Source organism: Porites lutea, chromosome 11, assembly GCF_958299795.1.
Source record: "Porites lutea chromosome 11, jaPorLute2.1, whole genome shotgun sequence".
NCBI lineage: Eukaryota > Metazoa > Cnidaria > Anthozoa > Scleractinia > Poritidae > Porites > Porites lutea.
The window spans coordinates 20,322,814-20,465,746 of record NC_133211.1 but is presented as its reverse complement, the minus strand read 5'-3'; the positions used below and the strand labels follow the sequence as shown (position 1 = coordinate 20,465,746).

The following is a 142,933-nucleotide window of genomic DNA, read 5'->3' as shown; positions in this document are numbered from 1 at the left end:
GTTACAAATTTTCTACTAAAAGCAAAAATGGAAAAGGTAATAAACATTACAGTAACATTACAAAGGTACAAATATTTATCGAGACTTGGGAAAATCATTTATATAATTAAAAGGACACAGACCAGCTACTGCACAGACTTTAATTTTCTGAAAGGATGTCGCGAATTCAAAAGATAAAGAGAATTGTTAGAGAAGTGAAAATTTAAACGGCCCGGGTCGCGGGTCCAGGAAACAGCCGTACTAAGTTGCGCCACGCAAGGCTTATCCCAAATAATTTTCTGAAAGTTACTTAAGTCAGACAGCAGCAAATAGAGAGCGTAAGCAGCAGACGTTCTTGAGGTCACGAACGCCGACCGGAAGTCACTCGCGCTAGTGTGAATGTACTGCGCATGTGTCTACATCCGTGAGGTCAGGTCTTCAACATAGACCACGAGATTCTAGAACTCGAAAGTTTGCGTTTGGGTAAGAATTATTTAAAAACTCCCGAAATATTAATATTTCCTGCAGCATGCAGGACTCATGACATACATGAACCTTGCATATGGCCCAGCTCGCCACGAGTCCTTCGTAGCTCAGTGGTTGAAGCATCCGACCGGCGTACGGAAGGTTCAATTCCCGTCGGAGACTCAGAGGTTTTCTTTGTCTCGTGCTTGTGAGATATTGGTTACGTCATTTCTCATTCTTTAACCGAGCTTAAAATTTACCAGCTTTCTTTACTTATTCCCGATATTGTGGTTTAAAAAACCGGTCTGTAGCTCTTATTTTGGATTTCGACAGCTTGACTCTACTAGCTCCAGCTGGTTGCAGAACTCTAAGATGGCAAGATTTACGTAAGATTTACTCGATTTTTCGTCCATGCTAATTTTAATCAAGTGAACTCACTCTACCTTCTTATAACTTTAAGGTCCGATAATTTTGACAGCATGTTAAATTGGTTTTTTTTTACCCATGGTTCGTACAACTTCACACAACCAAGAAAATTCAAGGACTGTTCAAGAACAAAACATGGTTTTCAAGGACTAAGATTTATGAAATAAATCAACACTCTAATTCACCCCTTTTAAACACCTTATTCGCTAAAGAACTTAATAAAGTCATTTTAATACAATTTTTACTTCTTCATGGTTGATCACATTATTATAAACTACAGCTACGTGTACTCTCCATAACAATTCTTTGGCTAATGGCAACAGACACTGGGTATGATTTGCACTACTGTTGCATTTGAGGAACAGAAATAACATTGTTTACGCACAAAAATCTTTTTACGTTACCCTTGAGGTTTACAGGTTCTTAGACCGAGGATGAGCCAAAGTTTCCTTGGCAAAATAAGCGTACTTCACAGAAAATATGTAGTGTAAACAAGGTAGTGAATTTCAAGGACTTTTCAAGGGCTTATAAAGAATAGGCCATTTGCAGTAAGGGGTCATGTCACATCGTTTTATAAAAATGATAGTTATATGATTTTGCCTTCGATAAACGATTAGTGGGGCATATCTTAAACAAAATAATAGTGATTTGGTTTTTCAAACCCGCACCATTTTCTTAAAATAAGTAAGTTCGTAGCTGGTCACGTGACCAAAATATGATTGTTAAAATATAATATTATTATGAATTACCTCCTTCTGAACACAAATTTTGCACTTAAACTTCAAGGACAATGTTGAAAAGATGATATGGTAACGTTTACAGCATATCTGAGCGTAACTATTAAACGTTGAACAAGATATAATCAAAAAGTAATTTTGGCCGCCATGTTTGAGGGCAAGAGTATGCCCTTCAATGCCCTCCTTAAATTCGTTTCCTCTCAAATTTCGGGTGTAAGATAATTTCTATGTGCTCTGTCAATTTTTGGCATCAGCAAGATTCCAACTCATTGATTAAAGGAAGCATTGGTCACGTGACTTCTTAGTGCAAGTGGCCTATTCAAATCACGTACTTTTAAGGACCTCAACCGAAATCAAGGACTTTTGAAACGATTATTACAATTGTACGAACCATGTGACCATGAAAAATATCAAATTAAAATATCACAGCTCAGTCAATTCCAAGCGTGCCCATCTTCCTCTTAGGCATATGTGGGACATTTTTCATCCTGTCAGTCCCGGCGGTGGGAAATTTGTCAGAAAATCTCCGCCCGGGTAAGGTATTTGTCAATTCTTCCAGAAGCGGTTAACATCGTTCTTTTTTCAATATTTCACTTAAAAATATGCCTATTTAGATAGCTTTAGATATTTCTTTAAAGAATATTATAATACTAATTAATGCTTGTGTGGTTTTCGCTCCATCACTTTCCTACCTCACAGGTTTTGCATCCGTTTAAGAAATTGCTTCCCGCCATCGTTATCAGTTCGCACATGGAGGAAACAAAATCATTGTATCGTTTAAAGAGTTTTAAGGAAAGACTGCACTTTCTTTGTGCGGGGATAGTTGAGACAGAAAGGCCTAGAAAAACTTTGCGAGATATTTGAAAGCTAATACAAACTTCGTGTATGCAAGAAAATTTGGTTATGACAAAGCGTACAATCGAACCTGAACGCCGACCGCCCGTACACTCCATACATGTATGCCGATGTCAAACATCACATTAGATCTCGCACAAATACTGACACTAGCCTGTCAGATGAATTGACAGCTGTCAAAAGGCATCCGCTGACCTTCTCGAAGGCTCAGATGAAAGACCAGTCGTTTTGGCGCCATATGTAAGCCGATGTAATATGTCACACTTAGCAAAATATGAATTCACCGGACAGGGCTGTCAGTAGTTTAAAGTTGAGCACAATCCAAATCGAACTCAATTGACTGGTATCAAAATGGGACATTTGCAGACTACTATCACAAAACTAATAACGTGGGCTCAAGTACACTACCCGTCATCTCCATCTCATCTCGTGTGTTTTCCCTTGAGACCGCATTAATTGGATTAAAGATGCGCTGTCCAATGATTGTAATGCTTTTATAATCCCTAGGGAATTGCTGAAACCAGTTTCCATAAAACTAAAAGAAAGATATGTGGAACAGTAAAAACAGGTTTACCTGACTTCACCAGCGAGACTAGTTTTTCAGTTACGACTGTTTACCGAATTTGCCATGACGCAGCTGAATTTTCGAAAAAAAGTTGATCCGTCAAATTTTCAAAGACGCCTACACGGAAAGTTTATTATAATTGTTGTTTTTTTTTAATTCCAAAGTCTTTTTGGCAAAATTTGAAAACCCCGCCAAAAATTTGTGTTTTAATTAAAACAGGACATTAAAAATGGCCTTAGTAACCATTGTTTACAGTTTGTTGATTTAGTTGCTAAGGGGTCTATATACCCTGGTTTTTGTAAAAACAATCCAAATTTGCGAGGCGAGGAGTGAACAACATGGCGGGTCGGTTGTGTTCTTGCGGCTCTGTGGTAATTTACCTCCTAATTTGTGTAATAATGCTCCATTTCTCAGGAAAGCCGCGTATGGCACCCGAACAGGCCAGCCCTCAGTTTTTGGAAGCTGGTAAAAGCGTAACTCAAGTGAATGTAAACCTTCCTTCCTCCGGGACAACCAAGCCGAGTCGCATACCAACATCGAGGATGGCAGCAACTGTAAAGTTTGTTCTTGCTACACGGCTTATCACTGGCAAATTTGGACCATTTACAATTACAGACTTGATGATTTTACTTGTTCAAAACAAAATCTCTGTAAATTTATTTTACAGAAATTTTATTGAGTTTTTATAGAGTTTTCGGTTTTAGGTCTCTATAAAATGTTTGTAAAATGTTAACAAATTATAAGAGCTGTAATGAGAAGAAATACTTACAATTTACAGACTTTGTAAAATCTTCCAAAGATTTTACCGTAATTGGACGTCTGACATAAAATGTCTGTGAATTACACTGCTGTAAGTCAACACAAACTGGGCATCATAAAATCTCTGTCAATTGACGCAAACGGGGTATCGTAAAATCTCTGTAAATTGACGCAAACGGGGTACCGTAAAATCTCTGTAAATTGACGCAAACGGGGTACCGTAAAATCTCTGTAAATTGACGCAAACGGGGTACCGTGAAATCTCTGTAAATTGACGCAAACGGGGTATCGTAAAATCTCTGTAAATTGACGCAAACGGGGTACCGTGAAATCTCTGTAAATTGACGCAAACGGGGTACCGTAAAATCTCTGTAAATTGAAGCAAACGGGGTACCGTGAAATCTCTGTAAATTGACGCAAACGGGGTATCGTAAAATCTCTGTAAATTGACGCAAACGGGTATCGTAAAATCTCTGTAAATTGACGCAAACGGGGTACCGTAAAATCTCTGTAAATTGACGCAAACGGGTATCGTAAAATCTCTGTAAATTGACGCAAACGGGGTATCGTAAAATCTCTGTAAATTGACGCAAACGGGGTATTGTAAATTCACAGGACGAAATAACGTGTTTCCGTATTTTGTAAACTCGACGGAAACGTGAAGTTGCTTAAATCCGTCTCGTTTCCGCCCAGCGGAAATATGATCTAGTTTTCCATGGACGGGACGCGTTTCCGTTATGTTTCCGAGTCGGAAACGAACCATCATGTTTCCGCCACATTTCTATTAAGTTTCCGGTGACGTTTTTTTTAAACCGATGTCCAAGATCGCTTGATACATGTTTCAGAAATTTTGCCTTTGTGTACAATCCAGGTGAATAAAGGTAAATTTACTCTCGAGATCGGGCCATTAAACGGGTCTCATGCATTAAATACTCACGCGCGATTCGATTCTAAGCGATTAAAATGGCAGAGAATACCAACAGCTGTCGATAGTTGGCAGATTGATCTCAATCAGTACTGGCATAAAAATAAAATGATCTTAGACTGAGAAAACAAGAGAGAATGGGGAGAATGGGGACTAGAACAGAGCGGAGTGCTGGTCAGCGGAAGTGTTCTTTTGCTCATGCTTATTACGGTCGTTCTTTTTGGCGTCCATTTTGAAAGTGATTGCACCGGCTTCAAATTTGCCAGCTTCTCTAGGTTCTAGGAGCGTGGAGTCTGTATATTTGTGCTTTCCGATTGCACCACAAGACATCTAAGGGTTGTTATGTATATTTGTCGACCCATCGGCCTTCAGTAATCGATCACTTCCCTCGTAAAGTGACCCTTTTCTGACACAGTTGAGCAGAATGTGAGACAAAAACCTCGTGATGGCCAAGAATAATTTGAAAGTTGGAGTGTTTGATTGTGCTAAGGCTATCCAAGACTGAATATTGTGATGGAGAATACAGATAGCAACACGAGGTAAGCTTCCCTGATACCAAATCTAAGGTTCTATAACCACTGATCAATAACTAGTACTTAGCAACTTAAAGGAGCAGTGTCACGAAATTTGTCAAAACTACAGCAGTGGAAACCACCACCAATCTCAGTGAAACATAAAAATACTGCTCAAAACATGAAAAGAAGTTTTAAGTAACAAAGCAAAGAGCAAGAGTGAGTACAAATAAACATTTTTGTTAGTGTTAAAATGAGGAACAGATGGACAGACTTAAAAAAAAATTAAAAAGGATGGCAATTGGTCCTTTTGAAACTTGTTAGCCTAACAGTTTTCCAGATTTCATTTTTGCGGTCTTCAATGTTTGATATAATGCTTGGGAGACATATGTTTGTTGACACAAAGCTGTGATTGATAAGTAATTTCTCAAGTTTCATGGCAAATGCGATATGGTCATGTGTAGACAGACATTATGACATTTTTATATGAAGTTACTGCACATATTTTCCCTTCGATTAATTATTATTTTAGTGGAAAGGTGCCGGAGCTCTAAAAAGATGCGATAGCACCAGTGAGGAAGATGCAAAAATTAATATGGAAGTGGCTGATGAGATTGTGGACAATCCCGTTTTAACCAAGTGGTATGGGACATTTCCCATTGGAGAACACGGTGTGTTCACTATTAACAGAACAAAAGCCAAAATGCTGCTGGGGAGAAAACTATCACAGCAAAGAAAACCTTCCGCCTACAAGAGAAAGGTAAACATCTTCTACTCAGCTGCATCGAAGCATAACACGAAGCGTTTTTTGATGATCCCTAGTTTTATATCTCTTGGTTACACTGTAGGCTGATTTTAGCAGGCTGTTTCTTTTTCAGTATGTTCCGCTATTTTTTAATCAAAACGTTGTTTTGTTCACCAAAATTTCATTTGAAAACATCTTTGAAAAGAAAATATTTAAGGTAATATATCAAACATGAGAGATAGTGTTTGATCACAGATCAGTCACTGAGAAGAGAGTTGAAAAAACGACTTGCAGCGGAGTATTTTTGGAAATACAAGTACACTTTAGATTCTGAACCATGCTATATAAATGAGTTGAAGAAAAGGGCTGAGATGTAACTCGATAAACACTGGAAACACAAAATAAAGTTCTTGAATTTTGGGTAAGCAGAAAATGCTTTGACTTGCATCAGGCTAGGAACTGTGGTCGAAAGAGAGTCTTAAATGTTGAAACCAAATCAAAATAATATATGCCCCTCTTTTAGGATGTGCTTTTGACACTGAAAGGGGTGATGAATGGTCTTTGCGACCATTGGCGAGCACAAGCAGAGATAAAAAATTGGCCTTGCGAGCAGTTAAAAAAATAATAATAATTTAAGGGACCATTCATCACCCCTACTGAAAATTACAACATTGTTCTTAAACCAGAAAGATAACAGTAAATGTCTTAGGAAACTTGTTTGAACAGAAGCTGCAAATTACTGAACCACTTTTCTTTGTTTTTTGTGTAACTTGTTACTGGGCTGCCTGTGCGGCCCAGTCATAAATTCGGTTTTCGGTCGTCGGTGTCGAAAAATGGTCTCCCGGGGGAGGGAAGACACGAGGGTCTGGTACCGAGAAACGATGTTCTCACAAATGGTTTCATATGATTTTCTCTTGCACGAGCCCTTGCACGGATACTTTTTGTACCTCGTCTCCGCTTCCCCTGAAAAACCCACAAGGCGTTGCGAACCTGAAGAACGCTATTTGCGTTGTTCGAAGCGATTCGATCATGGGAGTCACTATATTTTTTTTATTGTTCGAGTTTATAAGTCAGTTAGATGATGTTGGCGCTGGGAAACTCAGAGAAATGCTCACGTTGCATACAAACCGACACGCCGTTCACGGTAGGTTCACACTAAAAGATAACTGTGAGCGTCAGGTTTGGAACGCCAGGGCCGCTTCCTGAACTCAAAAAGAGAATTATCGATCGATGTAGTACATGAGCAATTAAGAAGCACAATTTATGAGCAAAGTATTTCACCAGTTGACGACACTATGGCTGAAGACTTGATTGTAAGCTGTCGTAGTCATTGAAGCGAACAACTCAGTTGCCGATGAATGGCACATGAATACGTGACAACTTTGCCATGTTAGAAAACTGGCTTTTCCTTGAAATATTTCCTTCGATTTAACGCAACACACGCCACTTTGGAGGTCTAAATTTCGGATACTGAGGATAAAGAAGACACGGACAAAAAAAGGAACTCTGAGAATTTCGCACACAAGTTTAAAGCTTCACCGGGACATCCCATCCGGGAGCTTCACAGAGAGCGACTTGAGGAAAATAGGAGCTATTACTGACAAGGTTTGGTGACTGAGTAGAGCATACAAGTGTAGCCCACGTCGAGGTTTCAGGGGGTTTACTTTTGTTTATATCTGTACCTTGCTAAGCTTTTATCATTAAATTTGTACATGATCTTGTGATCACAATTCTGTGTTTTCGCCCATTCAGCAAGCACGCTATATTGATGTCAGCATTAGCGAGTTTCAGAAACATGCCTTTGAAAATTTTCAGCTCTCATGATGTTTCTTGATATTTCTTTTACCATTTTATGGAGATGTAAACTGAAGTCACCGCAAAATGGAAACTTAAAAAAGCGTATAATCCATTTATCTGGAAACATAATACACGTGACTTATACGACCTTTATTTTGTGATTTGATTTGATTTGATTTACTGTGTGGGTCAGATATAAAAGTAATCATTTTCGTTTCCTATCGTAGATATCTTTGTTGATTTAGTCTTTAGGTTTTTGATTTAGTACTTTATTTGTCCCCCCATGGGCATACATGTGTACATTTTCGTAACAATTTCGCATATTTCGTTATTTACTAGAGTATGGATATTTCAGTTACCTATCTCTACTAATTTTATCTTCATCGAAAGTCAATATATAAAGCATTTTATTTAGGCTAACAGATGTATTTGTTAAGTGTTTTCCATGCAACAATTAGATTCTTCATGTGCAGGGTTCCGCCCCCAAAATGCACTAGCTTGTACTTTGTCATTGAGCCTTTTGTACACAATTATTTTTTATCGTCTTTTGTTTCGATCGCTACTCGTTTTTGTTTTGATTTCCCCTATAAATTAGTTCATTTAGTTGTATTTGTTTTTTAGTTTACAAGAATCATTGACCGTTGTAGTCTTTGTACTCCGTAGTCTTAAATATCCCCGATCAGCCAGCGGTGAACCATGACCGTCACTTTGCTTTAACAGTAAAATATTCCACATATAAGAACGTTACAAGATGTTTGAAGAAGAAAACGCCAAAGAAATAATCGATAACCTCCTCAGCGTATCACCTGCTGTGTTAGCTAGTGAGGATGTCATGCAACAGCGCGTAACGCGTGACCGGAAAGCCACGGAGAAGGGACGGTTAATGAACATTTCCATGCTCCAACAAAAGAGAGACGTCGCATATAAAAGGATGGCAAAGCAAATCAAGAGGATTCATTCCTCCTATATGACCTGCGAGGACATTGAATGGTTCTCTCAAGAAAGAGATAATCTCGATCAGTTGAAACATGATTGCCATCAAGCGTACACCGATTACCATGAGCTCATGCTGACGGAACAGGAAACTGACGCCTCTTATAGGTGGCTTGACCTTAAAGATCGCGAGTACTAGGACTGTCGTTTGAAGATCAGTGGTCAAATACACGCTCCTGAGAAGGAAGTAGCTAACCAACACTCTGTGAAGAGCTATTTTACAGGAACAAGCAGAACAGGTAGTACGAAAACGTCTCACGTGTCAAATTCCTCTGCTCGGTCAAGAAAAATAAAGGCCACCGCGAAAGCCGCCAAACTAGAAGCTCAAATGAAATTCCTCGATAACGAAGCGAAGCTTAGAAGACTGACGTGTATGAAGGAGCTTGCTATGGCAAGAGGTGAACGAGATGCCATGAAAAGTCTCGAAGAAGAAGAACAAGAAAGGGAAAATAAGTTGGAGCAGGTTACACCGAAAATGGTTCCTGTGAGAAGTAAATTAAACGAAGACGCTCCTCCTTTCGTGCCAATGCAATCTGGGCCACCCGCCAAAACGGAAGTTAAGTTCAAAGCCTCTCCTAATCCATTTGCTCCTCCTTTGTTGCACGAATCGCCGCAACCACGCAAGGTTGAATGCAGATCAGATACGCCTCTTAATCCCTTTCACACCCCGTCACCGAAACCGCGAGGTGCGTCTGTGAAGACGGAACCTAGAACATACGATTCGCCGTTTTCTGCTTTAACTCCAACACCTCCTGGACCAAGTCAGACCCCTGCGATAGAAGAGCGTCACTCGTCTTGGCCAGTGAATCCTTTTTTGTCACCTGTATTGAAGTCAGAAGTCGAGATCGCACCCCCAAGTCCAAGTGAGAGGGCTCTACAGGAAATTATAAAGCTCCAAGCTAAGCAGACTGAGCTTAGCGCCCTCATAGCTCAGCAATAACGAGTGAGTTCTCTCCCTGTGCAAGAACCCTCAACCCTCAGTAGAAATTACTTCGACTATCCTATCTTTACAAGAGCCTTCAAAACCATCATCGAATTAAGAGTTCCATCGGACAGAGAAAGGCTTTACTTTCTTAACAAGTACACTGAGGGAAAAGCAAACAATGTTATTAAGGGTTTCGACACTCTGAACTCTGATGGTAGCTACCAATGGGCTAAGAATGTACTTGTCCGAAGATATGGGAAGCGTCATCGTGTTTCTGACGCCTGTAAGTCCCGATTGAAGGAATAGCCACAAATGAGCAAAGGTGATAGTAACGGTCTCCAAGCATTGTCCGACTTTCTTGGACAGTGTGAAGAAGCGATGAGAAGTATACAGACCCTAAACGAGTTAAACTCCACGGAGTTAGCTCAAAGTTACTATCTTATTCTGGTGTGAAATGGTGTCGACATGCGTTTGATGAGAACAAGAAAGATGAACGAACAATCACCTTTCATGACTTTGGGAAGTTTGTGAGAGCTGAGGCTGATCTCGCCACTGATCCTGTTTTCTCTCCGGATGTGCTGAAGATGAAAAAGAAGAAGAGTCCTGAGAAGCAGAAAACAGGCATTAACCAAAGGCGTCCACCCAGCCTGAACAGCCTTGCCACTACGGGAGAAGAGTCAAACGGGAACTCAAAGTCACCTCCTGGCGAAAAGACTGACTCAAAGCCAAAGTGTCCGGCGTGTTCAAGGTCCCATATGTTGTACAACTGTGAAGAGTTCAAGACAAAGGACATAAGAGAGCACCATGGTTTCGTGAAGTTGAACTCACTTTGTTTCGGCTGTCTTCAGCAAGGTCACCTCTGTAAAGACTACAAGCGTAGACTAACGTGTCAGGAGTGCAAGAAGCCGCACCCAACAACCCTTTATTACGAAACTAAGAAGCAAGCCAAAGAACCACAGAAAGCGATGGAGAAAGAAGACATCTCCATTCCCGCCATTAGTAACTGTTCTAGTACAGATAGCAAACGGGTCGCCATCAACTCATTAATTGTACCTGTGTGGCTTCACCATAAGGCCAGTCCCAAACGGGAGATTATGACTTATGCCCTCTTAGATGAAGCTAGCGATACCACATTCATTAAGTCTGAAGTTCGCAAAAACCTTGGCCTGAAGGGACCCGAAGTTAACCTCAATCTGTCCACAATGTTAGGACGACAGGAGATTCCTGTTGAGAAAATAAGCGGTTTGGTTGTTGAAACAATCGATGAGAGAGTGGAGATTGAGCTTCCAAAGACATATGATCAAATATACCTTTCAGAAGAGACCAAATTCCGAGAAAGGAGACGGCAAATGAGTGGCAACACCTTCAGAAGATCGCCGATAAGCTGTATCCATATCAAAGAAGCACGGACGTAGGACTGCTGCTACGCTGTAATTGTCCGAGAGCAATCAAACCACGAGGAGTCATTCTCGGGAAAGGAGAAGATCCCTATGCTGTTAGGACCTTGCTTGGTTGGGGCATAATTGGTCCCGTGATCATGCCTGCATCCAAAGAAGAAGCTGATGAAGTTGCCCTAAAGTAGTAAAGATGATGTTTGAAGCGTAACTTCTCAGAAAAAGACAGACACAGTCAGGCCCTCTCCCAAGAAAACAGAAGATTTCTAGCGCTTGTAGAACAGGGCATTCGCCATTGCGAAGATGGACACTACGGGTTGTCTTTGCCTTTGAATGAATCCAGTGCAAGCCTTCCCAACAACCATGAAGTGGCCTTGCGTCGCTTAAGGCAAGTGAAACGGAGGATTAAATCTGATCAGAAGAACAAAGAAGACTACACCACCTTCATGGAAAATTTAATCAAGAATGGCCACGCAGAGAGGGTCCCACCTGACGAATGTTTACTCTGAGGAAGTTTTTTCAAGACATCAAGTCAAGTTTATCTGCTAAAGGAAAAGTTTGGTATATTCCTCATCACGGCATATATCATCCCAGTAGACCCCCGACGAGGAGCCTTAATTGAACTTTGATTGAATTGTGTTTAAAGTTAAGTTCCTTGAATTTACGTTGCAAGACAAATGGTTTTTGTGATATATACTATTACAGGGGAGCCATGTTAAGTTTCTCATTCAGTTTTCATTATTTTCAGTTTCATTTCGTTTCAACAGTTACTTTCTTTCTAGTGTTTCATTTACGTCACTGCTTTGTTTCCAAGACTCCCCCTAGATAGCTCCAATTTCAGTCGATTGCATGTTTTCGAATAAGAAGCATCAAATAATACAGTAGAAGAATAAGTTTTTGTCTCGTTTAGTTTCGTTTCGTGATTTGCAATTTTACTGTGTGGGTCAGATATGTAAGTAATCATTTTCGTTTCCTTTCGTAGATATCTTTGTTGATTTAGTTTTTAGGTTATTGATTTAGAACTTTATTTGTCCCCTTGTGGGCATACATGTGTACATTTTCGTGACAATTTCGCATATTTCGTTATTTACTATAGTATGGATATTTCAGTTACCTTTCTCTACTAATTTTATACTCATCGAAAGTCAATATATAAAGCATTTTATTTACGTTAACAGATGTATTTCATGCATTCGAAATTATCGGCCGCTAAAAGTTACAAGACTATAAACCCCTCTGAGATAAGATGTGAGTTCCCTTGATGATGATTCGCATTGAGAAAAGATCGAGTAAATCTCACGTAAATCCCGTAAATTTTGCCATCTTCCAGTTTTGCAGCCAGCTAGAGCTAGCCGGGTCAACCTGTCGAGCCAAAAATAGAATTAGACTGTTTACCTATAAATGTTTACATCTCTAAAAACGTCGTTTGACTAGCAGAAGAATTTTCCTTGGCTTTAGGCCAACAATTTAACCACAATATCGGAAATAACCAAATAATTCTTACCCAAACGCGAATTTTTGATTACTAGAATCTCGCGTTTTATCTTGAACTTCAAAAGTGGCGTTCTGGCGTCGGCTACCTGACCTCATGGACGTAAACAAAGGCGCAGTATAATCACACTGGCGCTAGTGACCTCCGGTTGGCGTTTGTGACCTCGCGAACGTCTGCTACTTAAGCTCTCTAATCTTTCCTTTCTGGAACTTGCATTTAAAAGTGGAATTAACTCCAATCCTCCAGATTCAGCCGACTGTTTAGGGGGACTATGTGGAGTGGCGTCAGTATGAATAAAGAAAAAGATCCTTTCACGGTCAGCACATAAAGTAAACCAAAAAGAAATAATCAAACCAACAAAAGTAAAGATTGATTATTCTAGTTTATTCGATCTCTTTTATTAGGTTATTCAATTTATTGCCCCCACTTTATTCCTGACAAGCACGTGTAAATGTTCCATCACCAACTCTTAGGGCAGTACAGAAAAAAACAGCTGAGGCACCTTTACGTGTGAACCTACAGTTCAGGTTAGAAATAAAATGTTCCAAACAATTTAAAACAATGAAATTTCACCATGCTAGTGGCATGAATATCACATCATTCCATAAATATTGCAGTACTCAAATCTGGCTTTGGGAAAATAGTGAAGTGGTGTGTTGCTTAGTTTGTTCAGGCACCCGGCTATATTTGGAAAATGTGTGCAATAAAGTGTAAATTGTCCCCTCACGAGATGACCCTTTCTCCCTTTTATTCTCAATGATGTACAAGAAAATTGGTCAGAGAAACAGGCACTTTAACTGGCGTCATAGAGGTTCATATCAGGTTCCCCTCATTCAAGCAAAAAAAATGTACAGGCATTGTGAATATTATAAATTCAACAATATTTATTTGGTTTTAGGTCAAGGCAATCAAAGAACATAAAAAAGCTCACCCACGTGGTCGGTTTTGGATACAGGCCGATGCATGTGACATTAAAGTGGCTCTGCAGGAGTTCGTCAAGGGAAAATGGGATGGAGGTGTTGACAGGGTTTTCCCTTACGCGTAAATACGCGTCAGAGATGGGTTGTTTCGCCGAAAAAGAAAAAAAGGACGCAAAACACCAATGAGAACCGGTCCTCTCGGACGCACATGTTCTAGAGCGACAGGTTGCTAAAAATTAGTTAAGAACTGCGTAGAGCTTCAAAAAATCTTTTTTGAGAATAAAATATAAAGACTTTCGAATCTTCTTCTTTTGCCTGACTCCTTTTTTAAAACTAAGAAGAGCCACAATCACTTTGAATGGTTCTCAAGCTTGCTATTTTTAATGTTCCGATCGGAGAACCACATTGAAAGTCCTTGCAGAGGCTTGGGAACTGATGTCTCATTATGAGGCATTCTTGTGCATGACGTACAAAGTAGAACAGCTCATTTGAGATATATGAATATTTAGAAGTTTGGGAGAACTCTAAACCCCGTAACATATAAAATAGGTAGTACTCTTCTTCAAATTCCTTGGTGAAGACGTCTTATGGTAGTTTATTGCAAACTTGTGTGAGTGTAGTCGATCATTAACAGGACAATGTATTTCGAACCACCATTGACAGCCTTCTTCCTCATCTCCAACCAGGGAGTGCTCATGTTCAGGATGTAGCTTGCAGCCTCAAGGATCTCCAAGAAGATCTCCAAAAGTATTTGAGAAATGTGCTGGTGAAAAAGCGACAACCAGCAGCTACCCATGTCTTGGCAATTCTGGTTTCTGAACAGTCCCAATGCCTCTCAGGCATTGCTCAAAGCACTGTGGTTGGGAAGGGTCAAATATAACAACTTGCTTCGTGGCTGTAGGGATAAATTGTGCATGAAGTACAAAGTAGAACAGCTCATTTGAGATATATGAATATTTAAAAGTTTGGGAGAACTCTAATGCCCGTAACATATAAAATAGGTAGTACTCTTCTTCAAATTCCTTGGTGAAGACGTCTTATGGTAGTTTAGTGCCAGCTTGTGTGAGTGTAGTCGATCATTAACAGGACAATGTATTTCGAACCACCATTGACAGCCTTCTTCCCCATCTCCAACCAGGGAGTGCTCATGTTTAGGATGTGGCTTGCAGCCTCCAAGATCTCCAAGAAGATCTGCAAAAGTTCTAAGAAATGTGTTGGTGAAAAAGCGACAACCAGCAGCTACCCATGTTTTGGCAATTTCAGTTTCTGAAGAGTCCCAATGCTTCTCGGCATTGCTCAAAGCAATGTGGTTGGGTAGGGTTGAATATAACAACTTGCTTCGTGGCTGTAGGGATAAATTGTGCATGAAGTACAAAGTAGAAAAGCTCATTGATATATGAATATTTAGAAGTTTGGGAGAACTCAAATGCCCGTAACATATAAAATAGGTAGTACTCTTCTTCAAATTCCTTGGTGAAGACGTCTCATGGTAGTTTATTGCCAACTTGTGTGAGTATAGTCGATCACTAACAGGCCCAAGCATTTCGAACCACCACTGACAGCCTTCTTCCCCATCTCCAACCAGGGAGTGCTCATGTTCAGGATGTGGCTTGCAGCCTCAAGGATCTCCAAGAGGATCTGCAAAAGTTCTGGGAAATGTGTTGGTGAAAAAGCGACAACCAGCAGCTACCCATGTTTTGGCAATTCTGGTTTCTGAAGAGTCCCAATGCTTCTCGGCATTGCTCAAAGCAATGTGGTTGGGAAGGGTTGAATATAACAACTTGCTTCGTGGTTGTAGGGATAAATTGTGCATGAAGTAAAAAGTAGTAAAGCTCATTTCAGATATATAAATATTTAGAAGTTTGGGAGAACTCTAATGCCCGTAACATGTAAAATAGGTAGTACTCTTCTTCAAATTTCTTGGTAAAGGCGTCTTATGGTAGTTTATTGTCAACTTGTGTGAGTATAGTCGATCATTAACAGGTCCAAGCATTTCGAACCACCACTGACAGCCTTCTTCCCCATCTCCAACCAGGGAGTGCTCATGTTCAGGATGTGGTTTGCAGCCCCAAGGATCTCTAAGAAGATCTCCAAAAGTACCTGAGAAATATCTTGGTGAAAAAGCGACAACCAGCAGCTACCCAGGTCTTGGCAATTCCTGTTGATTGTTCTTGTTGGTTCGATTTTTTCTATTTTGATGTCTTGTTTTGTTATTCTCTTTCAAAAATTGCCCTGTCTAGTCCCAAATCGCTGCAGTTATCATGGCGTAATGACTCACATCATTATGACCCCAAGATAATTTTTTTAGAACATTGGTAAGGTTCAGATAGCTTTTGAATTGCCATACAATGTTTTGTTTCCAATATTACCTGATCACTCAATTTTTTTCATTTTTTATAGAAGCTTGACAAAAGACTGAAAGCTGTCTCTATACAAGAAAGAGAAGGTGACCTGTGTCCAGCCCTTGATGTTAGCCTTTTGTCCTCTGATGAGTCTGATGCAGAAGATGAGTCCTTGAAACCAGGCCTCTTTCTTGGAGGACAGAAAATTTCAACAAACGTTTTAAACTATAAGATGAAAGAGCAAAGAAAGCAATGACGTCTCAACAAAGAATATAGCCAGTTAGTAGAAGACCTGTCATTGTTAGTGAAACAGCAGTAGGCGTTGTTCCAGAACATTTAAAATGGGCTGCTACTGAGCTAAAGTGAAAACTTTACATTAGCTAGATAAAGAGCTTTTGTCTTGTAGTTGGGGCCTTAAAGGTTAAGGTGAGTATTATAAAGTCAAGATTTTATAGATGTAAAAACAAAGTGATTCTGTTGAGTGGACTAAAGAGTTTCTATCTAAGACTTTATAGATGGCTATTAGGAACAATTATTTTCAGAAAAAAATGTGCACTTTGTTTTGGCTGTAATTTATAAAATAAAGATAATTGTACTACTATTTCAGCATTCAAAACACTACCACAACAGCATGGAATAAAAAACTATGAATCAAGTTTGATTTCTAAATGTTGTGTATACATTTTGTCTGGGTCTAAATGACAGTGGCTTCAACTCAGCACCTAATAGTGGGGTAACAGAAGCAAGCAGTTTTATCACATCTTCTCCGCAACTTGTAAAAGCACTATTGGCATAAAAAGGCCGAGGGCAAACCTTACAACACAAAGAAAAGTCCAAGAAGGCACAGAGGGCCAGAATGATCTCTCTTTTCACCCGCTGGCAGAGACAAGGAACTGAGAGAGGACAATGCCCTGCTCACTTAGCAGCTTGCTCAGTCCAGGGAGGCAGCAGCAGATATTCCACTGAGTGAAGCTGCTAGACCGGGTAAAGTACCCAGGGCAATTGCCGAACAACACAAAGTAAGATTTGTTTTGAAGATATCAGACAAACTAGAGGCAAAAAAGCAGTTAGAAAACATCTACTACAAAATGATTTTGCCAAATATCACTTATCGTCTGTCAGTTTGGGGCAGCTGCTCTCTAACACTCTTTGATGAAATTGAGAAATCACATACTAAAGCAGCACGGATTATTATCAGCACATATATTCCTTGTATTTAAATCCAAAGGATGAATGATTTACATTGTAGTCAAACAAAATTAATATTTCAAAACCTAGTGACTACAATTCAATTCCGGTGATTTTTTTAATGTATGAAGCAACATCATGGCATTTAACATTATATAATGTGAAATGAGCTTGACACATGCATATTAAACGTGGTGTGGGGCTGGAAATCACAAAAATAATACGATCTACTTTCTTTCACTTTTTAGCTTGTAATTTACTTTCTAGGTAACCCCTGTTGGCGATCACAAGCACAGTATCTAAAAGGATGTAAACCACAATTATGAAGCACCCTGCCATAGGACAGAACACACTGATTCTTACAACAAGTCCAAACAGGGCAAACATCAGGTTCCGAGCGATGAAGAGTTCAAAGAATGACCAGCTTAGTTACCTTGCATGGTTAGTAGACATGAGCAAAAAAAAAAAACTTATCAACTCCAAAGACAAGTAATTTTTGTTCGACAATGCACAATGTTGCAAAGGCGTTTGGTTTCCCGCAGGCCGAGATACAGCATACTTCTTATGTGCTGAGAAGCCAAACATCCCCGGGAACAGGTTGGTGGGAATTTACCATTCCATGACTCTCCCTAAATACAGATCTAGGATTTTATATTCATTGAAAGATACTGTAGGGGAAGTCTGCATTGTGATTGCAACAACTGCTCTCAGTATGGGAGTAAATTTTCCAGATGTAAGATATGTCATTCATGTTGGTCCAGCAAAAAGTGTTATCGACCATATACAATGAGCAGAACCAGCTGGAAGAGATGGATCTTAAATCTTCACTATCCAGCTGATATTTAACAATGCCTACGAGCCAGGCATATGGGAATACTACTGGTGATCTTTCCAGTCTGTTTCCAGTCTATGTGCAAGGCTTCTACGCTTTTCTCTAAGAACAGAGAGGCTGAATAAAGTGTTCATGATAATGGATAAGAAACATGACATGAAAAATAATGTTCTTCCTCCCAGCTTCATCCCTTACCAAATTGTAATTCGCCACAAAGTGTGAAAACTCTGCGATGAGATTAGGAGTGTCATGGGGAATCTGGGAATGGTTGTGGTTGGTGAATTTACAAATATAATAATAGAATGATGTGCAAGACTTACATGTATGTACCAGTGTGTGTACTGCAACTGTGGTAAGAGCTTATGACAAAATGTGGAGAGGACACAGCCATACTGCATTTAAAGTGTTTTCAAAACTACATTTAAGAGAATCGGCATCCTAAATGTATAAACTTGTTTTGCAATTGAAAAAGTCACTGAAAATGATATATAATGAGGTATTAATTTACGTGCCATAAACACCAAATAAGATAGAAGTGAACTATAACACTATGGTTGGAAGAGGTACACATAGAAAAGGATATAATATATTGAGAAACTGAAACAAGACAGACATATTTAAATCCTTATTAACTTGGAAATAATTTGCTTTAGAAAGGATACATGTAACTTCAATGTCTTTTTACAGGCACAGTAACTGAGCACTGATGGGGAATTAGATTCCCTTCGCACTTGGAGAGGGACAAGGCCAATCTCCTTTACTCAGATCATTATAGATGCTAAGGCTGAGGCTCGAAGCACTAATGTTAATACCATAAGTAGGTATTTCCCACCGAAAAAGGTTGAAGGTAATTATTTCTTCTGTGTTTTTTCCCGTGTTTTCTTCACCCTTAATGGAAGATCTCAGCATGTTATGGTGCAAGGAAATTTATCTCAGAGTTTGAATTTGGACTTTGGTGTACCACAGGCCTCTTGCCTCAGGCCATTGCTTTTCACGTTTTATGCCCGCAAATTGTTTGATGTTATCAAGGTGCACCTTCCCATGGTTCACTGCTACGCTGACGACACACAGTTATATGTGTCTATCAGTCCAAACAAAAGCACCAGGCAATTTGAGGCTGTCACTCCTATTCAGCACTGTGTGGATGATTAAATGATATGATCAAAGAAAAGGTGTTTTTAAAAGAAAAGTGTTGTTTCAAGTTCTTTCTAAGCACTGCGATCAAAAATGGATACGTTTGATACTTGGTCTATTAATTAGAGTATCTTTCAGTTTCAGACACAGACTTTAAGCAGTTTAGAAGTTTCCACAGAGCTATATTGACGATTTTATGGCTACTTTAAAAAATGAAATGACTTACACTTGACATTTTTGTTGACTATTGTAATTATTAATAATGGTGTCCTTATAATAATTCACTATTGTCACCAATAAGATTCTGAGTGCTCTCCTTAACCCTATAATAATATTCAGCAATGCTGAATATACATTATTATTTTTAGATACCAAATTAATATTAGAACCAGGCTTTTAGGCAATTATTAGTGAGCTTCCTGTATTTATTGTTGTCATGATGTAACCTCCATGAAAGTAACAACCATGAAGTATGAGAAATTTAACATCAAATTTTTTCTGTGTCCTTTTGGAACTAATTGGTTTTGTTGTCACAGATATATGTTACTTGGTCAAATAACAAAGCATCTCTATTATTTTTTGTACCGGGCTTAGTCAACAGCAGGAGCAAAAACAATGTATAAACTGCCATCAACTGACCCTCAGGCAACTAGATGCCCTTATCACAGTGACAAGGGCCAGCCAGAAGAGATTTCCACTGACCAGTAGTATAGCAAGTTCTCAAACCACTTTCTACTCTGCAAGCCCAGCCAATGACTTCTGTGGCACTGATTACCCCAGGTGCCTTTGACTCAGTCCTCCTACAGATAATGTTAAGATCCACTTCAGAAAGAAATTTTTCCGCATTTATTGGTATGTCACTTTTTCCAGCCAAATGAGCTTGAACACAGAAATGTTGGAGGTGTCACAAACAAGCAAGGGCTGGATCCAGAGAGAATAAGTAAGATTAGGAAAATTGTTTCAGTATTTTCCTTTGTCACTGGCTCAACATGAAATGACTTGTTGTGGTGTGATTGCCGGAAAGCCATCAATAGTTTTACCATTGATTCTGATGTCAATGCTCATGCCATTTGTGTTGTTGGTCATGAGTTTGGTGTTCTCTGCACTGATTTCCATGGCTGCAAAGATCTTATCCAGGTGATCCACCACGTAGGCTAGTTCCTCCTCTTTTCCTACCAAGCCACCAATGTCATCAGCAAAATGTACAATAATGTAAGTTGGTAATTGTTCTGCTTCCGTATTGACTGTCATAACTCCCTCCAGAAAGATGTTAAAAAGAGTCAGAGACAGTAAACACCTGTCTTACAACGATTGTAGTTCTGAACCAGTCTCCTACGATGCTGTTAAGTTAGACTGCACTAGTGGCCTTGTTGTAGCTTTTCAATGACTTGGATTAGGCTGGCATTAACGTTATAAAGCTACTCTGCCAAACGCCTTTTTAAAATCAATAAAGACATGACTGAGGTCTTGTTGGTATTGGAGGTACCTCAAGGTACATCGAAGTTAAAAGAATGCAAAACTGCTTGTTCAGAGTTTAACAGCACACTCTGTTTTAACTGACTGGTATGGAGCAGCATCAATACCAAAATAACTGGAACTACATGTATATGGTTGCATTGTTTTCACCACACTTTTTGTCATACATTTGTACAAGAGGATAGTCTGTACACTCCGTTCAAAGTTACTTACATAGCACCTCTTCTACTCAGAGCTGGACAACACAGTAGTCTGCCCTCTAAAACTTATGTTCTGGCAACTTTGAGTATTGAGTAATGTAATGCCTTTGAAATGATTGTTTCAAGAATTAGGTGCAGCTGGGGAACAAAACTGACACAACAATTTCCTAAAAAATATGGTTTACACTTGGTCACCTGGACTACCAGTATTCTCCCTTCAACGATTTAATGTAACTTGTAGCACAACAGTTTCTGGTTAAATCACAGCAGCTGATATAACAGCTGTATGCTCACATATCCAAGTGATGTACAGGCTGTATATTTATTGACTAAGAGCTGGAGCATTTTCACCTTCAAGAGCTACCACAAAAAAGTCTCTCTAGTATGTCCAGGACAAGCAGATTTTCTTGCTAAGCAAGTACCTTTTAGACTCACCTATCAGACGGGCACCACCAAGCTCTAGAGAAGGCAACTAGGCAGCAACATTTTTTCTTCTCATGTATCATACCAATGACAAGTCTCTTAGTTGCCTTTGAGAAGCATGTAGTCACTGGGTACCCTAGAGTTCACACGTTCAGATTACCAATATTTCTTTTGTTTCTTTGGTTCTGAGGATGTGAAGAGGTTTCACCTGCCTCTCTGGGCTTAAATTCACTAGAATGATGTATCAACTCTGGGTCATTTAACAAACACGATCCTTAACACAACAGCACAACAGCCGGCATAGTAAAAATACACAAGGCGTCAAACTTAATATATTGCCTAGAAGATACACTAGAGCAAAAGAGGGTGGTCGCACATTCTCTGTGACAACTTCTAAATGTTGGAATTTTTCACCGGCTTAAGATCTGTTCCTCTTCCTCTGTAAATATTTTAAAGAATGCTTCATATAAACAAGTTAAATTAAGTCAGTTTAGGGTTAGAAGTTTTACTTCTTTGCTAGATAATAATTTTTAGATTATGTAGTACTATGCACATTGTACTTACATTGTATCTTTTCGTTAACTTTTTACATCTTAATCACTTATGTATTTCTTTTGTCTTGTAACACATTACTAACTAATTAAGAGGGCCACATGTTTATTAGTTGTTTAACTATTAGGTGTTATCCTCTATAAAATAAAGTTTGATTGATTGATTGATTGAACTAGATCTGAAGATTTTGTGGCAGCAACGACAATAATATACTGGCTAGAGGATGCTCAAAGGGTTTACCACTGACACCAATACAGGATGGCCATGAAAGTACATCAAGGGCTAAATACATTTATGTATTTTTTTGGTGTGTTTTATTTAATATATACCCTGCAAAAATGTAGTGCCTGTTCTGTGTCCTTATGAGAGAAAATTTCTCATAGCAGATCAACTAGAACAGCTCCAGCACAGCAGATTGCTACCTGACATCCAGAGGAGATCAATACACGACAGACACACGACAATTTCCTGATAAAGTAGCTGAAGAGGGGAAAAAGCTTGCTGTAGACGAAGTACAGTACCGCTCAAAAGTAGACGCGAGACTCGAGACTCCATTCACATAGAGTCTCGCGTCTCAAGGATCGAGACCAAGTGACTGTCAACTTACTTTTGAGCTGTATGACACTATTATCAAAGAATGACGCTTTAACCACGGCAATGAAGACAGCTAAAATCAGACCATTAACAATATCTGAACAAAGTTGAAGGCAGAATAAATGAGAGGAACAAGGACATGCCATTTCTCGCTGCCAGAATCATATCAATTTACTGACTCATGTTGATCGACGGAGATGTTGCTGCATAATTTATTACACCACACCATTATCTATGAGAGGTGGTTCCTGCCAATAATTATTTTCAACTCCTGGTATGCTGCTTCCCTATCCTGTTGTTCACTTTTCTTAGGAATTCTTTTATGCAGTTTTGTATCCTATTAGTCTCTTTCACGATTCAGTTATTCACTTGTCCAAGTCTTTGATAATAACTATTTGATTGTACAGTTTTCTTTGGAATCCTTTTAAGCAGTTTTTGATCTTTTAATTCCCGTTTGAATCGTTTTATGAAGTTTTGTATCCTTTTCATCCCTTTTGAATTGTGTTACTCAGTTTTCCAAATTTATGCCATTTTGCATTAAGTCAGTTTTGAATTCTATCATTCCCTTTCGTATTCTGTTCTTTCATGGAGATAGATGGTTGTGGCCTGGTGAGAGTAATAAAATTAATTATGAACATTTGTCCCACCAACAGATAATATATGCCTCAATTGTGGGAGTAGTGGTTTTGGTGTTATCAATGCATAAATGTAATAAATTATACTTTTCCCACCTCTGTATATAATGGTAACATATGCCATACAATATATAATAAAATAAAATAAATGCATGTCATAAAAAAAAGGTCTTTTATGTTTATCCTAACACATCCTTAACATTTTGGTCTAGTCATTTCAAACAAGTTCAACTTCAAGGCAGTGCGTTAGTCAGTCAGGAGTGTCAAAAGTAGCCTGCTGCCAGCGAAAATTGCCACCTACTTAGTTGGTATCAGCTGCCTACTCTGATCGGCATTTCTTTACAGACAGCGTATTTTAAATAAAATATTCCTGGACTGGCGGCTTACTTTGACAACTTAGCTGTCTATTTCAAACCTTTCTGAAAACCCTGGTCAGTGCCTCTAATAACACTGTATTTTAACCTGTAGTTTATTTTCAGCTCTATTTTTAGCTTTGAATGCAGACCTGAATACTTTTTACTTGAAAAACCACAGAGTGAACACTTAAAGCCAGAACACAGGGAGGAGATGAGCACCCTTCGTTCCTGTCAAGGGATGTCCTTACTTGTGAACAATGTTGACGTGTATTACCGCGTCAAGAATAGGAGGCAAACAATCACTAGTTTGCTCTGTGAGGGAGCCCAGACAACCTGTAGTTACACTGTCATGTACCAAGACAGCAATGGGCAGAGCCATTTCGGGGACTTCTGTTGTTAAGTTGACCACAGCACAGGACAGTCCCTTGTTTTCTTTTAGAGGACAAGGGTTTTAAGCTTTTTCATAACATGTCATGAATACTGTACATTAACACATCGATTACTGTAAAGCTGCAACAATTTAGGGACATCTGTGTCAAGGAGGAACTTTCTAGAGAAAATTATGTATTCCTAAGTAGATTCCCTAATCCTTTATTTGCATGACTACCATTTAAATCTCATTCCGATTCTTTTAAATACAGTGTAAGTAACAGCCAAATAGCATCAAGGAAAAGAATAACAAGATGCCTGTGTAAACAATGACATAGTCTGCACGTAACAGCATTGAGAACATGTTGAACAACATCGAGAAGACAATTTGCAAACAGCATAATAAACTTGTAAAGTTAATTTTGGTGGAATCATCCCCCATAAGTATCAACACTGAGACTGTCAGAGATCACATGAATTTTTGTTCTTCTCAATGACAACCTTAAGCAACTACTCACCGAGCTATTGTAGCTACCTTGTTGGGGAGGATCTCAATGGGAACCTTTTTGAGTTTCGAGTTTCAAGCAAAATGTTTAGGACAAGAAAACATGGGTTTTAGACAACCAAATTTAATATAGTGCTTGTCCGATGGACAAGTGGATGAGACAATTTTTCTCTTACTCTGGGTAATCACATGAATGCATATGCTTGTTCGATTCGCAAACACACATAATTCAGGTACACACGTACTGCACTAAACGCGAGACTTTTCGATTCACCTTGCCCACTGGAAATCTATTTACCAAGGATCAAAGTGGCTGTGAGCCACAAAACTCGGAAAAAACATCTATGTATTTTAACATAATTCCTGATAATTCACACAATCCACTAGTCATTCTGTTGTTTTCTACAAAATAATTTTTTGACATTACAGGTCATGTTTCATCTTCTATATGTTACAGATCATGCCTGTTGAATAAAACAACATTTGTATAAAATCAACATGTACGAATCGAATACATAAATGTGATTTATATCAGAATCACTGAAAATTTGGTATTACTTTGAACAATACTGTAGTGGAAGTGTAGTGTAGTGGTTGACAAGTACGCTTGTGTATATTTTGAAAAACTGCTCTGAAAAATGAAACAGTAGATCTATCATGCACACAAACAAAATTAGTCATGATGTCTTGCCGATATGTTGTCATTTACAAATGCATTGTTTCTTCCTCTTACAAGGAAAATGGTTCCCTTGGGAGTTTACGAACGGACACGCAGTCAGTCGGCTCACTCAGTATGTGCTGCTCTGCATGGTATAGGTTAATGTGATCTTTAATGTAAGAAAAAGTATTCAATTTCAATATTTAGTACCTTAAACAGGGTTGCAATTTTAATGCATTTTGCCTTAAACAGGGTCACAATTGAAGGGTTACAGCAGCACAGCCCCAACCAAACTTCCTTTAAATCTCCCCGCCCCCAGAGAAGTTTCTTCCCTTATACATAAACATAACCTCCAAGTTCCAAGTTCCAACTTAAAAATGAAAATAGAGCCTTATCTCAGCTTAGTGTGGGACAATCTTCCATTAAGATACAAGTGATTGCAAAGTCTAAAACTCCATGTCAATTTTTAAAAGTTAACTCAGGTTACACTACAGTGCATGGTTTTATCTTTTTAGACCTTTCCATCTTATAACACTTGCTTTCTGACAGCTTCAATAAGCTTTAAACAAAGCTTTTTCAATATTTACTATTCCATCTCAAAGGCCTTTGGTCATTGAACAAATACTGAACAACTGATTGAATAAGACTTTGTGGAGACAGGACTGAACACATTTCAGGTTAAGTGTTGTGATGTCATGTATTAATTGTTTTCATTGAATCTTTGCCTGCGAATACAGCCTTCTTGTCCCGCTCCTCACCATTCGCAAGCTAATTGTACTCTAAGCCACTGTGAATAAAATCAATGAATTAAATGAGTCTTGTTTATGGTGTTGTTCAATTCAATATCCACGTTCATGATCTGCCATTATTCCTTTTGTTGACACTGCAAATAAGAGGGCTTTCTCTGATTCACCTACACATTACGAAAGCAGTTCTCAAAATCAACAACGCAGGGTAAACACGCTAGACTGCACACAGTTTCTATGCAATATTTTTCCACATGTAACCCATGATAAAAGAAAAGGCGGACTGCAAGCAGTCTTTAACACACATGTAATGCTTGCCTGCACTTCCTAACCATTGATTACTGCTAGTTTAGGCCTATTGTCTGGGGAAATTGAAAAGTTTCAGCTTTCTACAGAAGCTCTGGTAGCCAGCAAAAATCAACACAGAAACCCCAGCTACTCACACAAAACAATTTTGTACGAAATAGGTGGTATTTGTGTCTCAACAATTTTGTTCAATAACAACTAACATAGCTTCATGAAAAGCAAATGAAGGCAAATGTAGGCACCTCCACGACTAATATCCTTTAACTACTCACTTAAATTGCACTGAAATATACTTTTCAGACCCCCTAGAATAAAACTTCTTCCACAGGGAAGGGGGACAACCCACAAGGAGCTCATCCATGTGAAAGGCTTTCCGCCCATTTTGATCTAATCTATCATCTCCCTCTACTCTGCTTTTCCTATAGAACCTTAAAGGTTTATTGCATTTCCTTACAAATTTTCAAATTTTGGCGGGGAAAAGTTTAAATACATGAGATAATCGAGCTTCCGCTGGCTGTGACAAACCGCTCAATCGATAAGACAAGATAAGAGAGCATGCGCACTCGCACAAATATGACACTGGTTTCACTACATTTCGCTACGTTCAAGTTCGGCACCAACATTACAAGGTTCGCTGCATACGAGTCTTACATAGCTTGATAAGGTACGTTTTACTCAGAATGTAATATGTTACATTATAAAGTAATTTCATAGTATTTATAGCGCATCTTTAGCAAGCAGCGGTCTATTTCATAGTGGTTTAATCATGCTTTCAGTGTGCTTTTGTTTTTCCCGCCACCTTGTTTATTATGCATAGTGGCGATCATGAAACAAAAGGAAAAATGCCTTGAAATGCTAATTTATCAAGCAGCTCTTTCATTAAGTATACCAAAATGTCACTGAACCATTATTTCTGACAAAAATTTCATATAAAGTGAAAACTTACCCTTTGAAAACCTCATAATTTGTCACATACCATCATCCATCTTAATCCACGCTGCAGTCTGCGTCACTGTCTTCTTTTCCTCACAAGGTGCCACAGCTGGTTTTCTTCTCACCTTCAGCATACATTCTCAAAGAGGCAGGCAGAGGTGTTTAACCGGAACAAAACCAAAACTCGAGGGAGCTCAATAAATAGTTGGTGGTTTGCATCTTGCCATGCACGCCACGAAATCTGCAGCAGCCTCAATGAACTCCGGCGTCGCGTCGGTTTCGAATGCGCGAACAGCTGGGTAACCGCTCCTATGTCACATACCATCATCCATCTTAATCCACGCTGCAGTCTGCGTCACTGTCTTCTTTTCCTCACAAGGTGCCACAGCTGGTTTTCTTCTCACCTTCAGCATACATTCTCAAAGAGGCAGGCAGAGGTGTTTAACCGGAACAAAACCAAAACTCGAGGGAGCTCAATAAATAGTTGGTGGTTTGCATCTTGCCATGCACGCCACGAAATCTGCAGCAGCCTCAATGAACTCCGGCGTCGCGTCGGTTTCGAATGCGCGAACAGCTGGGTAACCGCTCCTATCGTGAAACACCGCGGCAACTTTTCGGATATGTTCGGCGGTTGCAAGTTCGGAAGGTTTCGGGCCTTGGTCTGATTTTGGAGCGTTTTACTAACACGAGACTAACTTTTACCCGCGTAAATACGTTGACGTTTACGCACGACCTTTCATACAATGCCTCTATTTTATTTGCAAAAGTAGTTTTACGCGCGTATCCACTTAAACGTTACGCACGTCCACCCTTACTCTAGCTCAAACTTTTTTCATGTTTTGTAAGGCAAGCTTAAGAGCGCTCGGACCTTCTCCATCAGGAGCCCATTGTTTGTCTCTCTAATTTTGACGAACGATAACGAGAATTTGCGAGCCACTTTGACAGGAAAATGATTTAAAACGCACTGAAGATCCGAAAATTTATCTGACGAAACAAACTACAAACACGCTCTCCTTACAGCCATTTTTTTTTTTCTTGTTTTTTGTTTTGGCTCAATTTGCTTGCAGTAACTCGGGCGGAAACGCTTGCTACGCAGGCTAGCGGCCCGGCCAAGAAGCGCAGTCAAATTTTTGCAACCATCTCCTCGATGTAAACTTTTCTGAGACGCAGAGAAGGTTGCCTAACTATAGGGAGGTTAGAAGCCCATGCTCGGAAAGCCAGGGGCATGAAACAATTAAGCATAGGGACAATCAGAAGATTAAGGAAATGATAATCAATCAAAGGTAGTTCAGTGCGGAGAAATTAGTAGTTACATATTTTCCCAAGCGGTCCATACTGATGACCAGGAGAGGTAAATTAGCCAGCTGCGCCACAGACGAAAGGCTATAGTGTGCTTCAAAGAACGACTTTGCAGCAGACAATACTAACCGAGGCTCGTGTAACATTATGTATCGGTCAAATCGAAGCTTCAACATCCCCCCCGGGCATACCACGGGCATTTGACACCTTTGCCGTCCCGGGGTGGAGGGAATTTGGTTATCAGAGTCTTCCAGGGGTAGGGAATTTGATCCCCATGCGTTAGGGGTGGGGAAAGCATTGCAGAAAAACATTACACTCACGGACTAAAGAAAATTGCTTAGTTATTCAGATCCAGAAGGCACTTTGGAGAAAATTGGAACCCTTATTCAGCCGTAATAAAGAGGTCAAAGAGGTCAAAGAAAATGCGCTTGTATCAGAGGGCAGCCTCCTGCCGACCAGAAACAGAGGGAAAAAAAACTTTATTGGAATAAGCAGCATTTTGGCATGAGGTAAAAGTCGTGTGGGCCTACCACCCCCTTTTATTGCAAAATCCTACTTTGGGGTGGGGAATTTGATCTGCACCCTCGATTTCATGTGAAATCTCTGCGGCGACGAGCTATCATGGACGCGGTTCAGTACTGTTAGAGGATTTTCGTGGAAAAGATGAGCTGTGGCCAATTGGTAACGAGGAAAGGGCTTAAACAAGCTTTGTGCTGTATTTGAAGGTATTTAAATTTTAATATTTTTAATATGGATTCAGGCTCTGAATGTATGAATGTATTAAGTTGTGTTTACAATAAAATACAATACCTATACTGGCGATTCAATACAACAATACAAAATAAAATAAAATAAAAAGTTCAGGTCAACTAGTTTGACCTGCCGCAAGTATGTAAATTAATAAGGTGAGCGATGATGCATATCAGTGAAATTGTCATGATGTAGTAATCTCAATAGGTGAGATTTTTTTTTATAGAACTCTTTGTGTGTTGCATGACACACGAAGAAAAGCTGAGCGTTCAGTGACCTTATAGCAGCGATTTCCGCCGCTTTGCACGAGACTTTTGTTCGTAGAAAATACGCTAAAGGTGTTTCTCAGTTTTTGTTATTGTGAATGCTAATTATTTGCTGTATTTATAAAGATTTTGTTCGACAATTGAAGGCCTTTCCGCCGTCCTTCTGTCATTTTGTGCCTATGAAATGTCCCTGGGGTGGGGGCATTTGATCGCCTGAATAGACCCTAGTGTGGGGCATTTGAACGGCATTTTGGCCCGAGTGGGGGGGGGGGAATTTGAACAATAATTTTCAAAAAAGTCAAATGCCCGGGGGGGATGTTGAAGCTTCCATTTGACCGATACATTAGCACCCTAGGAACACCTTCTCATACTTAAATTTTATTTCATTTCTGTAATTTAGTCTAGATTCTTCCTTACCAAAGAGTTTCTTTTTGCTTTTAGTCCCCCCCTTTTTTTGCAGGTGTTTAACATCTGAATTTACCGGAGTGCTCTACATTCTTTGCCAGCTTTTTTTTTATTCAGTGAAACTGATTATTTCCCTTCTAGAGTGTTGGAAGAAAAATTCTAAAATGAAAAATGTCTAAAGTGTTGGAAGAAAAATGTTGATTTTACGTGAATTTTGCCTCTCATCAGTAAGACCCAAACTTTTCTCATCTCCTCGACTCCATGAGCTGGCTCTCTTAATTAAGCAATTCTTCGTGTCAAAAGAACTGTCACCTTTCCAGCACCGATCCAAGAAGCTAACACTGGTAATATCTGATCTATTTGTCTGGCTACACTGTGATCGTAGTGAGTTTGCAGATCCTTGATTTTTTCGCGACGTAGAGGGTGACGCTGAAATCGGGATAGCTTCGATGAAAAGTCCGCTGGGTTCTGCTTCTACCTTGCTTATTTGTGGTTCAACCGAGGCTCTTTGGTTTGTAAAACCACTGAATTGTGAACTGGATTCATCTTTAGTCCATGCGGGTCTTTTTCGCCGTTCATCTACACGCAACTGTGGAAGAGAACTGTAGCGCGAGTAATGAATACACGGACGATTCGTTTCAACAGTTTTGCCGCTTGGGGTAAAATAACCCACATTATGATCTGTTACCGCAATTCGTGGAATAAGCAACTCATTTTCTTGCATCTTTAAGGTCGCTTCTTTGCGGTTGTTGTTTGAAGTTTCGTGTACAAAATAACCGCTCGCCACACTTGGCACCACCATAGCTTTGCCTGGATGACCTGGTTTTGGTGTATCTCTCTGTTTACCGGTACCTTGAGGTGATATAGTGCCATTGTTTACACAAACAGGTGAACTCTTACACCCTTTGGAAAGCTTTTGTAAAGTCAAATCAAACAACTTTCTTCCTCTACGTTTACTGTCCGACTTTTCTGATGAAGTTTCGAATTGATCCGAAGACTTCCGAGCGCCATGATAGCCATTTTTAATCACTTCTCCTTGGCCATTAACTTTCGAGTGAGCCTTGCAGTTCTCGTTGCTCTGTTTTCTCTTTCGTTTGTCACATTGCACATTATTTCCATCGTCTAGGTAATTCAATTTTGATCCTTTACGGACAAGGGCAAACAATAAGCCCTTTGCCATATCAGAGTGCCAAGCCCAGAAAAACTATTCAACTGACTTTTAAAAAACACAGCAAACAACTCTCCGATATTTCATATCCTAAGGAGTAACTTTAAGTTATTGTAGCTGCGTAGCCATATGCAAATCTACTCGCCACACTTAGCATGTTTATATGATGCATGGCGATGCAGTAATGAATGTAATTGTCCTGTTCTCGCTAGGCAATTATTTCTGAACAAAAGCTGGCCGTCAAACAATTAAAGAATCATAATTTTACGGACGCATACTATAAAGGTTAACGTCAACACTTCCCATTCTGTGTAAAAATCATTTGTATTTAATCGCGGCAGAGACAGCGTGTCATGTATTTCAGTCCTTCATGATAATCCTCTTAGTTAACAAGTACTTGGGAAATACACTTACGTACGAACGGTATGACGTTCGTTTTCGAAAGTGGTGGTCTAATATCGGTCGATGACTCATCTGTTTTGCTTGGCAAGTGTTCACAAGAGGGCATTTGTTGAGGGAAGGAGAAGGGCCAAAAAAATGTCTTTTCTCGCTCCTCAGCTGGAAGGCAAATTTGGAAACTGCGCATTTTGGGAGTAGTTTAAAAACTTGCAGACGATTTTGTAAAAATTTGCCTGAAAAATAGCCAGCGAACATTGCAAGTACAAATTGTTGCGGCAATTAAATTCTGCGGTTTCCTAAACCGTTGCTAGAATAACATTTTTGTCCGCAAATACTCGTCTGGTTCTTTAAGCCGGGTAAGATGTGCGGGTCATTTCTCGCCCGTATTGAAAAGGCTTCATTACACTTGAACACTGGTTACTATCACCGAATTCTTAATTGTCTTTCCTCTTGAACATTTTTTGTATAGGTATTCAACAGCCGAGGGTTAATTCTTTGCAGTTGAATTGTTTTATCTTGTTTACTCTGTCCTTGTCTGCGTGACGAATAGTGAATCTTTGTAATTCTGTCTAAATTCACAGTTCTTTACATATTGCGAGTTATTCTCTGCAAGCTGTATAAAAAAACTAGATAGGCTTATATGAAACGATATCAGAAGCGTTCTGTTCGACAATGCCATTTCCTTTTCTTAAAAGCGCCACCACAAGGCAATATCACCGACAAAAAAATTGTTTTCGAGACGTTGTTTCTACTATAGTTGATGACCTGTAGAGGTAGCGAAGCATAACGTTTTAGCTAATAAGCAAGAGATATTACAGATCAGTATATGCAACCCTTAATTGTATTGACGACTTAAATCTCAGCGCCTGCACCAACTTAATTGTAGGACATTCAGGCTATGTTCACCCTGTACTATACTGGATTGCTATTGCGCCGGCAATAAAACAATGCCGGATAGGGCTTCTGTTGACGCGTAAGAACGGTGATTTCGGCGCGATTTCTGTAGCCTGCGAGCAAGCTCTTCTGTTTGGGCGAGTGAAACGAGTCTCGCGAGAACGCGCGAGCAAACGGCGAAGCCCAAATAGGAGAGCTTGCTCGGAGCGAAGGTGTTCTGCACCGATCTCTAAAGTGGAGAGTTACACGTCAGAAAGGTGTTCATATCGGAAAGTTTTTCGTGTCGGCACGAAAGGCTATCCGGTATAATGTGAACATAGCCTCAAAGAGTTGACAAAGTTCTCCGTTCTCGCCTTCGACTAAGATTCAATGAAGGCTCACGAAACGCTTCTTTTTGAAACAAAACAATAGTCACAAAAATAAAGATCAAAGGCGGTTAATTATTTTTCCCAGAAAAAAAATGTCAGACCCAAGGTTAACTGCTATGGCGGAAGAGCTCAAAGGTTCGACGTATCGTGGCAATTGTAGTCGGCGGCTTATGTAGGCTAGTTGCTGAGCACGTTGTACGTTCTTAAGGACCCAAAGAACACAAGAACTAACCTGTACTTGAACAAAAATGTTGCTGTATGTATTCGTCTTCAAATGCGCTCACTTTATTATTTGTCAAGAAGTTCATGAAGGGCTGACACGTAGATGTTGCGGTTGAATTTTTCTCTGGCTTAAATTTTGGTTTTCTTTGCTTTTGGAAATGATAATGAATGCACATGAGCTTACAACAAAGACCTTGGAACATCCAGAGATACATGATGTATTTACTATCCCGATCTGTTTAAGAAATCAAGGCTCCAGGTTAACAAATTATGACAAGTGTTGTTTCATGAGGTTTGTCCATATTATTATGCAATAAAAATTATGATAAATAACAGTAATGAGTTTTTGCTCGAGATTATGACCTTTTATGTTCATTGGTTTTCCCTAATTAGGCAAAAGCTACTCCGAAAACGATAGAATACATTTTATTTCCAATTGAATTGCTGTCATTCTTGGTAAAATCATCAATATCCACTTCACTTTATTTTGAGGTGATGTTACACGGGACGATTTGCAAGGACGATTTTAAGCGCAACGCAACCTTGTAACATTGTTGCAATATTGTTTCGAATAGCTGAAACATTGTTCCAACATTGCAACAATGTGTTCAGCCATAGTTAATTGAGTGGAATGGTTATGAAACCCGTCAGACTCCTTTGTTATATGTTTTTGTGGACCTAAAAGTGCACAACGTTCAAAAGAATTCCTATCATTTTGATTGTATTGACCAATCAAAACGTTGCATTAATTTATTCCGTAACAATTTGCCAACAGAAAACAAAGGATTGTGCACTTTCAGGGTGCTTCCAACATAAACTGCAGCACTGTTGTTTTTATCATTGATGTTTGCCGCTTTTCATAACCAGTCTCCTCTAATAACTATGGTTCAGCGAAAAATCGTCGGTTGCAAATCGTCCCGTGTAACATCACCAGTTCACATACTGTTGTGCTTACCCTGGGTGCCCGGCAGAGGGTTTTTTCTTTCCTATTTCCTGATAAAATAGTACTAGAACGGACCTCTGGAGTCAGGGTACGTTGTGCTTAACTAACTGATACGTTATTTTCAATTTTTATCTCTGTCAGTGGAAGACCTTCTTCAATTAGCCTTTCAGTTTTATATTTCCAAAGTCTTGGCCGTCAGCACACAGACTGAAAAATGTCCTTTATGTAACCTAAGTTATAAGAGAAACTTTCATTTAATGGGCCAACGATTCTAGTGTTCTCATATCAAAAGATGTTATATTTCTCAGTGAGCTTCAGTTTAATTCACCCTTCTGTTGGCCAGACAATCTTTAAAACAGTTATAGGTGACAGTACACCGTGAGATAAACGATAATAATTAGGCATTGTCCTCTTAAATATCTATATCTTCAGGGCTGTAAAAGGTTGACCAGCACCACCACGTTCCTGAGTAAGGCTCGTTCTAATCCGTGAGCGTTTTATACAAAGTACACGAAATTTTTCGCTGTCTTCATAATTCTGTTAAAGACGACACCGTTATCAAAATCTGGCTTCCGTTTCATGTATTTAAGGTGAAAAACACGGATCAATTTTTTTAAAGTGTTAATGTTCACTTAGGGGAGGGGTAGGTGGGCAGTTTCGTAGAAACCTAAATGATCCAAAAGCACAAGAAATGAGAAACGGTGCTTTCATCCAGCGACTCAGAAAAAAAATTCCGAATTCTCTAAACAGGACTGTCGAACCTGTGACCTTGAGGCTACTATTTCAGTCTAGGTGCTATACCGTTGAGCTACAGGAGACCCTTGGGATCTAACAAGGATAAGAGGAACTGTTACTTTGGAGTGATAACACGCCCTTATTTTGGGATTATAAGACGCGCTCTGGCAAACCTTCAAATTCATCTGGTTCTTCTCTGACTTGAGACCTTTTCCTCCTCGCTTTTCTACTCTTCTTTTCTAGCATCAGTTCTTGTATATGTTGATATATTCTAATTCCCAACATCGCACTCACAAAAAAGTTTATCGCCGACTGCCATTTGCTTATTTCTGTCACTTTATCCGCCCCAACGCGACAAGAGAGAGGCTGGACGTGTGAAATGATGAAGTAGCCAAATAAGCACGTCATGCTAAAGAGAACTTTGAGCAAGTTCTTTCGCTGCCAAAACGCCTCGGCGAGTCCTTGCACAAGAGAAAATGACGCGGCACAAATCCACAGACGGGTTTCTTCACCATTTGTGCAATTCACGGGACCATTTTCTTCAACGCTGTCAACAAGTCTAACAACCGCCGTCCAAAGTGTAATCAGAAAGACGGCATAGATTCCTGTAGGTAGCCACGGTTTGTCATCAACAGATACTTCGCTGTCTTCATCATCATGCAAATCAAGCTGAACATCAAAAATATCAGCTTGGCTGGAATTCCGCTTTATTTTCTTTCTGCTTCGCTTTTTGGCTTCCACAAAATCGTACGCACTCCTTGATCCCGAATGCGCAGGAATACTGTCTAACGTTCGTAAAAATCCTTCACCATCCCCATTACTTAAAGTCCCTCCGTGGCTAACCGTTTTTTGAGCTGTTGGGTGTCTGGTTCGGTTTACTGGTTCGAGGTGCCGCGAGGGGCCGATATTTCCATTCACTTTCCTGTGCCTTCTGGGAGAAGTGAAAACACTGGCAGCCGCCATTGCCGTGACATGATGATTCGATACTCGACCCGTAGGAATGGACCTCCGGCGGGTTACTCGTCCCGCAGTCTTATTATCCCTACCTACTAATAACTGAGCAGGAGACGACAGTTGTCGAACTGGAGTTGACGCACGGCTTGAAATACGTCGCGAAGGACTAGGAGACACGGAACTGTTTGGCATAAAACGTGAAGGAGATGGAGCACGACGAGCATCTGACTTTGACTGATTTGGTATTTGAAAAGTTGGTGATGGCGACGAGGTTCGACTTTGCATCATGTGTGTGGGTGAAGCCGCGCGGCTGGTAGACACGTGACGGATTAAACGTGGAGTACTTCCGGTGCTATTTCTTCGCTGAAGCTGGTTTATTAGTCCAGGATTAGATTTATCCCGCGACGTGTTTTCTCCATGAATCTGGGCAGTAGTATTTTGAACGATGAGGTCACGTGAGAAATTAAGCCCTGTATTTTCAACTTCTTGCACCATAGCTGCTGAAAGAAAATTTATGTCATGTTTAAAAATACAACATAATCTATCTGTAGCTATCTTGAGGCGTGCAAATTATACCGAGCGGCGCATATGTTGTGGTTCAGTTCAATCCTTACTATATAATGTTTTAGAGGTTCTAACGAAACTTATCTCAGAGAAAGAAATTCGTGTCTTCTTGTTTTGGAAGAAGCTATTTAATTTTTTTTGTAGAAAAATCGATTTTGTCGAGAACTTTAAACAGCAAATATTGTTGGCGGTACTGAGATAATAACATTATCTAAAATATAAGAATGACTGGTTGGCTCCGAATTCAATTAAGCTCATAAAATAGCAACAACAATTCAAGAGCAGCAACAGATTTTAATCCTGTACACTGAGCTATTAGATAGTTTTGTCAACATCTAATCGATTAAGGATCTAAATGAAGTGTTTTGCGTAGAATTTTAAACCGTTTAAAATTGTAGATATTAAATTCATATATCGATCTACATTGTACCGACTATAGGAAATAACGCAACCTAAAGCATCGCTTGATGAATCGCGGTTTCGACGCACGTGTCTGCTTTATCCTTTTTTAAATTTTCTGCCAATATATTGAGTTTTAATTGGCTTCTAGCTTTACTAACTAATGCTATGCTTACTATGTAACAGGTTGCGTTTAGCAAAATCGTTCTTGGTCCTTTGATTCAGTATCGCTTTTGACATGGAGGGTTTCATCTTTTGCCCGATGTAAATGAAACCTTTCATTAAAATTTCCAAATATAGATGGTTTCATGTTAGAAAAGTGGAAGTAAAACCTGGTGGAAATAATCAATAACTACAGAAACCGCAAACTAGGATAAATATAGTTCAACTAAGAATTATAAATCTCAGTGCGACATCTAGGATTCAGGTAATACGTCTGTGAACTTCCACAGTTGATGGATATGATCTGAGATATTATTTGAGAAACGTACTTTAGCTGTCTCTACCTTACACCATTCTGTCATTTGTTCCCTACCGTTTCGTTTATGCAAAAAAGTACCATATAAGATTAACAGTTTTACTTTAACTATCCAATGTGCCCTACAAAGCAACTTTTACTTAACTTTCGGTTTAGCAATTTCGACCTTGTCTTGAACGAATTGAAGTATTCTCCTGCAGCTTTATACTTTTTATGCTTTATTGCATAATATGTATTTGTTGTTTCCAACTAGACAATAAGCTAGTTTTTTTCTAATCGGAGATAACGTTGAAGTTGTATTCACTGACAAAGTTTTCTTTCAACACTGCGTTAGGTAAGGCTGTGAATCAATGTTCCAGTACTGAATACACAAATGTATATATCTTATGTACCTCGTTCTTCGGAAAGCGATCACTGAGCGACAAAAGTTGGGTTCACAAATGTATGTGGTTGATCACGAACATCGAACGGTAATAATCAATTGATTTTTCATAATCGTACCTTCCTTTCTTGATTCAAAGTCTTCTTGAAGACTCTCGCTAATGTCAGTTACGTGCGTTCCGGAGTCAGAATCTGCCATTGATGTTTTCCTATTGTCCGTAAAATATGACGTTAAAAGACCTTTTACTCATTTAGAAAACTCTCTAAACGATCATAGATTTTCGTGGTCATTTTACTTCAAAGTAACCGTACTGTGGGCGATCTTAACAGGAATTACGCAGAAGGCTTATCTTATGGGCTATCTGATTGGTTGATTACGATAAAGTGTTTCCCTTCACACTGCGGATAAAACTCGGTGCGGCTAATTATTGGTTAATGAGTTTTGTCGTTTAAGTATTATCTAAAAACCTTTTCTTTCAGCCTGTATTCACTGAATTATTTATTAAGAAGTGTTCGGGACTATGAAGTAATTAGGAAATGAAGTTTTTTTCCCGAATATTTTTGTAGGATAAAGAATTTAATTGTGCCTGCAAACATTGGTATTCCTTATCTCTTTAACCAAAATTAATTTCCAATGTTTCTCTTTGCTTTTATTTTTTTACCGTTTAAACTTTTTGAGTGTCAATTTAGGCACAGAAGCGGTAACGTTCTACTCTTTAGGGATAAACGGAAACTAAAAGTTCCGATCCAAAAAGTTTAAAAAGAGCGAAATACGCCGGTAGTTTTGACAATGGCTAACTAACTGCAGGTTTTGACAAAACAAAAAAAAAACGAAAACAAAAAGCTTAGCGCCCGAGAACTGTCGATTATAATGAAATGTATAGTAATAAACTCTTTTGTAATACTCTTTGGAATTATTTATAAAGACCTCATCTGACTCATCTGCATAGATTCATTTGCCACCATCCGTTTTCTTATAGACAGGTATTTTAAATAGAAGGCGAAACTCATCTCGCGATTTCTTTGTTTTCGCCGATATTTTATTCTCTGAGACTGGTGTTAAGGCAATTTAATTTTCAGCCTCGTTTTCATATTGGCGATTTCAGGGCATGCGCAGATCTCGAGTCCAAAGAACTAACCAGCTTATATCCATATCGCAAATTATTGTTACATAGTTATGCTGGTAGTAATCGATGCAAAGTTTCACCCTTAAGAAAGAATCAACAACAACGATAGCCTGCGTAGCTGGCGGTATTGTGTAGTAGTCGAGTGAGACTTGGCGGCGGAGCCGTTGTAATATAGTCGAGTGAGATTTGACGGCGGAGCCGTCACGAGCGGCGAAGCCACGAGAAATACCGCCTGCCAGAGAACCATGATTTTTCGAATGCCGCCCACTTTTGTCACCTTAGCTGATCCCAATTAAATCAGCCAATCAAAGAGAAACCTACAATTTGAAACTTCCGATTATTTTCACGCGAGACAGTTTAGAAATAAGCGTTGACAGGCTAAACAGGACTCCTAAGCTCGTGATAATGTGAAACGTGACCTTGTGAGTTTGCTTGAACAGAGGTTTTTTTTTTATTTTCTCGGCTCTCGCGCGGTTACTAGCACTACACAGTGCAAGTATCATTCTAAACTTTGACGGAGTAAATCTTTTTTTGCCACACTAGGCTTAACATTAAAAGGTCACGAAGCTGGTTTGTTACATGCATACTGAGTAACCATTTCCTGTGGTTTATTTAATTCTTTTGTAGGTGTTCCTGATAGGATTTGATCTCAGATGTAGTTGTAAAGTGTTTTAATTTCCTTTGACCTTTGTTTCTTACGGCTAAATAAAGACGATTCCAGCGCTGTGAAGTTTAAAGACGCCATTTCGGCAATTTGGTCATCAATTATGCTCTTTTTAAAGGAGAAACCACAATCACTTAAGTCTTTTCCCGTTTGCCATCTGCTCCTTTAATTGGAAAATATATGCGAAGGATCATATAACATGATTGACATATGTATGGCCCTCGACCAATCTGTTTCTCCGCACACTGGTGTGCGGACTATTCAAAATACCAGGGTTTTCTGGCAGGCGGTATTTCAACCGCCTCGTCCCTACTCCCTTTTTCTGGAACACAGCTCCGCCGCCAAAACTTCAATCTCGCACCCACACAATACCGCCAGCTACGCAGGCTACAACAACGATAGCAGCTACGCTATATTGCTTAGTGTGCGGTTAGGAAACCTTGTGCCATTTTCTAAATAACAAGAAGTATAAAACTGACCATGATTAGCCAGATTAGCTCACACGAGTTTTCCGGCTAATTTTGGGAGACTCCCTCTGGTGAGAAACAACATAAAAATGGAAAAAGCGCGCGGAGAGAAGGTTTATGCAGCGGCACAAAGAGGCCTGTGTGGAGGAAGGAGGAGGGTATCTAGCCCGGGACGAGTTTTCGTAGAGGATAAAGGCAAAAAAGGGTGAAACAGAAAAATCGCCGAGCAAAGCTAGCCGAGTTGTGGATTAGGCCGAAGAGGAGAAAGGATAGCGGAGCCTGGAGACATGCCTTTGATACCACCGCTCCATGATACCATATTCTGATATCAGTCATGCTCTGATTGGTCAAGTGTCTCGATGCCACTTGATAGATTCCACCCTCTCTGCTCCATAGATTACCGCTCGGTTCGCCTTACTCTCCGATTTTATGTCGCCCTCGCCGAATTTTTTTCTCCTCCCGAGCGCTCCCAATAACGCCCGTTGTTGCTTGCCTAACGAACATAGAGATGTTACGTGTAATGATCTTGTCTGGAGCCTTAATCACTACGAGTGATAATTACAAGTGAGATGAGCGTCCGACAGAGAAGGGGGTTGAGGAAAGGATAGATGCCAATTCCCGGCCAAGAGAAAGGCCGCCTAAAAATTGTTGTGCAGGGGCAGCTAAGGTTAGCGTCAGAAAGATTACGTCTTCGCGAGACGTAAGTACTGGGAATGGGATTGTAATAATCAGTGATTTATCGTAATAATATAAAAGGTCAGAGAAAGATTGTAAGCTATTTCAAACAGCTTAACTATAGATTACCTGCCACATTTGGCTACATTCAACGTAACTGGTCAGTAGGTAGGCACGAGGTCAAATCTGGTAGAAACCAATAAAGGCTATGTTCATACTATACTGAATTATAGCTTTTGCGCAAGCGCGCTATACAGGATAGGGCTTCTGTTCACACATAAGAAAGGTGATTTTTGGCGCGAATTCTATAATGGAGCGAGCGCTGCGCCGCACCATGGACACATGGCCTTGCTCTTAAAGCCTCGTGTGCCTCGTGGCCAGCGCCGGTCCAGTCACGTTTATTTATGTTTTACTACATACCTAAAATAGCGGCTTTCCAGTCTTAAATATATATATATATATGTACTGTGTATATTTAACCCCTGATTTGAACAATTCATCCATCAAAACAAAATGTTTTTCGATGCAAAACAATTGACATTGAACTTGACTTTTTCGTTTCATACCAGCAATAGCAAAATAATGACCTTGACAGTTTAAATTATTCTTCGACCGTTGTGAGACAAGTAAATCTTTTCGCGACCAGAGAGTCTTTCAATGATGTTCGCAAAGAAAAAAAAATGGTAAAAAAAAAAAAAAAAATAGCGAACGATGATCAAGGTGACTTCATAAACCGAAGAACAGCACATTTCATCAGATTTCATGTTTAATAGTGGTGATATTATTCTCTAGCCTTTTCATTGTCATTAACGTCATGCTCAGTGTGAAAGCTAAGCTTTTTACAGCTCACTATAGATTTAACTAATTTTTCTAGAAGTTATCCTCGTAATATTTTATCGTGAATTGAACCCCGCAGATGAGACTTTACTTGTACATCTCAGCTGTGGTTATTTTATAGCCTCCCAGGGAGTGCTTGGTGCTTGGGGGTGGGGTGGGGCGGGAGTTCGTCAGTACCAGTGTTTAAACCTTCTAAAATCGCGCTGTTCAGTCAAATTTGTGAGCCTTAAGTTTCTGCAGTGTGTGGCTCAGTTTTGGTACCCGAGGGTAATATGTGTCTTTGGTTACTGATCAGAAAAGCGGATTAGGAAAATGATCATTATGATCAATGGAATCCAGACGATCTGGATGGATGGTTGAATGTATGGAATCGCGTTAATTGCCTAAACTAAGTAATACTCCTAATAGTTCAATTTAACAAATGAAATGAATCACCATGAGTCTGGGTCATCCACAGCCTAGCGATAAATCACTTTGATTTCTGTTTATTATTTTCACCTACAATAGAAACCGCACAATATTTGACATATTTTCTCAACAAAAAAAATGTCTAAACATAAGCAGATTAACTTTTTAAAAAGGTTTCAGATTTGATCCGTAAAGTCTGTAACTCTTGTGCCAATATACTATTTAAGTGAGATTTGAAAGTTACTGTCTGTACGCCATAAATGAAAAATAAAAAAGAAAAGAAAAACCTGTTAAGGTTATATAATGGTGGATTCAGTTGCCTACATGCGTTTTCCACATGCGCATATGACCGTCGCAGTTCTCTTTTGTTTTTAAGCTTAAAAACAATTAAAAAATTCCAACGGGTAAGGCGACGGCCATACGCGTATGTTGCAAACGAATCACGCACTCTTGAACGGACGCGAAAGCCACAGGCTAATTACAACAGGCGTTATTAAGCTTCCATTCGCGAGCCGAAAAACGCCGAGCGCTCCCAAAAACGGCCGTTGTGCGGTCTACGAGAGGGGGTCACAGAAGCCATGAAGTATGTGACTGTCTCTGCTCTGACGAATCTTCTCGAGTTTTATTGTGTAGTAGTTTACAATTTTGAGTCTGTGAATGAAGACCTAAAGGAGTGAACATTCAAATCACATTTTTTGAGTGCAGTCAGAATTTTCTGTGGTTACCGTGGTATTTAAATTCTATGCTCTGAGATTGGCTCTAGCAGTTGTTGTGGACTTGGTCGATCGAGTCTTGTAATGCTGTTTCCTTAAACAGGAACTCTTGTTTCCGCATCGTAGATCCTCTAACATTATTTCAGTTGTAGTTTTGTTTTTGTTTCAAGTCATTGCAAAGGTGTTATCCTTTTAAGTCAAACCCGGAAAATGGTTATAACATTAGAAAATGCCTCTACCTACCTATTTTACTTAAGCGAATTAACCTTACGTGAGTTAGACCGGTTCTACAATTTTACACGCGTCTGTATTCCACCACCCACTTCCTGCATACCACAAAGAAAAATATCGGGTAGGGCTTTCCGCACTCCTGCTTCACTCATGAGTGGAATGAGTGGAGCGAAGCTGCGTCGTGCCCATCTTGAAGGTGGATCGTCACATATCGAATGCACTCTTTGGCGCAGTGTAAACAGGCGTTAATACTACACCGAATAGTTTTTCGTGTGACATGTAGATGTTGTGGTTCAATTTTATCCTTGGTTTAAATTTTATTTTCTTTTGTTTCAAACTCATTATCATACATTACCATACCCAAAAACAAAAGAAAACAAAATTTAAGCCAAGGTTAAAATTGAACCACAACATAGATATGGCCTTAGCGACAACATGGAGCGCCTTTTGAAAGAAGCCATAGATTAAAAGGATAGCAGCATGTTCCAGTCTAATTGCTCTTGGAAATCCTTGGAAAGTTTAATAAAAACAGTTAAGTTGCAATGAAATTAGCATTTTTTATCAGTTTGGAGTGTACAAGATGTAAACAGAGCGAATATGAAATTTGCGTGGAGGAGTAAGTCCTTCCCCAGCCGGGCAGGTGAACTTTACAAAGGAACTACGTTTAAGTGAACCGACAAGCTATTCACAACGTCTAAAAATTAATAAACCTTGGAAAGTAATTGACTTAACGAAACAACAACGTTAATTAAGAATAAGGTTTCCTTCGCAGATAAGGTCGATTGCAAGGTACGACACATGAATCTGACCCAAAAACGTGTTGATGAGATCTTTCTTTAATTCTCCCATGTTTAGGCTTTGAAGGGCCGCTTATCTGAGGAACTAAAGCGTTGGCTTCTGATAAGCCCGACTTAAGTGCGGACTCGATGTCGCTGAATATCAAAAAGAAGTGTTTCGAATGTCGCCATTGCCAGGCTTGCTCTCTTCGCTGAAAAGTAAGCTGGTGTCTGAGTTTAAAAATTGAGCATTTTTAGCCAGGAGGAAAGATTTTCCTCTGACTTGTTTTTCAAAGACGTTTCCACTTGTACCTAAGCATTCGCAACGAATCTGGAAATAGTTTTGAGAACCAGTCAGAGTAAAACACTTCTATATTATGTTGCCATACTTAATGTTCTCCTTTGGTATAATTCCCTGCTTTACAGATAAAAGCAATTTATACGCAATCAAATTATCTGTCATTGAAATTACACAACGGAACACCAACGGATAGTCATAGGAAAGAACTTTCACTGTTAAAATGGTAAAATGATAACAGTAAATTCGAGCATTCAAAATTTATTCAGATGACATGATGATTACGACAAACTCATGCGTGGCTGAAGGATAAAATGGCAAAAGGATCAAATGGACGGTGTCTTAGGCAATTTTTCCTTTGGTATTTACAGTTCTGTGAATATCGTGTTTCTTAACATTTTTTGTGAGTTTTTTCATCTATGAAACACCCACAGTGAAATTTGCCATAAGCGAACAGGTGTGATGCATTCATTTAATCGGTCAATTTTACTCTAGGAATAACCTAAAAGCAAAAAATTTTTCCTTATTGGTGGACGATGGGTTTCGAAACAAGACGTTCAGCATGGCTAGCTTTTATTGCATGCACCTTGATTGCTATCATTTCCCTTAAGGCCTTGCTACAGCCAATAAGCGCTTCCACATTTCCATGACAAATAGCTCCAACTTCAAAAGAAGTGGTGTAAACAACGTGCGAATGCCACACGATCTCAATACCGCAGAGCAAGGGAACAGGCTGTACTGAGGCGAAGAGGCTAAGACAAGTACCCCCAAAATGATGTTTGTATCTGAACTCAAGAGTGTCCATTTCTGGGCCAGCGCCTTAGTAGAGCTGCTAGCAACCTTCTTTTTCATCTTTTTAACCACTGGCACGACGATTACATGGAATCCGAGCCATCCACCCTCGACAGAGTTGATATCTTTGTCGTTTGGCTTCAGTATCGCCACCCTCGCCATGTGTAGCTCGCACTTAAGCGGTGGACATATCAACCCCGCCGTCACTATCGCTATGATGGCACTCAGAAAAGTGAATATTCTGCGAGGAGTAACTTACATCATTTTTCAACTGGCAGGAGGTGAGATCGTGTTAAAATTTCAGTCTGGTAATGTTAAAAAGTATCGAGTCGCTATGTAAACAACCATATTGGTTCCTGGATTGTTTTAATAACTGAAGGACACGCTACTATCTTGAGATCCCAGTAATGTAATTTCATATAGTGGCTCTGGGTCTATCTTTCAAAGATGATGATTTAATATTTTAACCAGTGTCTTAGTAGTACTGTAATTAGCTTTTTCCCCACTAAAGGTGCGTCAGTTCTCTGGTGTATTGGCAAACTTTATCAATAACACTTCGGTCAGTACTTATGTTGCGTCAAATGTAGACGGTGTCAAGCTCGTGCCACATGTTATTTTTATTATTATTTTATTTTACCTGTGTCCTCACGCTCACTGATTGCCTCAGGCAATTTGTAGTACGTGCTCTACATACATAAACAAGAATAATTGTCATTTTAGTTCCAGTGAGAACTATAATTCCTTATAAGCAGAAATATAACCAAACAATACAAAGCTAAAACTTAAGAATCATCTGCAAACGTAAACATGAAACCCTTCAGTATTTGTAGTTTGACAACTGATATCAGTTTATGATCCGGCCATCGTTCTAGATCCTTCTGCTAAAATAGACATGTTTTAATATTACCCGCCCTTTGAAAAAAAATTGAGAAACGAGACGTGTTTTTAGCCGCCGGCAGCAAATGGAGAGTCATATTTAAGATCGCAGTTTTAACTGCACCAGCAAGGTTAACTTTAGGGTGGGGCATTTTAAAACCGAAGCAACTATCGTACACAACATTTGAAGCATGCCTAGAATTTCTGCTACGAAATGTCTCTTTGTACATATATGGCAACAACAGTCATCCTTAAAGAGCAAAGTGGTTTTTCAAGAGCTCTTATTGTTTTGACGTCAGCAAAGAGTGTATTTTTCAAAAGAAATGCTTACTGTGTTACTTTGCGTCTTACACACACCCTAATCATATCGACCTCACGAAAATTGCTAGTTTACAACATAATATGCAGTGATTTTGCGTGGAAAATATAGTTTTGAATAATCGGTTATTATAACTTGAACTCTTTCTTAGTAATTGCACGAAAACAATATACCTATTATGTTGAGGTTCAATGCCTCTGCTCGGCTTTGATCATCCTGACGGGACTGACGTAAGTTAACTCAAGCTATTTAACTTCCTGAATGAGAAATTGCGCTTATGCCACGCGATTGATATTGGACAGAAGAAATCTCGACTTCATTTCGCATGATCGTAAGTGTGATTTTTCATGACCAAATAGGCATGTTTTCAGCTGAGAATAAAAGGTCGAGAAAGGCTTTTGTTTCCATTCATTTCACTACATCCATTTTGGGCGTAACTTATGTTCAAGGCGGGCGGTCATTTACAATCATTCATCCTGACCATCATCTTGACCTATTCCAGATAAACAGCGTTCCTGTAGATGCAAATTTTTTCTTGCGGATTTCGTGGAAATTTGGCTTTTAACCGCAAAGGTTTTCAAAAAAGTCCACTCTAGGGGGAGGAACCTTTACGCAAGTAATTAACCAACTGAGTACCAATGTACGTACGTGAAATATTGTCGAAGAGTCAAGGATGCTAGATAATAACAAAACGATAGAGGTTATCCTTTCTCGCAATCTTTTATATTCATAAGGTAGATTAAAATCATTAGAGTCGCCACTTTTTGTGCAAATTCTGTGGCAAGCATTTGTCTTTTTGTTTGTAGGCAATCTTTGTTCAGCTGTCGAGAGCTGACAGTCGACCACCCTCTGATCCTTTGTGCGCACCCTGAAAAACGACTAGCTAAGCCCAGCTGCAATTCATCATTTATCCTGTCTTCCTTTACTATGAGTAAAAAGAAAAGCAAAGACAAACGCAGAGACTTTCAAATAAGTCAGGCCGTTTTCTCCTCCCACTTTTCTTTGATTCACTGGACCCTCTAAAAAAAATGCTTATATCAGTTAAGGGCAAAGATAATTACTGTGGGTCAAAAAAACGAGCGGCTCCATTCTAGTCACTAATGAAAAGTTTCAGCTGCCCCGCGCATTATTGTGAGAGACTCTAATGCTCTCAACAATATGAGAAATGCTTCGTAATGGTATGCCTGTTCTATTTTTTTAAAATCTTTTCCATCTTGGGTTATTTTATTTTTTATTTATTTATTTTTATTTTATTAAAAATTATGGAAAAGGAAAAAAAGGGCTACTTTCTGCTAAAATAGGTTATTTTATCTCGTACGAAAGCCTTTTTTGTCATAAAGAAGAGCCTGATGCAGATTTGTTAGACAAGGGAATTGAGTCGGAATTGTTACCTAAAATCAAATGGCACAAAGTCCCTTTGTCATTTCGCTCTGATAAGTCTGATTAAAATCTCTGTTAATTCTGTTTTGTCTTCGTCTTCTTGTAAACAGATGCAGATTCATCTAATTACATATTTCAGTGAATTATTAAGAATTGTAGAAGTATCTATTGTCCCAAGCTTGTCAAAACGCCTATTAAATTGACACCTGTTTCCAATGAAGTGGGTCACTGATCTAAAGACAAAATCCTGAATGCATGTACATAACTTCACTTATCGTGTATCTTTGAAAGACTGCAAAACCAAATGCGCACTCGATGTCTTTTTGATAAGGGCAAAAACTAATTGTGGTGTCCGGAAAAGTTATAATTAAAAATTTTATAGAAGAGCCTATTCATTCAAGAAGGGATGTCTTCCAATTGAGTGACTTAACGATCTTATCTATATAGTCAATGATAAATTGCCGAAATTTTTAAAATAGTTGCCCTTTATTATATTTAAGGGTGAGAAAGTTTCTTTTTCTCTACAAAATCGGACATCCAAGACGATAATTTGAGCCTAAAAAGGCACAGTATCCAAGCAGTAATAGTTAAGAAGAGTGGGTAGAGATGGGTTGGGAGATGAAATGGTCAATGCGCATTACCCCTTTAGGCAAAGGATGTGAAAAGAGGACTGAAATAGCAAGGTTGTCATGGACGTGAAAATTAAATTGAACAATACAGTAAACAAGAATCTTATTATATTGAGAAATATTCAGAATATTTTATTGAAAATCGAAACAATTCCTCGGATTATATAACAAAAAAACATTGATAAGTGCGCTCAACACGACAGCAAGAAGCTTGTTTTGCTAGAAGTTTGTTTGGTGAGACTAAGTGTAGATGCAACCAGATAAACTTAAGTGGCAAACTTTCCAAACATTTAAAACAACATTCTGTGGGAGCAAAAAATTGCAGTATTTTTACTAAAAAGGGAAACAGAAATATGTTTATTAGTTTAAAAAATCCCAGTCTTTGTTATGTAACATAAATTCTGAAAGTGGCTAGATAGTGAGAGTGAGCTTAAAAAACGTTTACGTGTTTGGTGTGCACTGTTTGAGAGACAGTATTAAATTCTACTATTTTATTCACTTGTTTCTATGAGGCGCTTTTGATTCATCTGATTTCTAGTGAGTCGTTTATTACGGCTACCAAACTGGATCCAACCAAATTGGGTTGACTTTTCTGTCATTCAGTCGCCGAAGTGGGCTTAGATGCAATGCTGCATTATGAAAGTGGCTCCTCAAAGCTTTTAGATGACACCCTGAACTACGCCCTGTTATCTCTTAAACAAACTTGGAAATGGCACCCGCACCTATGTACGTTTAACTTTGCCGATTATAAACTATGTAACCACACGTTTTTACTGAACTACGAGAAGTCTCCATTTTGCGCGAAAATCAGTGTCGGCGCGTTAATGCGAGTGTGGCGCGAGCTTAGAAAAAGCTGCAAGCAGCGAGATGTGTGCATTATCGCATTATTGGGCGCGCTCTCGTTGGTTTTTCGAGCAAAAGAGAGACTGCTCGAAGTCTAGTAGCTTACCAACGCGTGCATGAATAAACACGTGTTTGTTCGATACATGTGAGCAGGGATGGGCACGAGGGTACCAAGTAGCTGCTCATGTCCTCCGTAGTGACAGTAAACGGACTTTGAACCCAACACCACGGCTATTCATAAACTTAGGGAACAAAAAAATGCCTAGAAAGTGCTCACACTGGCAGTTTGCTTTAACTCTGCTGTATACTGTTCAGTAAGTAAGTGTAGCTGACGTGACCATCTCCAATGCCGGCAGACGTTGGGAAAGAGCTTGCTTCTAGTTTAGATACGTTGCATTGTAAGCAACGCGTGATTTGTAATTTTTTTATGAATAGCACATTGTTCCTTCCAATACAAAAAACCCATTGAATAACAGAAAATGAGGAGAATAAAGGGCCAGTCATGCAAGGAATAAAGGTTTAGCTCTGATCTACAGCGACTGTCTAATATTTTCTTTGTCGTGTCTAATCTGAATCAATTAAAAAACAAGAATAGAAAAAAAAAATACAGAAAACCTATTTTTGGTTTCGGCAGTGATCCTTGAAGGTGCAGTGGATACTAATGTAGAGTGCCCCCACGGAAAGAAGAGTTATATAACAAACGACTCAAGATCGAAGCATGGAAACAATATTGCGCCGGCTTCTTTATTGTTTTAGTCTATAAAGGGGCTGGGTCATGGCTGTCTAGCTCATTTTGTTTATACTGACAGTTACGCTTCCTTATTCACCATGGAGCTTGAGTAATTACCAGTGAATGACAAAATCACAGCTTTGTGTCAAAAAATATGTGTCTTCCAAGTACTGTATCAATAGTTAAAAACAACCGAAATCAGCTTTGAAATACTAAGAGGCTAACAATACTACACTTGTAATCCGTTTTAGTGTTCTTCAAGTCTTTTCTATCCGTGCCTCCTTTTGTATTTGCTGTCATTTATACCTTCTGTTATGAGCCGTTATTTTAATGATTCACTCAATTTGGCAGCAGTTCGTGCTGTTTGAATTTTGAATAATTGGTCGTTGTGATTTGATATAAAAAAGACAACTCAGTATTAACCCCCGTGCAAACGGACGCAACATTCTTTGCCAACAACTCCCAAATGTTGCGTCCGTTTGCAAGTAGCTAAAAGTTTGGCCGGTTTTAAACTTTGCGCAACAACTCCCAACAACACGCAACAACATGCAACACGGTGTGCAAACAGACGCAACATGTGACATCCAACAATTTTGCGTCCGTTTGCACCGGGATTTAAGCTACTATTTGACAGTAACGCCACATATCTACTTCTTTTCAAGGTATCGCGGGCTCGGCGGTATTGAAGTACATCACACCAGAAGAAAAGCGCGGATCCCTTGGTGCCACGGTTCCTGCCCCCGGTGTAACTGCTGGACAGGCGCTTGGTATCGAGATATTGCTTACGTTCTTGTTGGTTTTTACTGTATGCGCCTCTACGGATCCCAAGAGAAATCACTATGGTTACGAGGTGCCATTATCCATTGGCTTGTGTGTTGCTGTTTGCCATTTTATCGGAGTAAGTTTGAAAACGTCATACCATTTCCTTTGTCTTTGTTGTAGTCATATTTTGAAGTGTGAAGCAAGTTGTCTGTCGCAAAGATTCTTTGAATGCCTTTGTATTGATACCCTTTTTTGACGCTGTAGATGACTCCAGATTGAAAGGAAAAACGATGAAATGGAACTGTGTGCACTTAATTCCTTATCAGTGTATTGTAATCCATAACGGGTAGCTCAGCCGCACTTAATACTGTTCACAAGGGCTTAAATATACCTACAACATTCCTTGTTTAAGGAAAACCCCATCGAACAATCACATTGCAAAAGAGTTAATTTTTTGAGGACTCAGTAATTATTAAGAGCAATACCCTATCTCTAGGAACTTACCTATACCTCATACCTATGGGATAACCTTTCTCGCCTGAAGAATGGCCAGCTGTCAAGCATGTTTGCGTCTCCTCAGGTTCCCTTTCGATGATCAACACTACTGATAAAATATGGCGGTGACATGGAAGCAGGCCATTTGCAAACTCGTGTCTAACAAAAATTCATGTATTTAAAGTCTTCATTTTGATTTTTTACCGGTGTTTGTGGTTTTGTCGACGGATTGGAAATCAGTGTAACTGTCATTAAACATTAGCCTAATTTTCACACCATCCCAGGTCAATCGCCCATGCAATATTCTTTGGAGGTTAAGTAGCCTAGGACCAGGTTCCTTAGTGTGATAAAAAGGAAAAAACGAGGTGCAACAGCAAGTGGTGGACTATAGAAGGGGAAAAAGGCCACCACCCTTTTCCCTCTCCAGAGTAGCACTTAAAGCTCGCTTCGCTCCATTCAGACGCAAAGTAGAAGCTCTTTTGGTTGTCCAGTCACGAAGCCTGGTGATTTATAAGGCAAATCGGGTTTCATGAAAAACAATAAGTTTCGAAGATTGAACATTTATCTAATGTATGATTGAATTCTTGCGGCCAAATATTTAAACGAAGTCTAACTTAAGCCGCGGTTTAACGAATCTTTGAACCTCCAGATCTCTTCTTTGGTGGGTTGTTTGAGGAAGATACATGCTTTTCTAGTCTTCTCTATATCAGTGTTTTCATAAAACTGTTCACAATAAATGATGTTTGGATAAAATCTTTGGGAAAATCACGTGAAATGACTTAGAACGCGGTTTTGTTAAACACTGGCTAAACTACGTTTAAATATTTGGCCCTTAGAGTTCGATTGGGGTCAAGTTAAAAATCTGCCAATGGATTACTTAAAGCCTGAACTCTGCCACTGCACCGAACCTATAAATCCTTCCACTGAACCTTTTTCTGATTGAATCGTCAAAGGACCGGAGGCTAGTGGTTCACCCTAAAGTTAAAACTTTTTACTTTAAATTCCTATCTGATTGTTCTTTTTTTTTTCATCTCTTTTCAGATTGGTTTCACTGGATGTGGAATTAATCCTGCTCGCTCATTCGGACCGGCAGTTGTTATGAACACCAGTGCGATCTGGGAGGACCACTGGGTAAATATTCATATTAGCAACCCGTCACCAGAAGACAGCAACTCCTATACTTGGCCTATTTTATAGCGTTTTCACGGACCGGTTTATTTTTAGATACATTTCGCAGCACTTTTCCCCACAAAAATGGAAGCTACAATTTTTCCCGACTTTGTTTTGAGATCTAAGTTTAAATTTGTGCCAAAATCGTTCCAAAAATAAACTGTTTGGTGGTTCGCTGCGGTTTATGGCCTCCTGTTCACTTCCAATACCAGATCAATCTCCAACGAGTTTAAAAACTGATACTATGAAGATCAAAGCACGCCTACTCATTTTTCCTGTGATTAAGAATATTTAAAGCTAGTTCTCAATCAAATAGAAAATGGGTTTCTGATACTAGCGAACAAATTCTAGTCAACAATACAATATGGCTAATGACGTATTATTGAGAAGCTGATGTACAAAATTTCACAAAAAAATGCCCAAACTTAATATTTGATTCTCATGGTATTTTGTAAAGAGATACTTCTGCTCTGTTGGCTAGTGGCCCATTGTTGTCTACCCAAAGCCGGTATAGTCACCTGATCAAGGCCTCATAAAAAAAACTGAAGAAAAGAAAGATCCATGGGTTTCTTTTATTTGCCTTTTGCTGGGAAAGTGAGATGGGTGTTTTCAGGTGATCACATCGTGTAGCATTACAAAACTGTGCAAAGTATTTGCAAGTTTACGTTTGACAGCAGTTAATTGATTGTTGGAATGGGAGACTGAGGGGACTCGGGTAATTGGAAGTCCCGAGTTTGAGTCTTTCCTTCTTCGCTGGCTTGATTTGTCCTGTTGTGATCCCGAGATGATCTCCTGGATTATGCTTGTAAATAGCCAACTGGTTACCTCTTACCAATTTGTATTTTTAATACTCATAATATTTGGGTGTATTTGTTTGAAATTATCAGGGTGGCTTGCCCGTAAACAAGGCAGATCAACTTAGCGCACTTCCCTTCTATAAATATAATATTAACATTAAAAAAAATTAAAGTGCGTTAATGAATTTTTAATTGTTGTATCCCGCAGGTTTACTGGGCCGGCCCTATTGGTGGAGGGTTGCTTGCAGGCGTTCTGTACCAGCTGTTTTTCCGAGCCCGTCAAGAAAGTGGACCTACTGCAGGCTCCGTTAACGATCTGGAAATGTACCATCCTGATTCAAAGATGTAAAATCTAAGGGCGTCTTGATAACCATAAGTCAGTTAATGTGGTACATGGTACTTTTGTTATTCAATTCAATTAAAGTTAATTCCCCATAGGCATTAGAAAGTGATGTCAGTTAACCTTGTCAGTCAAAGGTCGTTAAGTTCTCAGAATCGAGACGTTATTTTCGAGGTATTCAGTTTTATTCAAGATAGAACAAGACGATTGTCTACAACCTCTAATCTTCAAATCGTCAGAAAGGTTCTACCCTGGTTCTAGGTGCGCTTTCAGTTGATAAGAGGATGAATTAGTAGCAGTGTCCGCGCTCGTTTTCCGATATGATTTAGGAATAAAATCCTCTGGTGCACAGGATAGTTAGAAGGCCGACAAAAGCAAAAGGACTTCCACTACTATCGCTCGTAATTTATTCACTTTTGATATATTTTTCCTTTATCGAGCGTCAACCGGTGAAAATATTTTACAACTGAAATTTTTCAAAGCAAATACACCAAAAGATTGCGTAAAGCAGTTTATCTAGAACCCCGGCGGGGGAGGGGGGGGGGGGGGGTTACTCCCTGTGATGGCCTATGGGGAGGCTCCACCCGAAAGGGTCATCTTTTTATGAAAGGGTAGGGATTTCACTAGTTGAATTATACAGACAGGTAGGGAAATCTGTCATTTGGGCCTGTGAAAGCGCCCAAAAGGGCTAACAGATGAATTTTATACCTTTTTTAAATTAGAGAAAACGTTGTTTTTTGTGGTTAATTCCTATTTAAAAGACAGTGCATTCACAGCGGTTAAAAGGGATGCGAAATTCTAAACAAGGTATGTGAAAGGGGTACCGTTTGTCAATAGAGGGTATAGGAAAGCGGTACTTTTTTCGTGAAAAATGGTATATAAAAGGGTAAGGGGTTGGACCTCAGCGGGGGAGCCTCCCCGTATAAACATTTGTTAAGTACCCCCAGGACCTAGAACCATGAGACGTTACTAAACTGACGAGGTCGGGGAACAGGAAAATGAAAAACGGGAAAAACCCTTAGCCCTATCGCGATCGGTAGCTCTCATTATCCATTCGCTGTTTGGTAGTACAGGGGAATCCCGTAATACGGTCACCAATGGGCTTAAAAAAATTTGGCCGTATTAACGAGGGTTTTTTTTTTTACAAGAGAATGTATGGCGGCTTTTGCCAGGCGGCCAAAAAAAGTGGCCGTAATAACGAGGTGACCGTATTACAGAGGCGTTCGTAAGGTGGGGTTTCATTGTATACCTGTTTTTACCTTTCCCGTTCCCCGTTTCAGGAACTTTCGTCTTTAAACATCCTCTTTCTTTGGATGAAAACTTTCCTTTATCGAAAGCTTGGGTATGAGATATCATTTTCTCTGTATGACTCCTTTCTTTAACGAAAGCATAGGTATGAGATTTCATTGTCTCGATTTAATGATTTGGCTTAGATATAATGAGCATTATTCAACGTATTTTAATTTGTAAAAGGGGCACAACATTCCAGATGAAAATGCCAGTGTTCAATGCACACCTTGCAGCAAACCTTTGAAAAGTACGAAATGGTCTCACTAGCAAGCAAAACTGAACACAGTTTGACCTTGAAAGAAAAATAATTTAGCATTGTTTTTCTTGTCCCGCTGAGTTGTCTGCTTGCGCACTTGCAATCCTGCCCCCATGTTACGGTTTACTGCAAAAGACATATTTCACAGTTTAGCGCAAGACCGTAGAACACAGAGATTCGACCTCTTTTTAGCATTTGTGTCCGTTTTAGAGTTGACGTGATTAAAATAGATTTTATGTTATGCATTAATTATTGTATAGCAATAGCAGGTAAAATAAATATCATATACATTCATACACTGACTTACTTGAACGACCCCAGGTAAATGAATGTTTTATCCGCGGATTGTTAACGAAACAATCTAGTTAGGTTACTTGGCGTTCAGCGGTTATTAGCATTAACTGACGTAAGTTGAGCGCCCTCGCCTGGCGCTGTTCTTCCAGTTTTTACATTCGTACCCCTCTTTGAGAGGAAACGATTGCAAGCAGTTTTCTGGTTATTGATTCCACGACCAAGAATTGGTAAACTAACAGCTCAGGACCCGGAAAAATGACAAAGCCGTAAGAGGCTGTGTTGAGTTGAAGTCACAGCTAAATAAGTAAATTTCTCAGTTGTTTAGTTTAGGTTAAAATGTGACCTTAATGTAAGGATTCACTAGAGGCGGGATGCATATTACAGTTTTAGAGGCTACAATAGCTTAATATCATCAGTGTTATAGAAGTAACAAATGATCAATAAAGCAAAATGTGTTGACAGTTCAGACACCTAACAGTTTGACCTTGTGTATATTCTTTATCAAGAGAGAATGAGCTACATTCTCTCTTGTCTTTATGCGTTCTCTCTTTATTTGGGTTTGTCACGTAGAGTGGTGCCAGACATGATATACAGCTATTTCGAGAAAGGGCGAAAAAAGTGCACGCGACGATCCCGAAAGGTATTGTGGGTGGTTTTGAGCTCACGATTCTTCGAAGAAATTTGAAATAGTGGCAAGAGAAGCTATGGACGTATGTGTGCGAATGCTAGATTTCAGCAACAAAAGTAGGTTCGTCAGTTACAGTACGTCAGGAACAGTGTATTGATCAAATCCCATATTATCTTTCGGGATTGTCGCGTACACATTTTCTCCGAACACCTTTCTCCAAAATAGCTGTATTCACTCTTATTTTAACTTCTCTGCAACAGCCAAAAATATGCTTTACAAAAAGCCTTCCTTCTACAAAGATATCTAGACCTGTGTACACATTCAAGGTTTCTTTTAATGTGTGCAACTGAACAGTCCGCTATGTCTTGAGATGTTTTTACTAAAGCGTTTGGCACCAGTGAGTTAAGGTGATATTACGCAGGACAATCGCCTTCGGAACGAGCATTTTTAGCGCAACACAGCAGGGACAAAAGGATAACATGGTCATTTTGTTGAATGGAGGTTAAGCTCTCTCCTGATTGCAAAATGGTAAAGCTTCTAGCATTTGATAACTTGTTTCTGTCACTACGATAATATTTTCGCTAACCCCACAGTATATCGCGTTTTCCCGCCAAAATGACGCTGGTTCACTCGGGCGCACGACTTAGTATTGAGAAAATCTCCTTCTCGTAGTCGTTCTTGTCTTACAAAATCTAAGCGTTGGTTATTTAAACGAAGTCTATAACCTAGGCTGCGGTTTAAGAAATCATTTGACCTCCGGATCTCTTTTTCAGTGGATTAATAATTTAAGAAAATAATTGGCTCTCCAGTCTATGCTATATGCTTAGCTGGAGCCCGGAATTTTTTCTGATCTTTCTGGTATAAGAAAGATCCTTCTTTTTAATTATTGAAATCGGTGTTCACGATAAATGGTATTTAGATAAAAGTAGCCTGGGACCAGGCTCCGCAGTGGTGGGGAAAAAGGCACGGAGTCAAATAGGGAAAATATCGGCGAGCGAAGCGACAAGAGCCGTGCCTCCCTCTCCCGAACGGGAGAGGGAGGGAAGCGAAGGGACCGCGAACGACCTCGGACGTCTGAGAATCAGGCTAGGTATCAGGCTAAGATAAAAGTATTAGGCAAACTGAAAATGGCTTAGAACGCGGTTTTGTTAAACACGGGAAAATTCCGTTGAAATTGGTGATCCTAAAGGTCTCTATTGGCTGTGGTTGCAGAAAAGGAATAAATTGCGATTAAGACATGCTAAATTTAATTAGCTTATTTCATGTGCGCCCCCAAAAATGTCGACTTTGTAATTGGGATCTTATCTCGATAGCCTACGATAGCAAACACCAACTTCGTGGAACAGTTCTAGATGGTCATCTAAAGCATCTAAAATGGATTCATTTCAATCTTTTCCTGGCGCTCGTTTCATGAACCAATCATTTATCATTTGCAAGTAAGAACCATCAAAAAGGACCATCAATGAGTTGAAATTTCCGATACAAAAAACAACTCAGTTTCTACTGTCCGACCCATATTTTCCACTGAATGAATAGAATATAACTCCCTGTACACTGATCTTCGTACTAAAGTTCCCTAATTTTCGCTACCGGATCAATCCCCCGAAACAGTTTCAAAAAGCCTGTTTTCCTGTTACTAGAGTTCATTAGATAAATTCGAAAAAGATCATGTAGAGCAAATGTCTTGTTGGTTCAGTTATTTAAAAAGTATCCTTGTCAATAAAGGTTCTATGGAAGAAAAGACGTTCACAAAAAGCAACGGAAAGAAGCAGGGTTGATTCTACAGTCGGGAATATAATTTTTTGTTTTGTTACCAATATTTTGAAAGGCACGGCCTTCTTCTTCAGGGTCTTACAGACAAATGAAACACTGAAAAGCAAGCCCCAGGGGGAGACAGGTGTACTCCCTATAACGGACTGATGGGGAGGCTCCGCCCAAAAGGGGTCCCTTTTTCGGACTTCAGTTGTTGACGTATGAAAAGATAGGGAAGGATGTCTCTAGTTTCGGTTGGTAAAAAGAACCAAAAGGGCTAACTGATGCATTTTATGTCTGAGAAAAGGTCGAAAAAACGTTGTGGTTTGGTGTCTTACTTCAAAGACTGTGCATTTACAGCAGATAAAAAACTAGGGATGTGAAAGGGGTACCATTTGTCAATAGAATATGCGAAAGGGGTACCTTTCTGTCAAAAATGGTATATAAAAGAGTGAGGGGTTGGAGCTCGGGGCGGAGCCTCCCCTTATAAAAGTTTTTTCAATAACCCTCCCGGGACGCACGCGTCTCACGTTCGATTGACCTAAAATATGCAATACTAGGAATACATTCAGGATTATTTCAGGATTATTCCGAAATAGTCTCTCCTCCCCCACCACCCCCCATAAAAAAATAATAACTTCTGTCCTATAGGCTAATGTAAATACCTCAGTAATCCATTTCCATACAATGCTAAAATAACTCGGTAGTACCAGCAGGTGGCGTCAGATCACCTGCGGTGGCGTGATGCCAACTTGGGCAGGACAGTTCTGAAGCATTGTTCAATGTCAAGCGTAATCTATTAAAAATTACATGCAAATGATAAGTAGACCTCCTGCTTTAGCGACTTATTCTTATTGATAGATATGTTAAAAGGGTACCATTTTTCAATGCCCGGGATATGAAAGGGGTACCTTTTAAGTCAAAAATTGTCTATAAAAGGGTAAAGGCAGTGGACACTACAGCAACACTGCCATCATCATCAACACCTGCGTCACGCTCCTTCTTCATCGCCATCAACATACATTGTAGATCAGGTGAATAAGGAATGTGAAACTCGCCATGTCATGCATATTCATGCCCGCCCGCATGCACATTTTTATTTTTAACATCACGTGATCTACAAAGGAAAGTCATTTGAACAGTGACGTAACAGCCACTAAATTTAGATCCTAAATTTTGACAACGTTCAAAAGCAGTCGGAAATTGGCCAAGTATACAAAGAAAAAGACAATATCACATTTCATATTACCTTGACGCGATGGTACATGTGGGTAATATGGAACTAAGATCACGTTCATTTTGGATCGAGGTGATCGCAGAATTATTAGTCACCCTTTTGTTCTTGTTCATGGTTTGTGGAACCGTTTTGCCGTGGAACAACTCCTCTCCGTCCATTATCCACATTGCTTTTAGCCACGGACTGAGCATTGCAACCTTAGTATTGACAATTCAACATGTTTCTGGAGGACAACTCAATCCAGCGGTGACAATCTGTATGCTAGCAGTTGGAAGAGTTTCAGTGTTAAAGGCTGTCTTCTTCATAGCCGCTCAGTGCATTGGAGGTAAGTATCACTTTAACACCGAGGAAAAAACTCTGTTACTTTTCACAACTATAGATCTGACATGAAAAAGAGCAGTTATGTAACAGCTTTCGATTAAAAGTTCACCAGCCGGCGTCTAAAACTCTTAAGTGTGGCTACCGTTTACATCTTCCATGGGTCACATTTCTAAGCCCAGCTAGAATAGCACTGCAGTAACAGTTTTTAATTTGTCCCTAGAGGACCTAGAAGAGACAGGTTATAAGCAACTAGAGTAGGGCTACTGCCCGACTACTGCTTGAGTTTATTAATTAGGTTTTCCTTAAGTTAATTATATTTGGCAGAGAAAGACCAAAGGCACTACTCATTTTTAATGCCACATTAAACAAAATCACACCCTGGAAGAGCTCTTTCTTGCACACTATGTCTCTTCAGTTTTTTTAGGGGAACTTGTTACGCTGATAGGCAAATAAACTGCTGAATAGCTGCTGACTCATGGTCGTCTCTCACTCACTTTCATCTTAATGTTATCTTATCTTCTTAAATTGCGAAAATAAGCAAATTAACACCATGACACAGGAAACTTTTTAGTATGCATCTCCGGCGGAGTGTTCTGTGATGCATGCTGCTTATTTCGTTCCACAAGGGTTAGCATGACTGTAAATTAAAATTGAAATAATGAGTATTATGAAAGCTGTTCTGTTTTTCTTCCTTTTTTTTTTTTTCAAAAGTTGAACTCTTTCAATCACAAAGGTCAGCAAGACGTTAATATGTCAAGCAAAATGAAAGAAAAACAAATTAAATAAAATACCGTGTCATATAACTACTTGATATATTAACATAGTAATAATGAAAACCAGTCAATTGCTTTTGTTCTTAAATATATTCCACCAGTCTGATGTTTAAAATACAATAGAAACTGGGACTAACTAAAGTGTTGTTTTTTTTTTTAGATAATCATTTGTCAGTATCTGTATTTGACTATTTTCAAGGCAAAACAAGAAAAACATCTAACCAATGACTTGGTTTACAATCCCAGAAAAAAATGAATAAAATCATTAAAAAAGTCAAGTGTGTGCCTGCGAAAACCGGATTAAACCTTGACGGAGAAGGAACTGAGTGTGCAATACTTGCTACCAATTCAAATTACAGGTTGTAAATATAGTTTCCGTAGTTGTAGGTACTTTTTCGGCTGTGTACCTGAAACCGATTGTAAATGCTTTATGCTTTTGACAACCAACCAACTTTAAATGACGGAAAAAAATGGTCGTTTTGAGGACGCTTAATTTTGGAAGTAAATGACAGTAAATTCAATAAAAACAGTGTACTTGATATCGTATTTAACCCGAGGAGAAAGAGGAGAGGAGAAAGGAGAGGTCATTTCCGCAATTTTCTTTTTGCCCCAAAGAATTTATTGTTTCATAAAATGGCGGTACCCGGTTTATGCGACCATCCCGTTAACAAGGCAACATTTGTATGGAGCAAAGGTGATGTTATAATCGTGGCTCCACTTTGTCTTAAGGATTTTGCCGTCCCACCGTTACTTTCCGAAGGTACGACATTAACCGTCTACAGTCTTTCCACCGCTTGTGTGTGTGTTTTTTTAAACAATATTTATCAAGGGGTATTCAATTTAGCGGAGCTAGCTTAAATGGAGCCCTGATGCAACACAAAAACAAAGACATTAAAACATTAAAACTAGAAAATTAATTAAGTTACAAAGGCAACATGTACCGCAGGCGCTACTTTTTAAAATGGCGCTTTAGCTCGATTTTAAATTCGCTGAGCGTCTCTGCTTGTCTAATGATAACTCGGTAGGGTGTTGTAGGTCCGAGCACCGTTTATTCTGAAGCTACCTTGGTGTTTAGGTAGTTTTTTCGAAGGGAAGGTGCAGCAAATCACGGATTCTGGTGTTATAGCCATGGAAAATTAAAGGTGCGCGAGCCTAAACTCTGAAAGTAAGTACGAAGGCGCTATTCCGTGAAGACACTTATGGACTAAGACGCAAGCTGAAAGCTGGAAATTGGCTGAACCATCTGTATTTGCATTCTTCATTAATTGCGGGAAAAGGTGATCTCTCTCAGAGTCTTCAGCCGTCGTTACACACCGAGTACACATGTATTCTCGTACCAAATAACGAAATAAAATAGAGTTAAACAATAGGCAGCAATTCCACGTTGAACAGTGTGATTTCGTCGTTACCATCAAGCAAGTCAGTTACTGAACACATGACTAAATCGAATCAGCATTTGAGATTGTGGTCGTACCGAAAGTCGATCATACTCAAACGGTCTAATGAATTAAAAAAATCTTTGTATTTTTATTTTTCCAGCTATCTGCGGAGCGGCCTTAGTTTACAGCATCACTCCTAATAACTCTATTGGCTCGTTAGGAGTCACAGCCCCTGCAAACGGTGTCAGTACCGCCCAGGCATTTGTGGTGGAGCTTGTTCTTACTTTTATATTGGTGTTCGTGGTTTTTGCTGCCACTGATCCCGGTAGAGGCTTGACAGGTTATGGAGTACCGCTGGCCATAGGAATTTGCGTGTTCATCTGTCTTATGCATGGGGTAGGGTTACTTGCAACAAATGTTAGTTTGAAAGCCTGCGAAATTGATGGTCTTTCCGGACCTTGTTTGGTCTCAGTGTTTCTCATTTCTACCAAATTCATCTTCGCGATTGCATTTCCTGGACACAAGGACAAGACAGACAAGAAAGCAACAGGAAAGCGATGCTTAGAGTTACCCTTGAAGGACTGTGTAAATTGTATAAACCCTTGAGACACATTGGAATCAAAGAAGATCAAAGCAAAAAAAGGTTCAGTTTGGTTACAATCAAGTCACAAATCTACTTTTACTGCAAGTGCATGCAATAAAGGATATAGAAAATTACCAAAAAAACTGAAAAATTGTTTTGTTTTCCTCTGGAAAGGATCACTTGATACCTTTCTTTCAGAGTTCGTTATACAATAAATAAATATACCTGGTTTTTTGAAAACCGGGCTACTAAAAAATGTCAGTCTCTCACACTGATTGTTAATTTGATGGCCCTTGTTACTTGAAAAGTAAAATCTCACCTCAAAAAGAAATTATTGAATACATGAGCTTCCATTTGATAGAATCATCTGTCTTGAAAGTAACAAAAGTGAAGTTTTCCTCATTAATCTGGAAAATAAGGCATTTTAAGAAGCAATTTTTAGTGTCGGTGTCACCGATTGCAAAGCCAATTCCCCAGTTCACCCCATTTTTAATTGAAGCTGGTCTCCCAAAAACAATCTAAGCCAACACTGCTCAACAATACCAAGTCCTAAAACCAGCAGTTCAACTGCTTGCTGACTAGGAACATTATCAACAGGGTGGGTCATTGCTTGCATGCAAACAGCACAAACAAACTGCATAAGAGTGCAAAAACACATCAAACTTTACAACAACCCCACTCCCCTGGAATTTAACCAGGCTACCCCAAATGCATACCAGACGATAGCCCCGTGTCTTTGCAACAACATGGCACCATGCCAGACACAACCCCCCTTAATTTGAGTGAGACATTGACCTTTGAAAGACAGGGGTAGCCCCGGTACAAAAACTCAGCGAATCCGCCCTCTAGCACAAAGCATAGTCTTTACAACAACCCCACCCCCCTGGAATTTAACCAGGCTACCCCAAATGCATACCAGATGATAGCCCTGTGTCTGTGCAACAACATGACACCCAGCCAGACACAACCCCCCCTTAATTTGAGTGACACATTGACCTTTGAAAGACAGGGGTAGCCCCGGTACAAAAACTCAGCGAATCCGCCCTCTAGCACAAAGCATAGTCTTTACAACAACCCCACCCCCCTGGAATTTAACCAGGCTACCCCAAATGCATACCAGATGATAGCCCTGTGTCTGTGCAACAACATGACACCCAGCCAGACACAACCCCCCCTTAATTTGAGGGAGACATTGAGCTTTGAAAGACAGGGGTAAGCCCAGGTACAAAAACCCAGCGAATCTGCACTCTAGCACAAAGCATAGTCTTTACAACAACCCCACCCCCCTGGAATTTAACCAGACTACCCCAAATGCATACCAGATGATAGCCCTTTGTCTGTGCAACAACATGACACCCAGCCAGACACAACCCCCCCTTAATTTGAGGGAGACATTGAGCTTTGAAAGACAGGGGTAAGCCCAGGTACAAAAACCCAGCGAATCTGCACTCTAGCACAAAGCATAGTCTTTACAACAACCCCACCCCCCTGGAATTTAACCAGGCTACCCCAAATGCATACCAGATGATAGCCCTGTGTCTGTGCAACAACATGACACCCAGCCAGACACAACCCCCCCTTAATTTGAGGGAGACATTGAGCTTTGAAAGACAGGGGTAAGCCCAGGTACAAAAACCCAGCGAATCTGCACTCTAGCACAAAGCATAGTCTTTACAACAACCCCACCCCCCTGGAATTTAACCAGGCTACCCCAAATGCATACCAGATGATAGCCCTGTGTCTGTGCAACAACATGACACCCACTCAGACACAACCCCCCCTTAATTTGAGGGAGACATTGAGCTTTGAAAGACAGAGGTAAGCCCAGGTACAAAAACCCAGCGAATCTGCACTCTAGCACAAAGCATAGTCTTTACAACAACCCCACCCCCCTGGAATTTAACCAGGCTACCCCAAATGCATACCAGATGATAGCCCTGTGTCTGTGCAACAACATGACACCCAGCCAGACACAACCCCCCCTTAATTTGAGGGAGACATTGAGCTTTGAAAGACAGGGGTAAGCCCAGGTACAAAAACCCAGCGAATCTGCACTCTAGCACAAAGCATAGTCTTTACAACAACCCCACCCCCCTGGAATTTAACCAGGCTACCCCAAATGCATACCAGATGATAGCCCTGTGTCTGTGCAACAACATGACACTTAGTTTGACGGAAGCCCTCCTCAAAAAATATTATCTGGGCCAACGGGGGCAACAGCCCGTCCCTACGGGACGGACTGTTGCCCCCCTCGTGCAAATTTTCTGGAATTTGCACTGATTTCTGTCACTTCCAGGAAGTTATTTGAAGCCCATGGTTAAGAGGTGAGGGTGGTTAGTCCTGAAGAGCGAGATTGTTATTTTTACACTAAAAGTATCAGGGCTTTAAGCAAATTAAGTTTTAAAAGATTGCCTGCAATGTGCTGGACTTGACTTAAGATTTCAGGCAACCCGGTTTTCAAAACTCCAGGTAGATATCTCCAATTATTGACCTTTCTGCATCTTAACTGTCAATTCCTACTAACATTTTTATTTTTTACAGTGAAAGAGGCATTTGGATGGTGAATCCCTGGAGATATATACCTGGTTTTTTGAAAACCGGGCTACTAAAAAATGTCAGTCTCTCACACTGATTGTTAATTTGATGGCCCTTGTTACTTGAAAAGTAAAATCTCACCTCAAAAAGAAATTATTGAATACATGAGCTTCCATTTGATAGAATCATCTGTCTTGAAAGTAACAAAAGTGAAGTTTTCCTCATTAATCTGGAAAATAAGGCATTTTAAGAAGCAATTTTTAGTGTCGGTGTCACCGATTGCAAAGCCAATTCCCCAGTTCACCCCATTTTTAATTGAAGCTGGTCTCCCAAAAACAATCTAAGCCAACACTGCTCAACAATACCAAGTCCTAAAACCAGCAGTTCAACTGCTTGCTGACTAGGAACATTACCAACAGGGTGGGTCATTGCTTGCATGCAAACAGCACAAACAAACTGCATAAGAGTGCAAAAACACATCAAACTTTACAACAACCCCACTCCCCTGGAATTTAACCAGGCTACCCCAAATGCATACCAGACGATAGCCCCGTGTCTTTGCAACAACATGGCACCATGCCAGACACAACCCCCCTTAATTTGAGTGAGACATTGACCTTTGAAAGACAGGGGTAGCCCCGGTACAAAAACTCAGCGAATCCGCCCTCTAGCACAAAGCATAGTCTTTACAACAACCCCACCCCCCTGGAATTTAACCAGGCTACCCCAAATGCATACCAGATGATAGCCCTGTGTCTGTGCAACAACATGACACCCAGCCAGACACAACCCCCCCTTAATTTGAGTGACACATTGACCTTTGAAAGACAGGGGTAGCCCCGGTACAAAAACTCAGCGAATCCGCCCTCTAGCACAAAGCATAGTCTTTACAACAACCCCACCCCCCTGGAATTTAACCAGGCTACCCCAAATGCATACCAGATGATAGCCCTGTGTCTGTGCAACAACATGACACCCAGCCAGACACAACCCCCCCTTAATTTGAGGGAGACATTGAGCTTTGAAAGACAGGGGTAAGCCCAGGTACAAAAACCCAGCGAATCTGCACTCTAGCACAAAGCATAGTCTTTACAACAACCCCACCCCCCTGGAATTTAACCAGACTACCCCAAATGCATACCAGATGATAGCCCTTTGTCTGTGCAACAACATGACACCCAGCCAGACACAACCCCCCCTTAATTTGAGGGAGACATTGAGCTTTGAAAGACAGGGGTAAGCCCAGGTACAAAAACCCAGCGAATCTGCACTCTAGCACAAAGCATAGTCTTTACAACAACCCCACCCCCCTGGAATTTAACCAGACTACCCCAAATGCATACCAGATGATAACCCTGTGTCTGTGCAACAACATGACACCCAGCCAGACACAACCCCCCCTTAATTTGAGGGAGACATTGAGCTTTGAAAGACAGGGGTAAGCCCAGGTACAAAAACCCAGCGAATCTGCACTCTAGCACAAAGCATAGTCTTTACAACAACCCCACCCCCCTGGAATTTAACCAGGCTACCCCAAATGCATACCAGATGATAGCCCTGTGTCTGTGCAACAACATGACACCCAGTCAGGCACAACCCCCCCTTAATTTGAGGGAGACATTGAGCTTTGAAAGACAGGTGTAAGCCCAGGTACAAAAACCCAGCGAATCTGCACTCTAGCACAAAGCATAGTCTTTACAACAACCCCACCCCCCTGGAATTTAACCAGGCTACCCCAAATGCATACCAGATGATAGCCCTGTGTCTGTGCAACAACATGACACCCAGCCAGACACAACCCCCCCTTAATCTGAGGGAGACATTGAGCTTTGAAAGACAGGGGTAAGCCCAGGTACAAAAACCCAGCGAATCTGCACTCTAGCACAAAGCATAGTCTTTACAACAACCCCACCCCCCTGGAATTTAACCAGGCTACCCCAAATGCATACCAGATGATAGCCCTGTGTCTGTGCAACAACATGACACTTAGTTTGACGGAAGCCCTCCTCAAAAAATATTATCTGGGCCAACGGGGGCAACAGCCCGTCCCTACGGGACGGACTGTTGCCCCCCTCGTGCAAATTTTCTGGAATTTGCACTGATTTCTGTCACTTCCAGGAAGTTATTTGAAGCCCATGGTTAAGAGGTGAGGGTGGTTAGTCCTGAAGAGCGAGATTGTTATTTTTACACTAAAAGTATCAGGGCTTTAAGCAAATTAAGTTTTAAAAGATTGCCTGCAATGTGCTGGACTTGACTTAAGATTTCAGGCAACCCGGTTTTCAAAACTCCAGGTAGATATCTCCAATTATTGACCTTTCTGCATCTTAACTGTCAATTCCTACTAACATTTTTATTTTTTACAGTGAAAGAGGCATTTGGATGGTGAATCCCTGGAGATATATACCTGGTTTTTTGAAAACCGGGCTACTAAAAAATGTCAGTCTCTCACACTGATTGTTAATTTGATGGCCCTTGTTACTTGAAAAGTAAAATCTCACCTCAAAAAGAAATTATTGAATACATGAGCTTCCATTTGATAGAATCATCTGTCTTGAAAGTAACAAAAGTGAAGTTTTCCTCATTAATCTGGAAAATAAGGCATTTTAAGAAGCAATTTTTAGTGTCGGTGTCACCGATTGCAAAGCCAATTCCCCAGTTCACCCCATTTTTAATTGAAGCTGGTCTCCCAAAAACAATCTAAGCCAACACTGCTCAACAATACCAAGTCCTAAAACCAGCAGTTCAACTGCTTGCTGACTAGGAACATTATCAACAGGGTGGGTCATTACTTGCATGCAAACAGCACAAACAAACTGCATAAGAGTGCAAAAACACATCAAACTTTACAACAACCCCACTCCCCTGGAATTTAACCAGGCTACCCCAAATGCATACCAGACGATAGCCCCGTGTCTTTGCAACAACATGGCACCATGGCAGACACAACCCCTCTTAATTTGAGTGAGACATTGACCTTTGAAAGACAGGGGTAGCCCCGGTACAAAAACTCAGCGAATCCGCCCTCTAGCACAAAGCATAGTCTTTACAACAACCCCACCCCCCTGGAATTTAACCAGGCTACCTCAAATGCATACCAGATGATAGCCCTGTGTCTGTGCAACAACATGACGCCCAGCCAGACACAACCCCCCCTTAATTTGAGGGAGACATTGAGCTTTGAAAGACAGGGGTAAGCCCAGGTACAAAAACCCAGCGAATCTGCACTCTAGCACAAAGCATAGTCTTTACAACAACCCCACCCCCCTGGAATTTAACCAGACTACCCCAAATGCATACCAGATGATAGCCCTGTGTCTGTGCAACAACATGACACCCAGCCAGACACAACCCCCCCTTAATTTGAGGGAGACATTGAGCTTTGAAAGACAGGGGTAAGCCCAGGTACAAAAACCCAGCGAATCTGCACTCTAGCACAAAGCATAGTCTTTACAACAACCCCACCCCCCTGGAATTTAACCAGGCTACCCCAAATGCATACCAGATGATAGCCCTGTGTCTGTGCAACAACATGACACTTAGTTTGACGGAAGCCCTCCTCAAAAAATATTATCTGGGCCAACGGGGGCAACAGCCCGTCCCTACGGGACGGACTGTTGCCCCCCTCGTGCAAATTTTCTGGAATTTGCACTGATTTCTGTCACTTCCAGGAAGTTATTTGAAGCCCATGGTTAAGAGGTGAGGGTGGTTAGTCCTTAAGAGCGAGATTGTTATTTTTACACTAAAAGTATCAGGGCTTTAAGCAAATTAAGTTTTAAAAGATTGCCTGCAATGTGCTGGACTTGACTTAAGATTTCAGGCAACCCGGTTTTCAAAACTCCAGGTAGATATCTCCAATTATTGACCTTTCTGCATCTTAACTGTCAATTCCTACTAACATTTTTATTTTTTACAGTGAAAGAGGCATTTGGATGGTGAATCCCTGGAGATATATACCTGGTTTTTTGAAAACCGGGCTACTAAAAAATGTCAGTCTCTCACACTGATTGTTAATTTGATGGCCCTTGTTACTTGAAAAGTAAAATCTCACCTCAAAAAGAAATTATTGAATACATGAGCTTCCATTTGATAGAATCATCTGTCTTGAAAGTAACAAAAGTGAAGTTTTCCTCATTAATCTGGAAAATAAGGCATTTTAAGAAGCAATTTTTAGTGTCGGTGTCACCGATTGCAAAGCCAATTCCCCAGTTCACCCCATTTTTAATTGAAGCTGGTCTCCCAAAAACAATCTAAGCCAACACTGCTCAACAATACCAAGTCCTAAAACCAGCAGTTCAACTGCTTGCTGACTAGGAACATTATCAACAGGGTGGGTCATTACTTGCATGCAAACAGCACAAACAAATCGCATAAGAGTGCAAAAACACATCAAACTTTACAACAACCCCACTCCCCTGGAATTTAACCAGGCTACCCCAAATGCATACCAGACGATAGCCCCGTGTCTTTGCAACAACATGGCACCATGGCAGACACAACCCCTCTTAATTTGAGTGAGACATTGACCTTTGAAAGACAGGGGTAGCCCCGGTACAAAAACTCAGCGAATCCGCCCTCTAGCACAAAGCATAGTCTTTACAACAACCCCACCCCCCTGGAATTTAACCAGGCTACCTCAAATGCATACCAGATGATAGCCCTGTGTCTGTGCAACAACATGACGCCCAGCCAGACACAACCCCCCCTTAATTTGAGGGAGACATTGAGCTTTGAAAGACAGGGGTAAGCCCAGGTACAAAAACCCAGCGAATCTGCACTCTAGCACAAAGCATAGTCTTTACAACAACCCCACCCCCCTGGAATTTAACCAGACTACCCCTAATGCATACCAGATGATAGCCCTGTGTCTGTGCAACAACATGACACCCAGCCAGACACAACCCCCCCTTAATTTGAGGGAGACATTGAGCTTTGAAAGACAGGGGTAAGCCCAGGTACAAAAACCCAGCGTATCTGCACTCTAGCACAAAGCATAGTCTTTACAACAACCCCACCCCCCTGGAATTTAACCAGGCTACCCCAAATGCATACCAGATGATAGCCCTGTGTCTGTGCAACAACATGACACCCAGCCAGACACAACCCCCCCTTAATTTGAGGGAGACATTGAGCTTTGAAAGACAGGGGTAAGCCCAGGTACAAAAACCCAGCGAATCTGCACTCTAGCACAAAGCATAGTCTTTACAACAACCCCACCCCCCTGGAATTTAACCAGGCTACCCCAAATGCATACCAGATGATAGCCCTGTGTCTGTGCAACAACATGACACTTAGTTTGACGGAAGCCCTCCTCAAAAAATATTATCTGGGCCAACGGGGGCAACAGCCCGTCCCTACGGGACGGACTGTTGCCCCCCTCGTGCAAATTTTCTGGAATTTGCACTGATTTCTGTCACTTCCAGGAAGTTATTTGAAGCCCATGGTTAAGAGGTGAGGGTGGTTAGTCCTTAAGAGCGAGATTGTTATTTTTACACTAAAAGTATCAGGGCTTTAAGCAAATTAAGTTTTAAAAGATTGCCTGCAATGTGCTGGACTTGACTTAAGATTTCAGGCAACCCGGTTTTCAAAACTCCAGGTAGAAATAAATATGTAAAAACTAAATATATAATTGGGGATATTTGTTTTACTTTTCAACTGAGTTTTGGTTTAAAAATGCGGAACTCTCCACGACGTTGTTTAAAGGGTGGTAACGCTCTCCCATAGATAAATCTCAGACGATACAGCTACAATATGGGCTCGTTTATAGTTCTTGTTTCTTTGTAATGAGAGATGTACTTTTTTCTTGAATCTTTCACTTTTAGATCCCTTCTTCTGGAGCTAGTATGAATCCAGCGCGTTCTCTTGGTCCTGCTGTCGTCATGAACTCGTGGAAAGACCACTGGGTAAGATGTGCATCTGTAAGTTCAGAATTTGTGGTGCGTGCATTTGCAACGACGGTCCCCTACAATAGTTCCCTCTTTTCACGTTTGCAGCAAAGGGGAGTTTTCTATAAGTCCGTTTAAAACAGTTTTGGGTATTGTTGTTACGTTTTTTTCAAGTCCTTCTCCCTTTTATCCAATCGATGCTCTGGAGAAGTTGTGTTTAGAACTCGTGAGAGTGGAAAACCTTACAAAACGCAGGCCTTGGTATTTTTTTGTCGTTTTGCGAAACAATTTGTCTCCCTCGCAACCGTTTTTCTCTCATCACGCAACGCTTCTCAGTTTGTTGGGGACGAGCATTGCGTGACGAGACAAAAACGGCTGCAAGGGAGAGTGGAGCTCGGATTCATTAAAGTTCGATCAACACTGCGAGTCAAACCTTAAAACAGCCATCAAAGCGGCAGAGTTGAGTGTCTGCATTACAGGTGTCTGTAATACAGTAAGACTTCAAGGTACATCAGAAGTTAGTGTTCGCGTTACAGAAGGGTTTGTCACTGTGGATCCTCCCTCCACCGCTTCTGTCCAGCGGAGTAAGAGAAGGCGCAGATCAGGTATGTCCAGCCTTCGTATAGGTGTATTCTTTCCCTGACCTTTCTTGAGAGGGGTCTTTATTATAAAGGGTAAAATTAACCCTCCTTAATACGGACGCTATAAAGGGACGTCAGAGCTAAGTGTCTGCCGCATTACAGAGGTGTCTGTATTGTAGAGTTGGCGAATTGTCATGAAGTGTGGCATCTCGGAGACAAGTTGACAAATCAAAGAAAACCATCCGTACTAAAAAGATTTCCATAAGGAAAAGTTTAACTGTACCAGTTTGTTACTAAAGTTTATTTTCTGTATTTCATTTCAGATATACTGGGTTGCTCCAATTACTGGTGGTCTTTTGGCAACAACCACTTATCAGTTTCTATTCAAAGCGCGAAAAATGACCAGCAACAACAACATTAACCAAGAAAATGAACTTTACACCGTGGAAGTGAAGGACAACAACGAATCTAAATCCCTTGTTTCCTCTTCATAAAAGCCATTGTCCTACAGATAATGCTGCAATTGATCTGCATTAATCATTACGTTTGATATGGCCTGTCATCACGGTCCCAGAGCCCCCCCAGAGAACTTGCTCAGTCGCAGGCTACATCTAGACGGCTTTTTATTGCCTTTTCATTCTATTTGCAAAATACTATCTTGACATATCTTATTATTAATTGTACTTACTACATGGAGTGAAAGATCCTGGGCTTAAAAATATAGGTGCTCATTTACTAAGCATGTATAGTAAAATCATCCATAAAAATACTTAGGATATACAATTACTGTAAGTATAAAATATTACGCATCACGGCAAGTACTGTCTCTATAGATCATTTTAGCGTGAAAACCTGGTGACGTGGAAGAGCACTTCTGTCAAGCTTCAAACACTGCAAACAATAAACATTTATCACGCCCACATATTTGTAGAGGCGTTACCAGGACTTTTTTCCAGAGGAAAGCACAATTTTCGAATTCACCTGTCCCCGTCCCCAAAATCCCAAATCAGCGCCTGAATTCAAAGGTAAAGCCTAGGTGTTTTTACCACACACGCCTAAGTAAGTTGTAAAAAATATTTGCCGCCAATTTGTGTTCATTGACTGAAGACGTGAATCGCTTATCATAAATTAAGTATCTACAGAAACTCATAAGGGGTTGAACAACCCCTTATGAGTTTCTGGTATCTAAGACTTGAGTGATTTAAGTAAAAGGGGAACGTCTGTTGCTAAATGTCTCTTACCTAATATAAAAAATACGACTGCAAGCATTGCTTTTTTGTATTCTTTTCCTCTGTTTCTCCTCGCTCCCTATATTTTTCCGCTGTTTTTTGGGGTTTTATCGGTTGCAAGACACTTGCCTTTTTTGCTTGTTTTTAGTCAAATGGCTGTAATTTTCAGTAGCAACTTTTTCGAAAATCGGACTAGATATAGAAGGATTTAAATACCAGACTGAAGAGGACTTTGAGAAAACAAGACTTTGGGAGTAACTTCACACAGACTCTCACACAGATTTGCGTTTGTTGTCATGATATGTTCTGGTTTACTGTTGCAGTTTGTATTTACTGGAAATAGAGACAATGTTATTTTGAGGCCGAAATTTGAAGAACAATATAAGCGCTCACTTCAAATGAGCGCCCCTCTCTCAGCTCAAAAAAATTAATTAAACGCCGGCGTTAATTGAAGCATCTACGGTATGTGCCGTTTATGCAATATTTGTAATCCTAGGTGAACCTACAAGTTGGGCTGAGTCAACTTATAAACTAAATCTTGTACTTTGCGTTTTCCTAGATATCGGACGTTGATAAATAGCAGCAGATATGCCTTAGGTGACACTTTCCAACAATTCTGTTATGATTATCGCTAACAAGATATCTAGTTAGCGATCTTTCCGACCTCTTGTTATTATTATTTAAAAGTTTAAGATCGAGAGGCTATGGAAGTACTACCGACGCTAATTCATTTTTAAATTATCACACGGTTTTCGGTGTACACGTCACGCAACTATAACACAAAATCCCGGTAAAAGAATGAAGTCAAGAGAGTGAGATATTATAGAAGATAAATAAATAAGCAAATTCTCAGTATTTTAGGCTTGTGCAATACCCCGTTTATTAGTTAATCGTCATAATTTTCCTTACAAATTATAGAGCTCCGTGTGGAGCCGCCATATTGGTGCACCAACACTTTTCCCTTTTAAGCGCGGCTTATATCACGTACACACCTTTTATAACCTCTGAAATTCATTGCGCCGTTTGCTACCAAGCAGGAAAGTTGAAAACAGATGTAAATCTATTTTTTAAGACCTCTTTAACTTTACAAACATGAAAAACCCTGATGGATATTTAATTTTAGATTTTACAATTTTCAGTGCGACGTTACGTGAAAACGATCAATAAACGATTATTCTGTGATAAGAACTTCTTTTCAAAGCAATTAGTAGATTACAGTGCCGCATCAAGGCCCTGAGGTAAGAAGGGCGTCCGGAGGCCTGCTCTTAAGAATAATGATTTTCTCGGCGCCTCGCCTCGTGGGGCCCTGCACGCCTCACAATATTCTCATTATTACGCGACTGAAAAGAAAGGCGTTAGATTGGGCGAAGTAAATCACTGGACGACGATAAAAAATCAACGTGCAGTTTACAATTGTGGGGTGGCAGTTATCTGATTCCTAATCAAAAAATCAATAGGAGATCGATCGACGTACAGGAAAGGAAATATATGTGTTCTGCGGGAAATGTAACCATGTTTTTATTGTAAAGCTTCTTATATCGGGTTTTGCTTGTTGGAAACCCAACGTAAACATGGAAATATACATGACATTTTCTTTGTTTCGTTTGATAAGTTTAATTGTCAAAACCATAAAATCAAAATAACGTCAGTGACATTTGTCAACTTCTATTAACTGATCAAAACACGATTGTATGTGATTTCTTCTCCATCCTAAGCAATTTCTTTATTTTAAAGATCACATACATCGCACAGAGCCGACAAATTTATAAAAGAAGCCGAGAGGAAATTGCTTTTAATACAATAGGAATCGTAAAAAGTGACTTATAAATAGAACATTATGACAAGAAAGACCATCACTATAACAAAGGCAAAAAGGTATAAGCCAATGGAAATTAAGCGGCAATTTTTCACTACCAATTTAATACTTGAATATTCGTTTTAAAGGGAAACAAAAGGAAGTGCTTTGACAGATCAGTTTTTTTGAGGTGCTTGTATACAAATAGTATTGAGTTAACTCGAATCGCAACAGCGAGTTTTATCCTTCATTATGCCAATGTCAGACATGCTCATGCGGCTTCGAAAGCGGGAATTTTGGGTTTGCGTTAGCGGCGAGTTTGCAGCTACGACGATCTTTGTGTTCTTGGTGTGTGGTTCAACGTTGAGTTGGCAAGACGGTGCTTGTACAGTTCTTCGCATTTCGCTTACTGCGGGTCTTAGTATCGCCACCCTAGCGATGGTGATAGGTCATCATAGCGGAGGACTTTTGAACCCCGCCGTAAACATAGCACTGATTGCTGCACAAAAAATTACTGTTGTGGAGGGGATAGCGTACACTACGGCCCAGTTCTGTGGAGGTGAGTACATTTTCAACATATGGTGTATGCAATTGTGACGATAATTGTGAAATATTCGCAGCTAGGATATATAAGAGGAATAATTGGTGCGTCATTTAGATTCGAGAGAATAACTAAACGCCTAAAACATTTTCTGTTGCCTCTAATGGTCAAAAGCACACAAGAGGGAAGCTAGCAAAGCTACATTTTAGGAAAAAACGAAAGACGGAAACATCTTATTATCTCCCATCTAAAGTTTTCACGAAACGTATAATCTCACGGATTTCGAGAGTTCCCTCCAAGAAACTGGATCATTTAAACAAATTCAAATTGTAAGCGTCGTGAAATATGCATACTTTTTAACCCGGCACTGAGAAATCGAAGTGTCGCACGAGAGCATTCAACATGTAATCGCTAAAAAAATATTTTGGGAGAGCTTCATTTGACTGATTGCACTTTAGCCTTTGGCTTTTACATTTTAGCGAGGAATTTTATTCTTGAAACTTCGTTAAAGAGATAAAAACATATTCTTGTTTGGAGATTTCAAATCAAAAACAACATAAAGACAAAATTAAGAAGAGAAATCCAAACCGTCATTACGGAATTTTACAATGTGATTTGCATAGACAGCTGGCAGGTTCTTCAGTGATCAAATCGACAACTAAAAGAGCAAAAACTAAACGGAAGTAATTTATGACAACAAAAACAACATTTAAATCTACGCTTTTTGTTTACATACATAAAAACATCAAGCTTTTTAAGTTCACCAAAATACTGACTTCTAAAAACCAAACCGCCGCTGAGTGGTTATGGTCGTTATGATAAAGGAGTTTTTCAAACCTGTTCTAATAAATGAGAAAAACAATAATTTGCTTCAAGATAGAAAAAAAAAGGGGACAGAAAAAGAAAGATAAAAATTGCTTTGCTATCAGTTAGGCTAAATCTCTATGCAAAAGAGCATTTCACATGACGTCACGGCGGCCATATTGGTGTTCCAGAACAATGAAACGGCGGCCATGTTGGTGTGTCAAACAAATCCTGTGGAAGTTTAGCCTGGGACCAGGCTGCGCAGTGGGGAAAAAGGCAACAAACAGGGTCAAATAGGAAAAATATCGGCGAGCGAAGCGCGTAGAGCGGTATCCCCAGACTTCCTTTTTCCGATTTTTTCTCCTTTTTCCCACAATGCAGAGCCTGGTCCCAGGCTAGTGGGAGTTGAACTCTTTTGTTATCTGCTTATGATAAAGTTTTCTGTTGTTCCAATAAACCTGCATAGCTGCTGGCCACGTGAATGAAAACGCACTATATGGGATAGCTCTTGTGCAGGTACAAGAATCATATACAACTATCCCCCGAAGGGGAGGTGAATAGTAGTGGCTGGATATAACGCGACGCGAAGAGTCGAGGTATATAACTACCGCTATGAACCGACCCGGGGGGGATAGTTGTTTTAGTATTTACCAAATCAGTTGGATAAAAATTTTAAAAAAAGTAAACAAAAGACGTCACTTTGTTCAGAGTTTGTTTACGTTTCAGTTGAAGGTGTTTCGGGGATCATTTTTTTATGATTTTGTTGCAAATTCAGTAGGGAATTTTTTTTTCTACCGACCAGTAAACACCGACAAACCAAATTTTGTCTCTTTCTTGGTATTTGTTGGTGCAGCTGCTTCATTTATTGCTAAAATTTCATCTTTCGAAAATGTCTTGAAACGAGAAGCCATTTTGAATCCTGTCCCAAAACAGTGAATATTCAAGGATATTTCGAGTTACGGGAGCCAATCAGAACGCGCGAAAATTGCTATCCACTGATTTGGTGAATACTAATTCGGGATATTGCCTTTGTTCACACATACGAACGTGCTTATGTAATGGAGCGAAGATGCGCGGCGCCGATCTTAAAAGTGTATCGTCACGTATCGGATAGGTCTCTGTGCCATTTAGTTTAGTGTAGTGGTAACCAAACCATGGTTAAAGAGGTTTCTACTCTCTAAACTGAAACCGACTTAGAAATTTCATTCAGTGATTTTTCTGTGCAAAAACCGCAGCCTGAGAAAACAGCTGACAAATTCAATCGCCGTCACTGGTTTCCCCGCTGAGGAACGCGGGCAGAAATTCCATACTGACGACATGTCACTACCCAGATCTGGATAGTGCTTCTGATTAGCTGAAGAAAATTTCCCTTGCGGTAAGACCATTCAGAAGCACTCCCCAGATCTCCTTAATGATTTAATGACAGGTTACTGGTATGGAATTCTGACAGCAATCGTTCCCCAGTTGACGTCAGTAAAATTAGTGGTGGGCGTCGGGAAAAGTCGGCCGTTTTCTCAGGCCAGATTAAACAGTCTTATTTGAATTTTTGGAATTTATTCCTTCACTCAACCTGGAACAAGTTTTGTGAGAAAATACCGCATAAAAAATGCGGCAGGTTGAGCTTTCAGTGTCATCAGCATAGACAGACGACGGTCACGCTCTAATAAGGGCCACCTTTTTTCGTATCCTTCACTCTTTTTCCCTGTCTTCAACGGCTATGGACCTCTGTCGCCAAGGCGGCCTTTGCGGAGAGGTTCGACTCGTTTTCTTCCATTTGAGGGCAAGGGGAATTACAACAACTTAGTCTGCAATTTTTGTACGGTTCAAAACCAGCAATAAGCCACTGGAAAACCTCGTAGTAACACCAGTAAGTTACATTCGTCCTCTTCATCGAAACAAGCCAAACTGAGTGAGAATTAATGATTCACATGCAGTTCGTCATCGATCTTTCCCAGGGATCTTAGGTGCAGCACTGCTGTATGGGTTGACTCCTGCTGAGGTACGTGGGGAACTGGGAATGACTACGCCTGCGCAAAACATTAATGTTGCTCAGGCCTTTGGCGTCGAGCTACTACTTACGTTTGTGTTAGTTTTAACGATATTTGGCACCACTGATAAAGGCCGGGAACATCGCGGATACGAAGTACCCCTTTCAATTGGATTGTGCGTTTTCATTTGCCACTCGGTTGGGGTAAGTGTAACCACAGAGCTACTTTAATATGTCCTCAAAGTGATTGCCTAGAGTTTTATGATTGGGTGCAACTTAGTCTGCACCATGGACAAAACTTAACTCTGGTTAAGTCCGTCTACGAAACAACGCCGAAATCCTTGTTCCGGGCCCCACCTGTGTACCAGGATTTGAGTACGCGCCATGATTGGCCTGTTAAAAAAGCCATTGTCAATTTTCCAATCAGGGTGAAAGGAAATTCGAAACGCACTTCCGGTAATTTGTTGAATTCGTTGGGGGCCCAAAACAAGGATCTCGGCACTGCTTCGCAGACGTTACTAAACGAGGTCAAATTTCGTCTGCGACGCAGGCTAGTGCAACTGGGCCCCTTGTAAAACTCAAGTTGCGCGCGATTTTCATGACGCCAGCCCACCAATTTTCTCGTTTGCAAGGAAACACAAACTATCAGGTTGAAAATCTTGTTCATTCAACCATAAGTTTACCTCGTCGGGGAAAGAAACCTACGCTGAAAAGTGCAGCCAAATGGCCAGAAACCAAAAAGAATATAAAAAAAATTACACCGTCTCAAGCTATATCCCATATCTTCTGAAGTATCCTAAAACGGCTTGGAAACTAAAATTTGATAGCATTTTGTTTTGAATAAGGGTATGGGCATGATTTTCAGTTGAACATGCCTACCGAGCGTAAAAATCGCATCCAGTCTGAGGATTAATGAGAGAGGGGAAATTTTATATATTTAGGCATGACAAAATTCAAGGGAACATTGGTACTTAGAAATAACATCTCATAGGCATGGAAAAAATGGGTTCATGCCCTCGCAGCCCAAAATTGACCCAGTTAAACTTAGGTCCCAGATCTCTCGCCGGGTTAATAATTCATTCCCAGTTTTAGCTCCTCTGGTTTGGCATGCCGGGCATGCCGATGGTGAAGCCAGTTGGTTTGGCATGCCCGGCATGCCAGCCAAGAAATTGGCATGTCCAGCGAGACTGATTTTGATGTTCGCTTCAGCATCATATCCTGAGAATCACATACAATCGCCAAATATATCTTAGGGAGCTTGAAGTTACAGGTTTCATGCCTGGCAATAAATGCAGATTATAACAAAAAAAGTCATGTTTGTCACAATGTGTGTCACGGGATCGACTGGCAAAACTGAAGACAGAAGCCTGGATTTATAAATAACAAGCACAACAAAACAACATTATTCATACATAAAATAGAATACTTAACTTGCAATCAAAGATTAATCCTTTTATTTCAAACCGATACTGACATTTCTGGGTCCACATTTAAATTTGATCGCGGAAAAGCGTCTTAAACAATAAGATAACAAATCTTCTCAGTATAAACTTATCCATGCTTAAGTTTTATCGTGTCGGAATGTTTCCCGGTCAACAGCATTAAAAGACTGGTGAAAATGAAGCTTACCAGGTCGTTCAAGTCAGTACGAGAGTACGACGTTAATACTGCAAAGACGTTCTGATTTGGTGAATTTGGACTGCATTCTCAGAGAGATTTTGCTTAGTTTTTCAGTGCGCTCCTTGTCGGCTATGCGAATCTCGCAAACTGTTTTACTCCTTGCTGACGAAAGTCCTTTGAGCAACGTCATCTGCGTCATCCGAAGATACCCCGAGCACGCACGAAATCGGCCGAATTTCCGCAGAAATGTTTTCGGATGACGAAGAATCTAGTTTGGCGTGGCAGTTGTGGCGTCACGATGTCGTCATGTCTCTTCGCACTTGTTTGTCTTTTTTTTCTGCGGTGCATAGTTGAGATGTTGGTGAATGCTGGACAAGAAATGGATTCTGCGAGAGACTGTAAGTACAAATTTAGTATTAATTTGGTAAAGAAAAAGCCTGAATATCGAACAAATCCCGTGAATTATCCTTTTGGCATTCAGTTTATCTTGCTGTTGAGCATGCCTAAGAACTGCGGCATAAGTGGTTGTCAACTTGTTCACTTCGGATTGTTTCTGTTTGTATGTCTTGTAATCTTCTTCTGCTGCTAAGAAGACTAGAGAAAACTTCAAAATTAAGAAACCAAAGCTAAAAAAAGTCAGTTCTAATTTTATAGCTCGAGTATAATTATTTTTGGCACCTACGGTCATATTTTTCCACTGTACTGGTAAAGTTACTTATTTTTGCTGCATAGTTTGACTGTTGTTTGAAAGACAATCAAACGGATATTACAATCACTTTTGGAGACAAAATAAAATATCCGTAAATCAAATGCCAAAATCAGATTTGGATTTCCATGCTGCGCGTGTCAATGCAAAGTTGTAAACAACTCAATATAAGCAGTCTGTGAATGTGCGTTTAGGTCCACAAAACTAATTTTTCTTTTGGACATCTCATCAAAGCAAAGACTTAAGGCTTACATTGCTTGTCTACGAGTGTACTACAAAATGCTTTGCTACAGTACGCCTCTGAGAGGCGATTCTGGTAAATTTATAGGACGCTAAAATGCAAATAATTCTAAGCTTAAACAACCTGGCTGGGTCCGACTTTTGAATTACAAAATGTTCAGGTTTGCCGGCTCTTCTTTAAATGAACATGGTTTTTGAAATGATTTTGTAATATTTTAACCCGAAAATTATGATTGGGTTATAAAGCTTTTAAAACGGACGAAAACTAAGCTAATAAACATGTTCAATGTAAAAAACTAAGATTTAGTCGCTTTTTCAACTTTGCTTTGTGGGCCGAAAAATTTACCTTTACGCAAAAACAAAAGCAAATAATGAGGCTTTTATTGGACATATTTTCTGAGAATTTTATCTGATCAATTTAATGTCACTAGCATTGTTTTCGTATAGGAATTTTCCTAATTAAATGAGCTTTTAATTTAATAATTCTGATACTCTATAAACTTCTCATTTGATAGCCTCACTTTTTTATACACCGATTGAGAAACAAATTCGCTCTCGTTAAATCCTATTTTATGACCTATTTATTAGAACTCTAGGTAACATACGAAATGATGTAACCGGACAGGCTTTAACCTTTGGTCCTAATTTATTTTTTCTTCGCAACCCCTAATCAGTTGACGGGCCGTGAAAGAATATCGCCACAAAAAGATGCGAAAAAGTTTTCGCTGAGTTTCCTTTACATATTCCGGCTTTATATGGGTCTACACCCCAATTGCCTGCTTAAAAATGAAACTGTTGTTCAATTAAGTGTCAGTCAAACTCGGTATAATCTTGACTTGCAAATCCAAATGCAAAGGTTTATTTCGCAGTAGAAGAGCGTGTAAACATCATCGAACAGTGCAATGTAAATTGGCTAATGTGAAACCACGTTTCTTTCACTTTATTTACCATGTATTTATCTCAATTGCACACTCTTGTGAAATTAGCCTCAGACAATTAGTTGCGACCTTTAACAGACTCAACAAGCCAGTATGAAAATATGTTAAGAGAAGCTAAGCTCTACATGTTCTATTTCTTTTTTTTCATATTGCCCTTGCATGTGTTAAGATTCCATTTCTTTTTTGTTACAGGTAACTTCCAGACATGACGAGGAGATAATTACTTTTCTAGAGAGGAATCCTTTGATACCGTCAGTTATTACTGACTTACTTTGAGTTAAAAACGAAGAACACAGACACTCAAAAAAACATTAATCCCTGGCAAGCCTACTAAACAAGAAAGAGGAACTCAGACTCCTTATCAAAATGTGAGACAAGATAAAAAGAGCTTTTCTAACGTAGGGAAAATTGCGTTCGAGAGATTTGTAATTGCAACGTTATATTCAAGCACATTGCATTGTCAAACATCATAATTTACTGAATAATGAACAGTGATTTTGGGGCTTAGCTCAGTTTGTAATGAACTTTGAAAGATATTCTATAACCTTGTATTTTTAAAAGCTTTCATGGAACATAGATGCATTTTATTATACAATGAAAATAGTCTCTGTCTCTGTTTTTACTGATTTCAGTCAATTCCATTTTATTCGCAATGTGAAATGGGAATCCTATTAAAGACTCATTAAAAGGGGTGAGGAGGTTTTACAATCCCCCAACAGGTCATCTCCACGATGACGCTGTTTTATTACTTCGGCAGAATCCCTCAGGGTTTTACTTTCTTGTGAAAATTAGAGCTTTTGTTATTTAAACTTCGCTGGGACAACCAAATCTATGAAAATGAAAGGAATAGCAATGACGTCATCGTGTAACCGTACATCAAAAGATAAGCACTGTGATCTGTTTATTTTTTTTAGCCAGGCTTAAAATATCTGTAGATTCAAGGAATTATAACCTGTGCGTTGAAACATGCCAGAGACCGATTTTGGCATGCCAGGCATGACTCAGATTATGGCACGCCCGGCATTCCAGAGAATTTAGCATGCCGGGCATGTCAGAAAATTTGGCATGCCCGGCATGCCGGGGATTTTGCTGGGTATGAATTACTTATTACTAGAACCTAGGCTTCTCGCGGCCTGGGTGAGAAGGTCACAGAACCTCAAATTATGCTTACAGGGCATGCGAAATTCTGTTGCATGCCAATTTCAATGCAAAACCACTCTGGGGCCACCCCCTCTATTACATGTGAGCAAATCATTGACGATAGGCATGGGAAAAATCCTTGCATGCTAACCAACATTGAAAACGTGGCAGAAATGTCCTCAATTGTTGAGTCATGCCCTAGGGGAGGCTTTAAAATACCGAATTTCCTGACATGGATGAGGGAATTTTCCGTAAACAGCATGTGATCATGCCGGCTAGGACGTATTGCCTCCGTATTGCCCCTTTTTACAGCTAGCTAGGCTCATTTTTAGGTTCCATGGCCTGAAATGACGAAAAATTCATGCCCTAAATGTAAAAAGTCCAAAAACGTCCTCGAAATTTTAGTTTCCAAGCCGTTCTAAACGGCATGGTGTAAACTATTTGATTTTCCAATCGAACTTTCAGTTTCCCCATGTAAATGGTTTGCATCTCAGATATTCATTTTTGCAGAAAAAGTAAACTTCAGCAACTAGATAGGGGTTATTTTCCTGTATTGTTTCTTAGAGATATTTAGTAATCCATTGTGGATCAAATAACAAAAGCCCAAATTTCCACGAGAAACCAAAAACGTGAAGGGTTTTGGTAGCTGTTGTCAAGGGACGCCAAACTACAAACGGCCTATTTGTTTGTATTACATCAGTAAACAAAGTTCAGGTAACGGACGCACAAACTTGAATATGGACAGAACCTGTTTTCTTCTCTTCTTCTCATTTTTTCAGATTCCTTTCACTGGGTGCAGCATGAACCCTGCGCGTTCATTTGGACCTGCCCTGGTTATGAACTCATGGAATCACCATTGGGTACGTTACACGGGCACTCGCATTTTTGCCTTTATTTTTTGGTTTCTTGACTTGTTGATTTTTTTTGCACCTGTTTGTCATCTGGCATTTCACGCATATAAAATTGCAAAGAAAATAGGTTTACAGCTTGCCCTTCGGTTAAACTGTAGCTAGCATGCATGTACTAGCCCGAGAGTGATTTTTTATAGCTAGCCCGGAAAAAAACGTTTTCGAGCAGTGTTTTATAGTCAATTTACAGAATGTATTATCCTTTATTAATTTATACAACTACATGACAAATTTCTGCAATTTGATTGGCTTAGAGCAGTGGTATTTCAGCTTAATTTGAAATACCTACATGTGAAAATTACAAACCTTTAGTGTGTAGTAGTATAAACAAATAATAGCAAGATTTGTACGTTATATTTAGCGTAAATACCACTCGTGACATTTCAAAATTGTTCCAAATTTCACTCGCCTAACGGCTCGTGAAATTACGTATAACAATTTTGAACTATCACTCGTGGTATTTATGCCAAATATCACTACAAATCATGCTATTACCTATACTAATTACATCAGCAGTGATAATAATTGTAATTATTTCAGTTCGCCAGATCAAGTTGAAAAAAGACTTTCGATCCAGATGAATTTATAAGGAATTTCAACAGTTTGTCTAAAAAAATTCTGTAAATTATGTGAATTTCGCCAAAAAATTTGACTTGCTTGTTGGGCCATTTAAGAATATTTCGCTAGCCCGATCGCAAAATCCACTAGAGCCGGGATATCGGACACAACTTTCTTTGCACACTGTAAGATTTCGAATGGTTTTGATTTTCCCGGAAAACACTCTTATATTCATCAGTCTACAGGCCCGAGTTACATTGTCGCACGGATCTTTCTTTTCTTTTAAAGGTTTACTGGGTTGGCCCCATATCAGGTGGACTGATGGCGGCTTTGCTGTACGAGTACGTATTCTCTTCAAGTAAAGTAACAATCTCTCCAGCTTAATCTCAACTGCGTTACTTTTGAACAACATGGACGAGGAAATATTGAAAAAAGAAAACATCGTTCTTAAAAGATGGTTCGAAGTTCGACGTCATTTCTTGTCTATCTACAGTTTGTGATACCTGGACAAGAGCACAAGTCACGCTTTGCAAAACAACACATCAACAGAGCGTTGCTGGTCCTTTCACGGTACCCCCCTCCTCCATTTTTCTGTAAGGACGGCCATCGGGTACATGAGAGACAGTTTGCGCTTCCTTTAACTCTCTTTTAACCTACAGGCGTGACCTTTTTAGCTGAATACAAAAGCTTGAACTTTTGTAGACACTCCGAGAGTCTCTATTCAGAACACAAAAATACAACATCTTCATGCGGGTTCTTAAAAAGCGATAAAATACTCTAGAATACCCTCCTTTTCTAGACAGCGTTTTTGGTCCTTTCTGGATACCTTTTGGTGTAAAAGGTAAAGATGGGCGGAATTCTTTGTAAATGAATGGTAGTTTTCTACAGTAAAGAGCTGCTGACAGCAACCAAAGACCTTGCATACAATCAGCAGTCTTGCACAAGCTAATACTTATAATATTTATACTTATTTTAAGATTTACTGTAGCTCTGCCATTGATTTTCCCATGTGTAATTATGATAATATTTTGTTCTAATTATCTAACTGAGGGAGCCCATTCCTTATAAGCCCGGTGGCTTCTCTTGGGCTTCCTCGCCATGAGAGTTTAAGTAATTAGATTTTATTTGATTTGTATAATTTTTGGCAAACAAAACAATAATCAATAAATAAACAATGGATGACGCAAAAATACAGTTAGATGCTGAAATGCAAAGGATACAACATCTCAACACTATTTATAAATAGAAAATAAATTTGCACTTGATGTAATACATACATACTCAAAGTCAGTTGCTGCTTCTTTAAATTCACCAGACAGTCACCAGTGAGTTTTAAAATGTAAAATTTCTGATGACGTTTGTATCGCGAATAAGTCCTCCTCACCTTATAAACAAGACAGCCAAACCAGCCTTAGAAGGGTCGTCTGCCATTCCAGTACTTTATTCTGGCAACATTTAACTGGTTTAGTCCCGATGGGTTCAATGATCTGCTTGCGTCTTGTTGGAAGGTCAAGATAATTATGTATGCCACGAGTTTTTACGGCACTAGCTTACTTGCTGGTTTTGTTTTAATTTGCCACATCAGAACATTCTTGATTACTTTCCTCAAGTTTGCCGCTCATTTTCTACCTCCTTCAATCGCAGCAGAGAGTCTTCAAGAATGGTTAAACAACTTTGAAGAGTTTGCAGGTCAGATGGATTAAGAACACCTAGAATGCAAACGAAAAAAGTAAACACACAGCCAAACTTAAATATAATGACGTAAATGTGCGATTTTGGCTCCTGATTGAAGCTCTCTTTTTCTGTAACTTAAAAACAAGTCTACTCCTCTTACATCTATACAGATGTAGCAGTAGCAAGTGCAAAAACGGGTTGAGCAAGTAAAACCTTAGTTTAATAGGATTGACTCAATCTACGACTGGGCGTTTTAAGGTAGGCAAAACTGATCTAGGTCACACCTGTTGTAGGATAATTCTTAAGGAATGAAAACCATAAGCGCCAATTAGTTCGCTTTTACGTTCTTTCGCTAGATTAATTATCATAATCTCCCACACGGGAAAAAAAGAACAATCAAACAATAAACTGTCGTTCTAGGTATGCTGGACGGCAGGTGCACGAATCCGAAATAAACACGTCCCTGTTTGGTCGCGTGTCCGGAGATTTCGAATCCGCAATCAATCTGAAGTGAATAAAATGTATTTGAATGAATGTGCTTGGATTTAAGCTACAGTAAAAGGGACAACAACAAAAGTGCAACTTGTTTTGCAACAATTCTGCAAAACGAGTTGAATAGTGATGTTGCGCGCTTTACCACCCATAACAAATAAGGTTGCAAGGTATTTTCTTGTGGGTGGTAAAATGTGCAACTTCGCTATTCAACTCGTTTTGCAGCAATGTTGCAAAACAAGTTGCACTTTTGTTGTTGCCCGTTTTACCGCACTTTCTTGATATGTGCCGGTGCCTGCGAATCCGAATACCCAAAATGAAATGAAGACGGAAGTATTCATGAATTCGTAAAAAGCTCCTTCAGTGTAAACGAAGCCCGTGGGTTTGTTTTCTGAACGCTATCGGTTCTGCTATTGGCTATTAAAAGGTGGCACAGAAAACGGGGACAAAATTTTTCATCCACAACAGTCCCATAATGCAATTCTTGCCTAGTCCCTGTACGGCGTTTCTCAGTCTTTATCGGTCAATTCACTTCGGTGACGTATCCGAGGCGTTCCGAGGCGTACGGGCGGGAAACTCACATCTTCGCTTGGACCACGTGACCGGAAAAGCTATAGCCACGCGGAAAAATGAGGCCTAGGGATTAGGCAAATGCAATTCGACACCATAACGACCCAGTCTCCTGTGAAACCTCCAAATGGCCAATTATCGCCAATTTTTCGAAACACAAGCTGTCTGATGAGAGTAGTTATGTAATAAAATTTCATGTAACAAATATCTCACTCGAATGACTCCCTTGTCTTCTGGATATTTTTGCTTTACTCTCATGGCACATTTCACTGTAAGAAGACTTGATCGTTTCTAGGCTTCGAAGCGTCTGAAGGAAAAAAAAGGTCAGACAGACAAAATCACTCAAGCGGCACACTTAAAATGAGTTTCTGCACTAAAATGAGCAACTTTAAGTATGCTTCATTATACGCTGCGGACAAACACTTGAGGCATTTTTCTTTTTAATAAGTGGGATGTTATATACCGTGAAGTGGAAACACAAGCGGGGATGTAAAAAAGTCATAGTGAATTTGAATACTTTTAGTAAATTTTTATTCAACATAATGGGTCGACTATTTACACGAAGTCTAACTTAGACCGCGGTTTAACAAATCTTTGGACCTCCAGATCTCTTCCTTAGTGGGTTATTTTAAGAAAACTAATGCTTTTCTAGTCTACGCCATGGTGCGCCTTATGCCTTCATGAAACTGTTGACGATAAATGGTGTTTACATAAAAGTGTTCGGCAAACTGAAAATTAAATGACCTAGAAAATGGTTTGTTAATTACTGGCTAAACTCCGTTTAAATAACTGTCTGACCCAATGAGTTTCTTAATTTTCGTTGAAAACGCTTTGTGGAGTCTTTGCGGAGCGGAGTCATGTGGGCAAATAGCACCGAAAGGGCTGTTCTTTCAGTTTTCAAACACTTGGAAGTTTTTTTTTAAATCAGGCTTTCAAAGAGTTTAGGAATATCAACAGTGCACTGGTAATGTCTCAAACTTTAAGCAAAGAAAACCGTAACCTCAGCTTTAAAGTACATTGCTTAGCTTTAACAAATTTCTCCCGTACGATCTTGGTCAAGTTTCATTAATACTACCAACCTGAATATATCTCAGTAAAAGGGAATGAACTCTGCTGAATGCTGGGCCCACCTCTGCAACCAAACAATATTCAAGTTGTCATGAACGTTACACTGTCATCATTAGAGCAGTTTCCGATAGGCCATTTCCAAGTTTCAAAAAACATTGACCTTCAAAATGAGACTTTATAGGGCAAAAAAAAGTCCATGGAAAAATAACTTTTTGTATGAACAATAATAGAAAATTATTTTAAGATTTCGCACTTATAGTTCGTAAATACCTTCGTTTTCAAAAAGGCTTGGGTCAACTCACAGATGGCCTATCAGATGTGATAGAATCCAGGTTCGCCGTTTTCTCAAATTCGTTTTCGGAAAAAACGGTCAGTCTTAGATTCTCCCAAGCGGGAGCATTCCAAAACAGTGGCTGGCTAGGCTCGATTTGTGCCGCTCTCTCGAGTCTGGTTGCTGTTTCTCCCCTGTTTTGAGGAGATGAGTACTGATAACCTCCCCCAAGAAGCAACTCCCAAGAAATTACACTCACCAACCTTAAAAATTGTGAGCCTTATATTACTGAAAATGCTTTTAAAAAGTCATAACTGGCCGGTCTAACCGGTCATTTTCAAAATGAAATTTCAACTAAAACCCATCACATCCGTGTATACCATTCAGGAATAAATTGATCTAGCTCAGGATAGTCCTGATTAACCCTTTAAGTCCCAATAGTGACCAACATGAATTTTCTCCTACTAATATTCATATGTTGCCAAGAGAAATGGTTATGAGAGTTAATAAAATGATCAGTAAATAGATTTAATGCTTTGATCTGATATCAAACACTCTCAACTAATTCTTTAAAGAAATGTATGAAGATCAGTATGGAGAATTTATATGTGAATATTGGGGCTTAAAGGATTCACAGAGGAATTGTCCTTAGGATTGGACTAGTCTGACTGGCCAGTTCTGACAAGTGTTAAGCACCCTAAGTGTACCTGACAGAACAGGTGCTTGCCTTCTACACCACGGCTTCATTTCAGTTTCAAAACAATGAAGAAATCCAGAAACGACTTGAGCCATGGTTGTGAGGGACAAAGACAATGTTTTGCTTACTTTCTCAATTGTGATGGTATCAGCATCACATAAAGGAGCCTAGAAAGAAAGTAAAACATATTTTAAGGGACAAAAATTAATACAAACACGAGTTTCAGGATGATTTCAGTCATTTGTCTTAAACAGGGTCAGGGTTTATAGAAGGCCTTAATGGCACAGCCCTGGATTCTCAGTTGCAAGGCTCCTTTTTGTTTTCTTTTTAAAGGTTTACAGGCATCATACATTTTCTCTGAGTCCCTCCAGTTGCTTGCTCTGTTCTTCTAGTTCACTGGTCAGTTTTTCTGTGACAGAAATTAGCTGTTTCTCATCTGGTATTCTGTTGATTGACACAAACAGTTAGGCAAAATATTACATGACGAACAGCAACATAATAATAAAATAAGGGAAATTGACTTCACTTTAAATCTGTCTTCTAAATTAATTTTAAGACTAGACGAATGTCCTCTATCCCCCAAACTAAAATAATATTTATCCCTAGAGTTACAAAAATTGCATATATTTTTTAGTAGAGGTAGTACCGGTAACCATTTTGGGCAACAACCAAAACAATCTTCCTGTTTGCTTCTTTGATGAGAGCTAATAGAATTTGCTTAGTTTTAGTTTGTTTTTAATGGGGCTTTTTCATGATTTATTGGTAGTACTTGTCCTAAAAGTCACCACAAACTGATGCCCTTTTGTTTTGCATTGTGCAAATATTTATATCTTTCTAAGGGGTTCCTCCATGAGAAATGGCTTAGCCCCTTAACGTTTTGGAAAATAAAAAGCACATGTAGGTTTTATGTACATGATTTTCATATTACCTACCTTTTTTGTTCAAGCCCTGATGTAGATTTTATCAAGTCGGGTGGATAGAGTTGAACCTTAGATCTAAAGATATCTTGAAGGTCTTGTTGGCGGCATAAAGCATCAAAAAAGTAGCAGTCATTCTTGAACTGGTCTTCCAAAGAGAAATGAGCTGTAGCCAAGCTTTACGACAAAGAAATATATAAAATAAAGTTGACTTTCCCTACCTAACACTGTGTTTTTTTGAAGAAATCATTATCATTTTTTCCATTAGGACAGGTTATAGCAAAAGGATCATTAACTTGTCTTTGAACCAAATTAGTCAATTTCCATTTTTTTGCCAATAGAATGATTGTTTTCTTTTCACAACATTTCTTTCTTTACGTTACGGAAACTGCTGTTAAGTTATAATGCCTGCTGTTAATTTATAATGCCTTCCTCCATGGTTGTTGCATGTTGTAAACTACATACAGGAGAGGCCAGGGAACTCTTGAACATATCACCAGGAACTTGTAAAGCTGTCCTACATTTAGTATTTACAAAAGCAATGTCTATTTTAATATTTCTCTGATTATTCAGTTGTATTTCTGACACTTGTTAGCATACAGCTCTACTTACAGCAACATGTACCTTCTGATGACCTCTGTTTGAAAGCTTTTCATTCTAAAAAAGGCCAACTCCACTTGCAAACACTTTTTCTGCTTCCCTCAAGAAGCCTTGTCCAACTTAAGATGCTCAGGGATGTGCAGGAGAGAAATGAGGCAAGCAGTGTTGCCCAAAATAAGAGGCCTTACAGACAGCACATATAAAATTACCCTTTTTTCAGGCAACACAGCCAGCACAAAATTAACCTTTTTCATAATTACTGACCTTGCTGATCTTACTGGTGTTGTAAAATTGGCCTGAGCTGGTGTCTCCACAGTGCTGACAAGATCCAAAAGATTTTCCCAGAACACTGCTTGTTTGTTCCTAGATTTGTTACCCTAAAAACAACAAAGATGTTCACTCTCACCAAAATGAAGGAACATGCCATCATATTGCAGCTGTTTGAGGGTAGCGTTATGATTATAAGACTATGGAAACTTCAGAGGTACTAATGTACATCTACAACACTTTGTAAAATAGTTAGTACATTGTCAGGTCGATCAAACAACTCCCCTTTCTACTTAAGGGTATTTAGCAGAAATTAAGATGTGAATTGAACCTTTTTTGAATCCTTTCAAACTACCAGTAGATGAACAAATCACAAAAACTGGAAAATATTATTTACGTTCATGGATTAGAAAATTATATTTTTTAATCGTTCCTGTAACCTTCTTTTCTGGGGTTTTTAGTCTCGTGTATTTGGCCATTTTTGAAACCCGTTTTTTGGCTTTTATAGCATTGAAAGAGCAGGAAGAAACAAGAGGGAAATAATTAATTGAAATGTGCAGTTTTTCCAGTTTCTTGTCTTTTGCACATTGTTTGGCCCAGCTACCCCTTTCCTATGCTAACATTTTGCCCTAAGTGAGAAGTACGTGTTAATGTTGGTTTAGAGGAGGGGTAGGTGGGCAGCTTCCCAAAAACGTATAATGATCCGTTTTTTTTGTGTTTTTTTTTTTTATGTGGTGTACATGTAGCTTTTGGTTTCTAGGAAAAAATAAACTGGTTTTAAAAATACAAATAAAAATTAAACCAGAACATTATTATGAGGTAGGATCTTTCAGGATGGCATTTCAACAAGTTAGATACAGATGTACCATGATCAAGCATAAAATTTTTCATAAACTTCAGACATATTATCGCTACTGCACGATGCATCACGGTTTACAAAAGAGGCATGAGATCTGTGAAATTGTGGATTTTGAAGATTTTAAGGGGATTGAGGTTTCTAATAATCGTCCCTAATGCTGCCCCTTGGGCCTTCCTATTTACAATAATTTTTTTTTATGTTGTAAGTAAAAAAACTGTTGTCAGGTTCAACCAGATTTCCTTTGTCTCCTATGCATAATAATTATCCCTAATTATCAGGATTAGAAAATAAACGAAATTCTGATTCAAACCAGATTGAACACTGGTTTAGCCTGAGTCGAGAATGGATTTTACCTTTAACATACACTTTACAATGTATGTACCCTCTGTGCCTCTGTTTTTTACAATGGACTGTATTTTGCAGCAATATATATACATTAAAAAAAATAGTAATAATTGATTTTTTAAGCAAGTTGTATTTTTTCACATGAAAGTACCTGTACAAGTTCAATATCATCACTTTTACACAGTCCTAAGAGATGACAAGCAAACAGAAGTTCTGAAAATAAAGCAAAACCATTAATGTGTTTTAAATGTCACACTTTTTATTCCAATCAAAAAGTCAACAGAGCTTCACTCAGAACTGCAAGTTATTTATTACTGCAGTAAAAAGAGTGACAATAAGTGAATTTAAAGACAGAAGATCAAAGACTTGTTGATTTGATGTTGAAAAATAAATGCTGTCAACCTTGATTTTGTCTTACTTTGAAGCCTTGAGTCATTTCTTCCAAATGCTTTACTTTGTTGATTCTCCAGCATGTTGTAGATGACTGGATCAAACCTGTGACATAAAAGTGCCCATGAAAGGCATTTGGGAAGCAGGTTATCTACATCTACATTTAGTAGTCAGCAGAAACTACACATGTATGTACTGATATCACGCAAACATTAAATTAAGATTTAACGGGGAAGATCCATAGTTATAGTTATTTGAGTGGATCCATAGTTAAAGAGAGTTATTAATAATTATGTAAAAAAATAAGATTACACAGTGAAAAAACAACCTCATAAGGCCTAAAATCGTGGAGCTACTTGGCCGAAAACTTATGGAACTGAGCTCCAGATTCTTTAACAACGAATTCAAACTTTAAAGTTTTTAAAAACAACTTCAAAAACATCGACCTTGTTAAACAGGGTATTGCCTGCACGATTGATTTGATTTTCTTAATGAAATTTGTTTGTACTACAAGTATACAAAAGCAATAACTATGTAACCTATATCCAAACATTGGTCGAGTACCCCCTACCCTTATAACCAGAAGATCACATGACTGTGACTAGTCACAAAAAGAAAGCGACAAAAACTCAAGATTAAGAAAAAGAAGTGACAACTGCAATGGCAAAACAAGACTTATGAGGTTTTGCACGCTGAGCAGAGTTACGCCGGTTGAAAGAAGGCAAAAGAAATGACTGGACTTGACAAGAAATAAGGGGGACAGCTGGTTTTTTACTGTCGAGAAAAGTCATTTCAGCATTTCGTGTTTCAAAAATGCCTAAGGGGGCTACGGATTTTTTGTTGGGCGAGTATATGTTAGGTTTTAGGAGGGAGCAATTAAAAATCTCTCCCAGTGTGACTGAAGGTACTAGGGAGCCATAAAACATTCTTAATAAAAACAAGAAAAATCAGTTAACTCATATTTATTTAGAATTGAAATAAAAATTAGAATGAGGTGGGGGAAGGAACGAAAAAACACCAAATAATAGGGTGGTATCCAAAAATTGCCAAGGAACAAAAAATCTGAAATCACCAGAACCACCATACTCTACAAAAATTAAAATTATACATCTCCCGTAATACTTGGGTTGGGGGAGCACATTAAATATTTACAGAGAGCTTACGAGCTTACTTTGCTAAACTCCACTGCAGGAGTCTCAGTCTTGGCTCTCCAGGCTTAAACAACAATTCTTCTATCCATGAATCCTCAACGCCCCCTAAATACGGGCAACCAAGTTCCTGATTTAAGGAAAGACGGACAGATGCGACAAACATTTGATATTGGAGAAACAGAAGAATTTTAAAACTGGTTTATGTGAGCCCGGGAGGTTTGATACTTGGAAAAGTTTAATACGTACAAAGAAGAGGTGCATAAATTGAAAAAATTATAAATAATACAGTCACATTTACCTCTAATTTCGATCGAAAGTGGACCAACCTTTCCCTGCTCGCAGCCGCCATTTTTTCAAACATGCCTCCTCCCAAAGCACCATGGTATTGGGCCCAGTCACATGACGATGACAGCAATCCAAGATGGTGGACTTCCTTGTGGAAAACAACGCTTGTGGACAGACCGTGTTGAAGCTCGTTAGCAGAGGAAATGCGATCGTTGCAGAGCTTCTCCGGCTTTCCGACTTTATACCGCCAGTGTTTAAGCAAGAAACGAAAGAAGATCGCGATAAATATGGCGAGATTTTGGCGGACTTCTCCTATTTCAAAGGTCCCGATTACTACGAGAACCGCATAGATTCCAAGCCGGTAAGCTTAAGTAAACTGAGCGGCTCAAATGTTACGTAGCTATTTGTTTTCTCTTTGGAGGTACTCGTAATTCTCTTTACTACCTCGTATATGCTACAAAAAAAGAGGAATCCTCAAACGGAAGACTAGCATGGCTCGGAACCGAGACATCAGCTGTTTTTTATTTTTATAGGTAGGGCTGGGCGGGAGGTGGGGGTTCTCCGGAGGGGTTATCGTTTTGGTAGGTTGTGCCAATTTCATTGTACCACTAAAAGATCAATTTAGAGCATGGGGACATTTTTTAACAACTTTTGAAATTTTATTTACGTTCGTGTTTGCAATAGTAATTGTATATTGTAATTATATTGCACTTTTAATAGGAGTTCATAAGAACTTGTTGATACATGTCTGTGCATTCCAAATCGAGTTGGAATTTGGATGTGTTGGTTTTTACTGCGCTTTTCACAAACATGCAAATTCTGAAGTTCAAAACCCGCCTTTACAATTGCGTTTTTCGCTGCCGTCAGTCATCTTAACGGACCTCCTAGGAAACAAAACTTTACTTTAACGGGTTCAAAAGGTCATGGTTTGTGATTTGTGATTGGGGGATTTCGATCCATTTTGTGTGTTTGTGTGTTTCAAGGTTCGTTGCTTGTGATCGTAATTATGATTGACGGTAGCGAAAAACCCAATTATTGTGAAGGCGGCTTTTGAACTTTAGAGTTCGCATGTTTGTGAAAAGCGCAGTAAGGAGGGGGGAAAACGGAAGTACCCAGAGAAAAACCTCTTGGAGCTAGGGAGAGAGCCAACAACAAACTCAATGCCTTATGGCATCGACGCTAGGATTCGAACCCACATTGGTAGGAGGTGAGTTCTCTCACCACTGCACTATACCCTTGCTCCTTACCCTTGCTTTCAAAATGGAAAAGCTTCCCCTTCTCCACCAGACCCCACAGAAAGAGGATCACAGGATCACACTCCCCTATAAGACTGAATTATGACATTCACTTTTTGTCTTTTAGGAGCTGCAAGATCTAGATGAAGAATTTAGAGAAAATCACATTGAGATCTTAACCAGATTCTACAAAGCTTTTGAAAGTGTTCACAAGTATATCACTGATCTGAACAGGTAATTTAGCCACTTTCGTAGTCCTAATAGTAATGATTGAAGAAGTAAATATTTACAGGAGCTTGATTCAAATGAAAGGAAAATACAGTTTAGCTCAACATTGTGTTACGTCAATTTGTCAATTTCTCCATCATTACTGTGATGACTGTTTATGTCTTTCTACCATAATTATCATTCTTCAAAACAATGGTGGATAAAAGATTCATCTGCCCATTAATTTTTTTGCATTCATTATCATCTTTGTCAAGATCATCATTAACAGTTTCTTTTTGATAGACTCTAAATAAAAAAGCATACATGTAATTGTGCCAGATCACAGAAAACTTGACTTTTCAGTAGGCACTTCATCGCTTGGTTTATGTTATTATAGGTATCTGGAAGATCTTGATGAGGGAGTTTTTATACAGCAGACACTAGAGAGTGTGTTGCTTAATGAAGATGGAAAACAACTAATGGTAAATATGTTTCTTTATAAGAATTTGCTGCATTTTAAGTGCTGGTCAAAGTTGGAATGTGTTGGAAATAAGCATACATTACTATTGTTTGCATTTCAGTGTTAAAAGATAATTGAAGAAGTGACCCAATACTTTCTGTTTGACCAGCACTTACATTAGGCTTTTTTGGTGTAAAGATATTCATTTACATTTTGTTAAAGAAACAAATTATTTTTCCTGCTTGCAATAACTGTCTTCGCATAAAGGGATGTTTTAAAATTTATTAGTATTGTTTAATACTGTAATGTTTTCTTGCTGATAGTGTGAAAGCCTGTACCTGTATGGCATTATGCTTCTTGTCATTGATATGAAGTTTGAAGGGGATGTGCGGGAAAGAATGCTGGTTTCCTATCACAGATACTGGTGAGACATTTTAACACACACAGTTCAAGACAGTTGTTAATGCCAGTGCTACTTGTTTACACTTTGAGACATTAGAAATTATTGTTGGGCATTTATTATATCGTCTTTCATTCTTTTGTTGAGTACCAAGCAAATCCTTAGCTTCAAAGTCACAATCTTTGGGAATTTTAACTATCCAGTCTTCCCATTACAATGTAGGATTTGATTGGATATGTACCAAGCCAACTTTTGGTTGGACATTTCCTATGGCTGACTTTCATTTACAGCTTTTCTCAAGGGTACAATAATCATTTTTTCTCTAAAAAGGGTAAAAACATTTAAGCAAAAATGCTGGGGTGCAAACAGTGCGGACAGGACTCAAAATAATGGCCGATCAACAGACAATGCCCGGACTGATTGGGGAGTTGACCGGTCAACCTTGTGTCTTTCCGGACAAGTTGACTGGTCACATTCGATTTTATTGAAAATTAAAAAAAATAAAATTTCAATGCTGTTCAGTAATTTGTTATCAGTATGTAGCGAGCTGCTTTGTATTGCAGAACTTAGATCTGAAATTCTGGGTGTAATGCAACTAGAACCATTTACAATTCGCACATTGAAACAGACATTGGGGTTCACGTACACCTGAGTTAAAATGCCTGATTACTATGCTTTTTCTCGATCAATACAAACTTTCCTCCCTTGTAATGGGGAGTAACATGGATTAATGGCAGAGCTTTAGGATCAAGATCTCACAACGTGATACGTACGCCAGAAATCGTTACATTTGGACCTGCTGGACAAATTTAATGCGTACGATAATGATATTTAACGTGTTAATTACGGGTTAGTCTCACAGACAGTGTTCCTATTAAAGCACACAAACTTATTTTCATTTTGCTGTTGTAATTTATTTTTATTGTTGACAATGAGTGCTTTCAGTTAAAGTGCTATAAGCTCTAAGCAAAGCCTTTTTTGGATATATATATAACGCCAGTTTTGGGTCATGAGCCCCCATTTTAAGAGTTATAAATTTATCTTATGAGTTTGACCAATCAGAAACGACATGCGAAAGGGCTAAAATGAATTTGGCTGGTCATCATGTCTGGAGACTCATTGCATATTCTTCAATAGGCCAATTATGATGTATTAAAAAATCCAGTCTTGGCTCTAAAAAGTCTGAAGCTTAGGGGAATAAAATAGATAAAGTCACATTTAGGTTCATGGAAAAAATTATTGATGTCAATCGTTTTAAAGTGCTCTAAACCTCATAGCTAAGTATGAATTTTAACAAAAAAATTATATTGAAAAAGGCCTATCTCAAGGAATACTCTCTATACATAGCTTACATAGATTTAGTACAACTTCCAAGATGATCAAACATTAGACTTTTATTTATTTTGATTGGATGATAGGGAATGTTTTTTAACCCGTAATTTTAATATTTTGCTATTTTAGTGCAGCAAGAGCAGATGTTGACTCCAACATTGATGATGTTTGTAAGCTTCTTAGAAGCACAGGATTTTCCATTGCTCCTGGAGCCAAAAGACCTATCAAGTATCCAGAAGATTACTTCCGGTTTGTACTCTTATGTCTTATGCAGGTTTTCTTTTTTTATTGCAGAAGTTCTCCTAAAAGACAGTTCTACTTGTGACCTTCGCATAGAAACACTAGCAATAGTGAAGTCAATGGTGACAAAAAAATGCTCTTAAAAAGTGATTACATGCTGTTTCAAAATCCATAGCTCTTTTTCATGTTGTTCGATTTTTCAATTGTTGCTGAATTTTTCTGGATAAAAGTTGTATTCTAAAGGACGTAGTCAACAAAGCATGATATTAGACAGATTCACGTCATGATCTAAAAGCATTCCTGGTAGGTGTGGAAAGGCGGAATAATTTTTTGCAGCAAAGTAAATATTTCGATGGCAACTGTATACCCTTTTAACTTTGTTTTATATCGTACAGGTTTGTGTTTCTTTTTATCAAACAAAGTTTTGAAAAAAAAAAAATGTCAGATTTATTATGTGAGCAGACAGCACTTCTGTGACAACCAGAGAGCAATTTTTGCTGTTGGCTGGAGTTTCTAGAGAACTTCATCTAAGGCTGAAAACCAAGTGACAAATTAATTTATTATATTTATTAAACCCTGCCTTTGGTGTTCATATGGGTGAATTTTTTCTAGGCGTATTTCAGTACCAGATACTTTTGTTGACATGCTGATTGGTCGCCTGCGGTCTGACGATGTCTATAATCAGGTCAGCTATGTTGCACAGCTGTATTTCTCTATTTGTCTAACCCAATTTTAACCCAAGTGTTATACATTTAGTTACTAGCTAGAGAGTGTGTCGATAATTACAATTTTTTGTTTTTTTTCTGAAGGTGGCCCTTTTATACATATTATTCTAATATCTGAAGCATGAACTTCAGTCTGTACTGTTTGATTGTTAATGTATTGATGTCGTTTGTTTCCCAGATCTCAGCTTATCCTTTGCCTGAGCATCGAAGTACAGCTCTGGCAACTCAAGCTTCCATGTTGTATGTCATTTTGTTTTTTGCACCTGACATTCTACAAAATCAGCAGGCAAAAATGAGGGAAATAGTTGACAAACATTTTCCTGATAACTGGGTAAGGACCAAATTATTATTATTTTGTTCTTTTAAGTCTTGCAATACAATTGGTGATCTTCCAGACAACTACCAATCTAAATAAGAGTGTGACAGATCACCACTACTAGTGGTTATTGTTGATTTCTCAGTGCTTGATGCTGACTTTTTTGGACATTAGGCAATGGGCTAGTAAGTGAAAAGTGAGCAATCCTAATCTCCAGGTCGTTATTATGCATGAGTCGCATGTATGTAGCAAGCATACGTTTGGACTTCAACTAAGAATGTATGGAATGCATAGAACGCACTAATAATCTGATCACGCATGTTTTAATCATCTGTCACATGAAACTTATGCAACGCACAACACTGGAGCAAAAGCGTTTTGACCTTCGATCATTGTCACTCTAACTCCGTAACCTTTGGTTATTACTAGTTTCAGTGTTATTCTAATCCCTGAGCTTGCAGCTTACTTTCATCACTTGTCAGGGGGTGGGGTGGGGCTGTACCCTAGAGGGGTCATGAGCATTTGTGTCTTTGTATGATGGGGTGTCATTTAAATATTCTTGTATGTAGGCAAAGTAAATAGAAGCAAATTTATCCCTTCTGCATATTCTCATATTATTGCTGCATAAACATTGATAATAAGTGTAGAACTTTCATGATTTAAACAGATAATTTTTCCCCCAGGTTATCAGCATTTACATGGGAATTGTTGTAAATTTAGTCGAGGCATGGGATCCCTACAAAGCTGCCAAAACAGCACTGAACAATACTCTTGATGTCACTAATGTTAAAAACTTGGTAAGAATGTCAAGTCATTCAATCTTTCATTCTTTGCCTTGCTTCTTTGTTCATCTGTTTTTTCGTTCCTATTCTGTGTGATATTACACAGACTGTGGATGGTCACTTAATTATTTTGTTCTAGAAATTGTAGGTGGTTACTTTTATTTTGATTATGGAGCAATCATGCTAATCATAATTCTCCTTATTATGACCTGGCTAGTATAATCTGGTGAATATTATCTCCCCTGTGTCCCTAACTCCCATTCCCAGAATAGTTTGTTCTCTCCCTGTAATTGCAGCCAATTTGGATATTCTACAACAAAGGATCCATAATTAAATGATTTTGCAGTGCTCTCACAGTGTATTGGGTTGTACTAAGGATGGAGTAAATTGGACAGGATCTAGTCATGCACTGACAGTGTAATTTTCCTTTTCTTTTTGTAGGCAAGCAGATTCAATACCAAAGTTAGGAGTTTAAATGTGGAGGTAAGCAAATTGTTTGGGGTTTGGTATGCAGAGATTGCTTGCTATTAAACTTCACTGTCTCGATTGTACATGTACATAACCATTATGCATGCATATACATAAAGGTAATGGTGAACCATTAAATCACCAATGATATTGTTGGTTATTGTTGCTTATTTTTAAGTAAATCTAATATGATTATAGTTAATACGTTACAGTAAAGGAAAATTAATTAAATTATGTTATTCTTAGGTGGTCAATTACCTTAAAGAAGGAGCTCTCACTGAAGAGTATGTGTTGGATCACATTCCAAAACTGATGAATTGCTTGAGAGATTGTAATGTAACACTCAGGTGGCTCATGCTTCACAACTGTGAAAGTAAGTTCTTGATATGCATTTATATTAGTAATAATAAACAATATAATAATAATAATAATAATTTTGATAATAATAAAATTAATAATAATAATGCTAGTAATAATAATGCTAATAATAATGTTGATAACAATAATGCTATTAATCGCGACACTGCCACTGGTTTCCTATGAATTGATGACATAGTACCGACTGCAGAAATTCCATGCTAATGACCTGTCTCTACCCAGATCTAGGTAGTGCTTCTGATTGGTTGAAGAAAATTTCCCTTAGAGTTGACAAATCAGAAGCACTATGGGTAGTGAAGCGTCATCAATATGGAATTTCTGTGGTTGTCCCTGCCTAACAGAAGGATGTTGTTCAAATTTAAAATAATACTCAAAGGTTTCAGGAAAGCAGCTTTGCATTGACAAAGTGTATATCTAGTGTTAAATGTAACTTTGTGATTTGTTTTCACACTGATAGTGTTTGATATGCATAAGAGATGCCGTTCCCTCAGAGAGATGGTGACCACAACTGGATATGATCCAAGAATTGTCTTTCAGTTGTTGCTGAACACTGCACAGTTTGAACTCAATCTCAAGGAGGTTCAGTATTATACAATAACATGTTACAAATTTTCATTGCTCTGCTGTACGTGTACTACATTTGTACTTTTACAAGTGTCTGCAGTTATTGGCAGGACAGCTACTGAGGGCCTGTCCCTACCTATACAACCATGAATGAGGCTAGTTAAGGCATTAAATAACATTAATAGCTCAGTCCCTTGTTGGTACTCCTGACCTAATTATTAGACTTCATAATTAAATATAAAGTACCCATTGCTGGATTATTATTTTTTTTCACTCATTCACATTGTAATAAACTAAAGCTGGGTTTTAAAACAATGGTAAACATGTTATTCTTGGCCTTTTTTATTCATCTTCTAACATGTTTAAGTACTGTCACAGTTTAAGTAATGAAAAGTAAGAACATAAACGTAGTACCCATTTCTATAGTAGGCTTCAGACTCTGAATGAAAGAGTTAAAACATAATATTTGTAATTTTTGGCCTCCTCAATCAATTTAGATGTTCAAGCAGATGTTAGCGCAGAAACAAGTGCAGTGGGAAAAACACAAAACAGAAGGAGTTGAACGTATGGATGAACTGTCAGAAGTGTTTTCTGGGACCAAACCTCTTACAAGGATACAAAAGAATGGTACGTGACCTACCATGGTTTAACAGAAGGCTAGCCATTTTAAGACTTATATTGGCTCGCATCAACATTATCTCCATATAGATGAGCCACATTTGTAAATGTTGTACAGTAGTTAATTTTCTATCTCAGTTAATTTTTATTCTTCGATTGTTTTTAGGCATGGTAATGTATACTAACGCATTTGAAACAAAGGAAAACTAAAAATTAACTGAAATAAAAAATTAATTGCAGCATAAACAAACCGTACCAAGAATGAAGGTCAAAATTTGGAAGAAAAATATTTTTGTCACCAAATTTATTGCTTATTCAACGAAGAGCTTTAACTAAAGTTCAACGAAAAAGAAAGAGGGAAACAGGGTGCAAAGAAGGTTAGTTTTAGTCATTTTACAGCTTGCCTGAAACTGCAGCTTGTATATTCTAGCCTAAGAGTCATTTAAACTAACCCAAAGAGTTTTTTTGGTTTAGCAGGATTGAATAGAGTTCTTCTGTAATTTGAATTCCCCCCCAAAAATTGACTTGCCCATTAAGCAAATGGAGAGCAGAATTGCGCTAACCCGGTGGCAAAATCCACTAACCCTGGGCTATCGGACATGCCTTTTTTGCGCACTGTGAAACTAAACACTGATAGACACTATTGTCACTTGTAATTAATCAATTGACAGGGTTATATATTTATACTATTAAAAGGTGACTTCAGGCGCTTATTAATTTGACAAATTTGGCTAATATCATCATCTTCACCCTTGTCTACAGAAAATCTCCAAGCTTGGTTCAAGGAGATGTCCAATCAGATTTCATCCTTGAATTATGATGATTCTACTTCTGCCGGCAGGAAAATGGTGCAGCTTATTCAAGCCTTGGAAGAGGTTGTTATTAACAGTGTCATTAACACATAAGTAGTAACAGTTACTGTCTTTCCTGGTCCCATTACATCCCTACTATGACAACAACACTAGGTACAGCCTAAACTAACCAAAATCTAAATATATACATATACATACATACAACCTTTATTTATACACGATACTAATTCAAAGCTACAAGCTTGTGGGGTCGTGTGCAAATGAAAATGAAAGTCAACCAAGCAAATTAATTAGTATTCATGGATAACAGTTTGATGTGCTATGTTTAGTTAGGACTGTGCTGTTAGCTATGCTTAATGGCCCCTGGTGACTTACTGTACTTCGACCTTGGACACGTTAAGTACAAAATGTTAGTTATTGCATTAATCTTATAATGCTAGGAATCCTGGTTTTAAAAGGTTCAAAAAGGTTCAGTGTTTCTTAGAGTACAATTCTTGAGAGTTATGTTAAGCTACTGGTTGTATTTATGTAATACTGTAGTGATACAGATAACAAAATAGTACTCTACATTGTATTACACCGTACAGTTTACTAAACATCATGAAAATGAGCTTCTTAATTTGCTTCCTCAAGGTTCAAGAATTTCATCAGCTAGAAAGCAATCTTCAAGTGCGACAATTCCTGCTGGAAACAAGACAGTTCTTACATCAGATGATCAGGACAATTAATATCAAGGAAGAGGTATGTATAATGTCTGAGAATAACTTTTTTCTAAGCATTTCAATGCACTTCAAATCAGTTTCCCCACATATAGTTCACACTTAAGTTTGTGTCAAGGAGTAAATACAGCAGAACCCCTTTTGTCTTAGAGATAGTCTGTTCCAGGTGTTCAGATAGTAGAACACAATCAAAAAATTGATGAGGGAAAAAAAAGCAGGTGAGACTCCCCTCGTTTTTTCCTCTCGTTTCCTCTGTGTACGATTTAACTCGCTCACCACCAGAACGGATAATGCTCCCCACCATGCGAACACCGTTCTCTGCAATCTGAAGGCCTGGAACAGGCTATTGTACAGAGAGCAATGATATCTTTTACCCCACTTGTTGTAGCATTTATGCAATAAGTCCCCAGTATAACGTGTACCTTCCATTTCTAGTTGTAATGATTTTCCAAGTCTGTATTGTTAAAACCACAGCACAATTTTCGCTGTTAACATACTTGTCAATGTTGGAGATGCTGGGACTGAGTTGATTTTTGCTTGGGAGTCAACGATTCACATTAACTGTGGAGTGTTTCTTAGGGAAAAAAACTGAACCAGTCGAACCTACCTGTCCATAACAGTTGCCTCTTTAAATGCTTTTTGACTTGCCACTGACCACCAGGTGGCCATTGAAAACATTTTTTTTAAGGGAAATCCAGGTGTACAATCAAGATTTCATTAAAAAAATGACTTTCAGTAGATGATGCTGGGGTGCGTGGGCAATAGATTTTCTGATCGTCACCGTTTTGAGGCTTTCCAAAGGAAGTTGCAGGAGTATTGATAAACATTGCCCGCTTTTTTCATTGCATTGGTTAGCAAGCATTGATAACTACATTTTTTTTTGCATTGCCTTTGCAGGTTTTGATCACTATTCAGTTGGTTGCTGATCTGTCATATGCATGGATTATCATTGATAGGTAAGAATTATGTTGTTTCCCTACTGTGGTGCAAGGTGCATGTCACTCAAGGCAAGAAGTTCATGAGAGAATGGGTGGGAACAAGGTTGTGTCGTTATCCTACGAATACCGCAGGGACTAGTGGCATGGAGTTATGGCCGTATTCACAGCCTATTGTGTTTTTTATAATTTTTGTACAGTGGAGGTTTGAATGCGATTCTTACATTTTTCTTGTAACTGAGAATGGATGAATCAGGTTAGATAGATGAAAAAGTTGAGAATGTATGGCAGATAGACATTTGGAGGAATTGAAATGCAAAACACTAGCCTTCTTAACTTTAGAATTACATGTAGATAAACACATTATTTTATTCAAGTAAAATCATGATCATACACCAATGGTTGTTGTTTTTCAGACATTTTCTATTGTGTTTATTCTACAGTTATTCTGGATTCATGCAACAAGGAATCAAGAGCAATCCTCAGTTAGTTCAAAAATTAAGAGCTACGTTTCTCAAGGTAAAATTCAGTTGTATTCATATCTGTGCATAGAAGTTTCCTTGAATTGACATCACAGTCGTAGAGAAGTCTTAACTTCAACTCTTAAGTACTGCTGCGGTTATTTTTATTGAAGGAGGTTAAGCAAGCCCTCTAGCCTTCTCCCAACCGCAAAATGATAATACTTCTAACTTATGATAACTTGTTACCACCACTAGGCTCGTTAAAACCCGTAGTTGAACGACAAAGGCTATCGCGTTTTCTTTTCTTGCTCTTATAGATGGCTTCAGCCATGGATCTGCCACTTGTGCGCATTGGTCAGGCGAACAGCCCTGATTTAGTGAGCGTGTCTCAGTATTACTCCGGTGAATTAGTAGCTTACGTCAGAAAGGTAAGACAACTGACTCGTTTTCTTTGTGCATATGAATGACACATTTCAAAGGCTAGGCTGCTTAGTAGACTGCTTAGTATACAACTGAGAATTGACCAATTGGACGACGATTTATTACTTTGAGTTGTAAAGTGTCTTTGAGTTGTAAAAATTAGCTTTGTTCAGTTCTTTGGCAGAATCCTTAATTCGACAGATTTAAGGCCATTTTGATGATCAAAATTTCACTGGATCAAGATTAATTTGACTATCCGATGAATCTTACGGCAGTTCAAAGGAAAATCTTGTTTTGAATTTTCTTCTCTGGCATTTTTGCCAAATCGTAGAAAAAAAAGCAGAAAAACGGCAAGAGAGAAAACAAAACTAAAATTAATTTAAAACTTTTTTTATTATTGTGGTGTGCAAACTTGAAGTAAAGCTTTGCATTTGCCTCATAAAGTATTAGTTGATGAGGTAGGAAAAATAAGTTGATAATTTTGAGTCGTTTTGTGTAGATAGCGGCCAGGAGACGTCTCAGTTTTGTTACCTCGGGTTACCTCGGACTCAGATTCTTGGAGACGTTAGTTTGAATACTTCCAGTACACCAAGTGAAGGGCTTTTTGTTGAAGGGAAGTTTTTTTTATAGGTTTTACAGATTATTCCTGAGACTATGTTTGGTTTACTGGCAAGGATCATTCAGCTACAGATCAGCAGCGTAAAGGAGGTTGGTAGTACGGCCTTTATGAAAGCATCATCATTATTATTATTATACTACTACGTGAAAAATTTCTGCAATTTGATTGGCTTCAGCTTAATTTGAAATACCTACATGTGAAAATTACAAACCTTTTGCGGGTAGTAGTATAAACAAATAATAGCATGATTTGGACGTTATATTTGGCATAAATACCACTGGAAATATTTAAAAATTGTCTCAAATTTCACTCGCCTAACGGCTCGTAAAATTACGTATAACAATTTCGAAATATCACTCGTGGTATTTATGCCTAATATCACTACAAATCATACTATTACCTATACAAACACTGAATTACAGTATTTGAAAGTTACATGTAGTTTGCGCGTGTATTCTGATCGTCTATTAATGAATTCCTTTAGGTTCCCACCAGGCTGGAAAAAGATAAACTGAGAGAATATGCACAGTTGGATGAACGATACCAGGTAATGTTGTCTGGCTATTGAACAAGACAGTCTTTTTAGTAAAAATACGCTTTCGAGTTCTTCAATTCTTGCCTGCATAACAAATCAGTTATTCATGACAGAAATAAGCAAGAAACAGAGAAAATGCGTGTGGATCGTATAGACTCTTTCAGTTGTTCAAGACTGATCTTTCCTCCGTTCCTCTGTCATAATTTAGTTTACATGGATGGCAAACTTTGTTTCAAATTGACTATTTGCACGATGACGTATTTTTACTACTAAGACCAGAATTCATTTCGTTTTTCCTTTCATTTTTAAATTTGGTAGTCTTAGTGAAGTTTAAATAACAAAAGCCTTAATTTGCACAAGAAAGCAATACCCTGAAGAATTCTGGTCGTAATAGTAAAATGACGTCATCATGCAAATGGCCTATTATCCCTTTCACCGATCGCGGAAATCCTGAGATAGACCAGAAACCCTTGCAGGCCAGAACGTGTAGCATTTATCTTTAGTGTCTTATCTTACAGAGACCTGATGTAGCACCGCCGACCAAGTTGACCGTCTGTAGCCCATCTTTGAGGTTACTCGCTGGTCAGAAAATAGATTATTTGTTATTTAAAGATGCCAGCCTCATCCAAGTCAGATGTAGACATTTAATGATAAATGCCGAAATAAGTGAAAGTGTCAACCTCTAACCTGATTTATGTTTTTTATTCAGATTGCAAAACTGACCCACTCTATCTCAGTGTTTACTGAAGGAATTTTGATGATGAAAACCACTTTAGTGGGAATTATCAAGGTGAGAATTGAATTAGATTTGACTGTCGAAGCAGCGTAGCCCAGTGGTTAGAACGGTGGACTTGTAATCCGGAGGTCCCGAGTTCAGGTCCCACCCTGACCGCTCGTTTGATTTGTTCTCGGGTAGTAAGTAGTTCAAACCCTCTGCCACACTTGTCCAACAGCTAACTGGTTCGCCTCCTACCAGTTGGGATTCGTAACTTTATTATGTTCCATTTAAATTATTTGTTTCATTATTCCTGAAAAGCCTCATAAGGGGAAAGTATAATTAATTGATCCAATTTTTATGATTTTTGATTTTTTGATATTAAATTTTTATTTTAACTGCGGTTTTATTTCGGCGATGTGGCGTTGTCTGATAACGTTATCGACAACAAATTCTTCATCAGAGTTGTCTGTAGAAGCAAGTTTGTAATGATCTGGCTGACTTTGTTTTATGTTTAGATTGATCCCAAGCAGCTTTTGGAGGATGGTATTAGAAAAGAACTTGTCAGACAGGTGACCTATGCTCTTCATACTGGCCTCATATTCAATCCAAAGGCAAAGGTACGTTGTCTGAATACTGAACTGTGAAATTCCGATCACATGATATCTGCATGCCGCGGGTAATTTGAATCGGACTACTAACATGGTCGTTTGGCCTTTATAGCGCCGTTCATGTAGCTCAATACCCTGTAACCTTTTCTAGTATCGAAGCTATGTGAAATGATTTTACGATAACTTGCAAAGCAGGCGTTCTCGTGCAGCTCAGAGCGAAACTTAGGATGGCTGTCGCGTTCGTTTTTTTTCCCCGCCATTTTGAATATGGCGACCAAACTATGGGAAGAGGACTTAACTACTTTTGGTACGCGGAGTGGGTCGCGACGATCTGCTTTCCCGCCCCCGCCCCCATACCCAAAGTAGTTTTGTCCCAGTCCATAAAGTGTCAAGGATACAAGCGTCAAAGTTAACCGGGCAACTTTTTACAGGTTTACCTAGGGTCAGCTTATTGTACGCGACTTGGCCGTGAACAACTAAATTATCATCGTTGTGGTTTTGCGTTGTAAATTATACCTAACGCAGGTAGTCTTACTGTCGTTTGTTAACAGCAATCTGAACTTGACATAAAATTGAAAGGGCTAGGAGGAAGAATGGATGGATTTCGTCGGTCGTTTGAGTACATCCAAGATTACATCAACATTTATGGTCTGAAAATCTGGCAGGAGGAAGTGTCCAGGATCATTAACTATAATGTGGAACAAGAATGTAATAGCTTCCTCAGAGAAAAGGTACTTGATACAATAGGCTTGCGCAGCAGAGGCTAAATCATGGGCGGAGCTCGTTCATGTGGAGAAAACTTTCACCGGATAGAAGTAGCAGGGTCACTCGCTTATCCTAGCTACCCTGGTCGAGCCAACTTTTTCCACATTCTTTACAAAGCTTGGCAAACCGTTTACTTGATAAACAAAACATTAGCTCGGCTAGTGGCCCTTCTTCGATAGGAGGGTCACTCTTTTAGCAGGGGCCAACTTTTCTCCCTTTTGACCACTGGCTCGCCCAGCCGGGTCAACTTGGTCAAGGCAAGACAATAAGAGCATGCGCAAGCGCTGTTGTCAGCTGTTAGCTCGGGCAAAGCGATCAACTGTTTTTACTCATATAAACGTTTGCTAAAATTGACTCGGCTGGGAGGGTGACTCCCTTTGCCGGGATAACTTTTCTTCCTAATATATAAGGGGCCGTAGTAAAGCTGTAAAAAGCATTTGTTTGAGTTATTCCTTTGTCCTTAGTAGCCCGTCTTTCAAAAGTTTCGACAATTTTCGGACACGAAAAAAATTTTATGCTGGCAGAGTTTGCATTAAAAGCTTACTGGCTTTGGAAGTAATTCAATAAAACTGTAAATTAAATTAATTAATTTCTGCCACAAAAAGTTACTGGCACTTGGAGAAAATTAATGATCTCAAGGCATTATAAGAATACCGAGCTTGCGTAAATGAACTGCGACGTTTCAGAGTACCGTAAACTGCCGCTTATAAGCTTTAGGCTTATACATCTTACCGTGGAGGATTAAAAGTGGTGGTGGTGGTGGTGGTGGGGGAAAGGGGGTGTTTATAAGCGACAGTTTACGGTATCTAGCACTTGTTTCTTCTCAGGTACACGACTGGCAGTCTATTTACCAGTCCACCACAATTCCCATTCCAAAGTTCCCTCCAGTTGATGAGTCTGTGAACTTCATTGGACGGTTGGCACGGGAGATCCTACGAATAACAGACACCAAGTAAGCTTATAATTTTTTGAGCTAAAAAAAAAACACCCGTGGAGATTTGATGTTCGCTAACGAGAGGTGGCTGTTTACGAGAGATCCCAACTATAGTGCTTTGAATGAAAAAAAAATTGTTTTTTCTGCATAGTTGATCACTTATGATAGATGTGGTTTCGCTTACGAGAGATTCCAACCAGTAGCATTTTGACCGGGAAAGCTGAGTTTGGTTACCGGTATTATGTTTATGTCGTCGCTTTCGTGAGGTCGTCAATATGGGTTCTACTATATCTTTATCGAGATGTGATTCCGTTTTAAATTCTAATCATTCCCTTTGCCGTATTGCAGGACCACGTGTTATATTGATCAAATGGGAGCATGGTACGACAGTAGAACAAAGCAAGAAGTTATGAATCTGCTAATTCTGAAGAAGCTTCAGCAGGGGGTCGGTTCATTTGGTTTGACAGGTCTGGACAAACTACTCTCCTTCATGATCGTCAAAGAACTGCAGGTTTGATTATTTGTCATTTTTGTTTTGTTTTGGGTTGTTTTGTTGTTCCTGTTTTCTTTTTCGGCCCTTTCAAGGCCAGTAGTGCTCAAGTAATTGACTAATCCACAGTTTTTCTAAGTTTTTGGGCCCCTCTCTCTGAAACAATACGTATGCACTAGTACAGTATTTATATTAACCGCACTCGATAAAATAACTTGTATTTGCTTCAGAGTTGTTGAACACACTGCCTTGAAATTGTGAGCAAATTTTTCCCGTGAAAAAGCCGCATTGGAACATGTCACATGTTCAAATGCATACGTGTATGAATCCAAAATTGCTCTATAAAAATTTGAAGGAATTTTAATTTTTTTAATTACACACCAACTTTTTCCCTTCAGTTTGTTTGTTCACTCGACACGACTGGCATTGTTTCGTTTTGTTTCTAGAAATTCCAAGCTCTTCTTAGAGGATCTCTCAAAGATAGAATGATAACGGACACTCTGACGGGACTTTCTAAAGTCCTTACTCCTGTAAAAAGTTTGATTGGTAAGTAGTATTTAGCGTCTGGAAATGTTAGTCTCCCATGGAACCTTTACGTCTGGTCATGCAACGCTCCTCCCCAGAGTGTTGCGTGACAGGACAAAAACGGCTGCATCTACATGGCAGACTACTGGATATGTTTGCTTTACGATTAATTAGCGCACTGCTGCGCGTTAGGCTTAGTCGGTGTTGTATCGAATGGTACAATTTCAACACACACCCCTGCGCGACCTCAAAATAACCAATAAAAGAAGCGATAGCGCCATCAAAACATCCGCATAATACAATTTTCACAATACCGACTCAGTCTTCCTGCGGTGCAACGTCAAAATGTCCAATAGCCGGGCCTTTACTTAAACTGCTATGATATTCTTTTAGTGATAGGTTTAGCCATATATTCACGAGAAGTCACACTCCAACTTTCTTTTTCTTACCATAATCTGCAGTAACCTCTCGACAAGACAACTAGCGTTTTTGCAAGCGAACACATCAGTCAGTGCAAGGATGGTGGCATAGTATTGTGACTGTTTGGTCTTTTGGGTCTGCGTCGTATTTGCAAGCTTGTAATGTCCTATAGAAAACAGTCAAGCTTATTTTGATTTGAAATAGTTGGTAACTGTATCTAATCGACAATGTGTTCAGCACGAGGTACATCACCTACTGAAGACCGACCACTTTTTCTGGCCGGCGGAGGTTATCTTATGTAGGTCAAACGCAGCCTTTTGTTCTAATAAAGCTAAGTCTGGTAACAATTCTGTGGAGTTTTTATTCATAGTTGTTTTTCATTTGTTTTTATTCATTGTTGTTTATTGTGTTCCTTGTTCCTTGTTTTTGTTTAGCAACACCTTACAGAGTTTATCCTCCGGTAACTCAAAAATTGGCCCGACTTTGGACGCAGTACTGTGAAGCTATAATGAAAGTACGCAAACTAATCACTTCTTTAAACCATTTTTTGTTGACTGTGTTGGTTGATATATGCAACTTTAAAACATCGCAGGTTTTCAAAGAAAACGCAAGAAATCTAGATTTAGAAGTAAACTAGCACACGGACGAGTAAGAGAAATTTCTAAGAGCAGCTGAAGAAAGTAGTGAAGCTGCCAACGCAAGCCACCTTTATTCTTCTTCCTCCTGAATTTTGTCCGCGCTATCGTTAACAATTTACCTTTTTCAATGCTTTCCTGTCATTTGGCGAGAAACGTGATACGGTATCCAACATTTATGACCGTTATTAGCTATTCCATGGTCTAGTACTGATCAATGATTGGCTTGTTGAGTTTGAAATGCGTCCACTTGCTGGTGCCTATTGGCTAACTTCTCTTTCTCCTAGCCAGGAGGGACAGCCTAGAGTTTGTCGTGACAGAGTTCATCCAGTTTATAAATATTGTTGACTTGTTTTTCGTCCAGGTTGGACAGATGCAGCTTATAAGAAGACAGATTTCTAACGAACTTAACTGTTCCTGCAAGTTTGACTCCCAAGTTCTCTACAATGCGCTAGGCACATTTAACAAGTAAGAGCGTTTTTGTTCTTACATCAATGCAGTGTATGTATTTGGGGAATTCTTGCACTATGGGAAAATTTCTTGGAAGTTTTCTAACTCGAACTTAGAAATTCTTTAGCTAAATTGATGAAAATTTGTTTCGATCCGTTTTCCCGGGTAAAAATATTCGTAAAAAAAGAAAAGGCCTGGTAATATTAACCAAGCAGAATTCTGAACACTGAGTCAAAAAGAATTTCCAGCCTCAAGATGGTACGGTGAAAAGCAGAGGTGGTAAGTTATGTGCGTTTTTGACCACATCATCTTCATAAATCCTTCTCGCTGTCCTTTTTTCAGTGCTCTTTTGCGTGATGTCGAGGCTCATTACCAGGATCCTACTCGGCCATATCCCAAGGAAGAAAATCCACTCATGTTTGAACTGACGTCATATCTTGAGTGGGCTGGAATTCATAATCCCCTGACAAAGGTATGACAAAGCGCTGATCATTCCACTTTTCTTGTCTATCTTTTTTTTCGCTTTGTATCTCTTCTCATTTCAGGTCCAAAGTGATTATCGTAAGGGGCTCACGCTACGTCAAGCCATTGCCTAACTGTCTTCTAGCGTGTTTTTGCGGGCAGAAATGTGCGGCAATATTTATTGTCGTGTACCTATCAAGTATGTTTCATGTTAACAAACATCGATCGAAAGATATTCGCCATATGCGTGACAATGGACGGTAAATCACGCGGATCGTTCCATAAGAAACGTAGTCGAAGACATGTAATTTCCAAGTGGCGTCGTCCGTTTCACGGGCAGTTGTGCAGTGACGTGAATAAAGCGAATCCAAGAGTACTGAGGCGCGGTAACCTAGTGGGTAAGGCGTCGGACTTGAGATCCAGGGAACCTTGCTGGAGCTTAGAGAAAAAAAATTTGCTTCATGTTGTCTCTCTTCAAAATGAGTACCGGATAAAAGCTGCTACATAGAACACTGTGGTGAACTAGCGTCCCTTGTAGTGGATATTGCCTCCTTATCAGACATTCTTTTTGCTCGACACGCAATCCTCCCTATCGAACGTCTGTTTTCAAACGTACACCAATCACAGCGCACTTCCAAAGTAAGGAAGTGTGTACTTTTAACCGTGAGAAATTTCGCGCGAGACTCCACTAACAAGTATGACGGAAGCTATTGTGTCCTTTCAACAAGTGTGTGACACCATAAAAAATTGTCGATTAAAGTGCTTATCAACGAGAGGCTTTAGTGAACTTCGTGGATAGGAAGAAGGATCCGACTGGGTTCCCGTAGTCACCTACGCATTGCTTTTCTGTTTTACAGATTTATATCACTACAAAGAAGTATCCATTTTTCGCGCTGCTCAACTTTTTGTGTGTGATTGCTCAGATGTCAAAGCTGGTGTATGTCAAGAGTGTTGGTAAGAACCTCTATATCTTACTTGTATTGAAAAATTTTCAACTGTTGGACATTTACAGCAGTCTTGTCACAAGTTTAGACTAAGACATACACCTTAATTGCTAACTGACAGACAAACATTGCATAGGTTCTTTTCAGTCCTTCTCTGCTGGCTACTTTCAATAGGCCAATTTACAGTTGTATGCTAAGTTACCTAGTCTCTGAGTGGAAGCGAGGCTGGTGGTGATTCTCTTTTGATAGAAACCTCAGTTCAGTTCATGTGACATAATACGTTTGAAAACACGGTCACCTCCAGCCTCGCTTCCACTCAAGGCCAGGATACTTAGTACACAACTGTGCAATGGTCTATTGGTGCTCCTCGTTTCCAAGTTTGAGTGTTAAGCCTTCCATTTGGACAGTTTACTTCCTTGAAAGCCAGGGAAGGGGATTGGAGGGGGATTTCTTAGAACTACATTTATTTTTTCATGATTTTCTTCATCGAGATCAGCCAATTCTTGATGAATTCTTCTTTCAGGTACAATGGTAGCGAGACGTCCGACCGATCAAATCGACAGCGCGCCCTTTGTAGTGGGCATGATAACAGTTCTAAAACAGTTCCACTCTGAATACACGGAGCAGTTCCTGGCCTGCTGTGGTCAATACGTGAGGTCCCTCATAGAGGCTTCTGCCAACAAGTAAGTGCGTAACACCGGTCATAAACAGCGCCACAAGGAACGTACCCCCCCCCCCCCTTTTCTCAAACTGTACAGGGATCCCAGCCAAATTTCCTCATCACATTTCGTTCTTAGGCGGGGCCATGTCATACTAGTATTTAATATAGAAAAACCTATCTTTTATCGCGCATATCTTACGTTCCTTGTTGTTTTATCATTACGTTTGTTTTATCACTGTTGATTTTTTTTTTGTTTTTATTTTGTAGTGTTAGAAGTAACGAGATTCCTGCCGAAGTTGTAAATCTTTTAGTTTTCCTGGAAGACTTTCTTATGTACAGTCAGCTTCCAAGAAAGGTGCGCTGGATTCTTGTTCTTTATTTAACTTAACCTTATGGTCAGCGTGTTAGACTGGAGTCAAGTATTTTATTGTCTTAATGTGTAGGTATAAAGGTTTAAAAATGCATGCTTTTTCAAGCGAGAAACGATAAGCACAATAAGCTCAGGCAGGGGTTTTAGAGTAACATAGGGTGTGTAATTTAATAGCCTTCCACTTTGTAAATATTTGCTTTTTTATTTGACATTTTTGTTTATTTTGTTTGCGTTTCTTTTCAGGTTGTGGAGGCTCACATTCCAAGCTACATTTTTGATCAGTTTAGAGTTAATCTCACGTAGATATTTAGTTGAAACTTCGTCCATTAGGAAATCATTATTGAAGTTTCAGATACAAGAGTACATTGAACTCATATAACAAATATTTCGGAATAAGTCTGACCTTAGATGAATTGACTGTCGTCTGACAATGCCCCCTTAAGGAATGTTAGTGAAAACGTACTTTCCCGAGTTGGCATAGCCAGTCGAGACCCGTACACTAAAAACTCTGTCCAGTATACAAAAAATCGTAGTGGCCGGTAGTCCGTTTTCTAGCTTTCTGGTTTGTTCCTTCATAGACGGTAATTTAGAGCTTCTATATCGGTCATTACACCATAACAATATGATGATGATGACATTGGTGATGATTATGATTTGATGGTGTTGATTATGGTGATGTGGTGATGATGATGAACACGGCGATGATATAGCAATAAAGCAATTCAGTATCCTTTACCGAGGACCTAAAATCTGGAATTCGTTGCCTGTTTCACTAATTAGCTCTCCTTCGATATCTGTTTTTAAAAAAAATTTAAAGAATTATCTCACTGATAGCCGATCTGTCGTTTAATTTTCTGATCTTGCTCACTCTGCACTCAGCCATGAACTTAGTTCACTAGGTAGTTGAAGGAAACCTATTAATATAAGCTTCAAGCTTCGTTAGGCTTCCTTGTCACATTAGTTTTATAATTTAATTAACACCTTTTGTTCATGTTGTGTAAGGTTTTGTGAGTGACTAAATAAATAAATAAAATAAATAAATAAATAAATAGCGACAGTTAACAAATACCGTGCAATCGAGTGAATAGAAAATTGTCGCGGCGTTGGTTTTTTAGTCTGAATAACAGTTCAGGTTGACATTTGATTTTAGTAGAGACTTTCCTACCTCTGCGTTTCTTCTCCTCTCTTGTTACCAGGGATGATACAGTGGTACACTTCTCCCTCAATCCTGTCCCCAGGGCTTCTCCCCTTTTCCGATACACCGTTTTGCAAAAAGTCAGTTCCAAGAGCATTGGGGAAGATCCAGTCCATTGGCAGGGGGCAAAATTGCGATCCCAAATTACGTGCTAAAATACCGCTTTCCCACAACAGACTCAAGGGATCTTCCCACATGCACTTAAAGTGATCGTTAGCAAACTGGTGTATTTATAAGGAAAATGCCCTCGGAGCAAGGTTGCCTCTTGCTTTCTCGCAGTGTCCTATAAGACACGCGGCATTGTCTTTGTGTATAAATGTATGAAATTTGTCCGTGGGGGACATGGGAACCAGTACAATGCTGTCGAGTACAGAATAAAAACGCTGCAACATTTAATTTTAGCAAGAAACAATAGATTTTATAGATTATAGATTAATCATGTATAAAGAATATTTCTGGAAAACACAAAGTTAAATAAAATAAACATTCTTGCATTAAAAAGGCGATGTACGTTTGTAATGTCTTTCCGTAAAGTATTAATTGCCTGCATTATTTATAGTGCTTTGCTCAGTGGACTCGTTAACTGCAATTTCTTTGTTCCCTATTTCCGGTCTTGTGACGCTCAGGGAATTTTCTTTTCCCTTTGTAAACATTATGCGTTTATATACGTGTGATCAAGTGGTCTAAAATGGGAAAACAAATGGACCAAAGCTTAGAGTTTGTTACCTTCATGCGGGTGTGTCATGGGTATATTGAGCTTATTATAAAACTACATCTTATGAAGTATAACAAATCACAATAGGGCCATTTATACAAGGAAAAATAAGACGCGTCTTACATAAGACGCGTCTTAAATAAGACGCGAACTGTACCATTTATACGAGCATGTCTTATCTAATAAGACGCGTCTTAGCTAAGCCGCGTCTTATTTTAGACGAAATGTGCCGTTTATACGGAAAATTCGCGTCTTATTTAAGACGCGTCTTATTTTTCTTCGTATAAATGGCCCTAATGTTCTTTATTAAAAGTGTAGTAAATAAATATTTCATATTAAAAATGCTATGTTGTAATAATTTAGTCTGTTGCTTTTGTTGAAGTTACTCTGTCTCTTTGTTACTCTGATACCCTTCGGCATGTTACTCACTTTGTTACTCTGTTACCTTGCTCCTTCGTTGTCGATTATTCCAAAAGATTAAAAGCAAGGATGTGAAGCGAGGTTTTCAATGACTTTTTTGTTGGCGTCGCCCTTGTCTTATATGAAACCCATTTGCGAAAACATATGAATTGGCATATGTGAAAATGTCGCATTCCAACATGTTGGTCTAACTTAGGGTAGCCTGCGTAGCTGGCGGTATTGTTATACCCTGCTTACTTTCTTGGCGGCGAAGCTGCGAATGAAAATCCCTCGGGATTTCAATTTGACTTGCCCCCACCCCCAACCCCCCCACCCCCCCCCCCCAAAAAAAAAATAATAATAATAATAATACAACACTCGCCTGCTAATCCTCGCAGCTATTTAGGTTAAAAACAACAGAGAACAGTTGAACAGTTTTTAAAAACGTTTAATTGCAATCAGTTTTAATCCTTATCTACAGTACAGTTTCTTTTTCCTGAACAAAGCATTCCAAGAAATCGTCTGGCTGTTCATGTTTTTCTTCATTTAAAGCTTCTTTCTTTAACAGCCTGTTAAGGAATACAACAGATGATCCGAACACCATGATTCCTCCAGCTGTGTAAAAGGCAGGTCCGTACGCATGCGTAGTGTCAGCTATGAAACCTGTCGGAGAGTTTGGAAATGTTACTTACATTACTTACGTCAGTGTCACCCATGCAGTGGGGACATGCTTTACATATCCAGAGTTCAAGTTCATGACCTTTCATTACTAACTCTAATTTGTTTGTAAATGCAAAAACATTAACCGACTACAGTACGTATTTCAAGGACGTAATCCAATACTACTATTGTCAATTCAGTCCGGTGTCCGCTTAATAGAGGTTTTTAACAATAGAGATTAGCCAAATACAACTTATTTTAGTGTCCGCGTCCGCTTAATAGAGGTGTCCGCTGAATAGGGGTTCATTATAAAGGAAAATATAAGACGTTAATTTCGGGACCCGGCTTAGTGTCCGCTTAATTGGGGGTCTGCTCAATAAGTGTAAGTACTGTATAAGTATAGATAGTTTTCACATGACGTCACGGCGGCCATATTGGTGTCCCAAAACAATGAAACGGCGGCCATGTTGGTTTCCCAAACCAGTCCTGTGGAAGTTGAGTTCCTTTCTTATGCAAACGCTTTATTTTGTTCCAAAAAATTTGCATACATCCCGGCCACGTGACTGAAAACACTCTATAGGTAATAGCATGATTTGAAGTGATATTTGGCATAAATCGGCTCGAGTGATATTTCGAAATTTTTATACGTAAATTGCCCCGAAATGCTCATTTTTGGCAAGTAGGCCTCTTGGACATTGTTCTTTCAGAATATCCTGACAAATCCCATAATCTCAGAAATTTCATTTTATGACGTCATTACTTTAGTACTCTATAGCCCCAAGCTTGTTCATTTCTCTTCTGTCCGACACATGTTAACACTATCAGTGACAATGATGATGTATGTGTAGGCGCTAAATTGAATAGCGCCACAATTTTATGCTTCTGCGTATAACACTGTACACTCAGTGATGCAATTTCCATAAGTCAGTGTCATCCCCAGAGTTTTCGCCACCCTCTTCCAGCAGAACAGGCTTCCTTATAACATACCAAGTGGGTTATCACCCCCGGGGGGGGGGGGGGGGGGGTACTCCCTTATAAGGGCTTAATGGGGACGTGCGGCCAGCCAGGGTATGTTTTTCGGGATTTTTGTCTTAAACAGGGTATCGAATTTATCATTTTTTGTCTTAATCAGGGTATCGATTTATCAATTTTTGTCTTAAACAGGATAAATGTCTTAAACAGGGTATCAAAAATCGGAATTCTGTCTTAAACAGGGTAAAAAAAATCAGCGATATTTGTCTTAAACAGGGTCAGGGTATGAGGGGCCGTGCCGCAACCTCCCCACCCAGGGATATATCGATTACCTCCCGGGGGGTTATCACGCAGGTGAACCCGTAGAAAGTGTGGTCGATTGCTTTTATAAAATAACTTTAAGTAAAACGGAGTTGTCTATGAGTTTACCTGCACAATAAACCATTGTTTTTTTAACCAATAAGAACGCGCCTACTATCTTAGTTATTTTATAAAAAGCCTTATCCTCACTAGCCACTTTGATATTGAAGCAGTATCAGCGCTGTATATAGTGCAAGAGTAAGACAAAGAGTACCAAAAGTTAAAGTTTCACAAATGACGTGTGAATATCATATGTTTAAAGTGTTTGGAATAGCAGTTGTTCCACTTCTCTCACTTCTTTTTTGTTGCACAAGAAGCCGGATTTTTTACTTGGTCATAGATGTTGGTTTAGACGCGGATATTGTCCTCCAAAATTAACCTTCGATTGATGCCTTTGTTGTTTACAAACCTCACGGAAAGCAAAGCCTTGTCTTGCACGTGCAGGGCGAGGATACAAAGTGAATTTTGCTAATTGAGTAAATGCTTGAAGGAGATATAACTTACCTATTATAACTGGACCTATGGCACTAGAAAGACCAACAGAGAATGCGACAAAACCCCAAGCTTGGTCAGCTGACTTCTGTCCTACACATGTTAACACTATCAGTGGCATTAAGCCGTATCGTCCACCATCCATGAGACCAAACATAACAGATAACACCACCACAGCTTTGTAAGATGTTGCCACGGGTAACAGAAGCAAGCAGACGCCAAGACATGTTGTTGAAAATTGATAAAGATCAAAGATGTTGAAGAATTTGAATTCACTAAGCTTGCAGAACAAGTGGTTGCTAAAAAAGAAGGCGATCGCCATGTAGATGTATAGCATGGAGGCTCGTTGCGTTGAAATGCCAAGTTCACTCTCACAAAATTTTACCTAGAAAGAAAGACGGAAACAACCAATATTTAAGTAGTTGGCGATTATACAGATCTGACATATTTATAGAATATAGATGGTGAAAAGTCGATCATTTGCAGAGGAGTGCGTTACGTTAATCGTTGCAGTGACAGAAAAAGTCGCCATGAGGTGATCTAAGGATTAGTATAGGGTTAGAGAACATATGGGGTATTTTTTTTAGAAAGATTACTACGTACGCGGGGGTATAACGGGAAGGAGGAAAAATTGTTAAATTGATTCTGAAAAACGGAGAAGTAATATTTTTATTAAAAAAATTCTCTTCCTCCTCGAATTCCCTGTAAATCTATCGTATTGCGGGGAAGGGATCAACTCTAGATGACTGTTTCAGAAACGTGTATTTAAAGTTAGAATTGATTGTATAACAATAAAATTTAGTTAATTCACATCTTACCAGGAAAATTGATAGCGTAGGCACGGAAAAGAACACCAAGGTAACGGAGAAAAGATAAATGATGAAGTGCCCATTTCGCGAAAGGCTTGGTGAGTGAGTGGCTTCCACACCTTGTTTGGATCCGTCATCATTTCTTTTGATGGTACCTACGGTAACATCCGATTTTGGGTCGTAAGAGTAGGCCAGTAGGATCGCCAGGAAAAACAAGATGGCCCAACCTCTGAGGGCGTTTTTGAATCCATAATTTGAAAGAAGAGCCTCGGTGATTTGCGTCACGACGAACATGCCTACACTTGATGACGACGCTGTTATTCCAACTACAAGAGAACGCCACTTCACAAAGTGTCTTAAAACAACTAGAACGCTGCAGTGGTAGGACATTGCTGAACCCAATCCTCCAATTACTGAGAATAAAATAAGGAAAAGCCAAACATTGTCCTCGAACGAGCTTACGCAAAAGCTGATCGAAATTATAAGACACCCACTTATGGCTGTGATTCTAAATCCGAGACGTTTAACCAGAAGGTTTACCAATGGTCCAAAAACCCAGGAGAGTGCAATGTAGAGTGAACCGACCCAAGCTGAAAGAAACCATTATAAAAGTGTTACATATTAAGTTGTATATAGCTGATTCAATTAAGGTTGCTTTGGGCAATGGTAATTTGGCATTGGATAGCTATTGTTGGCAGTCACACAAGTAAATCATTACCTTGTTCCACATGCCCAAATGTCCAATGTCTAGTTACCAATATAACAAATTACCAAAGCAACCTTTTTTGATTTAGCTGTATGACCTTACTGTCCTTAGTCTCCCAGTCGCAGTAGCCCAGTGGATAGATCGGCTACCCGGTGATCGCAATCGGGAGGTAATGGTTACTTCAAAGATGTTAAACAGTCGAGACGGATATTAATATATAAATAGCTCTGACGGCGGGTATCGTTTTAAGAGCAACCGTGCTTTGTTTAAAAAACCACGACTGATGAATGAAGTTTATACTTAAAGTGTCTTAAATGAACACAGGTTAAAATCAGCTGAAATTTGGAAGAAGTAAGTCAAAATCCGAGAAGGCCTCCAGGTTTACAGTCCTATCTTCACTTTCTTTAGACCCTGTTTTCGACTCGACAAAGAACTGCAAAATAAGCACCGATTTGCTTTTTTGGCCCCTACAGTAAGTTATGGCCCGCTAAGGGAACGTACATTTTTAATTGGGTTGGAGGGGGGGCGGGGGTAGACCGGGGCTTCAAAGGAGAGGGTCGCCAGCCACATGCAAAGACCGAATTCCGTTAGGAACACTAACAGGATCCTACAGAAACATACACCACTGGAAATAATCAATTTGCACAAACAGAGCAGTTTCATGACCTCTCAAAGCGAGACTAATGCTCCATACACTGTTATGATCTATCCGCTGAGGAGAAAAGAGAAAAGAGAACCCATTGGTCACGTTCCTCACGTTTCACACTATGTCGAGCTTATGAGTCGTGTTTGGCCTGTAAACACTTTATTTCCTACTATTGTTTCTGGTTTGTTATGTAACTGATGACGTATTTCCTTGACCAGTATCCTCCAGTCCACATCCTACTAGAGCGAGCATTCAACCACAGGGCACCCACACAATGCTCGTGTGTAACCACAGGCATCCCAAGCTGACGTTACGAGTGTGTTATGTATATAAATGGGTGTCTCGTTTACAAGTAGCCTGTGTACAGACGTCCCCCCTCCCTCAGGAAAAATCGGGAGAGGAGACGTCTGTGAATCACCGTCGTTAATCGTGTTCCGGTATACATTTGCATAAATTATTTTGTTCTTTCGGTGACAGTTGAAAAGGCACATGTCCGTCGAAAAATAGCTCTGGCATCTGTGCACAGGCTAGCCGAACATCTTCACGCAATGTCCACCCAAAAATCCAGATATACTAGGAAGATCTCTGATTACAGTCAAGCCAGGTAAAGCGTACCTTCCAAGATGCTATTAATGTAATTATTATTGGAAAGTTGAACCGTTGGTAGTTGTAGATTTCAGATTCATCTCTGTGTGCATTCTTGCATGCGTAATGAGCCGTGAATTCATACGCGATTCAGTTACGAAATTTCTACCAGCTCAGTTTCCCTGAATTTGATGTAAATGTCTTCTAAGACATTTAATCCATTCAAAGATTTTAAATCTGACCAAATGCAGAGAAGTTATCTTAAAATATTCACTGCTCATTACGCATACAGGAATGCCGATTTAAATTTGACACCAGTTACGGGAACGACTGACGGATTCATTATACAAATCATCAATTCATTAATAGAATCTTTTTGGGGTAACTAAGCTTGACCTGCCTTGGCTGTTAACGTTGGATTTTGTATGCCTTCTCTTTTATTTACCGAGCAGAATTACCGAGCAGCAAACATCGGTGGTAACATCTCATGCCTTTTCCAGAGAGCCGAAATCCAAATACCGGTAAATAAATATGAATGTCCACAAAGGCTGAGCTTTTCCCCGGGGAATCTATTCTGACGTTCATTCACCAATCGCAACACCGGAAATTATATGCGTCATGGCATTAACATTACAACCAATCAGAGGCTGTACCCAACATTCCGGGGAAACGGGAACAAGATTATCGTCGGCGATTCACAGACGTCTAGTCTCCCGATTTTTCCTGAGGGAGGGGGGACGTCTGTACACAGGCTAGTTTATAAGCGACCGTTGAGACTTTGTATGAGAAATAAATTACTGAGGTCTGCGAACGCCAAATATCATTTTATTTTTACTTTTTTTCTATAAAATAAATAAAAGAGACTTACCTTTGATATATGCGTGTGTTTTTTGGTGTGAATTCATCAATTTAGTCGCTTTTTTGGCTGTTATTGTGTGACCCCTGTCAGAGAGTGACAGGGGTTACACAATAACAGCCAAAAAACCCACTCGTAAGGTGAGCTTAGATCCCTGTGGTGTAACCGATTGTTATTTTATAGTAAATGAACTGGATTTACCGTTTGCTTCACCTTTTATGATATATTGCTAAAGTATGTTTATAAATCAATGTTAAATAAACGTTGAATTACCTTACCTGTGGTATATCGTCGTCCTTTTGCCTCAAAAGCGCTTTTTTAAGCGATTTTTAAGGATTTTTAGTTAAAAGGAACGGTAAACGGCGAACTCAAAATCCTTTAAAATCGCTCAAAAAACTCTTTTGAGGCAAAAGGGCGACAATATACCACAGGTAAAGTAATTTTTTCTGAAAGTGAAAAAATAATGCGATTTTTGTTCAGTAGTTCCCAGCTGACATAAACCCACAGAGCAAATTCAGTTGACTCCCGTTAGCTCGGACTCTCGATAACTTGAACCTCCAGCTAACTCGAAGTAATTTTTGTTTCCCTTCAAATCATTTCTATATAATTTTACCCTTGATGACTCGAACCATGTTGTAAGCGGGTGACGATTCAAATCAATCTTGTGGCTTCGAATTCCCTATAACTCGAACTTTTTCCGATTTCCTAAGGAGGTTTGCGTTATCGGGAGTTGACCATCGGTAGACTGTACTCGGAGTACAAAACAAATCAAATCAATCGACCCTGTCGACAGACTCACACGAAATTATATACCCTGTTTAGGACAGATTCACACATGTTTGTTTCAAAGGCGACTGTTAAAAGGCAGTGAATCAAGCTTACAAATAGTACTCCAAATGTTGGGGAGAAAGAAATTGAAACAAAAAAATTTAACTAGTCAGCTTGAGAATTTAAGAATTTGGAATTCCCTAAACTCTGTTCTCAGTTAAAAAACAAAGACAAATACAGAAACATATATATATCCCTGCTTAGCTGGTTATGTTATTTAATATATAGCTGAACAAAAGATTACCGGTTATCGCAATGCGCTGCCTGAAATGTCGCAACAGAGACGGCAAGAACAGTCCAAAGCTATAGTAGCTTCCATTGATCAGCGTCAAAATTACAAACGCAGCGAAACAAACAAACCAAGACCATGGACTATCCATTCGTCGTCTCAGATCAACCATCGCGGGAGATCGCCAAGTAGCTATAGAAAGAGCTAGAAAGCGAAATTCAATTCCAAAAAACAAAAAAATTCAAAAACAACGTATCATGTTGCTGAAAATCAATTCATTCAATCTAAATCAATACACTTTTTTTTTGTTTTTGATAAAAATAGCTAGAGGTAAAAAAACGTTTAACATGTATTTGTTTTGGGATAAAGGTTTTTTTACGAGGATTTCCCAGCTATTTTATTAAACTTGTGATCAATAGCAGGGGCGGATCCAGGATTCTTTTTAGGAGGGGGTGCATTCGTCTCTTGCTCTACTTCAACACTAATGAACCACATAGTTTTTTTTGCAGAATACCAGTTGTATTAGAAAACCGCAGGTCATCTCAGGAGGGGTGGGGGGTGCGCACCCCCTGCACCCTCCCCCTAGATCCGCCCCTGAATAGATACTTCCTGCTGTCGTGAATCCGCTGCGAAACAGGTGACTGATTTGTTCGTACACGTTAAAATATGTTTTACACCTAAAGATATTCAAGTTTAAGTTTTAACCTTACCCCGATCTCTTCGTGTAGATTTCCATGAAATCACTCTAATTTGTCTTTGTTTTCAACACAATTTTCCCGTGTTTTCAGCGTATTCATGCTATATCGAGTACACATCTTAAAAGAAAAGTATTTTTACTGATCATGGCTTATTTAATGTCTTCTGGTTTTCAGATGCGTGTTTTAAATGAAGAAAATTTTTAGTTGTGACTTTTACAGGCGTCCACGTGTTATATTAAATTGTCCTTTGGATTTTCTGGTCACGCTTGCAACCGATTTATGGAAAAGCTTAACCAATCATCTTTTATGATCACACCTCTACAGGCCGGGTGTCCCAAAAGTTCGTTCCTCTAATTTCATGCACTATAACTTTTGATCAAAACTTTATTTTTACGTGAAATTTCTAGAAGATGTTTATTTCTCTGTCAAGTACATGTGTTCAGAATTTCAGTAACTGGCATGCCCTTTTTGTTTTTTATCACATTCTGTAGCCGTTGCGGCATGAAGTGGCATACAGCCTGTAGACCAACAAATGATCCATTTTGAGCTTTTTATCACCTGGTGCGCAGGATCCAGTTCAACCGGCCCAAACAATACTTGTTTAGTTTAGGCAGCTGAAAAAATTTATTTTGGGCATTCATCCAAAAAAGATAATCATCCCGGCCCCCTTCCACAGCAAGGCTTTTGTAATTCTTTACAAATTTGAAACGAGCTGGGCGTTAATTCACTATCACCGCCATCTCAGGGGCCTCTAATTTTAAACATTTCAAACAGCTTTTCATGACCCTTTTATTTGGCTTGCTAACTATGTGAGACTGAGCTTCCTTGTTGAGTCTCCTATTTTGTATCTAGCCTTCTTTAAAACTATTTTAGCTGCTTTATTCAGGGCTTTTGGTCTTCCCCTTAGTTTCTTGCCTTCAAAACCTTCATTTCTCCATGATCATTCTACCACCCAACATTCGGATTTTTCCGGGTTTTTAGCAATTTCTACAACAGATAAGCCAGTAAATCGAAGTATACAGGCTTATGCTCTCACGCAGCTGAACGTCTTTGCGTTAAGGGGGTTAATCTTTCGTGATATTCACAAAAAACAAGGAAGGAGTGCGATTCGGGCTATGAAATACAAAAAATGTGAGGCTGGAAAATATACTCGCGCACGCGCACCTTTGGCGCAATAGTGAATTATATTGAAAGACACAACTTTTGTTGAAATGATTTGCTTACCAAGTCCAATCGTTCTGAAATACAGACCTATAAAGTAGAGGAACGAACTTTTGGGACACCCTGTAGTATTGGGCTACTTGTTATGGTTTTGTAATAGACATTTTGGTAATTTTCGGAGGCTAGGGTTATTTTATCAATTATGAATACTAGTTGATGTTTTGAGAGTGAAGAATTGATCATGGCGGTAAATTTTCCAATTTAAGCAATTGAAAAGAAGAAACCTGAAAAAAAAAATGTTTTGTTAATGTTTTGTTATTGTTATGCTTTTTATACTTGCTCACCTTGTTTTATATTGACTAATAATAACTACAATAATAATACTAATAATAAAAAAATCTTTATAAAGGGAACTCCCATCACATAAAGTGGTTTTCAGGGTCCTCTGACTAAGATTAAATAATATTAAAACTACTAATAACAATCAAATCTAAAAAACTAGTGGTTATAAAGTTAAAGGCTAAAGGCTGGTTTTCACTAGCGACGGAGTCGGAGTCGGAGTCGGAGTCGTAAGCGGAGTCGTAAGAGCGCTTATGACCTAGTGAAAATCAAAAATCGTAGTCGTAAGCGGAGTCATTAGCGCGACGGAATCGGAGTCAGAAGAATCAGAACGTTTCCATTTTCTTCCGACTCCGCTTACGACTTCGTCGCCTACGTTCCGCTTATGATCTAGTGAAAACCAGATTGTCGGAGTCGGAAGCAGAAGCGGAAGGATAAGCCAATCGGAATGCACGTTCCCACGCTTTGTGATTGGTTTGGTTCTTCTGCTTCTGCTTCCGACTCCGACAATCTGGTTTTCACTAGATCATAAGCGGAACGCAAGTGACGGAGTCGTAAGCGGATTTGGAACGCTGTTTTCCAGGGCGGATAAAGGTTGGGCGGTGAAACGAGCGCGTCCGAGCAAAAAGGTGTGATGCAGTGGACTGGGACTCTGCTTAGAAATGTCGCTTGTTTTCGACTTCGGTCAGAACTTGCGATATGATGTGGTTTGTACATTAGACACTGCCGCTGTCACTGAATTATGGCGGCTTGAATTGTTTTCTTGTACTTCTTCCTCGTTCCTTTGTGCTGGTACGCTGTCTCCGAGAGGCAAATGTTGCAAATATTTTTTTGCGGGAGGTTTAGTTAGAGTAGACAAACATCTCTTTCAAAGGGTTTCTCTAATTACTTCCATGACTCTACCACTGAATTATATTTTCGTTCTGCTACTGCCAATGTCGATGTTATTCCAAAACAAAAACAACTAAGTACTGTCTAAAACTCGAAGGAAAATAAAAGACAGCAGATCGTGTTTCGTAACTAGATGACGTGTATTTTATAAATGCGTGCAGCTCGTGCAAGGTGAAATTATGCCAATTTCAATCACCATCACCCTTCTTTTTAATTTTGAAAAAAGCATCTCAGACGTCTTTCTGTTTCTTCGAAACTTCAAAATTAGTTTCCCCTCAGTTTTTTCTGTTTACCTTGTTTTGTTTTAGAAAGAAAAACGGAGAAAAAAACTTACAACTAACCTCAATAAATTTTGTTTACATGCGGTTGCCGGATTTGCAACGCATTGCGCGAATGGCCATGGCGCGTTCCACCCGAGAAGCAAAGTTTGAAGAAGTAAAACGCCACTATATCAATATATATCAATCTAATTTTTTGTTATGTTATACAAAATTTATCCTCCTTTAACATATGTAAAAATCGAGGTTAAGAAGTGTTAAGCTTTTGCAAACGAAACGGCGAAAGACGATTAGGTGATATTTAGTGGAAGGAGGAGGTATTCAACACTTTCAAATTAAACTCAAATTTTGGCATTATACGACCGACAAGTTTGACTTATAGACGTACAGACACAAACATATGAAACTGTTTATTGATATTGTTATGAAACGAATTTATCTCTTTAACATTGTAGCCTGAAATTACAGAAAGAAAATAGGATTTCCGGTTTGCAAAAAGGAAAATTTCGCCGGCCTTGAAGCTCACCGGAAGCGCGGAAAGAGCGCTCGTGCCAGTCCTACTCCGCATCACACATTAAATGAAGAGCAGAGCGCTCGTTTCACCGCCCAACCTTTATCCGCCCTGCTGTTTTCACTAGATCATAAGCTCGACAACGCTTCTGATTACGACTCCGACTCCGACTCCGTCGCTAGTGGAAACCAGCCTTAAAAAGGCTAGACGGCTAAAAAATAAGGCATCAAGTGCCTTTTCAACGCCTCGAAAACCATTTAGAGAGAAAATATACAGAATGCAGCGCAGAATGGAGAAGAGAGAGTTGTGACAACGTTAGAGAATAAACTCCGAAGAAATAAAGAGTAATTAAGAGTAAGCACACTGAATAGTTGTCTAGTGTTAAAGAAGAATTGGCTAGTTACCCCTAAGAGTTCCTTCAACAAAGGGTTGCCGGTTTTGCAGTCAAGCAGATTAGAAAGAGAGATCAGAGTGTCCAGCTATCGGAAAAACTTGTTCCACTTGTAAAAAAGACAATCATTTTGCCTTGAAATGTTCCTTCGGATAGAAGAACTGAACAGCAGAGAAAGAAGCCAAGGAACATAATCTACAAAAGCATGTGGGGAAACTCCGGGATGACCTAGTTTTCATTCATAGACACTGAGCTGTTCACATTTTTTTTATATTTCAAACACTTAACTGAACATTTGTGCCCACTTTATCACCGTTCAAGGGCTTATAGTTTTTTCAATGCATTGTTGTGTTTTTTACTCAGAAAAGGCCAATTTAAGACTATAATTTGTATCTTACTGCTGTACAGTCGAATCCCCATAACTCGAACCTTCAAGGTAAATAGGAAACAGTTCGAGTTATAGGGAGTTCGAGTTATCGAGGGTAAAATTATATAGAAAATGTTTTGAAGGGAAATGAAAATTGCTTCGAGTTAGCGGGAGGTTCGAATTATAGAGGGTTCGAGTTACCGGGAGTCGACTGTATTTTTTTTCTGTTGTTTTCTTTGCATAAGGAATGGTGTAGCGATGTCAGGTGACAACTGCCGTCCAATGTTGTGCTAGATTTTAAATCTTCTCGCTGTCTTGTACAGTAGTTCGCAATCAAGTAGCTTCAGGTGAATCTCATGGATTGAACATCGTTTGTTTACGTTTGTCTCGTGGCAGTACAAAACACATAACGTTACATTCCCATAAAGTACCCTCCCCTGTTACACAATAGGCCATTTTACAGTTATGGGTGAAAGCGAGGGTGAGGGTGACCTTATTTTGATACAAACCTTCTTTGCTTTGTTATGGAAATTGTTCTTGAAAAATACTAGTTAGCATAAGAGTAACTTGCCTTACATAATAAAGCAGGAAGGTTTGTATCAAAACAAGGTCACCCTCAGCCTCGCTTCCATCCATAACTGTAAAATGGCCTATTCACTCGATTTTTTCTCTCCCTCCCATTTCTAACTTTTTACGTGCCTCTTCCCCGAGCTGCGCGAGGTTCTGCGACACACGTATTTCTAGTATGTACTGTACAAACATACATACATACATACATACATACACACATACATACATACTTTATTGACTTCCTCATGGAGGCTTTTCAAAGACAATAATTCAATTAATTACATACAACTAAAAAGATAAAAATTTACTACAATAAAAAACCTGCTTCAAGGACGCTTAAAATATTTACAATAATATTTGTCAGGAGTTTAATGTATTGATTAAATTTAAAACCGCTTGTACTTAAAAACGGTAATAAAAATATTCATACTAAAATTTAAATGACATGATAAAAACTCAATAATCTATAAAATCCTCGTCCAGTTTACGTTTCAGATTGAACTTAAAGGCAGATACTGATTAAAACGTTTTAAGATGGCTATCCATGGAGTTCCAGATACTGACTATTCTATAATAAAACGTCCTCTGACCACTAGCAGACTTGATAAGTGGAATGTCCAGCATCTGTGAACTTCTTGTGGCACGTCCGCTTATTTCTCCGCGCTTAATGAATTGGGAGAAAAGGTACTCCAGCACGCGGGATTGGGGGAAGTAAGGCATTTAAAGGCCATGCTAGCGTTAATAAAGTTTAACTGAGTTTACTGCTTGCCATTTAAACTCTTTTAAAACTGGTGTAATGTGATCATATTTGCGCGTACTGTCGCAATTCGAGCAGAAAAGTTCTGTAAAAACAGTTTGAAAAACAAGTTCTTTTCAGTAACATCAAGTGGTCTGAAATAAGAAAACAAGTGGACCAACGTTAAAAAGTGCATATTTAGGGTTTATACTTTATGTGGGAGTGACATGGATGCATTTAACTCATTTATATGAACTTTTTATTATAAAGCACTAAAAATTTGAATGTTGCTTTAAAATATACTTAAGTAAAATGTTGTATTTAAAATGTCATGTTCTAATTATTTAATCTGCTGCTTTGTAGCTCTGTTTCTCAACTGCATAGTTAAACCATTTTAGTCCCCGCAGTTCTGAACTATAGTACGGTTTCTTTTTCTTGAACGAAGAATTCCAAAAACTTGTGTTGCTCTTCATGCGCTTCTATAACTAAATTCTCTTTCTTCAGCAACCTGTTAAGGAATACAACAGTTGATCCGAAAACCATGATTCCCCCAGCAGTGTAAAAGGCAGGTCCGTACTCGTGGGCAGTGTCAGCTATGAAACCTGTCGGAGAGTTTGGAAATGTTAGAGACCTTTAGATTCAAGAAAGAGGACGATTACGAGTAGGAGATTTGACTTTAAGTTTTTTCGCCTATTCTGAAAATATGGACTCTCCGGAAAGCTTCATTTGACCATTTTTCACTGGAAAACTTAGCACTGTTACCTTTAGTGGAGGAGGTTACACCCTCTCCCCGATCGCAAATTGATAAAACTTCTAACATTTGATAACTTGTTTCCGCCACTTCGACATTCTCGCTAAAACTCGTAGTAGAGTGACGACGGCTACCACGTTTTCCCGCCAGAATGACGCTGGCCCACGCGCTTACACTACGCAGTATTGAGAAAATCTCGTACTCGTTGTCATACTCGTCTTGCAATCTAAAGCTCTCTATTAACTTTAAGAACCTGTTTTTCTTGTGCTTATAGTTATGTCAATGTTGCTAAGTGAGAACGTGCTTTACGTAAGAACAGTCGAGGCCTCCTGTAAGCAACCACCCAAAATGCAAAGACTGAGTGGTCGCTTAGGGGAGGTGGTCATTTACAAGAATCGAACCACAAGGGGTCTCTTCTGAGAAGAGGTCCAGGCACATCTGCTTTATGGAAGGTAATTTATTGCATGCAATGTCTAAGTTATTCGATATTCTAAGTACCATAGCGCACACAGCGCAAATAGGGATCAGAGAATGCGTCAAGAGGTCGCTTACAAAGGGTAAAACCTGGAAAATTATTAATCGTCAGGCCCAAAAAGTGGTCGTGGTGTTCAAAAGTGTTTGGAATCTAAGCAGCGTCGGCGTTTCACTGCTCTGTTATCATAAATAGTTTTTTTTTTTTTGCAGAAGATGTCAAATTTTGTAGTTGTGTAAAGAAATTGTATTCAAACCCTGTCCTCATATATTAGCTATCGGTTGCTGCCGTTGTTGTATAGTGAAAACCTTACGGAAAGAAGGCCTGTCCTTGCAGGTGCGGACGCAGTTACAAGGTGAGTTTTGCTTATTAGTAAACTCTTGAACGAAATATAACTTACCTATAAAAACTGGACCTATGACACTAGAAAGACCGATAAATAGAGTAAGATAGCCCCAAGCTTGGTCAATTCTCTTCTGTCCGACACATGTCAACACTATCAGTGGCATTAAGCCGTATCGTCCACCATCCATGAGACCAAACATAACAGATAACACCACCACAAATTTGTAAGATGTTGCCACGGGTAACAGAAACAAGCAGACGCCGAGACATGTCGTTGAAAATTGATAAAGATCAAAGATGTTGATGAATTTGAATTCACTTAGCTTGCAGAACAAGTGGTTGCTAAAGAAGTAAGAGATGGCCATGTAGGTGTATAGCATGGAGCTTCGTTCTGACGAAATGCCAAGTTCACTTTCACAAAATTTCACCTACAAGGGAAAAACCAACCAAATATTTCAGTAACTGGCGATTATATACCACTTATTAACCGAGAGTGAGGTCGTTACAGGCCGAAATCTCAGATATTGATACGTTAGGGCTTGGCTTATTCCCACCCTACACCTTCCAACCCTAAGCGCCAGTCTTCTTTGGTGAAATAAATGTTTTATAACTTAAGTAGCCTTAACGTTGCAGTTTTATAAAAAGCTTTCAGGCCGTGACGTAAGGGTAACTGGGTAAAAGGGTTAGAGAACATTAGGGCAATTTTTACAAAGCTTACAGGGATATGACGACGGCAATTATCTCTTACTCCTCGAGTTCCTGTAGTCCCCTTTATATTGCGGGGTGGGGACCAAGGACCATATTCTAGGTAATTGTTGCAGGTAAGTGTCTTTAAAGAAAGGATTAATGATAGTGTTATTTGTATAAAAAATATTCAGTAATGTTAAATCACAACTTACTAGGAAAATTGACAGCGTATACACGACAAAGAAGACCGGAGTAACGGAGACAAGATAGATGATGTAACGTCCATTTCGTAAAAGGCTTGGTGCAGGAATGACCTCGACATTTTTTTCGGATCCTTCTTCAATTCTTTTGACGTTATCTACGGTAACATTCGATTTTGGGTCATAAGAGAACGCCAGTGGGGTTGCCAAGAAAAACAAGATGGCCCACCCTCTAAGAGCATTTTTAAATCCATAATTTGAAATGAGAACCTCTGTGAGTTGTGTCACGACGAACATGCCTACACTTGATGACGAGGCTGTTATTCCAACCGCAAGAGAACGCCACTTCACAAAGTGCCTCAGAACAACTAGAACACTGCAGTGGTAGGACATTGCTGAGCCCAATCCTCCAGTTACCGAGAATAAAACAAGGAAAAACCAAAAATTGTCCACAAAGGAGCTTGCACAAAAGCTGATCGAGATTATAAGACAACCACTTATGGCTGTCATTCTAAATCCGAAACGTTTCATCAGGCGGGTTACCAATGGTCCAAAAATCCACGGGAGTGACATGTAGAGTGAACCGATCCAAGCTAAAAAATATCAAAACAGAAGTAAAGTCAATAATCAGAGCTCTGTTTACTTCAACGATGTTAAATAAACAGTAAAGGCTCGCTACGAACGAGCTTGCGCAAAATTTGCACCAGGTTATAAGTCACCCACTAAATCCGAAACGTTTCATTAGGCTGGTTAATTATCAGATGGTCCAAAAATCCTGGCGAGTGGTTAGTGCCTTAAAGACTGTGTAGAATGAACTGTTTCATGGGTTAGTTGCGCCCAATTTTACGATAAAGCTGACTGCTTTCGTGAGACTAACATGGTCACTATGGTTTGACTCACTGCTGCGGATCTCTTGACGACTACATGTTCTACATTCCGAACGTTTACTAGAGAATTTCTATGAAAAACTCACCGTTTTTTTACGATCTGGCCAGCCGTTTTTATAGAATTTCTACATTATTTCCACTGCACACTGGCCTACTTTGTCAGTATCACTGGGCAGTTCGTAAAGAGATGAAATACTTTTAGGGGATTAACATGAGTCTTTCTGTTTAAAAAAGAGGGGATAAAAGTTAGGAATGCTGTCAAGCATGAAGTCCTAGCGGAATCCGTACCTGTGAGTCAAGTAACTTCAAATGCTCCTTAACCTCACGAAAATTAAAGGCCTAGTTAGTACGTCTCGCTTCTACTGTGCCGGCCTTAATTCTTATTTCGGAGCGTCCGCGCACTCACAGCGAGGCCCCATAGCTAAAGCAAATGAAAACCTATCGATGCTACAAAGTTTGCCATCACGTCAATATTTCCACTGGGGTAGGGGTAAAAAAACTCAGTAGGGCAGGAAAGGGAGTCCCAGATATTTACGTTGTGTTTCGATTTGGCGCAAAATTAACCATTTTAGAGCTAACTAATTTTCGAGTACCTAGGAGTTTCAATTTGAAAGTAAGTGTTGGCGTCAACCCTCGAAGACAATAGGGAGAATACAGTTTGAAAATAAATAAAGTGAAGAAAATGAAAATGACCCCTGGGAATTAGGGTGGGTAAGCCTTTTTAAAAGAAAAATATGTTATTTTCGTGTATTTGTGATGTACAAAAGGGGAAAGCCCATCGAGTAAATTCCAGGCAAGCCAGAGTGCCTTCTCGTACACTCGTCTTATTCAAGTTCCCGGATGTACAATCACACGGTTAGGCAGACTAGCATAGACCTTAACTTGTTTTCACACCAGAAAAAACACTGGGTCAAAGTTTACCTGCAATGTTGCTCTCGCCTTATTCATTTGACTCCCAAGAGCCTGTTTCCGAGGCCAAAGACTTACTCGTCACCTTAGAAAAGCGAACAATATCGTATTTTTTTGTCTCAGCCCGGATCAGGGTGATTGATCCGTTTAACCAAATGAAACGAGAATACAATACTATATTGCACGATGCAGACTCTTCGAATCGTAATAACTTTGTCCCATCTCAGAGCTTTACATGATGCTCTCCGGTGACCAATAGCCTCCCCGCAGACGTCCTTTGGGGTTCGTTTGTCACGCATTCATTTCTCCCCCAAATGAATGCGTGACGAACAAACCCCAAAGGACGTCTGCGGGGAGGCTAGGTGAGCAGTAACGAAATGTTACCTGCTAAGGCGCGCACTGATATCAAATACCGATTTTTTTTCTGGTCTCAGTCAAAATTTGAAAAAACCGAGGATATAGGGTTTATTCTGCTCGACAAAAGCACGGCAGAAGCACGACGTCTGAATCAAAGTTTTGAACAGTTTGGTTAGGCAGAGCAATCAAGTTCGACAACGTCTGCCGCGCTACACGATTCTGACAGCTGACTGATTCAAACGTTGGGCTTATGTTGCGACGACCTAATTTCCAGTAAATTTTGAGACTGAAGCTGTTTTCGAAAATGTATAAATATGACCCAAACGTCTGAATTAAAGTCCTCCTTCTGTTGAACCCAATTACAATAAGAACAACAAGGCAGAAGTATGTTAAACAATAAATTAAAAATGCAGGCAATGTAAATTTTAGCCTTGATCTAGTTTACTCTCACCCACTTTGGTTTATGCTTAAAATTAAGAGGATTTTTCAAGTGGTTACAGTATGATTAGCTAAGTAAGGGATATTTCATTGGGATGTAATGTCAGGTATATATCACGAATATTCACCTATTATTAGTTGTTTAGAATACCTTTACAAGTTTGATGTATAAAATATTCATCAACATACACCTTTTCCTTTCATGAATTCGTTCTTAAACAAATATGTTCTATTTTGGTACACTTTCGCGACTTCCACGACAACCCTTTTATCGTAAAAGAATGTTCAATTAAGTTCTCCAAAAGGAACAAAGCCTTAATATACACTAAGAATTACACAATTTGGCATTTTTGTCCTCAACTTCACCTTTTATCAGTCTTTTCCAGGAAAAGACTAGCGTCTTAATTTTTTAACCATTTTTAGAGTTATTTTCTCGCACTCTCAACCGAATTCATGTCAGTCGATAGTTTCTACGTAAAATAAAATATATTCAAATTAAAAAGAGCGAGATATCTCCTATTTTTGTAGGTGTTTACTGAGTAAACATCTATTGTTGTAATTTCTACTTTTGACCATATACTGTATTTTACTGTCGTGACACGCGTATTAATTTTCTGAGGTTATTGTTAATGGTCGGCATGATTTGCCCTCTGATGCAACAGCATTTTCTTTGACCTCTTTTGAAAAGCAACGCTGTTCAATGCGGCTAAATAAGGGTTTTGGGTTGTTTAATTTCTTCGGCGATTGCCTCCTGGATCTGAATAATTTTAAGCGATTTTCTTTTTGGCCGTGAATGTGACGGTTTCCTGAATGTTTTGTCACGCTGAGCCAGCTCGTTAGCGTTTTTAGCAGGACGGATATTGACATCCAAATCTCGAAGAATGGATCGCAGCTTAAACTAAAACTACATCAACTATGGAGAATTGCGATGTGACACAGTCATAACTGCTCATGAATTTTAACTTCCGCTTGTTTTTCTGGAGATAATGTGAGTCTTTGGACGGGAGCACGTAGTTCCTCCCTTGGTGATAACTTTTGAATTACACTGTAGCTTAACAGCCTTGCGACTGTTTTGTTATTCCCACTTTGTGATCAGGCAAGACCATGGTTTCGGTTCTCCACGCGAACCTCATCAGTTGCCGGGTTGGCTTTCTGCTTAGTTGCTTCTACAAGAGTAACTGTAGTTATTTGTTCTGTGGGTGTGCTGTTATCTGTTCTGCTCAGTTATTTGTTCTGTAAATTGTGATTATGTCGAGTGTTAATAGCGGCTGGCGCGTTTTTGACAGATGTTGACAGATTTCTATCGAAGAGCCAATCAGAGTTTTGCGTTGTGAGAGCAACGCATTAGTTCAAAAGCTTGGGCTTCGCCTTTTCTCGCGTGGGGTGATTTTCACGCACGCTCGCGTTTCGCTTGCTCTACTATCGGTGAGAAAAAATGGGGGACTACTCGTAGTCTACCTTGAATTATTAGGCTAAATTATTTGACTTAGAACGGTGTGTAATAGTAGCGCAGTTGGCTTACAGAACAAGCCAATGTTTATTGCACACACTGGTTAAACATATTGGTCATCGGCTTCCTTTTCTTCTTTACAGTTATAACAATTAGCGCTTTCTTAGTGCTTGTACATGTAGGTCAGAATGGAAATTCTTTTGCGTGGTTTGCTTGAAGCGAGGAATATTCATGAACTGCTTACTGCTTTAACCTTTGCTCGCGTTACAAGTATTATTTGTGGAATAGAAATTGTTTCTAGTGGGTGGCTTTTAATTACAAAGTGAGCCGGAATAATCAAATAAATCAGTGTTTCAACTCGCTCCTTAAAAAATTTACTGCGTTTACTGCTCAGAACCTTTAGCCGGTTGTAACAAACGCTTACCAGTTATCGCAATGGGCTGCCTGAAATGTTTCAGCAGAGATGGCAAAAACAGTCCAAAGCTATAGTAGCTGCCATTATGGAACGTCAGAGTTGTAAAAGCGGCGAAACAAATAAACCAAGACCAGGGGCTATCCATTCTTCTCCTCGAATCAGCCATATTATTGACAGTCATCTGCTGAGACGTTCTTAGGTCGCCACGCGATTATTGACAACCAAAAGGGTAGCAACATTCAATATTTACAAATTTAAAATTCACAGGTCTGCATTCATAATCAAGGGTGATCCTGATTTCTTCTGCCCCAGCCGTTTGGGTTATTTTTCTTCCAAACAAATGTTGTCCAGTGGGATCGATGTTCAACATCCACCAAGAGGTTCTGTTCAGCAGAAACTTTCATCCTAAGACAATGTTTACGAACAAGTGAAAGCGTGGCGGGTTATATAATTAACGTGACAGGTGAAAGGACAGTCAAACCCTCCTTTGGCAAAACCCCGTGACCAATAGCCTCCCAAGCAGGCGTTTTTAGGGGAGTTTGTATTTTGTCCCTGTTGGGAGGGACGGTTTAAACGTCGAACTTTAATTATTAGGTTCGGCACATGTTAAGTTCAACGTATGAATCAATTCAGGAACGGCACTTTTGTATTTGGGTCGACTCTGCCGTTCTATTCGACTGACCTTGTCAAATAGAACGGCGAAAGATCGACTTCGATTCATACGTCGAACTTCACATGTGCCGAACCCCTGGATAGTGATTCATCTGGTGGATAAAGCAATCCATCGTTTGAACAACCGGGGCTTGGTATAAAACCTCAGTAGACTGGCCTTTGGAAAAAAAGACAAGTGCATGCGATAGATGCTTTCTTAGGGTGTTTTCCTTTCGGTGAATCCAAAAACGGATATTAGATCTTAAAACGGATTTCGCGTTCCTTTCGGCAAATCGAAATCCGGATTTTTGATCTGGTGAATCCTTTTTGAAAAAGGATTCATTGGATTTGAAAACCAAAGAATTTGAATCCAAATTAACGGATTAGTGATCTACGTTGTTCCATTCACAGTGGATCCGAAATTTGTCAGATGATCCCACAGCGGTATTTCCAGTTAGAGTATTCCCGTAGAGTTTCCTAGTTGCTGCCATTTGTCGCAAAACATCTGAAAACACTGAAGATTGTTCCCGGTACAGTAAAATATCCATTTCCTAACCATTTGTTGCTAAAGATTGCTTAAAAACACAAGTGAGTAAAAGGGATAAATGAACTGCCATCTTTCTACAAACTCACTTGTAGACACGATAGGCACTCGCTCGTGTTACATTAAATGCGAGCTACGAAACTGGATCAAACTAAGCCAACAACCTTAAGATAATTTTCAACTTTAACGCGCTTCTTTCTTGATCTGTTTATGTTCCAAGTCGCTATTCGAACTGCCGACCACAAATTTTTGCACGGTATAATCGCATAATTTATCAAACAGAAAACACGTTAGAGAGGACGAGAGGCTGTCATGCATATTGCACTCGTTTGCGAAAGGTTACCAAATTCTATTTCGGATACTTAATGAAAGGTTGCTACTGATCTGATAGTGACTCCAAATAACTTACGATGTGCTACGTACAACTTCAAGGATATTGCCATCTACCACCACGGTTGGTTTAAATCCTACTTTGTTCTAAGCGAAAGATATAGTACGTAATTCCCTACAATTGTCACTGTTAAACGGAAACTTACTCTCCCTGGACCAGTTCTCTACGCAGTTCACTATTTCTTGAACATTGGTAGCTTGCCAATCAGTCAATCAATCAATCAATTAATCAATCTTTATTCCTCCTAAGATAAAAAGACATTCAAGTTACATCAGCAGTTGGAAGTCTAAATTTACATAAGACATACTGTATACAAATAATAGAAAGATTAGCCTGCGAGCAAGCTCTCCTATTTGGGCGAGTGAAGTGAGTCTCGCGAGAACGCGCGAGCGAGCGGCAAAGCTGCGAGGGGCAGGGGAAAGGAGAGCTCTCTCCTTTCCTCGGCCCCTCGCTCGCGCGTTCTCGCGAGGCTCACTTCGCTTGCCCAAATAGGAGAGCTTGCTCGCAGGCTACAGAAAGATCAAAGATTATATCTAAAAATAAACCTGTTTATATAAACATTCTTAAATCTATCGGTCTTTATCTCCGCGAGCGATGATCACTTTTGTTTCTGAGTTAATACTTTGTTTCTTTCTTCTTCGGAATGATGTTAGTAAGCGGGCAATCGGGATCCACTGAACGTACCTTGAAAAGCTTCTTATCTGCCTTTCCTAAAAGTTCTCGAATGTCCATTCTCTTAGATGTGTATTTCCTTTTAAAGCATCTATTTGGTATGACCGTGAGATCTGAGTCTACAGCCGGCGCCATAAACAGGCAGACCATAAGTGAAATTCGGTAAAACTAAAGCGCTAAATAGGTGGTCCACTTTACCTTAACTGAAAGCTTCCTTCCGTAAAGATCATGATTAACGCTGTCGAACGCTTTACTGAAATCGAAGATGAACGGTGGGGACCCCGGCCAAGGGCTGGCAGGGGACCAACAGGTGACTGTTTCAAGAAGGTTTCCGAAATAAGGGAATTGGTGATTCGTGTCACGATGAACATGCCAACACTTGATGACGAGGCTGTTATTCCAACCGCAAGAGAAAGCCACCTCTCAAAGTGCCTCAGAACAACTAAAACACTGCAGTGGTAGGAAATTGTTGAACCTAATCTTCCAATTACCGAGAACATAAAAAAGGAAAGCCAAAAATTGTCTGTGAACGAGCTTGCGCAAAAGCCGATCGACATTATTAGACACCCAGTTATGGCTATGGTTCTAAATCCGAAAACGTTTAATCAGGCGAGTTGCCAATGATCCAAAAATATGGGAGAGTGCAATGTAGAGTGAACTAATCCAAGCTTAAAAATCAGAATAGAAGTAAAATTAGTGCCCTGATTACTTCAATAGCTTTAGGTGAATCTCATGGATTGAACATCGTTTGTTTACGTTTGCGAAGACTGTCTTGTGACAGTACATACAAAACACATAACGTTACATTTCCATAGAGCACCCTCCCCTGTTACACAATTCACTCTATTTTTTCTCTCCCTCCCATCCCTAACTTTTTACGTGCCTCTTCCCCCGAGCTGCGCGAGGTTCTGCGACACACGTACTTCTAGTGTGTGCTTTACATACATACATACTTTATTGGCTTTCCTCATAGAGGCTTTTCAAAGACAATAATTCAATTAATTACATACAACTAAAAAGATAAAAATTTACCACAATAAAAAACCTACTTCAAGGACGCTTAAAATATTTACAATAATATTTGTCGGGAGTATAATGTATTGATTAAATGAAAAACTTGTACTTAAAAACTGTAATAAAAATATTCACACTAAAATTTAAATGACATGATAAAAACTCACGAATCTATAAAATCCTTGACCAGTTTACGTATCAGATTGAACTTCAAGGCAGATACTGATTCAAAACATTTAAGATGGCTATCCATAGAGTTCTAGATACTGACTATTTTATAATAAAACGTCTGACCACTAGCAGACTTAAAAAGTGGAATGTTCAGCATCTGCGAACTTCTCGTGGCACGTCCGCATGAACTGGGAGAAAAGGTACTCCAGCACGCGGGATTGCGAGAAGTAAGGCATTTAAAGCCCATGATAGCGTTAATAAAGTATAACTGAGTTGCTACTGGTAGCCATTTAAGCTCTTTTAAAATTGGTGTAATGTGATCATATTTGCGCGTACTGTCGCAATTCGAGCAGCAAAGTTCTGTAAAAACAGTTTGAAAAACTAGTTCTTTTCAGTAACATCAAGTGGTCTGAAATAAGAAAACAAGTGGACTAACGTTAAAAGGCGCATATTTAGGCTTTATATACTCTATGTGGGAGTGCTTTAAAATATAATTAAGTAAAATGTTATATTTAAAATAGACTGCAAAACAGTCGGTTTTTTTCTCAAAATCAGTAAAGAAATCGGTGAAGCCTGTCGTAAGAGTCTTACGGGCGCAAAGCGCACGAACCTTACGTTCCAGACCTTTTGTTTGACTTCTCGCTTTGCGTACTTGAATACGCAAAAATACGGACTGTTTTGCAGTCTATATATTTAAAATGTCATGTTCTAATTATTTAATCTGCTGCTTTTGTAGCTCTGTTTCTCTATTGCATAGTTAAACCATTTTAGTCTCAGTTTAACTATAGTACGGTTTCTTTTTCTTGAACGAAGAATTCCAAAAACTTGTTTTTCTCTTCATGCGCTTCTTCAACTAAATTCTCTTTCTTCAAAAACCTGTTAAGGAATACAACAGTTGATCCGAAAACCATGATTCCCCCAGCAGTGTAAAAGGCAGGTCCGTACTCGTGGGCAGTGTCAGCTATGAAACCTGTCGGAGAGTTTGGAAATGTTAGAGACCGTTAGATTCAAGGAAAAGGACGAATAGAAGTACGAGATTTGACTTTAAAGTTTTTTCGTATACCGTATTTATTCCAATAAGCGCCCAACCTCGAATTAGCGCCCACCTTGAATAAGCACCCATCCTAGAAGCAGAAAAAGTTAATAAACGCCCATCCTCAAATAAGCGCCCACTCCCACCTCACAGCCCTCCCCTTTCCACTCAAACTAAAATAAGCGCCCACCCCTACCCCGCTTCCTCCTCCCACACACACAGAAAAAAATTGAATAAGTACTAATAAGAGACTTCCCCGAAGACGGAGTTTTAATTTCTTCAGAGTATTTTACAGAAACCTTGCATTGTTGCATCTTCTCGTTTTGTTGTTACCATTTGTTGTTTTGTTGCAAAATAAACATACTACACTTGCTGAAAATGGTGAAACTTCAATAAGCGCCCAGCCTCGAATAAACGCCCACCTCGAATAGGCGCCCACTCTCAAGGTCCAAAAATTTAATAAGCACCCAGGGCGGTTAATCGAATAAATACGGTATTCTGAAAAAATGGACTCTCCGGAAAGCTTCATTTTACCATTTTTCACTAAAAAAGTTAGCACTGTTATACCTTTAGTGGAGGAGGTTACACCCTCTCCCGATCGCAAAATGATAAAACTTCTAACATTTGTTAACTTGTTTCCGCCACTTCGACATTCTCGCTAAAACTCGTAATAGAGTGACGACGGCTACCACGTTTTCCCGCCAGAATGACGCTGGCTCACGCGCTTACACTACGCAGTATTGAGAAAATCTCGTACTCGTTGTCATACTCGTCTTAGAATCTAAAGCTCTCTATTAACTTTTAGAACCTGTTTTTCTTGTGCTTATAGTTATGTCAATGTTGCTAAGTGAGAAAGTGCTTTACGTAAGAACGGTCGAGGCCTCCCGTAAGCAACCACCCAAAATGCAAAGACTGAGTGGTCGCTTACGGGAAGTGGTCATTTACAAGAATCGAACCTCAACGGATCTCTTCTGAGAAGAGGTCCAGGCACATCTACTTTACGAAAGATAATTTATTTCATGCAATGTCTAAGTTAGGATATGTGTTGTTCCATGTTGTCGCTAAGGTTCTTCGACCTTCTAACACAGCGCAAATAGAGATTAGAGAAAGTGACAAGTGGTCGCTTACAAAAGGTTAAAACCTGGAAAATTATTAATCGTCAGGCCCAAAAAGTGGTCGTGGTGTTCAAAAGTGTTTGGAATCTAAGCAGCGTCGGCGTTTCACTGCTCTGTTATCATAGATAGTTTTTTTTTTTTGCAGAAGATGTCAAATTTTGTAGTTGTGTAAAGAAATTGTATTCAAACCCTGTCCTCATATATTAGCTATCGGTTGCTGCCGTTGTTGTATAGTGAAAACCTTACGGAAAGAAGGTCTGTCCTTGCAGGTGCGGACGCAGTTACAAGGTGAGTTTTGCTTATTAGTAAACTCTTGAACGAAATATAACTTACCTATAAAAACTGGACCTATGACACTAGAAAGACCGATAAATAGAGTAAGATAGCCCCAAGCTTGGTCAATTCTCTTCTGTCCGACACATGTCAACACTATCAGTGGCATTAAACCGTATCGTCCACCATCCATGAGACCAAACATAACAGATAAAACACCACCACAGCTTTGTAAGATGTTGCCACGGGTAACAGAAACAAGCAGACGCCGAGACATGTCGTTGAAAATTGATAAAGATCAAAGATGTTGATGAATTTGAATTCACTTAGCTTGCAGAACAAGTGGTTGCTAAAGAAGTAAGAGATGGCCATGTAGGTGTATAGCATGGAGCCTCGTTCTGACGAAATGCCAAGTTCACTTTCACAAAATTTCACCTACCAAGGCAAAAACAACCAAACAGTTCAGTAACTGGCGATTATATACCACTTATTAACCGAGAGAGAGGTTGTTACAGGCCGAAATCTCAGATATTGATACGTTAGGGCTTGGCTTATTCCCACTCTTCACCTTCCAACCCTAAGCGCCAGTCTTCTCTGGTGAAATAAATGTTTTCTAACTTAAGTAGCCTTAACATTGCAGTTTTATAAAAAGTTTTCAGGCCGTAATGTAAGGGTAACGGGGTAAAAGGGTTAGAGAACATTAGGGCAATTGTTACAGAGCTTACAGGGATATGACGACGGCAATTATCTCTTACTCCTCGAATTCCTGTAGTCCCCTTTATATTGCGGGGTGGGGACCAAGGACCATATTCTAGGTAATTGTTGCAGGTAGGTGTCTTTAAAGAAAGGATTAATGATAGTGTTACTTGTATAAAAAATATTCAGTAATGTTAAATCACAACTTACTAGGAAAATTGACAGCGTATACACGACAAAGAAGACCGGAGTAACGGAGACAAGATAGATGATGTAACGTCCATTTCGTAAAAGGCTTGGTGCAGGAATGACCTCGACATTTTTTTCGGATCCTTCTTCAATTCTTTTGACGTTATCTACGGTAACATTCGATTTTGGGTCATAAGAGAACGCCAGTGGGGTTGCCAAGAAAAACAAGATGGCCCACCCTCTAAGAGCATTTTTAAATCCATAATTTGAAATGAGAACCTCTGTGAGTTGTGTCACGACGAACATGCCTACACTTGATGACGAGGCTGTTATTCCAACCGCAAGAGAACGCCACTTCACAAAGTGCCTCAGAACAACTAGAACACTGCAGTTGTAGGACATTGCTGAGCCCAATCCTCCAGTTACCGAGAATAAAACAAGGAAAAACCAAAAATTGTCCACAAACGAGCTTGCACAAAAGCTGATCGAGATTATAAGACAACCACTTATGGCTGTGATTCTAAATCCGAAACGTTTCATCAGGCGGGTTACCAATGGTCCAAAAATCTAGGGGAGTGACATGTAGAGTGAACCGATCCAAGCTAAAAAATATCAAAACAGAAGTAAAGTCAATAATCAGAGCTCTGTTTACTTCAACGATGTTAAATAAACAGTAAAGGCTCGCTACGAACGAGCTTACGCAAAATTTGCACCAGGTTATAAGTCACCCACTAAATCCGAAACGTTGTTTTAGGCTGGTTAATTATCAAATGGTCCAAAAATCCTGGCGAGTGGTTAGTGCCTTAAAGACTGTGTAGAATGAACTGTTTCATCGATTAGTTGCGCCCTGTTTTAGGATAAAGATGACTGCTCTCGTGAGACTATCATGGTCACTTTGGTTTGACTCACTGCTGCGGATCTCTTGACGACTACATGTTCTACATTCCGAACGTTTACGAGAGAATTTCTATGGAAAAACTCACCGTTTTTTTACGATCTGGCCAGCCGTTTTTATAGAATTTCTACATTATTTCCACTGCACACTAGCCTACTTTTTAGTATCACTGGGCAGTTCGTAAAGAGATGAAATACTTTTAGGGGATTAACATGAGTCTTTCTGTTTAAAAAAAGAGTGGAAAAAAGTAAGAAATGCTGTCAGGCATGAAGTCCTAGCGGAATCCGTACCTGTGAGTCAAGTAACTTCAAATGCTCCTTAACCTCACGAAAATTAAAGGCCTAGTTAGTACGTCTCGCTTCTCCTGTGCCAGCCTTAATTCTTATTTTGGAGCGTCCGCGCACTCGCACCGAAGCCCCATAGCTAAAGCATATGAAAACCTATCGATGCTAGAATGTTTGCTATCACGTCTGTATTTCCCCTGGGGTAGGGGTAAAAAAACTCTGTAGGGTAGGAAAGGGTAGGAGTTTCAATTTGAAAGTAAGTGCTGGCGTCAGTCCTCGAAGACAATAGGGAGAATACAGTTTGAAAATAAATAAAGTGAAGAAAATGAAAGTGGCCCCTGGGAATTAGGGTGGGTAAGTCTTTTTAAAAGAAAAATATGTTATTTTCGTGTATTTGTGATGTATAAAAGGGGAAAGCCCATCGAGTAAATTCCAGGCAAGCCAGAGTGCTTTCTCGTACACTCGTCTTATTCAAGTTCCCGGATGTACAATCAAACGGTTAGGCAGACTAGTATAGACCTTAACTTGTTTTCACACCAGAAAAAACACTGGGTCAAAGTTTACCTGCAATGTTGCTCTCGCCTTATTCATTTGACTCCCAAGAGCCTGTTTCCGAGGCCAAAGACTTAATCGTCAC

At 39.4% G+C, this 142,933-nt stretch overlaps 8 protein-coding genes and 1 pseudogene across 9 annotated transcripts; 4 read left to right on the top strand and 5 right to left on the bottom strand.

Moving 5' to 3' along the window:
* Positions 1 to 34,202: 34,202 nt before the first annotated feature.
* Positions 34,203 to 37,162, bottom strand: LOC140953317 (uncharacterized). The gene is made up of 2 exons (XM_073402810.1): positions 37,084 to 37,162; positions 34,203 to 35,641 (listed from the first exon to the last, which is right to left on the bottom strand). The coding sequence occupies exons 1-2, from the start codon at positions 37,160 to 37,162 to the stop codon at positions 34,338 to 34,340; spliced, it is 1,383 nt and encodes a 460-aa protein (XP_073258911.1). The 3' UTR covers positions 34,203 to 34,337.
* A 6,662-nt stretch (positions 37,163 to 43,824) lies between these two features.
* Positions 43,825 to 54,607, top strand: LOC140951571 (aquaporin AQPAe.a-like). Its single transcript, XM_073400850.1, has 4 exons — positions 43,825 to 44,232; positions 49,391 to 49,626; positions 51,027 to 51,116; positions 52,161 to 54,607. The coding sequence occupies exons 1-4, from the start codon at positions 43,932 to 43,934 to the stop codon at positions 52,299 to 52,301; spliced, it is 768 nt and encodes a 255-aa protein (XP_073256951.1). The 5' UTR covers positions 43,825 to 43,931; the 3' UTR covers positions 52,302 to 54,607.
* A 3,059-nt stretch (positions 54,608 to 57,666) lies between these two features.
* LOC140951570 (aquaporin AQPAn.G-like) lies at positions 57,667 to 70,401 on the top strand. Its single transcript, XM_073400849.1, has 4 exons — positions 57,667 to 58,074; positions 60,383 to 60,618; positions 69,160 to 69,240; positions 70,127 to 70,401. Exons 1-4 carry the CDS (start codon positions 57,771 to 57,773, stop codon positions 70,295 to 70,297), a joined length of 792 nt encoding a protein of 263 aa, XP_073256950.1. The 5' UTR covers positions 57,667 to 57,770; the 3' UTR covers positions 70,298 to 70,401.
* A 2,627-nt stretch (positions 70,402 to 73,028) lies between these two features.
* On the top strand, positions 73,029 to 82,787 carry LOC140951572 (aquaporin-4-like). The gene is made up of 4 exons (XM_073400851.1): positions 73,029 to 73,386; positions 76,128 to 76,363; positions 81,583 to 81,663; positions 82,558 to 82,787. The coding sequence occupies exons 1-4, from the start codon at positions 73,080 to 73,082 to the stop codon at positions 82,651 to 82,653; spliced, it is 720 nt and encodes a 239-aa protein (XP_073256952.1). The 5' UTR covers positions 73,029 to 73,079; the 3' UTR covers positions 82,654 to 82,787.
* A 951-nt stretch (positions 82,788 to 83,738) lies between these two features.
* LOC140951711 (HAUS augmin-like complex subunit 7) lies at positions 83,739 to 91,931 on the bottom strand. The gene is made up of 11 exons (XM_073401026.1): positions 91,869 to 91,931; positions 91,591 to 91,697; positions 90,448 to 90,524; positions 90,181 to 90,242; positions 88,823 to 88,935; positions 87,974 to 88,135; positions 87,392 to 87,485; positions 87,052 to 87,208; positions 86,085 to 86,137; positions 85,219 to 85,312; positions 83,739 to 83,978 (listed from the first exon to the last, which is right to left on the bottom strand). Exons 1-11 carry the CDS (start codon positions 91,929 to 91,931, stop codon positions 83,875 to 83,877), a joined length of 1,086 nt encoding a protein of 361 aa, XP_073257127.1. The 3' UTR covers positions 83,739 to 83,874.
* Positions 91,932 to 91,958: 27 nt separating this feature from the next.
* Positions 91,959 to 112,762, top strand: LOC140951709 (WASH complex subunit 5-like). Of its 2 annotated transcripts, XM_073401024.1 has the most exons (32): positions 91,959 to 92,216; positions 93,218 to 93,324; positions 93,695 to 93,779; positions 94,081 to 94,181; positions 95,619 to 95,738; positions 96,342 to 96,414; positions 96,633 to 96,785; positions 97,454 to 97,567; positions 97,994 to 98,035; positions 98,267 to 98,393; positions 98,856 to 98,977; positions 99,460 to 99,589; positions 100,343 to 100,455; positions 101,026 to 101,133; positions 102,009 to 102,067; positions 102,490 to 102,565; positions 102,825 to 102,935; positions 103,558 to 103,635; positions 104,031 to 104,093; positions 104,791 to 104,871; positions 105,315 to 105,416; positions 105,959 to 106,138; positions 107,000 to 107,124; positions 107,455 to 107,617; positions 108,043 to 108,142; positions 108,976 to 109,055; positions 109,541 to 109,644; positions 109,969 to 110,098; positions 110,946 to 111,042; positions 111,556 to 111,715; positions 111,961 to 112,048; positions 112,307 to 112,759. In XM_073401024.1, exons 1-32 carry the CDS (start codon positions 91,992 to 91,994, stop codon positions 112,364 to 112,366), a joined length of 3,477 nt encoding a protein of 1,158 aa, XP_073257125.1. In that variant the 5' UTR covers positions 91,959 to 91,991; the 3' UTR covers positions 112,367 to 112,759. The 2 variants fall into 2 exon arrangements, with proteins under 2 accessions (XP_073257125.1, XP_073257126.1); XM_073401025.1 differs by lacking the exon at positions 105,959 to 106,138 and having other exon boundaries at positions 112,307 to 112,762.
* A 2,067-nt stretch (positions 112,763 to 114,829) lies between these two features.
* Positions 114,830 to 121,679, bottom strand: LOC140952584 (monocarboxylate transporter 14-like). Its single transcript, XM_073402010.1, has 4 exons — positions 121,531 to 121,679; positions 117,675 to 118,255; positions 116,869 to 117,241; positions 114,830 to 115,035 (listed from the first exon to the last, which is right to left on the bottom strand). Exons 1-4 carry the CDS (start codon positions 121,664 to 121,666, stop codon positions 114,848 to 114,850), a joined length of 1,278 nt encoding a protein of 425 aa, XP_073258111.1. The 5' UTR covers positions 121,667 to 121,679; the 3' UTR covers positions 114,830 to 114,847.
* A 6,192-nt stretch (positions 121,680 to 127,871) lies between these two features.
* LOC140953316 (monocarboxylate transporter 14-like) lies at positions 127,872 to 134,844 on the bottom strand. Its single transcript, XM_073402809.1, has 4 exons — positions 134,378 to 134,844; positions 129,925 to 130,505; positions 129,081 to 129,453; positions 127,872 to 128,059 (listed from the first exon to the last, which is right to left on the bottom strand). Exons 1-4 carry the CDS (start codon positions 134,547 to 134,549, stop codon positions 127,872 to 127,874), a joined length of 1,314 nt encoding a protein of 437 aa, XP_073258910.1. The 5' UTR covers positions 134,550 to 134,844.
* A 3,617-nt stretch (positions 134,845 to 138,461) lies between these two features.
* On the bottom strand, positions 138,462 to 141,698 carry LOC140952938 (monocarboxylate transporter 12-like; annotated as a pseudogene).
* Positions 141,699 to 142,933: the final 1,235 nt, after the last annotated feature.

What these genes read in the sequence shown, in the direction of transcription:
- LOC140953317 (XM_073402810.1), bottom strand. Translation starts at nt 37,162, where the DNA reads ATGGCAGATTCTGACTCCGGAACGCACGTAACTGACATTAGCGAGAGT. An exon ending in CTTTGAATCAAGAAAGGAAG is followed by an intron (nt 35,642 to 37,083) that starts GTACGATTATGA and finishes ATTTTCTTTCAG; the next exon opens with CAGCTATGGTGCAAGAAGTT.
- LOC140951571 (XM_073400850.1), top strand. Translation starts at nt 43,932, where the DNA reads ATGATGTTTGTATCTGAACTCAAGAGTGTCCATTTCTGGGCCAGCGCC. An exon ending in CATTTTTCAACTGGCAGGAG is followed by an intron (nt 44,233 to 49,390) that starts GTGAGATCGTGT and finishes CTTCTTTTCAAG; the next exon opens with GTATCGCGGGCTCGGCGGTA. An exon ending in CGATCTGGGAGGACCACTGG is followed by an intron (nt 51,117 to 52,160) that starts GTAAATATTCAT and finishes TGTATCCCGCAG; the next exon opens with GTTTACTGGGCCGGCCCTAT.
- LOC140951570 (XM_073400849.1), top strand. Translation starts at nt 57,771, where the DNA reads ATGGTACATGTGGGTAATATGGAACTAAGATCACGTTCATTTTGGATC. An exon ending in TCATCTGTCTTATGCATGGG is followed by an intron (nt 60,619 to 69,159) that starts GTAGGGTTACTT and finishes TTTCACTTTTAG; the next exon opens with ATCCCTTCTTCTGGAGCTAG. An exon ending in ACTCGTGGAAAGACCACTGG is followed by an intron (nt 69,241 to 70,126) that starts GTAAGATGTGCA and finishes ATTTCATTTCAG; the next exon opens with ATATACTGGGTTGCTCCAAT.
- LOC140951572 (XM_073400851.1), top strand. Translation starts at nt 73,080, where the DNA reads ATGCCAATGTCAGACATGCTCATGCGGCTTCGAAAGCGGGAATTTTGG. An exon ending in TACGGCCCAGTTCTGTGGAG is followed by an intron (nt 73,387 to 76,127) that starts GTGAGTACATTT and finishes GATCTTTCCCAG; the next exon opens with GGATCTTAGGTGCAGCACTG. An exon ending in TCATTTGCCACTCGGTTGGG is followed by an intron (nt 76,364 to 81,582) that starts GTAAGTGTAACC and finishes TCATTTTTTCAG; the next exon opens with ATTCCTTTCACTGGGTGCAG.
- LOC140951711 (XM_073401026.1), bottom strand. Translation starts at nt 91,931, where the DNA reads ATGTTTGAAAAAATGGCGGCTGCGAGCAGGGAAAGGTTGGTCCACTTT. An exon ending in CTGCAGTGGAGTTTAGCAAA is followed by an intron (nt 90,525 to 91,590) that starts GTAAGCTCGTAA and finishes TTTATGTCACAG; the next exon opens with GTTTGATCCAGTCATCTACA. An exon ending in AAGACAAGGGAGTCATTCGA is followed by an intron (nt 83,979 to 85,218) that starts GTGAGATATTTG and finishes TTTGCATTCTAG; the next exon opens with GTGTTCTTAATCCATCTGAC.
- LOC140951709 (XM_073401024.1), top strand. Translation starts at nt 91,992, where the DNA reads ATGGTGGACTTCCTTGTGGAAAACAACGCTTGTGGACAGACCGTGTTG. An exon ending in TTAGGAGTTTAAATGTGGAG is followed by an intron (nt 98,036 to 98,266) that starts GTAAGCAAATTG and finishes TGTTATTCTTAG; the next exon opens with GTGGTCAATTACCTTAAAGA. An exon ending in TAGTAGCTTACGTCAGAAAG is followed by an intron (nt 102,936 to 103,557) that starts GTAAGACAACTG and finishes TTTTTTTTATAG; the next exon opens with GTTTTACAGATTATTCCTGA.
- LOC140952584 (XM_073402010.1), bottom strand. Translation starts at nt 121,666, where the DNA reads ATGGATAGTCCATGGTCTTGGTTTGTTTGTTTCGCTGCGTTTGTAATT. An exon ending in CTACGCTATCAATTTTCCTG is followed by an intron (nt 117,242 to 117,674) that starts GTAAGATGTGAA and finishes CTTTCTTTCTAG; the next exon opens with GTAAAATTTTGTGAGAGTGA. An exon ending in CATAGGTCCAGTTATAATAG is followed by an intron (nt 115,036 to 116,868) that starts GTAAGTTATATC and finishes ACTCTCCGACAG; the next exon opens with GTTTCATAGCTGACACTACG.
- LOC140953316 (XM_073402809.1), bottom strand. Translation starts at nt 134,549, where the DNA reads ATGACTGTCAATAATATGGCTGATTCGAGGAGAAGAATGGATAGCCCC. An exon ending in ATACGCTGTCAATTTTCCTA is followed by an intron (nt 129,454 to 129,924) that starts GTAAGTTGTGAT and finishes TTTCCCTTGTAG; the next exon opens with GTGAAATTTTGTGAAAGTGA. An exon ending in CATAGGTCCAGTTTTTATAG is followed by an intron (nt 128,060 to 129,080) that starts GTAAGTTATATT and finishes ACTCTCCGACAG; the next exon opens with GTTTCATAGCTGACACTGCC.